At 43.7% G+C, this 144,179-nt stretch overlaps 2 protein-coding genes across 2 annotated transcripts; one reads left to right on the forward strand and one right to left on the reverse strand.

Annotated features, from left to right (window-relative positions):
• Window positions 1-1,658: 1,658 nt before the first annotated feature.
• Window positions 1,659-87,859, reverse strand: STRC (stereocilin). Its single transcript, XM_088473003.1, has 28 exons — window positions 87,799-87,859; window positions 76,881-77,936; window positions 76,766-76,790; window positions 64,735-66,034; window positions 55,682-55,744; window positions 50,415-50,525; window positions 49,393-49,559; window positions 46,513-46,699; window positions 43,804-43,913; window positions 41,662-41,794; window positions 40,475-40,657; window positions 30,695-30,733; window positions 22,484-22,651; window positions 21,509-21,652; window positions 18,873-18,931; window positions 18,581-18,704; window positions 18,406-18,497; window positions 15,556-15,691; window positions 14,515-14,714; window positions 13,932-14,022; window positions 12,261-12,435; window positions 10,069-10,238; window positions 7,949-8,104; window positions 7,459-7,601; window positions 6,061-6,209; window positions 5,207-5,304; window positions 4,230-4,377; window positions 1,659-2,098 (listed from the first exon to the last, which is right to left on the reverse strand). The coding sequence occupies exons 1-28, from the start codon at window positions 87,857-87,859 to the stop codon at window positions 2,019-2,021; spliced, it is 5,568 nt and encodes a 1,855-aa protein (XP_088329129.1). The 3' UTR covers window positions 1,659-2,018.
• A 33,427-nt stretch (window positions 87,860-121,286) lies between these two features.
• LOC148523663 (zinc transporter ZIP1-like) lies at window positions 121,287-127,542 on the forward strand. The gene is made up of 3 exons (XM_088473004.1): window positions 121,287-121,772; window positions 125,283-125,413; window positions 126,372-127,542. The coding sequence occupies exons 1-3, from the start codon at window positions 121,658-121,660 to the stop codon at window positions 127,047-127,049; spliced, it is 924 nt and encodes a 307-aa protein (XP_088329130.1). The 5' UTR covers window positions 121,287-121,657; the 3' UTR covers window positions 127,050-127,542.
• Window positions 127,543-144,179: the final 16,637 nt, after the last annotated feature.

The following is a 144,179-nucleotide window of genomic DNA, read 5'->3' on the forward strand; positions in this document are numbered from 1 at the left end:
TGAAGTTTGATTTTGTGTTCGATTTCCGTTCGATTTTCAAATTGAATGTTGGTAAATGAAGGGATCCTATATTGACTATGGAAAAACATTTATGTTTTGACTATATTCAATTTTGAGTTAAATTCTGTTTTCTATTCGATTTTGGCTTCAGTAAATCTCTAATATCAAAATCGAATGGAAATCTAACCAAAATTAAATGGCAAAATCAAACAGAATCCAAATTCGATCTTTAGTAAATATACCCCCTGGTGACTTACTTCGGGGATTCTCAACAAGGGTTGTACCAATGTCTGAGCTAGGTTTGGAGAAAAGCGTCAGAAACCATGTGTACTGTCACAATATAGTGTCTACACAAAATACATTTACATCACAGGCACTTCATAGACTGATACAAAAACTGCCATGAAGTCTGAAATCTGCATTAATCTCTTAGGACAGGACACTATACACATGGCAAGTGCAGAATGTGTGAATAAGATCCATTCTGACCTAAATAGTAGAACAATCTGTGCCAGAGCAGTATTAATAAGGGCTCACAGATATTTCCTAAAGAGTTAAATCCCTGTAGTGTGTCATTCTGTGTGGGGCCTATTTTATACTATTTTAAGCAGCCTCACTGTTGAACAGATGGTGTCAGAGTTGATAACGGTTAACATGGTCAGAGGAGGCTCCACATGAGCAGTAGGTAAATCTCCTCGTGCAAGGAAAAATAAACCTCTTTTCTCACTAGAGGTAAATATGTGGATGTCAGCTAGCATACAGATATATAATGAACAACGAATAGGGCCCATACATCTGGACTGTATCAGGCCTATTCTCCGTTCTGCTGAAGCCGGGGTCAGGGGATCAGGGAATTCCAACATGTTGGACAATCTCTATTCCCCAATTTTGACCCAAAAATTGTTGGAATCATCAAGTTGGGGATTTTTAACATGTTGAATTTACACCAGATTCTCAGCGGGATCACCGATCATTGATGTCCGTAGATCACCGTTTTTGATTAACGATCGGCATGTCGGGTTTAAAAAAAAACGGCCTGGTTTAAGAACAACAATGACAATTTTTTTAGTAAAATTGTTCCCAGATAGAATATAACAGTCTTCAAATAAAAATCTACATGATCTCTTTGCCATCATTAGTAAGCATATACTGTAGACATTGCAGTCAACATGTATGGACTCAAACAAACAAATCAGTATCTCAAGGCTCATTCAGCCTGGCTGTATATTGATATATTCAGGCAGAAACTGTGTAGGGCAGTTATGGAGGACTAAGTAATATGTGCAGATTGGATAAAGGTGTTAATAATGTGTTCCAGTGTTGGGTATTACTAAGGGTCCATTCACAAACTGATAATTATTAATTGCATGTGTTTTCCATCACTTTCTCTGTGACCTACATTCAAACAGATGGAGGAGTCTGCTTATGGTGATAATAAGGATCAACCACACTACAGAAATGTACGGGTATGAAGCCAGTCACACACAGGACAATCCTACTGCCCAAGCAACGGGATCAATGTAAAGTTTCAGCATTAGCTTATTTGATACATGAACAGCTTGGTTGCTCTATAACCTTGCCACAAGATTATTATCTAGATATGTTGATATTGTAGATTATTGTGTATTTTAGTGTAAAAATATGTAACTGGATTTCATTGTGATCCATGTATATATCAGCCCAACATTGGTATAGATAACATTTAATGATGACAAGAGGATCTGCATCATTGCAGAGCGTGAGTATCTTTAATCTTTGCAAGAAATCCTTGTTTTCTTCCCCATTATGGCCGTCCATCATCTGTATCGGACATGCTGCAGGTAATTTCATTGGAGCCTTCACATAACCCTTTCTTTTGCCAAACAAATATACTTTGGGAATGACAAGCTAACTCCCAAAGGGTATTTAGAATACATCACCAGTAGAATGCAATAAAAAAAATCCATGTAGGATTTATAAACTCTGTTTTACAAAAACATTTCTTAAAATGCCAACCAGCTAGGCTGGGATACTGGGGCTCAGACTAGGAATAAAAGCAGTGGCATTACATAGAGGGCAGGATTCCCGGCAGCAAGTGACCTCGCTTTATTATTTTCTCCTGTGGACAAAGGAAAACAAGTTGTCAGGACATCATTCAAGTCATCTCTAGAACTACACACTGAGAAGGTAACATTTATGCCACTGTTGGTGAATATTCTCTTTATAGAACTACAGAATGTTGCCAGCAGTTAAAGAACAGTTGGACAATGTTATTTGTCAAAATTGCTTATTAATGTTTATTCCCATAATAATTGAGTTTATTGTGAATCTGTTCTTACTGCCAATAGTACAGACTTTGGGAAACAATCCCATACCTCCCAGAATTGAGGCATTGCCATGACTCCTCTAAAACGGGGGAATGGTCTTATCACTTTGGGAGCATAATTACATCACATGAAGGGGCATATTTATCACAATAAAATGTGGTTGTGTAGTGAAAAATTTGACTAAATTCGCAGTGCGACAGTTGAATACATCACAAGAATGTATCAAAATTTGCATTACGTGACAAAGCTTGTGAGGACGCCCTGTTCCTGGGAATCCCCGCACTCCTGCCCCTCTCCCTAGTTATAATAGAAAATAAATCATATTAAGCTTACCTGTACCAGGACCGGTGATTGGTGAGCTTCTTCTCTGCGACCCGGTCAGCTGAGGTGCAGTGAAAGTCCTGGCACAGATCAGCTGACCAGGGTCACAGAGAAGGAGCCTACAGATCACAGATCCCTGGATGCAGAGTGCAGGTAACTTTAATTTTATTATTTTCACTATTTCATTTTCTCTGTGATCAGCCTGTGGTCTATTTAGACACAAAGGTTGCTTGCTCCGGGCTCTGCTCTGCCTGTCAGCATACAGGAAGGGCAAAGCAGGAGTAGGGGAAACAGAGGGAAGCCTGCATAATGCCATCTGAAGATGGCATTATTATCACAAGGCTCCTCCCATTATTGTTTTACAATTTATCTTTAATAAATATGAAACAGATCGCAATTTCCATTACAGGTATGGAAAATCTGATCTGCTTACTAACAGATTGCAAATTTAAGGGCTTGGTGGAAAACTCATAAAAAAAGCCCTTTGATACATTTAGTTCATACTAAAATAATGTGAACAAGGCACGTTTTCACATTATTTTAGTAAAAATTATTGATAATTTTGCCAGTAAGAGCATTATCACAGCAGTGGTGTGGACCGGACCGGGTATCACTAGGAGGGTTTGGACAGGACCAGGTATCACTCTCTGAGGGGGTGACACCAAAATGTCGGCTCCTCCTCAGTGACCAAGAGCCGAGCATGGCACTGTGATGTTATTATGTAGAGCCGCCTCTCAGTCACTGAGGAGGAGCCGACAGTGTGGGGGGAGTCTCTGGGGGTAGCCCAACATCTCCGAGAGTGCAGGGCACGCCTCCAGAGTGATGAAACTGCCCCTTACAGGAAAGGCCAATGCCTTTTTGGGGGGATGTCTTTTGGGGTCTATTTACCGCACTGCGTGTCACCATCCCCAGTGACACCACTGAGTCACATCACATTGTGAATCATGTCATCCAGGGACATGCATAGCACTTCTGAAGCTCTAAGTCATCCCCAACCCACTTCCCTTAAATAAACTCCTCCAGTGCCTGCACAACGTGGCAGAGATCTAGTTCAGAGAACACATTACCAACATTCTGACAGTTTAATAAAAAAACAATCTTCACTATCTCACGTAAATCAGGAGAGTTGGGAGATATGCAGTCCTGATTTTGGGACTTGTAAGGGATAAGTTCTGTTGGAATATTGGCATTGGAATACTATGAATGTGGTAACATTGGGTGTTGTAAAAGATGATTTAGGAAAATTGGGAAGTGGCCCAGGCCTTAGCCCAAGTCTATGGGTCTGATTCAGAGTTGTACACAAACCCGATGGTTTGCTTACAACTTCGATGAGGGGGGGACTGCGCATGCGCATGACCTGTTCTGTGCATGTAAAGAACGGGTCCTGCATAGTCGCACGCAGTGCCCCTAAGCCACAGCCTGTTAATCAGAATAACAGGCTGCTGCATATGGGGGCAAGGAGTGGGTGGCGCTGGGCAGCGTTCCTGAAAATGGCAGAACTGATGGTCACGTGACCAAATGTCGCCCCTGTTTCACCAGTTTAATACGAGCTTGGAATGGCCACACACATAACACTGTCTACAAATAAGACAAAGACTTTACCACGGGGATCCTGATGAACGTCCCCTTCATACTGAGCACTGGAGATGGCCTGACGTTGCTGGTAGCTGAGATGTTCATACTGTTCAGGAGTGACTGCTGTAGCCTGATCGCTGGTGAAGCAGGAAAGCTGAGCCGGACTAAACACAACCTGATATGACAAATACCCTGTCACTGTGTGTGTGTGATAGTATTTATTGGGTATTGCTTACAGGCAAGTCTGAATCAAATGCAGGGCACCAATAATAAAATAATTCAATTATTTGATAATAATATTATTACCTTTTATGTGACAGTCATCTCTAAGCAATCTACTAGTATGCCCACTCATTACTGTAATGTGAATTAGAAAGGACAGATGTCTGGACTCTCATACTCATCTCCTTTCCCAATGTGTTAAAAGTTAAACATCACTTATCAGACAGATGTGACTATTACTCATTTCTTACATGCTGCAGAACAGTGAGCTCTCAGCACTGCAGAGAAACCAATCATTGGGGCGTAGCATCACTGGGTACACATGGTACTGTGTGTACCCAGCTTTACCTTCCCTGTAGTGCCTAACTCCCCCCCCCTCTGAAGCCTAAACCTAACCTCCCCCTTGTGTCTAACCCTAACCCTCCCATCCTACAGCCTAACTCTGATGCTGATATTTTACAATGTCAGCATTTCACATGGCAACATTCTGAGAATGTCGACGCGTTCCTCGTCTAAATTTTAACTATGTCGACATCATAGCTGTCGAAATTGTGTTGTTGACCTTAAGACTATATACCACTCTGTAAGTAGGAAAGACTTGTATTGTGACGTGTAACATAAGCGTGCACTTCCGAACCCTCCCCCATCCTCACCTATGTGAGTGAATCCAATGTTTTCCTCCCGTGGGCAGCTTCTTGATTGGCTCTACCTGATTTGTGTTCATTTCATGATAAGAGAGAGATAACAGGGCCTTATAACAATGCAGACACACATTTACTTACAGCAAATTTTGGTGCGGAAATAAGGGTTATTGCATCAGGTGTTAAAGCTTGTATCTGATCTCTTATCAAAGACGACAGCACAATGTCCGGAAGGCCAGCTAATAAGTTTCCAAAAGAAAAACATGAAAGGTCAGAGCCACTTACAGACAGGTATATTATCTCTCTGTGATATGTGAGCCTGCCAAGGATCATTGGTCTAATCACATCTGGCAAAGGACTCATGAAAAGATTAAATGTCATAATGCTGTGCTTTACTGATAATTGGATTGTTCACATTAGAAATCAATTTTTGCTCTACAGTTATGTATTGTTTTAACTGCAGAATCACTCATAAATCTGTAGAGGAACTGTCTGTGGCTGGCTATCTGATAGACGGCAGACGAGTGTGCAGATTAATGGCATAAAATGAAGCCTATGATAATAATTGGCAACAAAAAAAGCCTTGTGATATCACTTCTCTACTAAATGCTGACTGGCGATGAATTTATTAACACTGGACAGCTTAATGGGCAAAACAAACAGTATATGAAAAAAATGCAGGTATGGGTGTATATAATTAGGAATAGGCATGTGACTATTCCTGTTACGCCCTAATCCCATCATCTAATGCAGATGTTAACTGACACCCTGACATATTGTGTAACTGGTTGTTATCACTGGCTGTATAAGCCATAGAGGCAGGCATGGCTACATTAGCAGGTTGATTGCTAACATCTTGGTGAGCCTGGGACCTTTGGTATAAGAGCTTGTTCAGAACTTCTCTGTGGTCAGTTGGTCCTGAGTGTAGGATTCTGGTTGAAGCCTAGGAATAGTTGAAATTACAAGGAGGATGAGGCTCCATGAATATAGCTCACCTGCAAGTGTACCAACCTCTGTGAAGATCTCTGGACCCCACCTGCTGACCACACCAAATGCTGAGTTGGATGTTAAGAAATTGGTCAAGATTTCCATCTGAGCCTCGGTGCACTTCAGTTTTAGTGTACCTACAAATACAGCTGCCTGGCTGCAGGGGACATATGTGGAATTGTTGTGTCAATTAGCAATATGGAAATTCTTAGTTATGGAGACTGCTTAATACAGAAATTAGATTTTTACAATATCATCTAATTATCTTGAAAAACTATAGACAAATAAAGCGGAAGTCTCGGTGTAGACCTCTTCATTAGGGCTTTAACAATTACATGGGAACTTCTTTTGGGATTGGTGGCAATAGCAAAGCCAGTGTCCTGATGCACATAACAAACTGATACCCTAGTCATCCAAACTTTCACCCCTCATAACAGCCTCAACTACAATAACAAAACACACATTATAATGATCATGTCTTTGGCTGTTTTTCCCATACTACCTATATCTCATGTCTATCTATCCAGCTTAATCATTGTCTGAAAATATTGCCTCTTTTGTGAACTGTTTGTATGCACTCCTTGTCCTGCCTGTTAACTCATGTCTGCATATTTATTACCCTTTGATTGTTTAACTTGGCTTTTATCTACATTACCCGTGTTTGTTCCCCTAGTTTTTCCTTTTGCACCTGGTCTGGCCTACCTCGTCTCTCGTCTCCCTGCTCATTGCTCTGTCTCTTATCTAGTCTCCTTCATTGTCCATCTATTCTAAGGACTGCAGGAATGATATCCTGAATGTTACATCAGGGAGGTCTTTCCAACAGTTATGGGTGGCTTTCAGATGGTGATGTCCCACAGAAGTTTTATGCAACTATGTCATTGTTCAGCAGTCATGTACTTCTATATTCTGATTATTGTCCCTGCTATCCACTGTAATTCTGCTTTGGCTATGCATTCCTCTCAGTATAATCTGAGTATAAGGAAGCTTGTTTGTAATAATGACGATATCTGCACTGTACTGGATGTTCTGAATTTGGTCAGTACTGAAGCCTCAGTCCCTAAGTAATAGAATCCCTGACCAAGCATGTGGGGGTAAATGTTGGGCCCCCTGTGAAAATTATGTGCTGGCCGCTGATGAGGAATGGCCACCTCACCCTGGGGTCGTTTCTGTGCCTCTGACAGCCCCACGTCCCCCCTGTGTTACTGCACCTGGCCTCAGCATATGGAGGCAGCTGGAGTATAATGTCACTTGGCCAAATTTGGTTAGTAAGCCCATTAGATTGCAGAGCTCCACAATTCTATTAATAAGAAGGTGTACTGTAAGGTACAGGAAGGAGACATACCTAATTCATGCATCAATATTCTCAGTATTTTTCAGTTATAACAAGAACATTCTAACAAACCAACCTGAATTCCGGAATGTTTATTTTCTTTAGTTCCTCTACTCTAAGGCCACAGAGCAAATGCCCGAGTGCGGTCAGCTCCATAAGATCCAGACCTGATGCCGCTTTCCTGCTCTGACGAAGAATGTTGGACACTAACGACCTCATCTGCAGAAAAACAATGGTCATTAAGGTTGGTACATTCTAATCATTGATATAGAACCTTGTAAACTAAGGCCCATCACATCTACTGTCAAGAAACATCTGTTAATTGCTAGGTGACAGCATACTATACTGCCTGCTGGAATTATGAGAATAGAAGTGAAATACAAGAATTAAACTGTATCTGCCCCCAATCTCAGAATGTTTAATTAGACCCTTAGTAGATAGTACACAATAAACTGTCAATGTTGGCTGTCATTTAGAGTAAATTAAAATGTAACAGAAATTAGTAACACATAATTAAACATAAATTCTTCAATATCTATTAAGAGTCATCTTTTTATATGGCAGACCTGTTTAGTTGTCCAGCCGTCCATCCTGCCCAGAAAAGACACAACTCCCCAGTCTGACGTATCCATCTCCTGCAGGTCTTTCTCCGTCATGAGTGTTACAAGGTTTCCCAGCTGAAGAATCTGCACCAGATTCATAGTCTTAACTGGACCAAACAACTGTTACATAAACAACAATATGTGATATGAACATTAAATATAAAGGCTTTAGGATAAATACACTTGTGCTAGATAACAGTTTGTCAGCTCTCAACAAAACAAAAACAGTTCAGAATATAATGGTTGATACTGACATACGTTTAGAGCTTGTTTTTAAATAAACACATACCTGTATAAACAAACTATATTTACATATTGTTATTATTTGATTTTAATTTAAATAATCACCCACCAACATGTTAAGCTGCCTTGTACAATGTAACCATATTCAGGTTTCCTGGCTGCACACAATTCTGTGGCACTGTTACCAAAGAACTTAGCTATTTGGAAATTAAAGTGTTAAAGTTTGAGTAGCGAGACCAGGGTGCCAGGCTATTTGAAAATAACGGTTAAGGCTGCTTGGCAACCTCTCTCACCAGTTTGCTCAATATTTAATGAATTACTGTATATGTTTTTTAATGTGCCATGCAGGCTCATTGGATACCACTGCATTTTTATTACCATGCCTTACTAAATGGCCATTGTCATTTGGGTTTATTGAGGTCCCAGACTACTGGCATCACAAAGGCCATTATTGCTGATAACTGGCACTGTTCTCGCAGGACTTCTTGGATGGCCATATTTCCCGGGAAGTGCTGGACAGCTGGAAGCATGATTTTATCCAAAAGGACAACAACGGATTAAGGGGCTGATTCGGCAGAGGAGGCACTTTTACATGTTCACGTAGATTCACGATTATCTGCGCATGTGCAGAACATGTCCTGCGAGATCGCATGCAGTCCCCCCTATGCCTCTGCCTGATTGACAATTAGAGGCGTTTGTGGGCTGGTGCTGGTAAGGCCTGCCCACGTGTTGCCCCTGTTTCTTGGGAGGGACGAGGCCAGGATCAGCATCCATGGTCGCAGCCTTCCTAGCCTCACAAATTGGCCAAGCTACTCAGCTAGCCAGTGCCACACAACCGATAGTTGCAATGGTGATGAAAAGCTCAGATCTCGGTCGCAGCGCTGGGATCGCAGATGCTGACAGGAAACGTCTCTTCACTTCAGACGCCTCCTGCAGCATTAGAATTTTAGCAGGACGGAATTGCAAAGCCCCTTGTGTGCGGCTTTGCAATTCCGTCCACTGTTGAATCAGCCCCTAAATCAGGAAGTGTTTCCTTATTCCCGATATCTGGGTGATCATGCTGCTTTGTACAGAGATACAGTTCTATGCTATTTTTCATGTTTTATAGTATGGGGCTTGCTAATGTAATATTTGGCCTGGGAACAGTATTGTATTAATTAAGTCTGGACTTGATTCACTACTGTTCGCAACTGCGATTACACACGCAATCAGGCGATTGTTGCGATCTGCACATGCATGCGCGAACCAGCCGCTGCAATCTGGATTGTGATCGCAGTGACTATGCAGAACCATCGCACAGTGATTGACAGGATGTGCTGTTTGTGGGCGGTGATGCGGGGGTGGTCTGCGAAACGCATAAATTAGCCACTGTGATGCCGTATGCAGCTTGAGTACTCATAGCATGCTATGAAGTTAGAAATTCCCGAGTAACGTCAGACATTGTGCAAGTGTGCGTGAGGCTGCGATTGTACTCGACTGTACCGATGGTTTTGCAATCTTGCTAAACATTATGGATGTGTGCTAAATAAAATGGGCATCCTTGTGTAGTGCTGTGATGGCATAGCGACCACAATGGATTAGCATACTATCGCAGTTGAACTGCGTGCGTAATCGCAATTGCATTCACAGTTGCGATCCGTAGTGAATCAGGCCCTATGACTCTCGATGCACATGATAGAAAGGAGCATACCTACACGTTATAGAAAAGTGTTTAAACCAAATATGGACGTGAAAAATAGAAAAAATTGGCTATAGATCTGTGCTGGTCCCCAAGATGTTGGACTAGAACATGATATCAGGGCAGAGATTTATAAACATTGTGGAATTGAGGCATATTTTACCTGTTTAGCTTTTGTTAGTGCGGCTTTTGCCTGGTCAGCAGAAAGATCCAGATCTTCAGTGATTATGCCCAGACAGCCTTCAAACTCCCACAACGCCATCCCGCTAATCTGAGCCGAGCTCCATGCTGAAGGGAAGGTTGCTCTCATGTCTGCACAACTAGGGATTGGCTCTGCGAAGACAAGAACGTCACATTAATAAATCCACCTGGTGTCTGCTCTTGTCTTGGGTGTGTAATAAGTATTACCGCCGGCAAATCCTGACAGCAGCAGCCCGACAAGGGTGAAGATCCCGATCGTCCCTAAGGTAAGTATCGCTAACCTAATTCTACCCCCTAACCCTCCCTTGGGGGTGCCTAACCCTAACCTCCCCCTCAAGTGCCTAACCCTAATCCCCCCTCTAAGTGCCTAAACCTAAACCCCCTTTCCCGCTGCCTAAACCTAAGTCCCCCAGCAGGGTGCCTAACCATAACCTCCCCCCGGGTGTGCCTAAACCTAACCCCCCTCCCCCTAGCCTAAACCTAACCGTCCTGGGGGGGTGCCTAACCCTAAGTCCCCCCGCGAGCCCTAAACCTAACCCTCCCCCCCCCCGCGGCTGTCCGCACCCGGCTTACCTTCGTTCGGTTTGTCGGGCGTCTGTCTTCCGGCGTATGGTTAATGACGCCTGTCATTAGCACCACGCCAGGATTAGAGAGTCTGGAAGCTGGCGTCGGCAGTTAGACCGTCGGCTTCCAGACTACATCTCCTTGTCTTTATGTTTATTTCCCAAACTAAGCTGTGCTGAAGAAATTGTTAAATGTGTTTTTATTTAATACCAATTAAATTCCATTTTCTACTTTTGTCTTTTAATATGAGTTTCTATTAGTAGCACCATGTATTCCTTACCTACTTCATTAGTTTCACTGCACTAACCATTCATTTGTGTTCAAGCAATACTACAGACATCATCCTGGCTGACAGTCCCCTGGCGATTATCTCCAGTAGTGTTTGGCAGAGCCCTAACTAGACTTTTTGGTGTCCTGTGCCAGAGAGAGCTTTGGCGCCCCCCCCCCATTTTTTAATTAGGGGCATAAGATAGTGCACATGATAAAGGGCCATGGCTTCATGGGGAAGGGCCAGGGAAGAGATAGGGCAGGTCAGGAGATGATGGGAATAAAAGAAGAGGAAGCTACAAGTGAGAATGATAATGAACAGGAAAATTGACAGGCCCAAACAGCGCCCCCTGCCCTGCGGTGCCCTGTGCCATGGCACAGGTCGCACTACCCTAGTGATGGCCCTGGTGTTTGGGCTGCCATTCACATGATGCTAGTGGTATGATGTAGCTGCAAATTCCCAGCCATGGACCAGAGGGAAAGCCCAGCTGGTGAGCACTTAGAGGGTCATTCAGACCCGGTCGTTAGCGCTGATGCGCTCGGACCGGGTCGATGGCCCCCCACAGAGCATGCGCACGACGGCGCCGTCGCCGTGCGCATGCGTGAGACCCGCTACGACCGACAGCGCCGGTCGTAGCGGGTCTCGATCCAAAGGGGGCGAGCTGTCGATGTTGATTGACAGCTCGCCCCGTTTGGAAGGCGGGCCGGGGGGGTGACAGAGCCAGAAGCTTTCCGGGGCTTACGACAAGGGAGACCCTACCCTAGGGTCTCGTCGTAAGCCCCATTGGTCGCGATGGTCTTGACCATCACCTTAGACAGCCTTACCACCGCAAAGGAGGACGTCTTGAAAATTCAAGAGGTCCTCCCCTCATTCAGACCGACCACACGCTCTGTGCGACCGGCTCTGAATGAGGTCCTTAGTGCTTTGAAACCTAAAGAAGGGACCAAGGTTTTGGACCTAGCAACATATATATCTCTTTCACACTTGTCTAACACATATTGAAAGTAAAATAAAGGTGTCCATCCACTTTATTAACTTCAACACAGACTATAGCTAATGTAAAATAAGTAAGAAAATGAATGGAACACATTGAAATAAGTTTTATGGTGATATAGCTTTGATGATGGGCACCACCAAGTGGGGAGTCATGGTGGGAGGAAGAATCTGGTACAGAGAAGGAGTAGTGTTCCCATCTAATATATAACTACATAGCACACATCATCCTACTTACAGCATGGTGTTCTGACATTATTTTGATACCAACAATACTATAAGCTGTGAATTTGTCTCAAAGAAACACAGCCAACTTCATGCAATCTCACCTCGATGGCCTCTAAAACCACTCATGGTTAAAGCAGATGTCAGGACCATCTTGTTCTTCCATGTCCTGCCCTGAAGATGTGAGCTTTGTCTGGTACAGATCTTCCCGATTTCACTAACTTCCCATTCTCTCTGGCTCTCTAGGAGCCATTCCAAAGTGTCCGGTCCCAGCACAACCTCGCAACAAGCCAACAGATACAGTAATAATTATAGGGGCTTCAATTACTTCCACAAGATGTATGAACAGTACATTACAGAAGTATATAAAGGAGGGAATGTGTTTTACCGCATGTTATTACTTTTGTGTGTATAGACTGAACACATATTGACCTGATGGAAGAGCCATGGGCTCCATAGGCACATCTATGTGTTCCCCCCTCCTCAGGTCCCCCCTGCTCATGGAATGACCCAACCTATTGCTACTTACCATGGAACAACATCTTCTGCTAATCTGACAGAATAGGATTGTGACATTGGATTCTGACATCATAACCCAGTGCCACATTCCCCATATAATACCCTGCCCTTCCACGTCAGTGGCCAGAGCTCAGTGTGTAGGGAGAGTCGTGGGGAAAATAAAAGCACTGAATTAGTGACATTCAGAGTTTTAGATGACCTTAAAGCATTGACACCCTAGGTGACCACCCTGTTTCTGTATCTTTGGCCCTAACTCTTTTGGCCCTACAGATATGCCCAGCTATATGCATGCCGCTGGTGCAGCAAATCACGCTACGCATAGCGCAAGATGCAGGCCCGTGAGCAGATACCCGAACTGCGTTCATGGATGTGCCTCCATAGGTATGCATGTTGCGGTCGCAGTGCGCGCCATAGCATACCGTAGCATATGCAGGTGCGGGGAATCGCATGGCACAATGTGTGCACACGTTTGTGGCTCGTTCAGCCACATTGTAACTGGGCACATCTGTATCAGACATGCTTATGTAGTTAATCCAAATTGAGACTAATGTGTTTGGAGAGCTTAGGTGTACTGTTGCCTTAAAAATTCATATTCTGTCCAAACCTAGGCCACAGTTACGGTATGTATGATAAAAGACTAAGGGCCTGATTCAGTATGGATCACAGAGGTGATTACGCATGCAGGTCTGCTGCGAAAATATGCTAATGACTGCAATCACAAAGCTAGTATAGAGACACCCAAAGCCAGCATAGAGACGCCCACTATCGCTTTCACACATCCGTACTACCTTCTAATCCTGCTTATACATGGCTACTATATAGTAACATCAGTCCCTCACGCACAATTCCAACAGGTCTGACCGTCCTCAGAAATTGCTAACCTCGTCGTATGTAGTGAGTACACAAGCTGCGTACGCTGTGCTGTGGCTAAGTAATGCAGGCCCGAGTAATGGCGTTCAAACGGACAGACACGTCAGCTTTTCTCTGACCACTCCCCCGTCACCACCCCCAAATGCTGACCTGACGTCACTCACTCAGCGATGGCTTTATATCTGCGTAGGTGATCGCAGGGCGATCACAATGCTAACTCACGCGTACTATGGTGCATACTCAGTACGCACCATCGGCCGATCTGCGTACGTGTCGGCAATTGCGATCCATGATGAATCAGGCCCTAAATGTAGAAGTAATAAGGAGAACAAAAAATATGAAAATATATTCAACACCATAATCATAACTTAAACACAGTCTCTTACCTTGGGCACAGAGTGAATGTTTTCTGGAGTCAGATAAAAGATCAGCCTCCCAATTTGCTCTATATGTCTTGGTGTCCATTGAGTAGGATGCCTGTAGAACAGTGATAGGTAATTTATTAGTAGGATGTTTCATCACTATAACCACAGGACAGAACATAGGTAGACACTAATTTAGTAAAGGCACATGTGATATAGTGATAGTGATGTTCTGCACTCAGCATAACTACAGTATCATTAGAAAGTCATTCATGAAGGCAGCCACACATTTGGTTTTAGTTTTGGTTCCACAGTCAGTGCCTAAAACAATGATCCTAAAATCCCTATTCACTTTCTGCTGCACAGTGGTTGAAAAACAACTTTTACAATTACAATCTGTGCTGCAGAACTAAGGCTTCATTATTTTGTAGAGATCAGCAACATTGCTACAAAAACTAGAAAATAAATAAACAATCAGAAGTTGGAGCTGCCTTATGTGAAATAGCAAATACAATGGCATAAATATGATATATAACATATGTTGTGCCTGAACCCCATTTGTTGCGTAGACCGTTGGACAGAAAGAAAGAGTTTATAATACATATACCCGAGCAGGTCGTCTTCTACCAAGATCTGACCGAGGTGTCCACTGAATTCCTCAGACAAACAATATGTCTTCAGCTCATCCAGGTGGAGCAGCAGATGCTTCCTGTTGATGCGGGATATGCTTTCTTCTCCAATAAATCCTACCAAAGGTCCCAAAAGATCCAGGTGTTGTGCGGTTATTTCTCCATATATTGGGATATCCTAACAAAATAGTGATACCCTTCATTTCACACTATTCAATTCCCAGTACCCTAATGGAATGTGTCAGTCATTTCACTTATACGATTAGTTATGAAAAAAAATATCCTATATTCTTTATCATATAATAAATATAAACAAACAAATGGACAATGTATAGAAAGCCATCCCCATTTGTACATCTGCTTTTTATAAATGTCTGGATATATTACACGTCTTACTATGTGACATATGAATCTATATATGATAATAGCACCAGTTATCATTTCTTTCTGTGCATGCTAGTACATGCTACTTATGTGAATTGAAGGGATCATTTTGTTAGGTTAATTCTCATCTAATCCCTAATTAATGCCTATTTATATCTGATAATATATATTTAACAGGTTCCAAACAATGGAGTAACAAATCTCCACACAAAGAACAGGCGGTGTTCCCCTGATTTTTCAATATTCCGTTATATTGTACAAATAGACCAACATTTTAAATACTCTCCATGTCTTTTCCTCAGGGTGCTGGAAAGTACTTGAAATGTTTTTCTATTTGTACAATTTAAAAGAAAAATCATATATATAATATTCTGTCCAGGTACCTCTGCGTGTGTAGACACTTACCAATAAGGGCAATTTATGGCCATTCTCATAGACTCAGCTTTACACCTAAATGATGTGACACAGTGACTACACAAGCCAAGCAAACACTATTTGGAGAAAAATGACAGGAGATCAAATAACTAGGTACATAAGGAGAACAAGCCCTATAACTGAGATTTATATGAGGGCATGTGTATGAAGTATAAAATGTGGGTTCATATAGGAACAACCAGAAATGTAAGTTTTCATACCAAGACATGAAGAGCTCTTTCAGCTAAGATAGATTTTTTATAAGGCTGAAGCTCCATGAAACCTTTTGGATGTTTATGTGCATGTTCCAGGAACAGCTTCACCGAGTCATTGGAAAGTCTGTCAATCAGCTTCACACTGGAGAAACAGGAGAATAGAGTGTTGTCATGCTGTCCTGGCTGTGGAGTGGTTACAGCTTGGTGACACTCCAGCATACAGTTACCTTCTCACTCAGTTGTTGCAATACAAATGGAAAGTTGTCAAAGATAGTAGCAAAGATGTTTAGTGGTGTCTCACAGATTCCATGGTTGTACCATATTTGGATTGTTTTGGAATGTATATAATTTCTAATTTAGACACTATACCATGTATAATGGGGTAATTGTCACATCACAGTCCATCAAAGAACATCCACCTACCCCTTTCCTGCCAACCCATTCAATTAAATAAACTTTCACTTTCTCTTTTATACTACTGCATGGTATAACCTTACTTATGGCTTTAGTAAATCCTGAGGTGAAGAAACATCAGAACTGTTGCTATTAGTTGCGGCTCTTTTCCATCACAAGCATTTTCCCAAGCTGGCTGTTTGTAAATGAAGACCGGATCACAATGGTATGTTGGTGGGTCATTTTTTTTATGGGGGCGATTTTTTACCCAGTACTTTTCCTCATTACCACTATGATAGTTCCAGTAGAAGGAGCAACATTTTGCATCCCTGCAGTCACCATTATATTGCCTTGCTAAGCCCCATGTGATTCATAAATAAGGGGGTATTTGCCACAAAACATGTGGGACTACAGTTATGCAGTTTTGGAAATTACCCTTAATCTTTTCACAAACTGTATTTTGTTGCTTCTGCATTACTCAATATTATATATTATGGTTTCTGGTCCCTGAAATATCAGTCTGCCTAGTACTATATATTTACACATACAAGTCATGCACATTAATAAACAATTATACGAAGAAGCAAAGGACAAAAAAAGTCTTACTGGTGCACTCTTAAAACAGTTTGAATAGGACAAATGAAAAGGATAAGTAATTAACAGCAGAAACATAAGTTTGAAAGATAATACTTAACTTTTACTACTCAATTTTAAAGAAGAGAAGACACAGAGAGTGTATAAATAGATGCACATCTAATGCTGGATTGTCCAGCATGCCCGTCCGATGCGATATTTACCCGGTAACTGTCGGCCGCATCGGGCAGTGTATGCCCAGCGCGGTCGACAGACAGCCATTTCCAGGGAAATGTCTCCTCCGCCGGGGGCGGAGCGCGGATGTCGGGTTATACACTGTGAGATTTCTCTCACAGTGTATGCCGCGGACATCTGTGGCTGGCAGCCGGCCAGATAAAATGTCTGTCGGTCTAACAGACATTTTATCTTGCCGTGTATGCCCAGCATTAGTGTCTGAGATCTCAAAAATAAATAAACATATTAGAATACATAATATATCAATAAATCACACATATTAGGTAATCAATAGATTATGTGTCTTTTATAAGCATTGATTATGGGATATTGATCATCACAAGCACATTGCACTTTAATTATGGATGTGTTCACACAAGAACTCTCACATGGAATAATTAATTAGAAGTAACAACTTGAATCAAGTACATCTGTCACTGAGTCTTACTAATTGTTCATCTACGTGATTACCATATGAACTATTTTCAGACCATTAACATGCAGATATACAAATTCTGTTGTTTTGAGTATTGATTCAGATTTTTCCTATCAAGTACCTCGTCTGAGTGAGCACTAATAGTTGTCTGAGTGTTTTTCAATATTTTGAATTTATATGATTGAATCCATTCTTTTGTGTTCTATTTGCACTAATTATTCAATAATGACCATCGTAAGCACTCGACACTTTAATTAGAGGTATACTTATAAATGAATTTTTGTGAATCAATTCATTATTTGTGGTTTACAAGCATCAATTTTGTGATATCGATTATTATAGGCACTTTGCACTTTTATTACAGATGTGTTCACCAATGATACCTCATATGGAATGATGAAATTGTGATAACAACTCTAAATTATTCTCTTACTAAGTACCTCGTGTAAGTTAGCATTACCATCTGTCAGAGTGTATTTAAGGACTAAGATAGATTCTTTACTATCTTGGATGCTCTCATATATATTTTTTTATGTACATTAAGATTTAGACGCGGCTGTGTTTCTCTTTTTTATGTGTTTAAACCAACAATTGGTAGAGCAATAATTTTGCTCACACAGTCTACTATTGAAGAAGGTGGGTTTTGTATCTCAATTCTCCTAGCAATTTATGATTTATTTATGAGTTAATATTAACCACTAGGAATTGGGTACCAATATTTTCACCAAGATCTTTCTCATATGTATGATTTATTGATATATTATGTATTCTAATATGTTTATTTATTTTTGAGATCTCAGACACTTAGATGTGCATCTATTTATACACTCTCTGTGTCTTCTCTTCTTTAAAATTGAGTAGTAAAAGTTAAGTATTATCTTTCAAACTTATTTTTCTGCTGTTAATTACTTATCCTTTTCATTTGTCCTATTCAAACTGTTTTAAGAGTGCACCAGTAAGACTTTTTTTGTCCTTTTGCTTCTTCACATAATTGTTTATTTATGATTTCTACAAATTTGTCTGGTAGCACCACCAACCATAGTAAAAGTCTTATTACAATTTATTTCAGATTAAGACCTTAATGTTGGTTTTCTGATTATTATTATTATTATTACTACTATTATCTTGGAATTGATATATGATCCAACTGGTTGTCGAGTGCGGACCCCACTCAAACCCCTTTTTTTCAAAGTCATGCACATTGCAATAAGAGCACTTGCGGGAGATCTGTGATAAACTCAGGTCCCATCCAGCCTGTGTCTTCCCAAGACAGCTCAAGACGCTTCTGAATTTCCTCCAAGATGCACTTCCTCTATAAAATATAAACAAGGCGACCTTAACACATGGAACCCGAAACGCTAAACTTACTGGCTTTTATCAAACACTAGTTCTTACAAGACTTTTGCGTAGACCACTAGGGATCCCTTGCAGATACTTAACCACATCTCTAATTTCTGAAAGGGTGTTGAGTTGCTGCAGGTTGTCACATTCGATCCCATTAGCCAGAGTCCCGAGGGAGCTATTCATAGGGAAAGTAAATGAGACAAAGTTATTATCATCCTACATATAGAGTTTGCTTGTAGATTTCACAACAGAAATACAGAGCTTTGCCATCATGCTAGTGCAGAAAATGCAATGTTCAGTGCTCCACCTGGAGGTTGTCCTGTCACATTACAAGTGGACTTACAGGATTGTGTTCTTGGTCAGATTTGCACCAGCCTGAATCTTCCTCCAAAGGAATTGGGTCTGTTGAAAGATATAATAAAGGCACTGACATTGCATATATCCCGTTTGTATTTGTTGCACTGTAACCCTAATTGCTACCAAAATAATATTCACCGGTAGAGCGTATAACTAATCTGACGGCATAACTTCATTACCCATAAGAGGGCATAACTTCATTACCCATAAGAGGGTGCAAAAGATATGGGGGTCCGTTCATCATCACTTAATGTCTACAAAAGTGGATGAAATTTAACAATTTTGTGCAAACTAGGTGTCAGGGTTATTCATTATAAAGGTAACGCAGGAGACATCACAGATATCTCCTGCTTACCTTTCAGCCCCAATGTGGCCGATGTCCCCATACACTAGTATAGGGACCTAAATTCACCAACCTCCAAAAATAATATATTTTCGGAGTTTGACAGTGGGAACTTACGCCTTTAGATGGCGTTTGTTTTCGGACTGCAGCTACTTCCTATGGGAAGGAATCCCAGGTTGCGAAGAGGGAACCATTTACAATCCCTTTGCCCCCGTCCGGCTCCTTTTGCCAAAGGTTGCGCATGTGCAGTAACACTGCCGAGTCAGACTCAGCAGCGCTAATCTTCACTGCTGTGGGAAATAGCAGTAAAGGACATCGCGGGGACAACACATTTTCGGATCAGCTGTGTCTGCATGAGAACAATGTTGAATTGCTCCGGTGACTTTCTATCCACTGATGATCATACACCTCAAATTATTATATACTATAGTAGATTCCCTCTCTCCTCTGTGTTCTCCACATAATTATGTAATCTGAGTACGGTTATTATAATGCATATGTGTAAGATATGTGTAAGTACTATCCCATAATTGTGCAAATTGTCATGTGTTACCCCTATGGAACACTTGTGGTGCCATATAAATAACAGATAATAATACTGGGCCTGATTCAGAGATGAATGCAGCAATGTAAAATATACTAATGCAGCAGGACAAAAGACGCTTCCTGACAGCATTGCAGATCTGAGTGCTGCATCCTAAGACACAGCATCGGATCTTCTACAACATCATCTGTCATCTGGGAAACCCTGAGGTTACTTAGATTGGCCCTCACAGCTATCTAGCCAAGGCCAGGAAGATGCAGACCCTGGCCTCGGCACTCACAGAAGACAGGAGCGACGGCCCCATTTTACATAACGGAGGCCAGCACCACCCGCCCCCCGCCCCGGAAGGCTGCAGTCTGATTGAAAATTGTCAATCAGGTTGTGGATCAGGGCGCACTGCGTGTGACGATACAGAATGGGTGCTGGGCATGAGCAGGCGCCCCACCATGTACGCTAAATATCGGGTTTGCATACATCTCTGAATGAGGCCCACTAATGATAATACAACTATACAGGTACGTTTATTGTACCAGTCTGTGATTTGATGTCACACGGCAAATGCAATTATATATTGACCTTTTCATGATAATACATGTTTGGATGTCCTGTATCTATTTTATTACTCTGTACAAGCATAGAGACAAGTTGACGAGAGACCAAAATGCAACTATTTATTTTAAAAAGTTGCATTTTCCCCAGTGATGGCTGAGATTTTTCGAAGAACCCTGACTGCTGGTAACATTCTGGGCTATGTATCAGTTATCTTTTAACGATAAACTGAATAACATGAGCCATACATGGACATACATGGGAGCAGAATTTGGGGGTTCGCAATTTTGGACATCAGATGAGGAGCTTGCAGCATAATGATTGACATCCTGCAGTGCTAGCAATATGTTTAATGTTACCATCAACGGGAGGCCATCAATGGTGAAATGCTGGCCGCAGTCTGCACATGTGTGGTTTTAAACCGTTGATTGCTCACTCATCAAAAGTTTCTTACTGCTGGTTTCAATCATTGACCATTGATGGCAGCCCTGTCGATGGTCAACCCTATCATGGGGTTGGGTATGAAATACAGACGGCTTAAAAGCCTCCGGTTCAAATCCCAACCCAGCAAGCCCGACAGCAGAAAATCCTGCCGCGGCTGGTAAGTATAGTTAACCCTCCCCTCTACCCCCCTACCCCTAACCCTCCCTTGGGGGTGCCTAACCTTAAGACTCCGGGGGTGGTGCCTAACCCTAAGTCCCCCTAGTGGAGCCTAACCCTAACCCCCCCTCCCCTGCACCCTAAACCTAACCCTCCCGGTGCCTAACCCTAACCCCCCCCTTCCCCTAGCCTATCCCTAACCCTCCCGGGGAGGTGCTTTAGCCTAGGTCCTTCCGGGGGTGCCTAAACCTAACCCTCCCCCGCCGTAACTAACAGTTCCCGACACCCAGCTTACCTACGTTCGGTATGCCGGGCGTTGGGATTTCGGCGTGGGACTAATGATAGGCGTCAGTATTTAGATGCCTACTTTTAAGTCCCATGCCGGGTTTCAGTGTCGGGATTCTGGTGGTCGGCATTCTGGCCGCCGGCATCCTGACTACATCCCCTTCAGAGCATCCTGACTATATCCCCTGCAAGTGATACAATCAAAGTACAGTAAATGATTGTAGTTGTGTAAATAATGATATATAAAGGCACCAGCAGCAGAATACTTGGCTTTGACATTTGTACCGATATAGTAATATACCTGCTGAGGCATCCAGGCAAGCTCTCCATACAGACTCATGTTCTTGAGCAGTACCTGTGTGTCCAAGTGCAACAGCTTCAATGGCGCAAAGGGTAGAAGACATGAGAACTGCTCGGGCCATAGTTCAACATCATGGATATACTTCTACATGAGCAGGAAAGAAACAAACAAACCAGATAACTATATTTGTTATTGGACAGTCTCTAATACAAGCGGCACTTTTGTGTGAGTGACACTTTTATTACTTTCCTTAGAGTGTAAATGGAAATATGGGGCCTGAATTAAGAGTTGTATGGTATTGTACAGCAGCAGGGAAGCGGCTGTGCAATGCCGTACAGCTAATATGCTAATGCACCAGGAGTGGTCCTCTGCCACAATGCAACACAGAAACCCAAACGTGGTCCCAGAGGACAAGGTCTGGAGACCACCAGTTCTGAGCTGGAGAAGAAGTCCTATTGCAGAAAGAAAATGTCCATGTGCCCCACTGCACTGAACTCTTACCAACTTGCTCTCTCCCACCATTTATTTCATTTCAGTAATATTGGACTGTAAAATGTAACTGGACTGCTCTGTAACGCTAGGTATTTCAGTGCACCTACTACATCCTTTACAAGGAATGCCGTCACTCTATCCAGCAAATCCCCTCCACCCTTACAAACTTCAGTTATGAAAACACCTTCTCGCCCCTTAAACCCATGCACCTCTGTGTAAATCTAGGTTTACTTGCATTAACAGAGCCACATGGTGGGTCTAAACATGGTCTGGCACTGAGGAGCAAATATTTAGCACTTTGTAAATAACCTTCAGTGTTGTCACACTTCCCACAATATAGAACAAGAAAGGTGAAGCTATGCAATGATACTGGTTAATAAGCACCATTAGTAATGCTGTCTAAGCTACATTCACTAAGGACTGATGAAGAGCGGCTTTGTGTATGACCCCTGAGTATTCATAAGGATGGGAAAATCATCATACCCGCAATGACTGCATTAGGCCCGCTTTCTGAGCAGATGTCATCAGAGACAGAGAAGGCCTTAGACATTGGCAAACTCTGGTTAGTAGAGAGGTGGGGAGGGAACGTAGGTGCTCCGGGCTGAGTACAGGAATTAGAGAGTGTAGTCCACAAATCACCCGCTCTGTAACCTATAGCATAAATACATAATCAACATTGCAACATTACATAATGATCATCATGCCCTCTCTTCTATTGTCATTAAACTTCCCATGACCGATTAGTTGCATTCCATGAACACAGGGCCTGATTCAGAGCCGGACGCTCTGACCAGAACGCTCGCTCTGAATCAGGGCCCTCCTACATGAAAATGGAGCGGCCTTATGGACGCTCGCATACCTGTGGGTTACCACCCACCGCTTATGCGAGCGTCCATGATGATGGTCGCGATGGTCAAGACCATCGCGACCATCGGGCTTGCGACGGAGACCCTGCTGTAGGGTCTCGCTGCCGCAAGCCCTGGAGTGATTTTGGCTCTATCAGAGCCAAAATCACTCCCACTGACATCACTAGTGATGTCAGTGGGGCCGGCTTCAGACGGTATGGGAACGCCTCCGTCTGGTAGCCACGCCCCCGGCACGCCCACCAAAGGGGGCGTGCTGTCAATCAACATCGACAGCATGCCCCCTTTGGTGCGAGACACGGAGCGACGGAGAGCCCGTCGCTAGCCGGGTCTCGTGCATGCGCACGACGGAGCTCCCGCCGTCGTGCGCATGCGCAGTTGGGCAACATCGACCCGCTTGCGAGCGTCCTGCGCTCGCGAGCGGGTCTGAATGACCCCCACTGTTCCTGTTTTACCCATCAGAATTATAAGAGTGCACACCTAGATTTTGTAATAACAGATCAGCTATAACACACGATAGGGTTGGTGTCACCCAGTGCGGCAACTCACGGTGCCATTAATGTCGAATTAGCATTCTCTGGAGAGTTTGGCCATTTTTTACACTCGCAAATTTACTAATGATAAACTCGGGAGAGAGAAATCTCCTTTGCTACAGGAAAATTCTAGAAAGTTAGCAAACTCTCTTCACTTCACCATCGGCCAAACTCGAGTAACTTTTCACTAGTGAAGATAGGATTCGTGAATTTACCAAGATGAGAGTTTCTAAACTCTCATGAGAATGGACAAAACTCCTGTAAGAATTTGTGAAATCAATTCACCTGCCTGTGAGTTGCGAGTTCGTCAGAAACATACATGTGTATGTGGTCACACACATACACCACTAATGTACGTGTCTGGTCCGGGTGCCGGTTTGTTTGTTTTTTCCAAAACCCGGGGATGCTACGGAGACCGGCGCCAGGATGTAGGGGAGTATTGGTTGTTTTTTTTCAGGTATTCCCAGTGGATTCTATGGGACAAATGAACGGGAACATCTGGCAGCAGGTAAGTATGCGTGAGTGAGATAGGTATATGTATTAAAGTTATACTGTATAGGGTGTGTGCGTACTGTGGTTATATAAGTATTTATTTTACAGTTGGGGTATGGGTGTTGGCCCCCAGCTGGCACTTGTAGTTTCACAAGTGCAAAAGGGCAGGCATGCCGGCTGCAATTCCACTGTAAAATACAATAGTTTTGAACTATTTCCCCCATTAATACCCCTGTACCCACAGCCCAGGGGTGCGAGGAAGAGCCCCGGGCTTCAGAATAAGCCTGGGGTTTCAGGAGATGGGGGACCCCTTCTTGGGGGGTCCCCACCTCCCCAGAGATCCCCGGCTTGGCCTGAACGGCTTGGGGTGTGAATGCTTTGGCTGGGGAGACCCGGTGATAGGGTCTCCTGGCTGTGGCCTTACACACCAGTCGGTTTGGGTCCGGTGCTGGTTTTAAAAATAAGGGGACCCCTATGCATTTGTTTTCCCCCTTAATTTTAGGAACCAGGACAGGCTGAGCAGCCCGCGGCTGGTTATGCTTTTGGGGGGGGACCCTATGTAATTTTTTAAAAAGATTTTATCCTTTTTTTACAGGTAAAGCACACAAGCAGCTTTCACATATCTCACTGATATGTGCAGGCTGCTTGTTCAGGAGTTAGGCAGAGAGAAGACACTGCCATCTCAGTGAGTAATCTCCTTCAAAACTGCTACTCGGGGGAGATATCTCGATCTGCTTCACCATCGGCCAACTCACTCTCAGCTAAACTCACTTCTTAGTAAATTTGTGAGTTTCAAGATCCTCAAATCACCCGAGTTGCTAATCGAGTTTGAAAAAAAAAATTCGATCAGACTCGAATCTTAGTAAATCTACCTCGTAGGGTCAGATTTACTATGCGTCAGTTTGTCAAACTTGCCAATGACCGGCGGCTTTGTTCAGTGGATTTACAGCGATAACAGAAATAAATGCTTTACCAAGCTGAGTTAGCATTTACTTTCGTCGAAGCCCCTAGTTTAACAAAAGAAAAAATGCAAAAAAAACAATGCATCTCTAAGTTCCAGAGTAGAAAAACATCACCCTGATGGAATGGGTCAGGTTGATGTCACTGTATTGTCTGTACAGTGAGAAGTACAGGGATGCAATAATGTCACTAACTGCAAACAAACAAGATAACAGTAGCAAGACAATGGCAGTCCACCTGTCTGGAGCTTTCTAAGAGCTTCGGCATGAACAACTGGGAATAAATGTTATCCCATTTACCAGTCGTGTCACATGGACATTTTTGAACACTGGGGGGCTCAGGCTGAGCTTGATTCTTAGTCGTACATTGCTATTACTGCTTTAGCGGCTTTTGCCTTTGGTCCTGAGTCATAGATTTACTTTAGTGGCACCATCGTTGCGCCTTTGTACAGTGGCGACTCCAGGGGTGGGGCTGCAGTGCAGTCCAAAATTCAAATAGGGGAGCCACACCAACTGCCACCCCAAACATTGCCGGCCGGGACTCACTGGCAGTTAGTGTGGCTCCCCTATTTACAATTTGGACTGGAGCCCCCACTGGCTGTGTCTAAAGGCCCCTACACACTAGACAATATTTTGAACAATATGGCCGATTCCAACGCATCGGAATGACAAATCGTTCAAATCGTCACGTGTGTACGCACTATGGGCTTGATTCAGACCTGCTCACTAGATGCGTTCGCACGCTGCCAAAGTATGCAAATTTCGCAATCGCACGGCAAGGCACTAGCATGCCCACTATGTCTTTGTGTGAGATCGCGGTGTGTATTTAGACGCCCACCTGCCAGTCTTAAGATGCCCACTTTCCCACGTCATCTCCAGGAAGTGTATGCAACAATCTGTAACATAGAGTACCATCAGAAGCGTACGCAGCACTTGTGGTTGACCATACCCTACTGCAAGCACTGCGAGTGCTTCAGTGTGTAATTCAACCATGTGATGTGTACTATGACGCTGCGTCTCAATTATGCACGCCTCTGAAATGGCGGTAAGATGCTCAGACACGCCTGCGTTCACACGACCATCCCCCATCACCACCCATAAATGGCTTGCCCTGTCACTCATTCTAGCGAGCTGTCTATGCGCAGTGAGCGACCACTTCCCGATCGCATGGACTGTTTCGCGCACGTGCACACGCATGCGCAGATTGCAAACATCAGCATGCTGCATGCAAATTAAATAATTAAGCAGCTGTGGGCCAGATTCAGGAACGCAGTTGGCTAATATGCACGCAATCGGCCGATTGTTGCGTTCTGCGCAATCATCGTAGTGCACATGTGTGCAAACTAGCTATTGTGATCGGGATTGCAATAGCTATTGCAGACCCATTGCAGAGTGATTGACAGGCCCATTGCAGAGTGATTGACAGGAAGTGCCATTTGTGGGTGGTGATGGGGGGGGTTTTGTCGGGCATACGTAGGTGTGCCAGTGCATTTCAACAGCATTGCAGGGGCATGCATATGTGGATGTTAGCAATTTCTGAGTCAGATCAGGGCTTGTGCAAGTGTGCGATGCTGTGATGGTACTCAATTGTACCGATGGTTTTGCAGTTTTGCTAAACGTGTGGTAAGTAAAGTGGGCGTCCTTGTGTAGTGTGCGAGGGAATAGCGATCGCAATGAATTAGCATACTATCGCAGTTGAACTGCGTGTGTAATCGCTATTTCACACGCAGTTGCGTAGGGTAGTGAGTCTGGCCCAGTGTCTGCAAAAACTTCAGCAAATGCCTGTGACACTCCCATAGCATGGCCATGAGATGAACCATGGCCCTGATTCAGAGGCGCTCACTGCCACTGCCCACACGCTGGAATTGTGTGCGTTTTTTGTTTTTTTTTATCTCTGGCCGCTCGCAAAGCTGTGGGAGACCACCCACAGCTTGTGCGAGCGGCCAGGAGACCATCGCGATAATCACGACCATCGACCTTGTGACGAGACCCTACGGTAGGGTCTAGGCTTCCGCAAGGCCAAGTAGACTTCCTGCTCTAATAGAGCAGGAAGTCCACTACTGACATCAGTAGTGATGTCAGTAAGACCTCCCTACAAACGCCAGGCGTTCCTAAGGGAATGCCTGCGTTTATCCAGCCACAACCCCTACCCGCCCACAAAACGGGGCGAGCTGTCATTCACCATCGACAACCGCCCCGTCTTGTTGCGAGCCCCGTAGCGACTGAACTTCAGTCACTTGGTGGGGCTCGCGCATGCCGGACGCAGCGCATGCAGTGCCTAAACATCGGGCTACTTGCGAACGGCTGTGAATCAGGGCCCAAGTCTGAATAGCCACCTCCCAGTCAGCGCTTAGGAATGCTCACCACATTTTCAATACATCCCTCCATATGTGTATCTGAAATCCTAACTGTGATTTGCACCTAAATTGCAAGCACAAAGTGCACCTAAAAAAGGCACATTTTTGTTAACTTTGAGAACTGGTTGTATAGACCAGTGGTTCTCAAACTTGGTTCTCAGGACCCTACAAAGGTCACATTTTCCACGTCTCCTGGCAGGTGCACAGGTGTAGTCATTACTGGCTGACACATTTTAAAAGATCCACAGATAGAGCTAATTATTTCACTTGTGATTCTGTGAGGAGACCATTTTTGCACTGAGGACTGAGGGGGCGATTCAGACCCGGACACTATGCCGCGATCGCTCATTTCCAAAAGGGGCCGGGTATGCAAATTCCACAATCGCGCTGTCTGGTGTAAGGACGCCCTCTATGTCTTAGAGAGCGACGGCAGAGTGAGCGCACGCCGGTATAAAGATGCCCACTTTTCTTTCTTAGCACACGTCATCCCCAGGAAGTGTGTGATTAATCAGAACCATCGAGAACCATCGGAGCTGCACACAGCATTTGAGGTAGACCCTACCCCACCGCAAGCACTGCGATCACTGCAGGCTGAAATACAGCCAAGTGACGTGTACAATGAAGCTTCCATGCTAATTATGCACACCACTAAAACTCTGGGCCTGATTCAGAGCCGGACGCTATTTGCGCTCGCTCGTTCAGAAAAAGGGGCTGGATATTTAAATAGAGCGCTCGCTCTTTGCGGTCTGTTGACACCTCTATGTCTGAGCGAGTGAACGAAACATGCGCTCGCTATTTTGTAAAGACACCCCTGGCCGCTCGCATCCTACGTCATCTCCGCTATTTATTAGATTAATCGAGTACATCGAAAGGCGTATGAACTGCTCACAGTGCTTGTGGTAGGATTTTCCTACCGCAGTCATGCGAGCAGTTCTGGCTAAAAGACAACCAAGTGACGTGGTCGATGACGCTGCTTTGTTAATTATGCACACCCTTAAAACGCCCGTTTTGACAGTTTGGCATGCCTGCGTTCGGATCTCCACTCCCCGTTTTCAAGCACCTTCCCCTGTTACCACCCATAAACGCCTCATCCTGTCACTCAAAATAGCAGGCATTCGCTATTTTGCGAGCACACAATTTCCAACCGCAATGACTGGTTCGCGCATGCATATTACAACCCATACGCATGCGCAGTTGTGCGAATATCGCTCGGAGCAAACGAGCTGCCGCTTACGAGCAGCTCTGAATCAGGCCCTCTGTTTTGATGCCCCGCAGCACCACTCCCCCGTTCATAAGCATCTTCCCCTGTTACCACCCACAAACGGCACTATCTGTCACTCAAAGTAGCGCTCAGTCTTTGTGCTACGAGCGCACGATTCCCGATCGCAGTGACTGGTTTGGGCACGCGCACCGCATTGCATGCACATGTGGAGACGTGGGACAATTGCCCATAGCAAGCGATCGCGGCTTAGCGTCCGGGTCTGAATCAGACCCTGAGTTTGAGAACCTGTGGTATAGACAAGATGCATCCAGCTCAGCAAGAATAGTCAATGTTTTACTCCGGTGGAGAGCAGCAGTATATGCACCTGGCTGACACCAGGAGGCGTGGCTGTAGCAACTAAGATTACAGTACACAATTTAATACACAATACAGTAAATGACTGAATGGTTTTATTAAAAGCTAATAAAGTCGCATTAACCATGTAAAAGGTAATTAGAACAAGATGCAATGACAAAAACAAACTATTAAATTCAAACCAACACACACATTTGTCACCTTCTCCTTTAAATGATGAATTGAAAATATACTTTATTGCTGAGGACCAATTGCAAAGATCATTGATTTAATGCAAATAGATCACATCAGCCAAATGATTACAGTATTATTAAAGTATTAGCATAATTGGGAGGGATTCAAATGCAACCAGCCAATCAGAAATGATTGCCATCATTAGATGTCATTTTGCACGAGGGATCCAGCATCCACACGTGATCCTCTGTAAACAGGAACATATGAATCTTTCTTGTTGTCAGCATTGGACACATTTTGTGTAAGCATGTCTTGCTGCACTTTGGCCGCAATTACACAACACACACTATCAGTGTGCGTGCAACGCAAATAATACCTCTATTCCACCAAAAACCCAGGTCCGACCTGGGTTTTTGGACATGGTTCCAACCCTGGTCAGACCCATTTACACTGCACCTTTGATCTGGGTTACTCACAGGTCAGCCCTGTTCACACTGAACTCAGGTCTGCCCTGCTAAACCTGTTAGGTCATAAAAAGTGGGAGGTGACTGCTCCACAACCACCAATCCGCTCATTTTAGGCATGATCCAGGTCAGATAACCCAGGTTGCACCGTTTACACTGCACCATTACCTGGGTCCATCCTGGGTCCAACCCTGGTAGCTACCTGGGTTGGATTGCAGGGTCACTTGACCCAGGTTATTTTTCAGGGACCCTTTTACACTGTGCTGCGACCCGGGTAGAACTAGCAATAACCCAGGTTTTTGCTCTGGTGTAAAAGGGGTATTACAAGGAAAAAGCAGTGCAAATTAGATTTGTGTCCAACTCTACACTAGCCACTGATTTTTCCAGGTGGCAAAATACAAAAGGCTTACAAATAGTGTAATGACACATGTCTGTCCATGGGGAAAACTGTTTTCTGCTCACATAAGAATGATTCAGCTCTAAAATATTACATCAATTTTTTATTTGTGTTGCCGTTTGTATTTATCCTTCAAATATAGTGTACAGGAGATGTGTGTGTGTGTGTGTGTGTGTGTGTGTGTGTGTGTGTGTGTGTGCGAGCGTGCACATGCCAATCATAACTTTAAAGAACAGATCATTTCATGTGAACTACTCCTATTTGTCCAATGAAGTGAGAGCCAATCTGATCATCTAAAATGTTAGAAACTGCACCATGGTAGTGGTATGGCCTCTGAAGGCCTCATTTATCACTGAGTATTATCTCCCCTCCCCCGCATAAACCAGCATGGGATCGTTCCTCAATTCTCCAGATCTCTTGTGCATGCAGAAAGATCTGGGGGAGTGACAGACGACCCCACATAAGCGCACAGCGGACAATATCATGCCCACACATGGAACAATATAGCTGCGATATCGTTCCAATCCGTTGGATCAGCCGCTATATCGCTCCGTGTGTGGGGGTCTTAAGACTGTTATTTGCGGCTCAGCTGAGAAGGCACAGTACTTGGAACAGTACAACTCCCATTGAGGCATGGTTACTAGACACGGTTATCATGTTGGATTATTGTGTTGTGTCTTTGGAGGTTAATTTATTTTCAGTATCATTTTATATTGTCTTAAAACTCCTATATTTCTTATTTTTTATTCCAGTTTTCCCTTCTAGTTGGGAATAATAATTTCATATTACTGTAGGGGAATTCTCAGACACAGATGCTTTTAAATCAGCCCTAAGTGACTGCAGTTATACACATATAAAATGTGAGCATTATATACTTACATTGGATTTTGAGGTGGTGTAAGTGAGTAGTAACAAAGCCTGGAAGGAATAAGAAAGAAAATAGTTACTGTAACTCATCTATGTAACATAAAACAGGCAAATAAGTTGCAGTATGTTGCCTCCAGGTTGTAACCTCTGGAAAGTATGCACCATGTGCCCTGCTGTAAATGCTTTCCTTGTTTACCTTAGGTACTGTAAGGGGTGTAGGAACCGGGGGGAAGGGGGGCAGAGGGGCCAGTTGCCCCCCATGATTTCTGTTAGGTGGGCAAGGACTGTATTTTGTCCCCCCATGAACTTTTACACAAAAGCGAATGGGGATGAATTAAATGAAAAAGGGGATGAAGCGATAATAGCCAACTGTTGTCATTTCTGTTTATCAAAAATGAAGTTATCTTCATGTTTGTTCTGCGGACATTTTCTTCTAGAAACTCTTTTTTATTTTCTTTCTCATTTTGCTATCACAACTTCCAATAAGCATAAGCAGACACACAAGACCGGGAAACTGCACTTCCCTTTGACTGTTCTTGTAAATTGTACGACAGAGAGAGCGGATGATTGCGGCCTGCGGACGGTTTAAAATGGCAGCAGTCTCACTGTCGCCAGATCATAGCACATACCAGATATTATAGCACATACCAGATATTATAGCACATACCATAACCAGTGAGACAGTGATATAGATTTTAAAATACTCTCAATCTAATGAGATTAGGCTGTCAACAAAATTTGAATAGTAAATAGGTTAATGACTATACAAAATGTAAACTTTTAAGATTAATAATTGGATTTATCTATCTTTCTAACAGCTATTGTACTAATTGTTAGTTAATATTAATATTTATTTAATAATGTATAAATAAATTTTTTTAGTAAAATAAACAATGAATCTGGGGAACCCCAGAAACACTGACAAAAATGAACATAGGATTGGAGTCTTTGTATATCTACAGTCACTGTTACAACTGTCATAAAATGAGAAAATGTGGCTCCAGGCCCTGTAATAGTCCTTGGCCTTTTGCCCCCTCATGAAAATGATCGTTCCTACACCCCTAGCTTCTGTAGGTTTTCAAACAAAAATTCCATGTTATGAACAGAGAACAATTAGGGGTCATATTGGGCATGCACAGTCTGCACTAGGAATGGTTTTATATGATCTCATCTGTCAAACAATGATCTGTTTCATCACACACATATTACAGTTTTCAAAAGACAACATAGAACAATCATTACAGCAAATGCTGAAAGTAAAGGCAGCATACACTGTACAATATCGGCCTGACCAACTGACTATTGGCTGAACGGGCTGGTAATTGCACAATATGGGCTGATTCAGAGGTGGACGCAGTGTGGATGGCACATGCAGTTGGTTGATATTTTAAGTCTGTGCATGCGTCTGAGTTGCATTGCAATTGCATCATGGTGGTTGCCACCTGCGGCTGTGACAGCGGTTGCGTCTTTATGCTAATGCCGCGACCAATTCTGAGGCGCCCACAGATGGCAGCGCTAATTCGTCTTGGTGCTTCTTTAGATGCGCCGTCAGTGCACCATTGGTCGCAATATCGAAACTTGCACCAGCCCTGTTGCATGTGTCATTTCCCCATCTGTGTATGACCCCCTATGTGAGCAGGTGAGTGTCTGTGTACGTAACCACTTTCACCGACCTGCCCAACTCCATACTAAGACACCACCCTGTCAATGCTCACTAAATTTTCAATACACTTCTCCCTGCGTGCTCCTAAAACTAGCTGTGACTCTGTACGGACACAACCGGGACACATGCGCAGTAGCAAAAATTCGTCCCGCCACGTCCAACAGCAGCAGTGTGAAGTACACCACTGAATCAGGCCCTACATATACATTTAAGGAGGTATCATTGAATGCTATGAGGCTCACAAGGAAAGTTCACAGGGTCACATGGGGCTTTATATAGCATAGATACAGCTTGATATAGATATAGATTATATATATATATATATATATATTTATGTTTTTTTATTATTTATTTTTTTCGTTCTAAGCTACAGTATAACCCTGCATTTCCCCAAGTAGCTGTTTGGATGGCACATTCAATCTTTATGGGGATTACTAATGGTTATTTTGTAAAGATCTGACAAAGCAGCTCAAGTGGAGTTTTGCTGGGGTGAATTCCAGCGTGCATTCACTCCAAGGGTAATAACTATTTAATGAGGGTGAGGGCAATTGTGAACAGCTTGGCACTGGCGAATCTGCGCTGTTTATGATAAATTTGGTTAAAAAATTTCTGAGCATTTTTGCATATTAATAAAACTTGAGATTTGATCAGAATAAAACCCTAGAAAAGCGCTAAAAAATGCCGCACACATGGGCTGTAAGTAGCTTAGTGCAAGATAAAACTCAGAACATAATAATAGAAAGATGTGTACGTGCTATTTTCTGGGAATTAGGCTACGCTAACAGATATGTGTGGGCTCACTAATCAATGATCCCAATGCATGTAGTGCCATAGGGCATTATTCAGAGTTGGGAATGGAGTAAGATATAGCAAATAACTGGGCATCTTGGTACAACCATGTTGTACTGCAGGTGGGGCAGATTTAAAATGTGCAGAAACCGTATGAAATCATCTCTAATTAAACTCCAGCAAAAGTTCTATAATTCAGGGAATAAGGCAGGCAAGTTCCTAGCTCGTAAACTGCGCAAACGTCAGGCCAGAAATAGGATTGAATATTTAATTACACCCAATAATAAGAAACTACTTAACCCCGCTGAGATTGCAAACGCCTTTGCTGAGTATTACGCGGGACTGTATAATCTACATACTGACAGTACTATAACACAACCGTCTGGCGCTTCTATTTCTTCCTTTTTAAGTGACATTACTTTTCCTCAGTTAGGAGAGGAAGCTTTGGCTGTTTTAAATGCCCCTTGGACCGAACAAGAAACTTTGAGTGTTGTCAAAGCATTGCGCGTGGGGAAATCCCCTGGTCCGGATGGGTTTACTAATTCATTTTATAAACACTTTGCGAATTTGATTTCTCCCATACTTACTTCCTTATTTAATTTTGTTTCCGGTCAGGGTAGCTTTCCAACAGAGATGTTGGAAGCTCAAATTATCACCTTACTTAAACCAGGTAAACCTCCTTCCTCCTGTCCGAATTTTCGCCCAATAGCCCTACTCAATTCAGACATCAAAATTTATGCCAAGATGGTAGCCAGTCGGATGGCCCCTTTTATTCCCCTTTTGATTCATCCGGACCAGGTGGGCTTCGTCAGCGGCAGACAAGCATCAGATAACACTCGCAGGGTCTTTGATTTAGCAGAGATGATGTTGAGGCGAAGTAAGGAGTTTATTCTCCTTTCCCTAGATGCCGAGAAGGTGTTTGATCGCCTTCATTGGCTGTTCCTTTACGAATCACTAAGTCATTTTGGTTTTCAGGGTGCTATTTTGAAGTCTATCAAGGCACTTTACAGTAATCCCACAGCTAGAGTGTTTAGTAATGGCTTGCTTTCATCCCCATTTAACATTAGAAACGGTACAAGACAGGGGTGTCCCCTATCCCCACTTATGTACGTTTTAGCCATTGAACCATTAGCTTCAGCAATTAGAAATTCCCCTTCATTTCCTGGAGTGTCAGTTGGTTCAACTTCACATAAATTATGTTTGTTTGCAGACGATATTCTTTTGTTTGTAACTAACCCTATTGCTTCGCTACCAACCCTCCACGGTATACTAGACAAATTTAGTGCAGCTTCGCTATACAAACTTAACACCACCAAGACTGAGGCCCTACCTTTTAACATACCTGATCTTGTTTTGTCACGTCTACAAGCTCAATACAGGTATAATTGGAAAATGGATTATCTTCTCTATCTTGGTATTAATATTCCGAACAGACTAGATAACTTTGCTAGGATAAATTTTGATCCAACAATAAAACATATAGCCGAACTGTTACATAATTGGTTGGGCTTCGAGGTTTCCTGGCTGGGTCGTCTTGCAGCATTTAAAATGATGATTTTGCCAAAGTTAATGTATCTATTTCGCACCATTCCCTTTTCGGTCCCAAAACACTTTCTCATTAAGGCTCGTAAACTAATTGTGTCTTATATATGGAAAGGTAAAACTTCACGGCTAGCTTATCAGCGTTTGACTAAACCTAAAATCCTGGGGGGGTTTCAAATCCCAGACCTAGAGTTATATCAGTCAGCGTGTTTAGTTTCACAAATTAGTGACTGGTTTCTTCCCCCTAACACTAAACCTTGGGTTGACTTAGAAAGGGCACTAATGAAAGAGTACCCCTTAGTGAATTTAATTTGGACACCCAAACAAATGCGTCCTTTATCGAATAATACCCCTAGGGCCATAATAGACTCTCTTAAAAGCTGGGATGACATGATACTTCAATCTAAATGTATCAAATTGCCGGCTAAATCCTTGTCTTTAGCCGCTATAGCACGTTTAATTCCGGATCTATCGGTGGCGATTTGGCGCTCATGTGGGATTGAAACCATCGCTGACATTTCGAGTTCTTCCTCTCTAATCCCGTTTTCTCAAATTCAATCCCAATTTCAGTTGCCTCCTGGAGAGCTTTTCTCCTATCTTCGAATTCAGCATTGGGTGGTTAATATTATAAAGGTATGTGGTTCCTTGGAGTTACCTTCGCCTGATATCTTGGCTAAATTAACAAGAGGTAATTCTAAAGGTACTATTGGTTTTTGGTACTCCATGTGCCTCGAGGCTTGCCCTCCAGTTAAATCTAAGTCCCAAGAGCAATGGGAGTCTGATCTTCAGGAGGCCTATACTCCCCAGCAATGGGAATCTAATTTCACTACTGCCCACAAATTGTCCAAATGTTATAACCATTTAGAATTACAGTATAAAATACTTCATAGGCTATATTTCACTCCAGCCAAATTACACATAATTTGGCCAACGCAATCAAAATATTGTTGGAGGTGTAATATGAGTGTTGGAGACATATTTCATATTTTTAGGAGTTGCTCTCATATTCAGGCTTTCTGGAAAGATTTATTTGATTTGCTTTCCAAGGTATTGAAAGTGAATATCCAGCCATCCCTTTCTTTGGCGTTACTTCACGTCTATCCTGTAGGTATGCCCAAAATTGACTGTTATTTAGTTTGTCATGTTCTTCTAGCGGCCAAGACAGCAATAGCTGCAATCTTCTTCTCTTCCTTCTATTCATAAAATTATGCATAAGGTACAATTCGCATTTTTGATGGAAACTGTAGACGTTGCATACTCCACGTCTGCTGTTTCGCCATTGAGGTTATGGTTTAAATGGCAGGAATTTGTATCTGTTGGTGAAGGTGCAGACCTTATGCTTAAAGATATGCCTTCTGTATGAAAATATTTTGGGTATTAGTCTTTACTGGGATTTAGGCATTTTGAATATGATACAATTTATATGTACTGTATATTTTTGTGAACTGTGGTACCTTCTCTTTTTCTCTTTTTCATTTCGGTTCTATATTTTCTCCCCTTGTTCTATTTTCTTTTTATGTTACTTATTTTATGTAATTTATTTGCAACTATTATAATTGTAAGTAATGTGTTTTTACTTTGTTTTTATTTTATTTCACTACTACTGTATTTGTGTTTTTCTTGTTGAAAAATCAATAAAAAATGTATTGAAAAGAAAAAAAAAATTAAGCTGTCCAGCATTTGTGGGCTACATGCAGAGGCAGCCAGTACTTACCCTACATGCAAAAATAGTTATGTATTTGCACCTTTTGCATTGCAACATGGTTTGTCCAGGTTCACAGTAATACTCCTTTCACATCAGAATGCCGGGTCGCACCCAGGATTTTGTTCACACATCCATCCCGGGTACAACCTGCCTGAGACCCCTTTCAAATGGCCGGCCTGATCTGATTTATTGCCGGGTCGATGATGTCACCACCATCACGTGCTGAGACGGTGCTTGGAGATGAGATCATCTCCAAGCGTTGGCTCTTCCTATGCTGTGAACAGGACCCGGGTCGCATTGACCTGGGTTACCCGTTCACACTACATCGCGAGCTGGGTTGAACACTTGCTTGTGACCAATGTTGAAATGCTTATTTCAACCTGTCCCTTTCACACTGCACAGTAACCCGGGTTGCTGCGCGTTCACGTGCAATAACCCGGGCTATTGCTTATAGTGTGAAAGGGGTATTACTTGCTCTATCTTACTCGATTCCCAACTCTGAATCAGTCCCTTTGTGCACTATTATCACACCTGTCTTATCAGGATCAGAACTGTCTGTGTGAATTAGTTCTTAAGTTTGCTAACAGGCGCACCATAAACCAGTAGGGCAATTTTCTGAATAGTGTCGGCATGCAGTAAATGAAGTTGCACTCTGACACACAGAATATATTTTGTTTGAAATGTGTTTCTATATATGACAGGAGCTCTATATACACATGTATTATATATATATATATATATATATATATATATATACAAATCAATTTGTTTTATTTGTCTTAAAAGTCAGCTCTACTTGCAATATTCATGTTCATTGTTAGTCCTATCTAATATCTGAAACAAGCTGAGCCTATATCATACAATTAATGGGCAGGAGCCTCTTAAAATCCATGTTTTGGGGTAGAAGATCTTTGCAATAGCTGGTATCAACAACAATGGCCTTGAAAGTAACATTATCCATGTAGAAATTACAGATGTGCGCAGATTCCCGTGTTTTGATTTTTGGTTCTAAATCATCATCATGTTTTGGTTTTGGTAAAACCACACTCAGGTGTTTTGGTTTGGTTTTCTTTAAAATCATGTAACTTTGAGCTGTTTTTGTTCCCATAGTATTATTAACATCAATAAACATTAATTTCCAGTCATGCCCAGTAAATTATGGCCCTCATTCAGAGCCACTCGCTAGCGGCAGTACGCTCGTTCAGAGCGATGTTCGCACATCTGCGCATGCGTACGGTTTTTAGTACGCATGTGCGAACCAGTCAGTGCGGCCGAAATTCGTTGGTACGCAATATAGCGAGGGCCTGCTATTTTGAGTGACAGAATGAGGCGTATGTGGGTGGTAACAGGGGAAGGTGCTTGAAAACGGGGAGTGGAGATCCGAACGCAGGCGTGCTTAAAGGTCAAAACGGGCGTTTTAAGGGAGTGCATAATTAATACAGCAGCGTCATTGACCACGTCACTTGGTTCTTTTTAACTCAGAACTGCTCGCAAAATAGCGGTTGAAAACACCAACCACAAGAATAGCGAGCAGTTCATACGCTGTACGATGTACTCGATTAATCTAATAAATAGCGGACATGACGTATGGTGCGTGCGGCCAGGGGGCGTTTTTATCAAATAAACGAGCGTATGTTTTGCTCGCTCGTTCAGACTTAGAGGTGGGAACAGACTGCAATTTGCGAACGGATCATTTGAATAGCCACCCCTTGTTTTTGAACGAACGACCACAAATAGCGAATGGCTCTGAATCAGGCCCAATGACCACCTCACAGCACCTGAAATAATGAGAGATGGACTTAAATGCAATCCAAACACACCAACTTGTTTAGAAGACCCAAGTTGGGACTCAGGACCTCATTCAGAGGCGGTCGCTCGGGAGCGATCGGTAGCTCCCAAAGTGATCGAGAATATGCAAAGCGAGTGCTCAATCGCAACACACATCGTAAGCGCGGAAACTCCCACAACAATGAAAGAACACCTCCTATCTATACGGGCTAATTCAGAGTCGGTCGCAGGCGGCAACCTACGTCAGCACGATTAACACCTGTTACATTGTTAATTGCCTACAAACATCGGTTGAGGCAGAAACCATCGCCTGCTCTCGCAATGCTTAAGGCAGACCCTGGGCTACCTTTAGCACTGCGAGCAGTAGCATCGTTATTGGAACGAGATGACGTGTGTGATGACTCGCTCAGTAATATATGCACGCCCTTAAAACGCTCTTTTTAAGGTCAACCACGCCTGCGTTCTCGCCCCCGTTCACAAGCACCTTCCCCTGTAACCACCCACAAACGGCACGAAATGTCAATCACAGCTATAACCTCGTAGTGACTAGCGAGCAAGAGGATTGCGGTTGGAAAGACAGGCTTGCGCACGCGCACTGCCATGTGTGCGCATGCGCAGTTGAAAAAAACATCGTTCGCTACGTCCAATCGCTCCGTGCGACCGCCTCTGAATGAGGTCCTCAATTCTATTCCAAACCCCAAAGTGTTTTGAAGCAAAGGACTCAGGCCCTGATTCAGAGCCGGACGCTCTGACAGAGCGCTCGCTCTGAATCAGGGCCGGGCTATTTTATTTTAGAACGGCCTCCTGGCCGTTCGCATAGCTGTGGGTGACCACCCATAGCTATAGCGAGTGGCCAGGAAGATGGTCGCGATAGTCTTGACCATCGCGACCATCGGGCTTGCGACGAGACCCTTGTGGTAGGGTCTCATTGCCACAAGCCCCAGAGAGATTTCGGCTCTAACAGAGCCGAAATCTCTCCCATTGACATCACTCGTGATGTCAGTGGGGCCGCCCCCAAGTGAAGGCGTTCACATGGGAACGCCTCCGTTTGGGCAGCCACTCCCCCGGCCCTCCCACCAAAGGGGGCGTGCTGTCACTCAACATCGACAGCACGCCCACTTTGGTACAAGACCCGGAGCGACGGATTGCCTGTCGCTATCCGGGGCTCGCGCATGCGCATGACGGAGCCGGCTCTGTTGTGCGCATGCACTCTGGGCCACCATCGACCCGGTTGCGAGCGCTCAGCGCTTGAGACCGGGTCTGAATCAGGCCCTCAGTTCAATTCTGAACCCTAAAGGTTGAGTGTGTTCAGGTTTCCGCAAAACCACACTGCTCAACTCTAGTAGAAATGCCTGGGAAATATAGCAGAGGGGTCTTTAGTACACTAATTTGTAATACTTGGTTGCAGATGAGCAACATAAAATAAAGGTAATCCTCAGGAGACTGGAATGATAAAACTCTCTGCTTATTGCATCAGAGACAAAAATTATAATTCAATGTAAACATCACTAATTAATCAACCTGATTGCTCTAGAACTGATTCGAACTATGGGCCTGATTCAGACCCACTCACGAGCACACAGCGCTCGCAAGCGGGTCGATGTTCCCCGACTGCGCATGCGCCGCCTCCGGCGTGCACATGCCCGAGCCCCAGCGAGTGACGGCAGCTCCGTCGCTCACTACAAGACGGGGCGGCTGTCGATGTTGATTGACAGCTCGCCCCGTTTTGTAGACGGGGAGGGGGGGTGGATGCATAAACGTAGGCGTTCCCTTAGGAACGCCTGCCGTTTGTGGGCGGCCCTACTGACATCACTCGTGATGTCAGTAGTGGACTTCCAGCTCTATTTGAGCAAGAAGTCCACTCGTCCTTGCGGGAGCCGAGACCCTCCCGCAGGGTCTCGACGCAAGCACGATGGTCGCGTTAATCGCGACCATCGCCAGGCCGCTTGCACTAGCTGTGGGTGGTCACCCACAGCTTTGCGAGCGGCCTGGAGGCCGAAACAAAAACAGAAAAAAAACACCCTGATTCAGAGCAAGCGCTCTCAACCAGCGAGCGCCTCGGAATCAGGCCCTATGGATTGACAACAAAAACATCTGCCATCTAAGACACAGTAATAAATGAACATTTTAGGATTTGATTTCTTACACATTCACAAATACAAATATTATAATCATTGGCTTGTTACAAAAGGAAATGATTAGTATATTTATAATAATTTACACTACATTTATGATAAACCTTAAGGAAAGTATGTGCAATTTGCTTGTTGGTTGCCTTGCTGTTTGTTCTGTATGACTGACTTACCTGGGCAGGTGAGAGATCAGAGGCTTGTATCTCTGGGAGTAGATTAGTAACATAACTAACTGAAAGTGACTGAAAGAACATAACTCCCATTTCCGGAAAAAGGCTTCTCCAACTGACGAGCTCGGTAAAGGACAGTGTATGTAAATTAGCTCTTTTCAACAGATCCACTAATGAGTAAGCCAGCTGAAATATAAGCACATGAATAAACTAATCACACACAATATGAAACCAATGTGATAACAGTGTGATAGTGCCAAAATGTAAGACCTTTTGTATTAAACATAACTCACTTCACTAATATTTTTTCAAAAGGAATTGTTGTAAGTTTAAATTCAATGACTAAAACAATTATGCAGCAGAACATGAGGCCTGATTCAGACCCGCACGTCATCCCCAATTGGTTGCAAATGACCGAAGATTTGGGGACTGCGCATGCACGGGGGCCTTTGGGACATATTTATCACAATCCTCATTTCAGATGCGGATGGGATGTGATAACATCGCCCAAAGTCGCAATGCGATATTTGAATATATCGCAAGGATTTATCAAATATCGCATGCAGGTTCAGAGCTTGCGAGAAAGCTCCGCCCCAGCAAATAATGCTGTGTCTTTGGACTCAGCACTCAGATCTGCCAGCAGGAGGCGTCTTTTTTCTTCAGATGCCTCCTTCGTCATTACCATATTTCCGCATCGCTGTTGCATCCCTGGATCACCCAGGTGATCCGATGCTGCGTCTTAGGATGCAACACTAAGATCAGAAATGCTGGCAGTGGCCGTCTTTTGCCTTTAGGTGCCTCTTGCAGCATTAGCATTTTTCTGCCTCGCTACTGCATCCAGAGACACAGCAGCGATGCTAATAGCGTCCATCTCTGAATCAGGTCCATAAAATAGATTCCCTGAGTTACAGAGGATACAGTCTTACTCATAAACGTGTGTAACTTCAGTTCCCCCATGGCTCCCACTGTATTCTTAATACCCGGAGGTTATTGTAGTCATGTTATTGTAATACCATTTAATCTGCCAACACAGATAATGTATATAGCATATACTAATCCAGAAGAATAGATAACTAGTCACATTCCACACGAAATATTGTAGTAACCATGGGTATTGTCTGTAAAATGCAATCGACAAGTAACACTGTTCAATAAGTAACAAATATCAGAGTTCTGTAGTTGACACTTACTCGTCCACGATGGGATATGGTCCTCTGTGCAATACATTCAAGCAGCTTCTTCTCCAACTGTCCTAGTGGATAGTGGAGGGGCTGAAGGTGTTGCAGGTCCTCATATGTCAGGTAACAAATGAGACTGCCAAGCCTTCAAGAGTCAAGCATAATAATATAAATAAAGGAAAAAGACCACATTAGATTACAGACATAGGCCTTATGCATATTTGAAACTGTTGATGTCATGCTTTAATGTATCAAGCAGGTGTACAACAAAAGCAGTTGCCTACTTCTGCTCTAGAACTCTGAAATCCTGGATTTGTAGGATGGACAGATCTACAGACATGGGAAGCGCCTAAAAGTTTGGAACCTATACATGAATACAGGTAAGCCTTCCAGGTCCATCAATATCCTAACTAGACTTCAAAACTAATCTTATTTAGCACTCTCCTCAGATCTCACTATTTCTGTCTCCAATGTCGACAGAGACGTTCTAGCAATAACAGCATATATGAAAAATTTAACTGAATGGACCCGGTTTTCTTTTAACGTTGCTAAATGCATAACTGTAATGCCATGTACTATATATCAGTCATACTGTATCTTGGCTACTCAATGAACATGGGTTGTTGGATAAGAACTATTAGACGAGTGAAGGATTCTAGATTCTCTGGAAAAAAATCAGCTTCTCTATAGAATACTTTGGATACTGTGAATATAAATTAAATTTCAAGGAAAAATTTAAAACTTCACATGAGTAATTTCAGTACACTCACCACCAGCACTTAGAATACATATTTCAGGATCATTGGCCCTGCTGGCCAAAAATGTTGTTGATCATGGAAAATAGGATGCTAATATTAGGCAACATAAAGCTTGAATTTCCTATATAATGAATTTATGGCCTTATAAATCCCACACAGGGGTGGTTTAAGAGAGGAGGTGTCCCCTACTCTTGTTGGCGCAGTTGCAGAGTAGATCCTATTGCGCATGCGCAGATCTCCGGGCACATGGCGCCAGGGCCATGTTCCCGGTGATTTCTCTACTGTGCAGGAGCAGATCTACAGAAAAGTGCTGGCTGCGCCATTTTCCCTGTGATTTATGTGGTGCTGATGCCAGAGAGATATGTATGATGAGTGCAGAGTGGTTTCCCCTGGACACAGAGGCAGTGTGCAACACACACCATGCACCTCTTATGGGTACGCCTACGATCCCACAGCAGAAAGAGATGGACAAAACACATATTGCGCAGCACAGACGGTGGAATGGTTAGCATTACTGCCTCACAGCACTGAGGTCGTGGGTTTGATTCCCACTATGGCTCCAACTGTGTGGAGTTTGTATATTCTCCCTATGCTTGTGTGGGTTTGTTCCGGTTTCCTCTCACACTCCAAAAATATACTGATAGGTTAACTGGCATCCAGCAAAAATTAACCCTAGTGTGTATGTGTGTGAGCATGTGATAGGGAATATAGACTGTAAACTACACTGGGACAGGGACTTATGTGAATGGCCAAATATTCTCTGTAAAGTGCTGCGGAATATGTGTGCGCTATATAAATTTATATTTATGGACCCAGATTTCTAAATGACTGACAAATTTATACACATTGAAATGATTGTAAATAATTTGGTCAATTACATTGTGTACCTCAGTACTTTATCTGCATTGTATACCTCAGTACTTTATCTACCTCAGTACTTTATCTGCATTGTATACCTCAGTACTTTATCTACCTCAGTACTTTATCTGCATTGTATACCTCAGTACTTTATCTATTTCAGTACTTTCTCTGCATTGTAAACCTCAGAACTTTATCTACCTCAGTACTTTATCTGCATTGTATACCTCAGTACTTTATCTGCATTGTATACCTCAGTACTTTATCTACCTCAGTACTTTATCTGCATTGTATACCTCAGTACTTTATCTACCTCAGTACTTTATCTGCATTGTATACCTCAGTACTTTATCTGCATTGTATACCTCAGTACTTTATCTACCTCAGTACTTTATCTGCATTGTATACCTCAGTACTTTATCTGCATTGTATACCTCAGTACTTTATCTCCATTGTATACCTCAGTACTTTATCTGCATTGTATACCTCAGTACTTTATCTGTATTGTATACCTAAGTACTTTATCTGCATTGTATACCTCAGTACTTTATCTCCATCTATACTTCTATTCATAAGGCTCTGTGCCACATAGCGGCCCTGTATCATTCCAAGGTTCACATCTTTCCAGCCATCTGCCAGCAACTTAATCTGATAGGGACAAACAAGTGATTAGCATGACTGTCAGTACCTAAGCAGAGTCTTTTATTCTGCACTATGAGTAGTACAGTTCCCAAACACTATAATCTTCAGGGTTACATTACCCAAATGTGCTGTGATGATTTCTATCACATTATAATTGTGGCCAGCTGAAATTGTCAATGACAAATGATGACTTGCCTACTCATTTGTGCTCATTTATATCAGAGCCGTAACTAGACTTTTTGGTGCCCTGTGCCAGAAAGAGCATTGGCGCCCCCCTCATTTTTTAAAGGGACATAATGCACCCACAAAAGGGCCATGGCTTCATGGGGAAGGGCCAGGGAAGAGATAGGACAGGCCAGGAGATGCTGGGGATGAAATAAGAGGAAGCTACAAGCAAGAATGATAATAAACAGAAATTTGACAGGCCCAAACAGCACCCCCTGACCTGTGGTGCCCTGTGCGATGGCACCGGCCGCACTACCCTAGCTACGGCCCTGATTTATATGGTACTAAATGTAAAGTCTCTGTAACTCAGCCAATATATAGGCTGTCTGCAACGGTTGTGTTCAACTTACAATTCTATGTATAAGAAGGGGGGAAAAGAGATTATTCTGCACAGGATGAGATTATGTACAGTTAGTATATATAGCCAACCATAATCAGACTAATTAGTTATAGCATATGTCATACAGATATCTGTTGGCGGTGCTCCCTCGAGTTGAATGCTGCATACTGTATACTATACTGTCTACTATATATATAGTATACAGTATACCTAGGGAAGACGTCTGACAGCAGACACTGGCTGCATCTTATTGGTGATATCTACACTATCCCTTATAAATATTTACATATGTGAACCGGCACCAATTAAGGTTAAACTGTATAAGACTCACTCACCTATATCTGCCTGTTTATACACATGACAATAGGGTTATTTACTCCTGAAGCATTCACCAATTACTGATTATAATTTAGTGACTTTCTCTGGGCCGTTTAGAAGTACATGCCCTGTAATATGACTATCAACGGATTCTATGTATTAAATGTCTTTTATTAGTACAAAAGCTTTATGCGACACATAAAACATATTGTTTGTTTTGTTTAACATATTGCTGACGTTTATTTAATAGCTTGCATTTGTGTGAGGACAGCCGCTGTGCTGTATAAAAACGGCTTGTATTTATACATTGCATATTGTGTCAGCTGCCAAGCTGCCTCAAAATACCTCATTCTCTTACAGTTGTATTTCATTAAAAGAATAATTATTTGGCACCCATGATAATGTTTTTGATATACTGCTTTTGTACAAATCGCTGAGTATATGCAGCTGATACCAGAACAGGTAATTGTCCGATTATAGGTTACGATTATTTTAGATATTTGAGACCATCTTTTGACTTTTTCCGAATATTTTCACTCTATGGCCCGTATTGCTGGCGAAAAGACCCGGACTTTTCGCATGGTGTACTTTCCGCCGTCATCGCTAGGTTTGCCTCCGGAAAAGTATGCTGCTCGTCACCGCGATTCGCCCTATTCAATTCCAAAGGAAAAGAAAACGTGTCCTGGTGAAACTCAAATCGGCAAAAAGTCCTGTCAGATTTGGGGAAATCAGCCTGACACCCCCCAAAAGATGCACTGACATGGGGGATCACTATGGATAGCCTCGAATAGCCCTGCTGAAGGTATTTAGAGTGCTTAAATGCTCTCAGTTGGTGCTATATAGCGTCTTTGCACAAGTGGTGAAGAATAGCATTTAGCAGGGTTTATTTTGGCACAAATACGTAGTCCCAGCAAATTTGGGGTACATGAAAATGGGTGCAAGCATGGTTAAAAATCGTAAAAGTGCGTTTTTAAAAAACTCACCTTCAGCAAGCACCTGCAATAAAAAAAAAACAGCTTGGGCATACTTGGGGGACCCCGTGGAGTTGATTTCGCTAGTTTTTAAGTTTTTCCCCCAACTTTGGTTTTTTTTTCACCCCCAAAACTAAAGTACTTTTTTTGGGTGTTCTAAAGTATTTATTTTTACTTTTTTTGACGTAGTTTACCTTTGGGGGACTGTCCCAAGGCTGCAGGGGTGTTCCCACAACTTTGCACCCCAAACCCCCAATTCTGCACTTTTTTCCGCCTCCTTTCAGAGGTGAATCTTTCCCGCTGGTTACAAGGCGCAGACTTTTCACACTGGCGAAAAGTCTATGGAATTTGTAATGGGGAAAAGTTCTCACCTGGCGAAATGACGTCACCGGCGAGAACTTTTTGCCGAGAAGGTCTTTTCGCCGGCATATTTGCTTTAATTTAAACAATATTTTAAATGTATATGCTTGAACATGGTCACTACTCAATATTAACCACAAATATGTTCAATATTATTTTAATGGCAATTTATTAAAAGTGAAGTATTAATATTGACATCATTTCTTACATATTTCGTAAGTGTACCCTAAAAAGAGTGTATCTATTTGCTTCTATGCAACCCCATATATTTGAATTCTATATGTAGTAAGTGGCAAGTACAATTTGTATGCTACTTACTTCCATAATTAGATTTACAGCATTTTGGTAATGCAATGTTTCCATATATAATTATACACAAAGGTACACACACCTGATCAGAGCTGAGCTGTACAAAGTGACATATTGGCAGGTGAGGAAGCAGCGGTTGAATGGATCTGAGGAAGTGTGGCGGCCATGATGGGATGTCACCAAAAATGTTATCCTGCAGAAGACGTTTTGCAAATGCACGCTTCTGAGTGATCTTCATGTCTGGGCTGTGGATTTGGATTGCATCTAATCTACAACAAATGATTTATATTCAGAATAACATCCATGCATTTAGAGCACATGCACCCTAAGGACCTCATTTACAGGTGGACATATTTTGTGTACACACTTCAGTTATGTGTGGTGAGGTAAATGGCTGGGGAGGTTGGCTAGTATCACAGCCGGATATACAGATACATATATGAACCTGTGGGCATTATACAAAGGTGCAGCAGTATATAGTGCTGGAAATTTGGTGTGTTTTGATCAGGGATGGGTCTCACCTGCCATACAATTTTTATAATTTGTATAGTAAAAACTGTGGAGTATATCGAAGTATGACAGGAAAAGCTCAGCCTCACCTCACCGCACATCACTGACACACATATTTTGTTACAAAATAAATATATATGTGTGTATGCTGAGTTGCACATATCTTGTGAACCATACAACACAAAAACAGCAGTGTTTTTGCCTCAGGCATACCTTATTCCTTAGATATGAAATTTCAAAGTGTTATAAATAATTGAGTACATAGTTATATACACATATATACAGCTTTATAAAACAAATTGCTGCAGCCATTAGTGGAAATAGAAATAACACAAGTTATTCAAAAAGATGGCCACGAGGTGACATGATATGCACAATCGCATAATGCTAATAATAAAGTTCTATCAGCTGAAGGAGGCAAAATGCATGCAGCCAATCAGGGACGACTATAATGTGCTGCTGGTGACAATTTCAATTTACAGTATGCTTGTCCAACTCTTCAGTTGTAAAGGGCTGCGATTATAACATACCCTTAATTTGAGGGTAATTACATCCAAATCAGGTGAACGGTGTAGGAATTACAACAGTTTCTATATGTGCCTCCCACTTTTTAAGGGGCCAAAAGTAATGGGACAATCAACTCAAAAGCTATTTCATGGACAGGTGTGGGCTATTCCCTCATTATTTCATTATCAATTAAGCAGGTAAAAGGTCTGGAGTTGATTCTAGGTGTGACATTTGCATTTGGAATCAGTTGCTGTTGACTCTCAATATGAGATCCAAAGAGCTGTCACTATCAGTGAAGCAAGCCATCATTAGGCTGAATAATCAAAACAAACCCATCAGAGAGATAGCAAAAACATTAGGTGTGGCCAAATCGACTTTTTGGAACATTCTTAAAAAGAAAGAATGCACTGGATAGCTCAGTAACACCAAAAGACTCGGAAGACCACGGAAAACAACTGTGGTGGATGACAGAAGAATAATTTCCCTGGTGAAGAAAAACCCCTTCACAACAGTTGGCAAAATCAAGAACACTCTCCAGGAGGTAGGTGTATATGTGTCAAAGTCAACAATCAAGAGAAGACTTCACAAGAGTGGATACAGAGGGTTCACCACAAGATGTAAATCATTGGTGAGCCACAAAAACAGGAAGACCAGATTAGAGTTTGCCAAACAACATCTAAAAAAGCCATTACAGTTCTGGAACAACATCCTATGGACAGATGAGACAAAGATCAACTTGTGCCAGAGTGATGGGAAGAGAAGAGTATGGAGAAGGAAAGGAACTGCTCATGATCCAAAACATACCACCTCATCAGTGAAGCATGGTTGTGGTAGTGTCTTGGCATGGGCATGTATGGCTGCCAATGGAACTGGTTCCCTTGTATTTATTGATGATGTGACTGCTGACAAAGCAGCAGAATGAATTCTGAAGTGTTTTGTGCAATATTATATGCTCATATTCAGTCAAATGCTTCAGAACTCATTGGACGGCGCTTCACAGTGCAGATGGACAATGATCCGAAGCATACTGCAAAAGCAACCAAAGAGTTTTTTTAAGGCTAAAAAGTGGAATGTTATGCAATGGCCAAGTCAATCCCCTGACCTGAATCCGATTGAGCATGCATTTCACTTGATGAAGACTGAAGGGAAAATGCCCCAAGAACAAGCAGGAACTGAAGACATTTGCAGTAGAGCCTGGCAGAGCATCACCAGGGATGAAACCCAGCGTCTGGTGATTTCTATGCGTTCCAGACTTCAGGCTGTAATTGCTGCAAAGGATTTGCAACAAAGTATTAAAAAGTGAAAGTTAGATTTAGGATTGTTTAGTTTGTCCCATTACTTTTGGCCCCTTAAAAAGTGGGAGGCACATATAGAAACCGTTGTAATTCCTACACCGTTCACCTGATTTGGATGTAATTACCCTCAAATTAAATCTGAAAGTCTGCAGTTAAAGCACATCTTGTTTGTTTCATCTCAAAGCCATTGTGGTGGTGAATAGAGGCCAAATTATGAAAATTCTGTCAATGTCCCAATATTTATGCACCTGACTGTATGCTCAAATCTAGCTAGGAACTCATTTTAGTACACATGCATAGTACAGGAATCCATATATTTATGGCACAAAAAGGTGTGTCCAACTCTAAGTGAAGCCAAAAATAAATACATTTTGCCCACACGTACTTAGATATGAATGCTTATTCAAATGCTTCTTGGTTTTCACTGAATTAATAGCCAATTACTATATAACAACCAGCAAAAGACCCTCTCTGGTGGTGCTTTAAATTATATTTCCCTAAAGTGTATGCTAAGTACAGACCAAAATATTGCAATGCTGCAAACCTAATACAGATGTACAAATTTGATTATAAGTAAAAATAAAAACTTCAATCAAATAGTTAAATGTACATAAATGAATGAGACAGACTTTTTTTTTTGCTGCACTTACACACTCTGATTAGCCAACAGAGAGACTGGGAAGCTGACAATGTCAGATATGGACATAAATTGTATGAACTGGGAAAGATCCACAAATATTTGAGGTGTTAAGAGAGGAAATTTCTGCATGACCATTGAGGTCAGAGTCTCTAATCCTCTTTCATCTGGCCGAGACACCTGCAGAAAGGACATAAGCATTTTGTTAGTAAAATAAGTCATTTCAGCTATTTATTGTATAGATGATGATGTTTTATTAATGCAATTGCAGCAACTCCACATAATACATGCTCTGTTTGCTTCATTACTGAGCAATATCAATATATTGATTTTCTTTTCTCAAAGTATCCAAGTGTACATCCAATACAATATAAATGTTAAAAACACAGTTAGTTATTATAAAGACTGTAATGTCTGCACAGATAATATAAACATTTCAGTCACTAATTTTGCTGAGTAAAAAAAACATACTGTTAGCTGTTGCCTATATACTGGGGATGTAGTTATGAGAACAGCGGCCGCGATGCCGCCGGTCTCAATACCGATATTGAAATCCCGACAAGGGACTTAAGATAGGCATCGAAATAGACGTCTATCTTAATCACGATGCCGAAACGCTGAAGAACGCCAGCCCGAACAAGGTAAGTCCGGGGCGCCCTCAGCGTTAGCCACAAGAGGGAGGGTAAGGTTTAGGGAGCATAGCAGGGTTAGGTTTTGGGGGTGGAGGTTAGGGTTAGGCACCACAGGGGGGCTTAGGGTTAGGCACTAAGGGGGAGGGTTAGGGTTAGGCACTAACGGGGAGGGTTAGGGTGCGGGGTAGGGAGCGTTAGGGTTAGGCTCCAATAAGGGAGGGTTAAGGGGGGAGGGTAAGTATACTTACCCGACCCCTGTCGGGATACCAACCATCGGGATTCCGCAGTTGGTATTCAGACATGAGGCATCCCGACCGCCAGCATTACATACTTATATACCCATTCCTATATTCTGTATGCTACATTACCATGTATTAAATGTGTAGCTGTATTTCCTACTTACCTGAATTTTTGGCCATGATCGATGCATCAGTGAGAGAAATCGTTCCACTGCATCATTTTCCGCAGACATCAGGACTTTCTGGAAACCTTCTCTAGGCATCTGCAGATATTCCTGTCATAAGATATGTGTCATCCATTCAGTTCCACCATGATGAAACCAGAAAAACTCCCCAGACAGACCTTGAAGTTAAGTCTGAAGTTGAACATCGTATCTCAAAATATAACGTGAAGAAAGTAGAAGTTGACAGGTGCTAGAGTACCGAATGTCTTGATTAGATGGTTTGTTTTTTTCTTTTTTTTATACATCTATAGTGTCAGAGCCCCAAACCCATTTGTTAACACAATGGGGAATATTTACTAAAGTGCGGGTTTTTAGAAGTGGAGATGTTGCCCGTAGCAACCAATCAGGTTCTAACTATTATGTTCTATAAGGTGCTAGATAAACATTAAGTAGAATCTGACTGGTTGCTATGGGCAATATCTCCACTTCTAAAAACCTGCACTTTAGTAAATATACCCCAATGGGTCTGATTCAGAGATGGAAGCAAATAAAAAAGCAAAAAAGGGAGCAATTTGCACTTTGGCACAACCATGTTGCACTGCAGGTGGGGCAGAATGAAATTGTGCAGAGATAGTAAATTGGGAATGGGCGCATCCCAGCATCATTTTAAATTTCAATGTAACGACAAATCTGCACGGTATTTATTCACTACATGCAAAAGCAGCCAGTATTTATCCTTTATGCAAAAAGTTTAATGCATTTGTACCCCTTGCATTACAGTACGGTTTATTCCAGGAGCAAATTGGTCCTTTTTTGTTACTTGTACAGTATATATTTGCTCCTAGCTCTGAATCAGGCCCAATATGTCATGCTACTTGTGTTCTTGGCCTATAACAGCCCCTTTTCCCTTAGGTGGGCTCAACGGTTCGCTGTTACCAACAAGACTTCTGTTATTTGTGCTTAATATTCATTTAGAAAACATTCAGACAAGGAGAAGTCAAACAAACCAGGGTGCCCCACTAGGTGTAAAAATGATGGCAGAATGGGTGCACTTGCAATTAGAATGTTATTGAACAGGTAAGACCCTCACAGTATCAAATAATTTGTTCAACTATATAGAATTCTATTGATTAACTGCATGGTACACTGGGCCTGATTCAGTTCCTAAAATGCAGATATTTGCATAGTTTGAGCAATTGTTAGCCATTGGGCGTGCATTAAAGCCGCACGGCGCATCTGCTGTGATGGTTTTGAGATCACGTATGCACAGAGTATTCACTCGCAAAGTGAGTGACAGGTAGTCAGTGTTTGGGGGAGGTAACAGGAGGGCGGTTAGAAAAACGCAGGCGTGTTGGACCGTTTAAACACTGTTTTCTGGGCGTCCATGTAAACGCAGAGGGAAAGCCCTCTGCGTTTCTGGAGACCCGCTATGTCTGCGACACCTTAAGACTTATTTAGAAGGCTGATGGTCACCGGATCGGAGTTCGATGTTTCTGGTTTTGTGTGTGAGTAGTGGATATGAGATGCTTTCAGTGGGCGTCTCTAAGCCCTAGATGGCAAGTGGGTCATTAGCATATTTTCGGAATTGCGTTCCGTGAAAAATCGCAGCTGCGATGGCATTAGCGTAACAGCGAGTGGATCTAAATCAGGCTGCCTGTGGCTCAGACTATAGCATGTGAGGTTGTATTCTGTATCTTTTGGTTGTTGGCACTGAGTTACCAAACCTATTATCTCAACTTCTGTTTTTGTTTTGTGCTTCAGTTAGGTGCCTTACCACACATACTAAAATGTTCACAATACAAAAAGCTAATAGAACTTAATCCAGTAGAGACAGCAACAAAATCTGTCTGTGAACACGTCTAATGCTGGGCATACATTGCCAGATAAAATGGCTATCAGACCGACATACATTTTATCTGGTAGCCTGTCAGCCCGCATACACTGTGAGATGTCTCATAGTGTATTGGCCCTTATATCTGCGCTCCGCCCCCGAGGGAGGAGACATTTCCCTCTTCCTTCCATGGGAAGGCACAGGGGAAATGTCTGTCTGTCGGCCGCAGCTGGACATACACTGCCCGGTCCGGCCGATATTTTAACTTGCAGATATCGCAACAGACGACCAATTGATTTTTAACCCTCAGTCGGCCACACACACTACAATTATCGGGGCGATCAGCGGATATCGGGCGAATCGTCCGGCTTCCAGACTCTCTAATCCTGGCGTGGTACTAATGACATTAACTATACACATTAACTATACACTAGAAGACAGACGCCCGGCATCCCAAACGAAGGAAAGCCGGGCGCCGGGTGCAGACAGCCGCGGGAGTTAGGTTAGGGGCTCCTGGGGGGAACTTAGGGCTAGGCACCCTCCCGGGAGGGTTAGGCTTGTGGAAGGGGGGGTTAGGGTTAGGCAACCCCGGGGGGAGGTTAGGGTTAGGCATGGGAGACTTAGGTTTAGGCTGCGGGGAAGGGGGGGGATAGGTTTAGGCATTTACAGGGGGGTTTAGGGTTAGGCACTTGGGGGGGAGGCTAGGGTTAAGGACCCCTAAGGGAGGGTCAGGGTTAAGGGGGGTTAGGTTAGTTAATAGGAAAATACTGTCGGGATTAGAACCGTCAGTCTTCCAGCGTCGGCATTAGAACCGCCGGGCATGCATCCGGCGGTAAATCATACCGAGCCCTCATGTGTAGGGCATGGTCACTGGAAGCTGAAGAGAAGTGCTAAGTCCTCTATAATGGCTCCATGAAGTTTTCAACTATAGCAGCCACATTTCCCTTAAAGGTGAACACGCTAACTGTTACTTAGATGCCCTCATGTCTTCCACTCCAAGTAGTAGAGGCTTATCACCCATATTGACACATGCAGAGAGTGTAGTAATTAACACTGAAAATAGCAAGTATTATAATGACTGTCCATGCACCAATAACAATAGTATATAGTGCAAAGCTCATGCTAGCTGCAGTTAGACAATGCTAGTAATTTACTCCAAGATCAATTGGTGGGTACTGGCAGCTACACCAGTTGACCACCAGGGTCTGGGCTGGCTACCAACAGGACCGGTGACAGGGGAGTATAAAGGGTACACCTGTCCCAGGCCCTGAAGTTGAGGAGCCCTCAGGTTAATAGGGGGAACAAAACCAAAATCCATATGTGCCGTTGATGTGCAGACTGCGCCAGCCGGCCCAACTAGGTAACAGACAACCCCCGTCTCCCCTCTGTCCCCCCTCGAGGACTCGTCATCTGGTGCTGCGCATGCACCATAGTAGTGAATGGCACCACGGCGGTGTCTATATGCAACGCTGCACCAGTGGCCGGCCCTTCTGCACCCGGCTGCCGACCCTTCTGCACCCGGCTACCGCTGCTACCTAGGAGGAGCATGAAAAGACAAGCCGCACATCAGCACCACTGACTGGGACTGAGCACCCGCTCCCCACCCTTGAGACAGCCACAGGTATTGGCACATACTGGGGAGGGATATATAGGTACAAGGGTGGTGAGGGGAGGGGCGTGCGGGTATGGGGGGGGGGCAGAGAAATTATTGTACTGGGCCCCAACATTTCTGTTGCCAGTCCTGGCTGCAGACAAATTATACCAATAATTAACTCTAATGTAAGGATCTGGTTACAGGCGGTATAATGTTAAACACTGCAGGGTCAGTTCTGGCAGCAAACAAATCGAAGGAGAAAAGCCAAGGGCAGGATTATACAAGGCAGCATTAACAAAATACAGAACCAGGTCAGAAACAACAAGTAGATCACAGGAATTCAGGTCACTACACCGAAGCAGAAACTGATCTCTGTAATTCAGCCCAGCAGCACTATATCAGATATGAGAAGGATGCATGTAGGTTTTCTCAACCAGTGGTTAAGTTGGAAAATAATTCGTCAGCATGTAATGTGCTGACATCCATTGCCAAGTGCCTATTTCCAGTGCAGTGAAGCCCGCTGTTATTTCTAACACTAATGCAGATTGTACAATCTTATATATAAAATTCATTGGTCTGTTTATTTGTTTGTCTGTCTGTCCGGTTATGCATTAGGATACCTGTGCACCGATTGGGATAAAACCAACGCGAGGTGGTCCAGTTGGATCCTGGCCAGGTTTTAGGGGGCTTAGGGTCCCGGTCAGACCTCCCATTGGTGTACGCTGGTAAGAACTTTGACTTGGGGAGGCTATTCTGAGCCTCCACTGAATGGATTTGGACGAAAACTTCACAGAGTGGTAATATTGGATCCCAGAGGACATACTAGGGGGTTGAGGTCCTGGTTGGACCTCCCGTTGGTGTACACTGGGCAGAACTTTGACCCCAGGATGCTGTTCTGAGCCTTTCACTGGATGTATTTGGATGAAAATTTCACAGTGGTAACATTGGATCCCAGAAGACATACTAGGGGGTTGACGTCCCGGTCGGCAGATCTTTGACCAGGGAATTCTCTTCTGGGCCTTCCACTGGATGGATTTGGATGAAAACTTCACAGAGGGGTGGCAATTGGTCTGGGATGCCTAATGGAGTGTTTGGCATCCCAGTCGGACCTCACGGCGGAGTGCGTCGGTAGGAACTTTGACCCAGGGAGCCTGTTCTGGGCCTTTCACTGGAGGGATTAGTATGACAGCACATAATTTGGATGAAAACTTCACAGAGTGGTATGATTGGAACCCAGAAGACATACTAGGGGGTTGAGGTCCCGGTCAGACCTCCCATTGGTGTATGCTGGGAAGAACTTTCACCCGGGGAGCTTGTTCTGGGCCTTCCACTGGATGGATTTGGATAAAAACTTCACAGAGGGTGGCAATTGGTCTGGGATGCCTAATGGAATAGTTGGGGTCCCGGTCGGACCACACGGCGGAGTGCGATGGGGAGAACTTTGACCCAGGGAGCATGTTCTGGGCCTTCCAAGATGGATTTGGATGATATCACATAATAAAACTTAATAACTTGAAGATTTAAACCCGGGCAATGTCAGGTACTATAGCTAGTATCTTATATGCACAATTCTATTGATTCCTCAGATATGGGATTCTTCATTTTCTTTTGTATTCCTCAAAAAACATGTTTCTTTATTAATAATAATAATAATAATAATAATAATAATAATAATAATGGCTAAAATATGTGTAAAATTGAGAATTGTAAACTTCATGGATAAGTTTTTCATTTGAATGTACTCGGTGAAGACTGACAGCAGCAAGGGGGAATGTGTTTGAGAAACCACGGCTAAATCCAAATAGGTGCATTCCATGAGATACACACTACATGACACAATACCTGGAGAAGAATTTCAAAAGCAGTTGCATTTTCTTCCTTCTGGATGAGCTCCCACAGTACAGGCTGTCAGACACAAACAGGTACATGAACATATGCTGTCACATATACAAAGATATTCAGCTTTCTTAAACATTTATACAGCTAAATCACAGGATGCTGAAGTAGCTCTAGTACTTAAGGGAGAAATATAATATCAATAATGGATTGCAATAGATATCGAAGCAAGCAATGATTTACAAGCTCTACAATCAGATATTACCAAGCTAGTTGATTACCTATCAGTATTTTTTTTGTTGCCAATGATTCATATAACTATTTTCTACTGAATTATTTAGAATGTACTGACATTTCTGGTCTACCTTAACATATGGAGAGGAAAATCTTAAACATATACTTCCTTTTAGTAAATTCCACAGAACACAACAGTCATCCTCTCCACAGCCTGAAATTGGGGAAGGATGGCTCGCATTCCATTGCACAGAACAGGCTACTGCAATGTGAAAAATCTGAAGTTCAGTGGTGCAAGTAAGGCGGTAAGGGCCGGAACAAGTAAGGTGGTACGTGCCTGTACACGCATACCATTAAGAAATTAGTAGACCGCCCAACCACCTTACCGCCGCTATTAGCTGCACATCTGTGCTGATGAACAAGTCACAGCGCTCGGTGGTGAGACGGACCACGGCGCACAGGCCAGCTCGTGAGTGACCGGGCGAGATGGACCCCAGTACCAGTAAGAAATTAATGTAACTTGCACCACTGCTCAAGATAAATATATATACACTGTATGTATATATATATATATATATATATATATATATATATAATGGTCACTTTCTCCAGTATTGAAAAAAGTAAAAAAAAATACCAGCACTCACATTTAGTAAGTGAACTGTTTATTCATAAGAACATCTGTTGGATTTTACCCGGTCTCTGTGATTCTTGTCACAGTTGGCGCCCGAACAGGGACCTTTCTGGATACTACTATGCAGCAAGAGCCTAGATACAGTGACTGGATCCACCCACAGCGGCAGTGAGATGCACTGCAGGACGCTACCCGCTGCGCAGCGGCTTGGTGAGTCTGAGTCGCATTACTAGCAGCTGGGTAGGTGAGTGTGGCAGGCCAACCATAAAATAGCAGTTGTTCACAGTGATAATCTGTGAATGTGTGTATGCAAATTGTGCACAATATAAAACTGCTTAATTCCTTTGCATGGGGCTGGGAATGATGTGCACCCCGTCCCCTCGTGAGCGCATTTCGGGGGTGGGGCTCCACATCATGGGCCTGATTCATCAGTGTTCGGGAATCTATGCAGGCGCATGACCTGTTCTGCGCATGTGCAGAACATGTCTGCGAGCTTGCTCGTAAACTGGCAGCAGACTATCAGCGATTGACAGTCTGCTGCTGTTTGGGGGCGAAGAGGGGGTAGCGACAGCCTCCGTTACCCAAAACGTTGTTGGGGGGGTAGAGAAGAAGCCAGGATCTCCGTCGGCAGATGGAGATTTCCTGGTCTCTTCCTCTAAACTGCGGCGGCCAGCTGCGTGATCCCATGGGTCACCTTAGCCTGCCGATGTTACGCAGTTTATCCGATGCTGCATTGGACAACGCAGCTTGCATTACCATGTCTACAAGGATCACAACTGCAAAGCTGCCTCCGTGCAGCTTTGCAATTGCGATCCTTGCTGAATCAGGCCCCATGTCTCTGTTCTCATCATGCTGGGGGCTTGGCCAGAGCTCCAGGAGCTGTGGGGCAGCCCCCGTCACAATGCGGATGACGGGCACATGCGTGACTGTGGCCTGCAGGTGGTACAGTGGTACAATGTCCAAAAAGTCGGACTGTCTCGCTGAAATGGGGACAGTTAGAAGGTATGTAGTATATATATATATATATATATACATAGATATATAGATATATATATAGATATATATATACTACATATACACAAACACATATATATATATATATATATATATATGAGAACAATGTGTTCAAGTCAGAGCACCTTAGAGTGCTATATGGTGCATAATAAATAAATAAATAAATAAATAAATAAAGTGCAATAGAAATAGGCAGTGGTCACTTAAAAAAAAAAATAAAAAAAAATATATATATATATATATACAGATTCAGTGATGAAGACCACTATCTAGAGTCTAATAAATAGATCTAGACCATTAATAAAATAAAAAGCATATTTAATAGTGACAACAGACATAAAAACATGAATAAGAAAACATAAGCATAATGGATGACAATGTTAAAAATAGATAAAGTGCATATGAATAAATAAGAGTCTTATCTTATTTCATGTATTGAGGAGGGTATAGTCAGGTAGGGTACAGGCTACCAACGCGTTTCGTCAACACCCTCCTCAATACATGAAATGAGATAAGACTCTTATTTATTCATATGCACTTTATCTATTTTTAACATTGTCATCCATTATGCTTATGTTTTTTTATTCATGTTTTTATGTCTGTTGTCACTATTAAATATGCTTTTTCTTTTATTAATGGATCTATTTATTAGACTCTAGATAGTGGTCTTCATCACTGAATCTGTATATATATATATATATATATGTATATATATATATATATATATATATATATATTATTATTATTTTTATTAAGTGATCACTGCCTATTTCTATTGCACTTTATTTATTTATTATGCACCATATAGCACTCTAAGGCGCTCTGACTTGAACACATTGTTCTCATATTGTTTTTAAGTCGCTAACCACTACTTGCACTGATCAGGTTGAGCAGACACCTCGTTGTTGTGAGGGGGAGGCTATAAGACATTTGAATACCTTCTCTAATTAAATGTCTCTGGTACACCACATATCACTGGTGCTCTAGAAACCTCACAGACACACACACATATATATATATATATATATATATATATATTATAAGGACACCTGCATTTAAGCACAACCAGGACTGGCTGCCTGTGTTTAAAAAGAAGAAACTGTAAAAAAATGGCGTGGCCCCACCCCCCAAAAAACAACCAGCACCGGGCTTTGGAGAACCAGTACTGGTTGTGCTACATACAGGGGACAAACAACGTAGGGGTCCCCCGTATTAAGCACAACCAGCACCAGGCTTTTCAGAACCAGTCCTGGTTGCCAAAATACGGGGGACAAATGACATAGGGGTCCCCCGTATTCAGCGCAACCAGCACTGGGCTCTGAGCCAGCCCTGGTCCTGGAAATACAGGGGAAAAAATGTGTAGTGTCCCCCTGTATTTACCAGAACCAGCACCTTACCCTTTCTAGTTGGGGGTGATGCCAGAGCCAGGGAAGCCCTTTCACCGGGCCCCCCAGCCGAAGCATCACCCCTGACTTCTAGTCAGCCCAGGTCGGGGATCCCTGGGGAGCTGCAGTGATGTCAGTGGGGCCGGCTTCAGACGGTAGGCGTTCCCATGGGAACGCCTCCGTCTGGCAGGCACGCCCCCGGCACGCCCACCAAAGGGGGCGTGCTGTCAATCAACATCGACAGCACGCCCCCTTTGGTGCGAGACCCGGAGCGATGGAGGGTCCTTCACTCGCCGGGTCTCGCGCATGCGCACGACAGAGCTCCCTCCGTCGTGCGCATGCGCAGTGAGGACCATCAACCCACTTGCGAGCGTACTGCCGCTCGCGAGTGGGTCTGAATGACCCCCATTGTCTTTTGCTGTGGAACTACAGTTCCCAGCAAGCCTCCCCTGCATGCTGGTACTTGGAGAACCGCAAGTATCAGCATGCGTGGCATTACAGGCCTTCTGGTACCTGTACTTCCACAGCAAAAGCAATATTAAAAAAACACACATACCTTAGAAATGTAAAATTTTATTAGAACATACATGCACACACACATGTACTCACACATGCATACACACTATCTCACATACTCACCTATGTATCCCTGAAGCCATTCTGTCCTCTTCTCCAGTAGACAATCCAATGGATTACCTGTAATAAAAATTCCATAATCACCTCCTCCTATGCGTGGATCTGTCCTCTTCAAAGCAATCCAGGTTCTTGGCAAAAAAAAAAATGAAAAAACGTGGACCCGCACATTAGTAGTGTTCTTAGAGAACGCTACTACCCGAATGACAGCTCTGCCCGGAATTTCAGTCCAGAAATCCCGGTGCGGAGCGCTCATTGGCTGAGAGAGGCGAGCCTTCCGCCTCTCAGCCAATGAGCTGTTCTCACCATTGACTTCAACCGAGCATGCCCTTTCAAAAATGGTGCCTCAGCGACATTTTTGAAATTCAAAGATGGCCACCGCGAGCCAATCACGGCTCGCGATGTCATCGCCCCGCCCACCTCGGCTGGCTTATATACAGCCAGCGTGAGGTCTGGCCACTAACAGTCCGTCGGCCGGGAGGCAGCAAAGAAAAGACAGAAGACGCCGTGTAAGCCCTGGATGGGTGGCGGCCGTGCAAAATAGCTGAAAGGCTGCCGCCATCCAGGTGAAGACGCCGTAGAAGTCCTGGGGGAAGTGGCAGCCATGAAAAAGAGCTTAAAGGCTGCTGCTCCCCCAGGTGAAGGTGCAGCTAAATAAAATAATTAAAAAAATGGTCTGTCTGTTGTATTTTAATATTTCTTTTGCAGGGGTACTATAGGTACCAGCAGGCCCTTAGTGCCCAGCCTGCTGGTACTTGTGGTTCTCCAAGTGCCAGTATGCAGGGGATGCCTGCTGGGACCTGTAGTACTACTGCAAATGACAATATTTATATATTCATGTGCACCACACAACACAAATCCACCCAGCACCCACCGCCCAGGGGTGCTGGGAATAGCCCCAGGCTATCAGCCTAGGCCTGGGGTGCCCTGGAGAGGGGGGACCCCTTTAATGGGGGGGCTCAGCTCCCCTGGGATCCCCGGCCTGGGCTGACTAGCAGTCAGGGGTGATGCTTCGGCTTAGAGGCCCGGTGAAAGGGCTCCCCTGGCTGGCATCATCCCCCTGCTAGAAAGGGTCCGGTGCTGGTTCTGGTAAATACAAGGGGGTCCTATGCATTTTTACCCCCTGTATTTCCAGAAACAGGACCGACTCAGAGCCCAGTGCTGGTTGCACCAAATACGGAGGACCCCTACATCATTTGTCCCCCATATTTTGGCAACCAGGACTGGTTCTCAAAAGCCTGGCACTGGTTGTGCTTTATACGGGGACCTTTATGTTATTTGTCCCCTGTATTTAGCACAACCAGTACTGGGGCTCCAAAGCCCGGTGCTGGTTGTCTTCTAGTGGGCGGGGCTATGCTTTTTTTTTTTTTTTACACATTCAATTTTTATCAGATGCATAGAAGGATCTCACTGCTGCATTCGTGCATCTGTGACTTATTGATTTGATTTTCTCAGGTGCATACGCACTACCAGTGAGTCCTCTGTTGCCCACTGATGCCCCCTTTACACTGCACCGCTGTAACTGCTCTGCACCACCAGTACTGCTGCTACCCCACATGCCTACAGCCGTCTTGCACTCTGCACCTCCCAAACCAACCTCCTGTGTGCTGTCCCCTCTTCCACCAGCATTAGTATACCATTTTGTTGCCCTTCTCCCCTGCAGGTGGCCCGGTTTGCTCATCCACCCTGATAGTTAATACATTTAAAAAAAAGCTATGAAATTCCATAGACAATTAAGGCTGCTTAGACATGATCTGAAAATTCACAAAACCTATTGATTTTCTGCCGCTCAAACTTCAAAAAGCAATGAAACTACGATCATTAAGGCTGATGCCTTAATGGACGTGATCCTTGCGCAATACAGGTATGGTATGCCATCACATCCTGTGGTTAACTGCAGATTCAGCACTCTCACAGAACAAGATTGCTGTCACTCACAAAATGGTGGAGCTGCTAATTCACAGAATTGTGTGCTCATTGGAATACACACATGCAGTCTATGCAACTGAGGTTTCAGCAGTTATGTGGCACACACATTCCACTCAGTGTCCACAATGTTCCCATTTGATCATCAAAACAATCTCACTGGCTTCCAACATCCTTCTCACTGCATACATTTATCTAATTTAAAATACACGTTCAGCTGCCTTATTTTTAAAAATATCATACTTTGTCTATGCATGTACCCTTTCTTCCCCTATAGGCTTCCATGCGGCTATATATTCCCCAATGCCTACTTGTGTGGTTTCCCAACTGTGATAGTCTGTGTGCCCTCATCCGCACCAATGTTTTTCCCCAGCCGCACCACCCTGCTTCCGTGCCTTCTCCACAGCCACGTTGCTGTTTTTCTCTCATCTGTGGCACTCTTTCTTCCTCCATCTGCACTACTGTGGTCCCCCAACTGTGCAACTCTGTCTCCCCCCACCACCCGCACCACTCTGTCTTCCTCCCCATCCACACCAATCTGTCTTCTCCAATCCCTACTGCTGTGCGGTCTCCGAACTATGGTAGTCTGTGTTTTCTCATCCGCACCAATCTGTCTTTCTCCATCTGCACTATCTGCATCTGTGCCACTCTGTTTCCTTCTGCACCACTGCCTTCCCCTAAGCCACGCCGCTGTCTTCCTTTCCTCTGTGGCACTCTTTCTTCCTCCATCTGCACCATTCTGTCCCCCCCAACTGTACAACTCTGTCTCCTCCCCCCACCCGCACTACTCTGTCTTCCTACCCAGCCACACTAATCTGTCTTCCCCAATCCCTACTATTGTGTGTTCTCCTATTTGTGCTAGTCTGTATTCCCTTATCTGCACCAATCTGTCTTTACCCATCTGCACTGCTCTGTCTTCCCATGTCCATGCCATTCTTTTCCCCCATCTACATCTCTGTCCCTTCAAACCGTGCCACTCTGTTTTTCTCCATCCGCACCACTGTTTTCCACCCATCTGCATTACTTTGGCTACCCACCCTCTGTACTGCTTATCCTTCCCTCCTCTACACACCTTTGTGTCTCACCTAGCCACGCTGCTGTGTCTCCTCCCCCCATCCACACCACTTTTATCCCATCTGCACAGCTCTATTTTCTGCTTTGACCTCAGTTGCATAGACTGCATGTGTGTATTCCAATGAGCACACAATTCTGTGAATTAGCAGCTCCACCATTTTGTGAGTAACAGCAATCTCGTTCTGTGAGAGTGCTGAATCTGCAGTTAACCACAGGGTGTGATGGCATACCATACCTGTATTGCGCAAGGATCACGTCCATTAAGGCATCAGCCTTAATGATCGTAATTTCATTGCTTTTTGAAGTTTGAGTGGCAGAAAATCAATAGGTTTTGTGAATTCTCAGATCATGTCTAAGCAGCCTTAATGGGGCATGTGGAACCGTAAAGTTTTTTGTCTATGGAATATATATATATATATATATATATGTATATAAACACACACACACATAAATAAATACATATAATTTACTACTTGCATTAGCAGGCAGAGCTGGGTTGGGCTGTGATGTGATCTGCAGGGCTGGGATGGTCTGGCAGGCAGGGGCCAGGGAGGCTCTTCACTGGCTACCATGGCGGTCTTTGTGCTGGGGACTTCAAAGTCCCGACCATGCCTTGGCAAAGCAGGAACTCCCAAAAGGGGATGTGGCTTAGCTGAAGGGGGCGTGGCCATGACCCATGAAGCCACGCCCCTTATGTGTGCCGCTCTTGTGACGCCAGTGCTATTATGAATCAGTCTGACTCATTATAGTACCTGGATTGCCACTGACTGCGGGCCCCTTCACCCCCTCAAATCTATCACCCGATGCACATGCACCCCTAGTTGCTGCCCTGGTGTTAGGGATCCCGGACCTGTGAGTCTACTAAAAGAACTAAAATGTATTGCTGTTTGGAAGAATTTGTGTACCAGCCTGTAACATCTTGCCTGTGAAAACTGCACTGTCCTCTATACCTGCTTGTGGTGAGGAAATAAAGCTTCTGTTGGATTTTACCCGGTCTATGTGATTCTTGTTACAATATATACAGGGCCACAACTAGGGGGGGGCTGGAGGTGCACGTGCACCCGGTGCGCCATTGTACCCGGTGCCAGTGACCTCCAGCCTGGCGCTGCAGAGAGGCTCCAAGCCGGATGTCCGTTGGTAATATTTATTACCAGCGGGCGCCCGGCTCCTTCTCTGCAGCGACGCGATGTAGCCGGAGGCTGGAGTTCTCTCCTGAACTCCAGCTTTCGGTTCTCCCCACGAGCACTATGGGGGAGACGTCATGACATCTCCCCCATAGTTCCGAGGAGCAGCCGGCGGAGCGGACGCGACGCTGGATGCAGGAGCAGGGTTCAAGGTAAGTATTTTTTTTTAATAAGCTGCACTACAGGGGCATGAGCATGACCACAGGGGCATTACTATGGGGGCATGGGCATGACCACAGGGGCATTACTATGGGGGCATGGGCAGTACTACAGGAGCATTACTATGGGGGCATGGGCACTACAGGGGCATGAGCACTACAGGAGCATTACTATTGAGGCATGAGCACTACAGGGGCATGAGCACTACAGGGGCATTACTATTGGAGCATGGGCACTACAGAGGCATTACCACAGGGGCATTATTATGGGGGCATGGGTATTACCACAGCGGCATTATAATGGGGGCATGGGCATTAATATGGGAGCATGGGCTCTACAGGGGCATTACTATGGGGTATTAACATATGGGCATTACTATGGGGGCATTACAATATGGGCACTACTACAGGGGCAGTGCTATGGGGCATTATCATATGGGCACTACTACAGGGGCATTACTATATGGGCACTACTACAGGGGCACTACTGCAGGGGGAATTACCAGGGGGGGCGCCAAATTACTGTCTTACAAAAATCCTAGTTTCGGCCCTGATAGATAGATATATATATATATATATATATATATATATATATATAACTTCTATATTTTAGGCAACTCAAATTTTATATTTAGTGATGGTTTATATAATTTGTCAAATTTCTAAAAGAATGTGTATAAGCTATATTTTTAAATAAAAACTGCTTATTTTAAGATTTGCATGAATATATAGATGCATAGATAAACAGTTTGCATTAAAATATAATATTTGCATCAGTAGATAGCGTGAAGGATCTGAATGGAAAGCGGTAACTCACACTAAAACAGCTGAGGAGATCCTCCTTGTCAGATTCACTACTCTCTTCCTCCAGGTAAGTTTCCACAGTCTCCAGGATGCTCAGTGAGGAATTCATCTTGAAAGAAGCCCAGAAAGAGCTATTATCCAGCAGGCTAGAGAGGAGAATGGCTTCTCCCAGTCTATCCCTTGTTTCCTTACCTATCTGATCCGAATCTGAGAGAGAGAAGAGAAAACCCAGCATCTTAAGGAGATATTGTACATTCAGAGCCCAGCCATATGACTCGCTGTCACACTGGGAAAGCTGGGAGACCAGGCCTATGATGTACGAAATAGGATTTCTGCACAGTTGTGATGAATCAAAGCTTGAAGAAAGTGGTAGAACATCTGCCAGTCTCTGGAGAAAACATTTCCCATCTAAAGAAACGTTTTTCCAGCAGTGGTCCACAACCCAGGGATGGACAGGTTTCAGAGAGAAATACAGAGAAGCGTTTCTACACACAAGGTCCTTAAATTCCTGAACATTTTCCCCTTTACAATCTTCCACCAATGTCACATTATTGAAGGCGTTTCTGTCCCATGCCTTATAGTTGCAAGAGGAACCAGTTGTATTGAGCATGTTAGTTTTTAACATCTGCTTGTGGCATAATGTGGACACCAAAGCTCGACTGTCTTCTGGCATGTCAGATAAGGAGACATTACTGCACAGTTTGTCCATCAAAAATGTTTTATTTTCAAAGAAACATGTTTTCAAAGTTTTGGGGTTCACAGACAACCCCTGCCAAATGTCAGAGCACCGTATGTTGTTTCTCAGCTCCCTGACCATCTCAGAGTTGTTGTAAACATTAGTGCATAGGTCACTCATTAATGCTGGGTCTTGGCTGTTCCTTGGAAATGATGTATTTTTGCAGACAGTGATATTAAATTCGACTGGGAAATATTCCCTACATACCCATACCCAAAAGGAGTCTTCTTCCATGGAAGAGAGGTACCAAGCTGCATCAGAACAGGCAGCCCGGAGATCATAAGTGGACTGTATGGAGTACCCGGTGGCATTGTACACATTACAATACAGGAACACTGTGAAATTAGAGACACCTGGCAATCCAGGGATGGTGTCATTGCATACAGCTTCTAGGACTTCCGTATAAGGCTGTGGATCATCCCAAATATCAGACTGGGATCTCTTGCTGATATTATGTGCTGTGACATCCATTCTCCCAGCAGGATTACCACATGTCAGGATTGGAGGAGCCGATGGGAAGTTTGTTGATGTAAAACCGAGAGTTTGGATGTTCCAAGTTAAATTATGCCTTATTCCCCTGTGTGAAAAGCAGTAAAATTATTTCTTCGTACATTTTCAACCTACTTATTGATGTCAGTGTACATATTACATGCTTAGCATTCCGGTACTTGGAAAATCTGACAGCATCGCATCCCCCATAGAAACATTTGGCAGAATTGGAGGGATCGCAGCAGATACCCATAATACATTCAGGGGATACTATATTTTTGCGGGTATCCACTGAAAATGGATGTTTTGGGGGAATAAGCAGCAATATTTAATGATAAATGGGCCCATGGGTCTTCTGTTACAGCAGAAGTTAGCCCAGGATGTCTAGCAATGGGACTGGTTGAGTATATGGTTTATTTATTAACAGTTATTTATATAGCCATATTCCACAGCAATTTACAGAGAATACGTAATTCACATCAGTCCCTGCCCCAGTCGAGTTTACAATCTATATTCCCACGCAAACACAAGGAGAACATACAAACTACACACCGTTCTAGCTTTGGTCTTAATAGGTTCAATGCAGTATTTCCATTGCAAGTGCCCATTTTTCCTCTGCAAATTATCAATTAATATGAGCACTTCCTTCCCTTTATAGTCAGCAATGTGAATATGGTCATTACATAAAGAATAAAACAGACATCTCTTGGCTTGTGAGAGTTATAGGCCTGATTAAGAGACGGAAGCATTAGCAATTTACGTATGCAGATTGAGTGATTGTTTGCTTACGCGCATGCATATAAGCCGTACTGCGTGTGCGCAGCGATTGCATTGCTATTACGGATGCACAGAGCGAGTTACAGGTTGTCAGGGCTTGGAGGTGGTAACAAGGGTATGGTCAGAAAAACGCAGGCATGTTTAAACGTTTAAACGCTGTAGCATGGGTGTGCATAATTATCCCTACGCAGCATGAGAGTCCTCTGCATGTTAGGATAGCTGCTGAGTCTGCGGAGGTCGGACCTACGGCAAGGGCAAGATGGCTGCTCGATATACATCGATGTTACTGATATTTATGCAGATAAGCGACTTTGGCCCTGATTCAGAGCCGTTCGTTAACAGCAGTACGCTCGTTGCGTTCCGATGTTGACTAACCGCGCATGCGTCGGTGTTACACTGCGCATGTGCGTACGGCAGATTGCGAGGTTTTTTTGTGTCGTTCGTCAAATAGCGTACAGGAAGTAACATGTCAAATGTGATTGACAGAAGAGGGCGTTTTTGGGTGTTGACGGGGGAGGAGATGGAAAAACGCAGGCGTGGCGAGGCATTTTTGGGGCGTACATACATTGACAAATGCGAACGTCAAATGTGTTCGTACCAACTCATACGTCACTGGATGATCCTCTTTCCCTTCAAAATGCTCGCACAGCTTAGGGTCTGGATAACTCGACCACATTGGCGATGGCCTTCTCCTCCGTCCCGGCACTCCACGATGTAGCATCGATTAATCACGGCTTGTCAGAAAATCAATTAGTGTTGGATTGAAAACCGGCTTGGTATGTGTTTGGAAAGCAGTTTTTTTGGATAGCACAAAACCGAACGCAGGTGGAAATCAGAGCTGCTAATGTCTGGATTACACAATCAATTAGCGTACATTTGTGGGGGTTTATTTGGGCCTCAATTTGTGGTTTTTGGACTATTGTAACAATAATGTCATCATGTTTAGGTTTTTTGTCTCATTTTGTTTTTGCAAGGTGATTTTGCATCCTTAGGTAATGTTTTAAACCTTCCTTAAAGAGCCCTTTTTTAAAATGTAAAATGTTTTTTTTAAACGTTGTTGCCTTGTGGGCCCGGATTAAATGTAACCCATTTTGATAATAATGTCACAATACAAAGTCGTACATTTGATGTAAATTTATTGCTATCCCAATAAAAAATAATGCACATATTTTACACAAACATTTTTGGCAGTGTTCATTCCACAATATTTATTAATTGTGCAAACAATAAATTTTTGGTAAACGTAAATCAAAAAATTAAAAACAATTCACAAGAAAGGAGAGGGAAGTTTTGGCCAGAAAGGAATATGAGGCAAGCACAGAAGGAGTGTGGGAAAAGTAGCCAATGCTGTCACCGTTTTTTCACCCGTTTGGCTGGGGGAGGGAGGGCGCCAGACCGGGTCCGGGATGTCATCGGGCTGGCCTGTCCAGAGGCAGATGTTGTGGCCTCTGGACTAGGCACAGGGCTAGGCACATTTGGAGGATTGGCTGATGTTGTGCCAGAGGTGGAGGATCCTGATGTTCCGGCAGGAAGGGAGGTCGGCTCCACCATGTGCTGGTGAACGAGCTGCTCCAGGGCATTGGCGATGCGGATGTTGGCCCTGGTATTTTCCGCCAGGGCCTGACCAATGGTCACGTTGGCAGCAGCATTTTGCTCCAGGGCCTCAGCCACCCGTACCAGACTGGCGTCCATCCTCTGCAGAATCTCCGTATGGAAATCCGATTTAAAATTGAGTTCTGTGAGGAGGGACACTGCCTGCGAGGGGGATTGCCCTGGACTGGCTTCTGCAGGGTCCTCAGCCGGATGTACTGGTTCCTCCCCTGCAGAGCCAGCAGAAATTCTGCGGCCAAGGCTCCCCTCTGGAGCAGACTCATCCGCCTGTGTCTCTGTTGGAAAAATGAGAAAAGAGTCACATTAGAATCTACATATTGGCACAATAACATTTCAGAGTTGGTGACATCACAATATTTACCTGGGACAACATGAGGAGCCGCAAAGTCTGGCATGTCCGTATCCATGTTGGACACGCCAAACACCTCCATAGGCTGCACACACCCCTGTGCCAGCTCTTCTAAATCATTCAACTCCAATGACACAGGGGTGGGACCCCCACCTGTCCCCCTTGCATGCCTAGCCCTGTCCGCCAGTTTTTGCTTCAGGCGATATTTGAAGTCGGTCCATCTGTGGGTTAAATTGGAACCATTATCCTATTGTTTAAAATGGGTTTTGGTTTTAGGGGGGGGTAAGTGTTTACTTACCGCCGTTTGACATCCCGGGCTAGACGGACATAATCACCCACCCTATTGACAGCAACGGCTACCTCTTCCCACATTCTCCACTTCTGGCTTGCACTCATATTCCTGTCAGCCTGTGGCAGGATGTCCACACACTTCTGAATCAAAACCTCCATTTCCTTTCTTGTGAATTGTGGCTGCCATTTATTTTTGGCAGCTTTGCCCGGAATACTGGGCCCGGCAGCCTCTTCCATGTCATCCTCCTCACCTATTTGTGTAAATTTGGAGAATTGTCAACTTCACAACTTGCACAATATTATGTTTCTAATTAATCATTGAGTCAAAATGCCTGAAATACTTACCGCAAGACTGTTGTCCATTGTTTCCCTGGTCTGTAGCCATGTCTGAGCTCCAAACAAGAAATACACCAGAATGTTTGGTTTGGCTCGTGACGTATTTATACATGCGTCCTTATTTTTCGGCCGCATCATTGATTATGCGTTCCTATGATCCCTCCTTAATTTGTGCGGGAAACTAAACACTATTTATGGCTTGGGGCGTCTCGAGTCGAGGTGGCGTTTTTTGATTGTTGGAGGTTACGTTGGTTGGAGTTGATTGTTGGCGGGTTTTGGAGTTGGCGTGGGTGGAAGTAGTTTATTTTTGATATATTTGCTTTTTTTTATTTCCGTTCGCATTTTTTCTGTTGGATTTCTTTTTGGCGTTTCTTGTTTTGGTAAGTTTTTGGAAGTCTAACTTTGCTTAAATTTGTGTCTCCTTCTGTTTCTGATTTTTTCTAACGTTTTTTTGTGGTCATTTCATCTCTTTTAGGTTTTTTTTTGGCTGTGCCCCAAAGACCTTTTGATCCGGAATCTTATATATTATCTCTTGGTAAGTTCATTTGTTTAATTGTTTTGTAAATGTTCATGTTTGTCTTTACGCAACTTTGGGTGGCCTTACACTTGTAACCTTTGTTTTTCTAACTCCGAAATGTTTTAAAAATGCTTTTTTTTTGAAGCAGCGTATTTTTTAACTTGTATTTGCGAACTAATTAGCGCATTTTTATTAGTTTCTATTGTGACTTGTATTTGCGAACTAATTAGCGCATTTTTATTAGTTTCTATTGTGACTTGTATTTGCGAACTAATTAGCGCATTTTTATTAGTTTCTATTGTGACTTGTATTTGCGAACTAATTAGCGCATTTTTATTAGTTCTATTGTGACTTGTATTTGCGAACTAATTAGCGCATTTTTATTAGTTTCTATTGTGACTTGTATTTGCGAACTAATTAGCGCATTTTTAAATGCTTATTCATCCAGTAAAATTGTTTGTGTTTTCTCTTTTGCATTTGTTGCTTACATTTGGCCACAATTTGACGTAGTGTGCGCAATGTCGTTTTGGTCTTTGGCCAAATGTGTGTTTATCCCCTTTTATGTTTTGTCTTGCAAATTGACAGTCCTACAGCAATACCACCACTTACACAATTTATGGCGGTGTTACATTTCTGTGCCTCAGGATCGTTTCAAACAATGGTGGGAATAGTGGCGGGCATCTCACAATCCTCCTTTTCCCGGATCCTGAGGGCAGTGATGGAGGCCCTTTTCAAGCACCTCCATCATTTTATTCAAATGCCTTTGGATATGGGTGCCCTTAGTGTGGCCAAGGCCAATTTTTACCAAATAGCTGGCTTCCCACACATCATAGGGGTTGTGGATGGTACTCACATACCACTTCAGCCTCCAGCACGGCTGGAGGCAATATTTAGAAACCGGAAACACTATCACTCCCTCAATGTAATGGTGGTATGTGATGCCTCCCTCCAGATCCTGTCCCTGAATGCAAAATTACCAGGAAGTGCACATGACTCCTTCGTCATCCGGCAATCAGGGATATGGCACAAATTAACCAACCTACAAGCTGGTGATGCGTGGCTTCTGGGTAAGTGGAGACCTTTAGTACATAACAATGTTAAGCTTCATACAGAGTGATCCTGATGTTGTCTATTCTTTTTCACAGGAGACAGTGGCTACAATTGCACGCCCTGGCTGCTCACTCCTTATTTGGCTCCCACACCAGGGCCACAAAGCGAGTTTAATGCCGCACTTACAGCCACCAGGCAAGTGGTGGAGCACTGTATCGGCCTTTTAAAAGGCCGATTCAGATGCCTCCACCGCTCTGGTGGCGAGCTCATGTATTTGCCGGATATGGTTTCGAAAATTGTGGTCCTGTGTGGGATATTTCACAACATCGCCATAAGGAGTGGTGTCCCAATGCAGCCAGAGGATGCCTTACCAGAGGATGGCCCCCCCGAGGTTGGTCGGAGGTCAGTATGTGGGGTGGCCATACGCGATGATGTGGTGGCCAGATATTTTAGGTAATTATTGTCAAAACAACAGTGTTTATACCCAATGTGATACGGTTTGTTTGAGAACATCTAATTAATTGTTTTTATTTTCTCCATCTTCTGTTTTTTTCCATAATCTTTGGCACTCCAACGATGACTACTTCCTGCTACCCTTAAAAAACCTGTATGTGGAAATTTTGGGGATATATTATGGAACCCATCTTGCAACGCCATATTTGTGGAATCATGTTGGCATGGTCCTTCGTCAACCAGTTCTTGATTTGTGGTGTTTTTTTTATTGTTTTTTGGGTATGTGTTGTATTTGTGATTATCACTGTGTGTTTTGTTTGTGAGTGACCACTTTGATTTTGGAGTTATGTTGTGAATAAATGTCTTGAAAGTGAAATTTTGTCCCTTTTTTTGAACGTTACAAGCAAGTGTAACTAGGTTCACACACGTTACATTTGCCTAAGGGGTAATCCAGTAATGACGCAAGTTGAGCTAAAATGTAATATGTTTTCAGGGTCCAAACCAACACCCAAAGGAATCCTGTACAATCAGTTAGCTTCGTAATATCGGCCTAAGCAGCTTGCACCCCAAATAGGAACATGTAAAATGTAGCAATATCTAATTGTGACTACACCAAAAAAGGGAAATGAGATTGTTACTGTTAGGTGTTTCTTGTGCCTGTTTTACATAAAAATACAACACACAATCTTAGTACAAAAATTGCAAATCCTTGCAGGAAGAGTCTACTTATGTCAGGGTAAACAATCTCTGATTTTGAAATAACGAATGAGACAGACCGTTAATTTGAAAATATTAATTTATTTACATATAGCAAAAAAAACCAAAAAAACTAGTCCCTAAGGAGGACCGACATATGGTCAAGGACACCAGCAGACCGATTATATTGTCCCGCATACGGGCCACACAGGCGGCTAATTCAGCCCTACGCCTCTGTTCCTCTGTGGGTGAGAAAAGTGTGGGGATTAATACAACAATAATGAAACCACATTAAAAAACAAGCCAAAACAAAAAAACCAACAATAAAAATATTTGGAAACAAAGCATAATTACACCATTAAAACCCATCCCCCCAAAATGGTGTAGCCCAAAAATACAAGGGAAAATAAAAAAAGCAGACAGGTGTGATATGTGTATGGTGAAATCAGCAGTAACAGGTAAAGGCAATCTGCAAAATCACCAAAAGTCTACCCAAAAACTCAAACAAAGGGAACGACACATGATTACATAGAAACAGTTTGTGGCGAAAAAGAAACCAAAACAAAAACATACCGGTCGCAAAAACGGCAGCTCCAGAAGGCCCTCCCTCGTCCTCCTCGGAGGTGCCTCCATTCCCCAACGATCTGGGCGGGGTAATTTCTGAATCCGGGGAGGGGGTAATTCGAAGAGGGGTGGTTGGAGGAGAGTGGGAATTGGGACGGAGGGGAAAGAGCCCCGAAAATTCCGCAAGAGGGTCTTGGAAGGCTGGGGAGGAGTGGAAAATAGGGGAATTTGGGGTTGTGGAGGGTTGGCTAGGGGGTTGGGGAGAGTGGGCGTTAGCACCGTCTGGGATGACGATGATGCCGTAGTCTTCGCTGTGCCCCTAAAAGATGTGAAACAAATTGGGGTTAGTTTCAACCCAATTCCGAGAAAAACACTATTTTATGACCGAAAAAAAAAAAACATGGCCATGCAGATATGAGTACAATGAATAAATAGGACATACATGAAAACATGGCCATGCAGATATGAGTACAATGAATAAATAGGACATACATGAAAACATGGCCATGCAGATATGAGTACAATGAATAAATAGGACATCCATGAAAACATGGCCATGCAGATATGAGTACAATGAATAAATAGGACATCCATGAAAACATGGCCATGCAGATATGAGTACAATGAATAAATAGGACATACATGAAAACATGGCCATGCAGATATGAGTACAATGAATAAATAGGACATACATGAAAACATGGCCATGCAGATATGAGTACAATGAATAAATAGGACATCCATGAAAACATGGCCATGTAGATATGAGTACAATGAATAAATAGGACATCCATGAAAACATGGCCATGCAGATATGAGTACAATGAATAAATAGGACATACATGAAAACATGGCCATGCAGATATGAGTACAATGAATAAATAGGACATACATGAAAACATGGCCATGAAGATATGAGTACAATGAATAAATATGACATCCATGAAAACATGCACACGCAGTTAGGGCCACAAAGACAAACATGAAAACCACAGTCCCTTAAACTTACTTTCTGCGATCTGCATGCGAAAGCATGCCAGCAAGCGGGGCGTCCGCCGTTGCAGGTCCGACCACCTGCGCTCCAGCTGCTCGATCTGGCGGCGTGAGCCGAAGGAGCGCAGGCGGCCCCGTACCTCCGCATATGCGGAACGCTTTTCGCGGTTGGTGATGGGTGGAGGCTGGCTGGTGATCCGCCTATCCATCACCTCCGTTAGCACCAGCAGCTCGCGCCTGGTGAATGCGGAGGCTCTCATGATGGCAATGGTGTATTTGTTAAAAATAATTTTTAATAAAGTGCCCAAAAAAAATTTGATTGGCTAATGTATTTGGGTAATTAACAGGACCAATTCTATTGGTTAGTGTATGAGTCATGTGTTCGACAGGGCCAGAAATCTCTTGAGAGTTATGATAGGCTGGATGCAGTGACATGCGTAAGCAAATTTAAATAAAGAATTGAACCCCGGGAAATATGCGGGTAGAAAAACAAATAGAACAATTGTTTAATTGGGGCTAACATGTATTTTGACAAATAAAAGCGAATGTTTAAGCCGTACGTATTCTGCGGGTAAACACAAACACGGACAAGATTAAAGTTTATTGCATTGTGTTAAAAAAAAAAAAACCACAACAATTAAGCTAATTGATATATTGATTGGCATGATACGATTGAGGGAGGTAGGCAGAATAAACGAGCAGTTAATCGAAATCTGACAGTCCCACTTCCGGGTTGTACTTGTGCGTGCGTTCCCTTCAAACCATTTCGGGGATGTACGCTCGCTATTTTGCACGCTCGTTAGTTAGAGGAGGGGTCGCTTGAGTTTGGGGAGGATGTTTGGCTGCGTTCGAAAATACGAGCGAGTGCTTGAATTTAAATATTTTTGTACGTACGCCGAACGTACGAACGGCCACTTGCGTCCGGGTCTGAATGAGAGCCTTTGTACGCTTTTAAGAAGACAGCGGTGGGCGTCCTTATGCTCGGGTAAGCTTTGGAACTATTTGCATATTTTCGCAGCTGCAGTCTGTGCAAAATCGCAGCTGCTATCGTATTAGCGTCCATCTCTCAATTAGGCCCTATGTCTGTCACAAGACTGTACTCATGCTTCCAGTTCAACTTGCTATGTGTTTCCTGAAATCAGTTGATCCCAAAGGTATAAATCATACTTGCCAACTCTCCCTCCTTGTCAGGGAGACTCCCTGAAATAGTAACAATCTAGAGTCTAGCAAGCTCCCTGATTGCATCTTACCCCTATTATGAAGCTGTTATATATACATTGTGGCAGGGAGGCCATGGTGCCAATAGACAGAGGCAATACTCACCACTTGATTACCTGGGTGTAGGCTAGTTGTCAGGTCCAGTCCAGGTTTGCAGTGTGCTGGGATTCCCAACCAAGCAATCAGCACCACCTGTGAGCTGGGATTAAGGCTTTGCTGGAAGCAAAGCACAGTGCTCCTGATGCCGGACAAGCTGGCCAGGCAATAGCCCGCGGGTGGTGGTTAGTATTAGGGTGTCAGGACCTGGATGGTCCACAGATATTGTGTATGCTGTCTGTAAGTCAAAGTGGCAAACCTGACTTGATGTTGGCTATGAAGTGTCTGCTAAGCTGCAGTGAATAAACGGTCCACTGTTTTACTGGATGTGCTTCCTCTCGCCTTCTGACATATATATTTATATATATATATATATATATATAAAAATAAAAAAGAGATATATACTTTCAAGTAGAAACATTAGTTTCATTTCCCTGCATTGGTTATAAGGCACAATGTTCCCTATGGCTACATGTATTTTCTGAAAAGTATCACTGTGTTTTCATCAACAAATAGATCTTAGTAACATAGCAGTACACGTCCACTCAGGGGTGTATCTAGAGGTCCGAGCGCCCCTGGCAAACTAAGGGATTGGCGCCCCCCTCCAATTACTGCTTCTACTAAAAAAAAATGTAATATATATGTCTTTTATAGAATTTACTCCATTGCAAACCACTATATATACATTTATTTTTGCAAAAAAACACAGGAAAAGCTTAAAAACATTGAATCAAAAACAAACAAAATGCATTATGGGTAACATAATTTACATATATTCAAATTGGGCTATCTATACTGCATTACGCTTTTTAACAACTGATACCTACACTCCACCTTTAATTTACTGGGATGATTGATTTTTCATATTTTGCCACATAAGAATGAAGACAGCCCATATCAATCATGTCTTATTCCCAACACGGGGTTAGTCGCCACCTAAAAAGATCATAGCCAGTCCCCCAAAGTGAGGAAAACATAAATTTATTACACTTACACTGGGGGTAGTTCAATTTACATGCCTGTAGAAATAGGGAGACAATATATATATATATATATATATATATATATATATATGTATATATATATATGTATATATATATATATTTTTTTTTTCAGTTATAACACTTACTACATGAAAAGCACTGTTTATTAGTTTCTATATGTCAACAACACAGGAAAAGAGGGCATCAATAACAAAAAAGATGCATTGTGGGCAAGATAATTTGCATATATGCAAATTACCTTTCGAATAGAGCCTTGTGATTGATGTGGTGCTTGCACTCTTTTCCTGCACAGTTGACATATTGGAATTAGTGAGTGGTGATTGGTATGTGTTGGGTATTGTGGGGGATGAAATATATTAGGGACAAAAATAAAAAAAATTACTCTCCCTAATTTTAAATGTTTCTGATATAAAGGGACATATAAGAAGGCTAATACATAGTAATAATGAATGGAGAACACTGGTAAGAGCAGAGGAGACAGAAGGAGACCAGGGATCTTTGCTGCAGCTGACTGCAGGACACTACTAAAAGCAGAGAAGACAGAAGATCATGTGCTAGTGATGTTGGGCTGAAAAAGCGGCACCCCTGGCAAGGGCCATCCAGGCCAATAGGAAGATGTGCCCCTGTGTCCACTTTACCACCGCGCTCATAGGTGTTGCTTTAACAATCACCCTAAAAAGCTATTTCAAAAGCAGGCAAGCATGGCATAAATGTAGCCATAACAGTGAATGTTAAGGCCCACAACAAGACAAGACACAGTTAGATGTCACACGTTTTTTATACTGGCAAAAATCAAATCTCGGGCATAAACACTATTATTATAATCCCCACAGACATGCTCCAATGTTGTCTTTTAGAACTTACCACAGAAGCAGCTGTTGCAGGTTACCTGTGAAAGAAAGAAAACTTGTGCTGTAAGCTTATGTCTAATAGCAGAAAACATGAATTCCCTCCTGTTCTTCTGATGCAAATGACTTACCTACTGAGCACTTCCCATTCTGATCAGAGTAAGGTATCCCAAGTACTGAAGTCACCCTATTCATCAGCGTCCCTGCCATGCGGGAGACTTTCCTGTTTAAGTTATCATATACAGACCTCTCCATTTTTTTAATGAGACTTTGGCGCAGGTCTTCTAGTACTTCCCATACAACATCATCTACAGCCCCATCTGAATCAACAGCTTTTGTCTCCTTCTCTCTGGAACGGTAAAAAATTTCAAGGACATTTTGTACTTCCCCCTGTGTTGGCCCAGAACTAAGTCTGCTGGCATTAGCATGTTTGTCTTTTAAGGATTCTGAAAGTATGTTAAATGGCCTGTATTTGCCATGTGATGCAACAGAACTTCCTGTCTGCATATTGATGACTGGCCTCCAATTAATTGCCTCAAAGGGTAACATGAGCTTTAGAAAATGGTCAGGACGGAAGTCACAATTATGATGGCCCATCAGGGAGCAAAATACTCCTTGGAGTGTTGCACCAGTCTGTGTTAAGGTTCCACTAAGGAAAGCTTGAAATAGAGTATCCAATATTCTACTGATCATCTGCCAGTTCTGTCCTAAAAGCTGGACAGCATTCTGGCTTTTGCTGATTGAGTTGAAAATGACCTGTATAAAGCTTAGGAGAGCGCTCCAGTTCTGACTTCCTCTAAGAGCGATAAGAAATTCCTGCATCTTCAGAAGTGGGATTGTTGGAGACCTCTCTTTTGGGACCTGGAGAAACTGCTGCAGTAGGTTGTTCCAGGTCTCAGGTTGTGGCTGATGGGATTCTTGGTTCTGCAAATACGTGGAAATATTGTACAGGAATTCAGACAAACGATTTTGATTCGCTTTGTTTCTTTGAACCTCAAGGAGTGATGAAGTCCTTTTTGGTGAAATCCAAAGTGATTCAAAATTGATTATTTGATCCAGCAGTGTTTGTATATCAGCAGTATTTAGTTTTGCCTTAAAGTTAGGTATAGTGGGAAGAGGATGCTTAAGTTTTGATTTCCAGAATGAAAGGATCTTTTCAAAATTGCTTTGCTTTCCTTCTTCATTGCCTATATTAGTCAAGATAATAACAAGTGTAATCATCAGTTCAGGCTAAAATGATATATGAGTGTTACCTGTTTAAAACTTTTAAATATGATACAATACTGTCATGCATTTCTAGCTCCTTATTTACACATTATAATTATAGATACAGTATATCGTATATCCTCCAGGATGTAATAGCAACCAAGAATGACTGGGCATACCCAAAGGAATAAAATATTCCTTATTATCAAGTTAGGAAAACTAATAGTAAGGCAAATTCCCTTTTTTGTACCTCCCAACATTTTTGAGGGGGGGGGGGGGCACATGAAAAGGGTACTTGGCATGGTACATGGCCCTCATTGCTTGTCATGCTGGGGGCATGACCAGTGCTTTCCAAGCTGCTGGGCTGCCTCCAGTGACACTCTACAGTGTTTGGATGTCTGTCATTATGAGCAGGGGAGTAGCGTGCAGCCAGGGCGCCCCGGAGCACGTGTGTGCTATGGCGCCCCCCTCTCTCCTCAAGTATTCCAGGGAGGAGACGGGTCCATATGGGATTAAAGAGAAGTAAAAATAAAGAATTGGGGCAGCCCCCTGTAGTGGAACCCATATGCAGTGCCCCCTGCAGTGGTGCTCATATGCAATGCCCCCTGTAGTGGTGCCCATATGCAATGCCCCTTGTTGTGGTGCCCATATGCAGTGCCCCCTGTAGTGGTGCCCATATGCATTGCCCCCTGTAGTTGTGCCCCTTAAAGTAGTGCCCCTGTAGTTCTGCCCCTTAAAGTAGTGCCCCCCATGCTGTGTTCCCAGTAGTAGTGCCCATAAGCAATGCCCCCTGTTGTGGTGCCCATATGCAGTGCCCTCTGTAGTGGTGCCCATGTGCATTGCCCCCTGTAGTGGTGCCCATATGCAGTACCCCCTGTACAGGTGCCCATATGCAGTGCCCCCAGTAGTTGTGCCCCTTAAAGTAGTGCCCCTGTAGTTCTGTCCCCCCCTGTAGTTCTGTCCACCGCCTGTAGTTCTGCCCCTGTCAATCTGTTCCCCCCCTGTAGTTCTGTTCCCCCCCTGTAGTTCTGCTTCCCCCCAATGTAGTTCTGCCCCTGTAGTTCTGTTCCCCCCCTGTATTTCTGCCCCTGTAATTCTGTTCCCCTCCCTCCCTCCCCTCCCAGCACTTACCTCATCCATTGGGGGCGTCGTCCGGGGTGTCATTGCCGCTGCCGCCCTGACTGGATCTAACTAGATCCAGCAGGTTTGGACGGCGCAGGCTCCTCAGCACTGTATCACTGGGAATGCTGGTCTCTGAAGTGATCGGAGGCTTCCTTAGCCTCCGATCCCTTCAGAGACCAGCGCTCACAGGGCAATTCTGGCACCCAACAGGCTGTCAGCTTAGACAGCTGACAGGTACACAGCACACGGCGCCTGCAGACAAATTTGGCGCCTGGAGCTTGTGCTCCACTGGAACCACCCTCCCTACGTCCCTGATTATGAGCGAGCATGCTGTAAAGTACCTGCATGCGGTAAAAGTGTTGTGTGTCTCCAGTCAGGAGTCTGTGAGCAGCTGCATCTCCTGTAGCCGGATTGCATGAGCATTCCAGGAGAACACGGAACTGTGGCGTGATGATGCACGTTTTGCCTTGGAATGATCACATTCCCAGCCAGACATACACACCTTCCCTACAGGGGTGTTGCACCTCAGCTTGATCACATCCCAGCCAGGCATGCACACCTCCCTTATAAGGAGGTGTATATGTCTGGCTGGGATGTGATCAAGCCAAAACAAAACGCGGATCATTACGCTGCTCTTCCGGGTTCTCTAGATGGCATGGTGATAGGAAGGTCAGTGAACAACCCAGAAAGAACAGGATGTGAAAAGTTGCATAAAGGGTAATAAAACATTACCAATTTCTGTAATCAGCATCCAGAGCAAAGACAGCATTGGAACTAGTGCACAAGGGCGTGTGTGGACCGATGGAAATGTAGTTAATGAGTGTGAGCTACTACTTCATGATGCTCATAGATAATGCTACAAGGATGAGGCACGTATACTTCCTGAAAGCCAAAAGTAAAGTAACCAGTAAAATTGTAGAATACAAGAGTCTAGTGAAAACTCAACAGACCTAAAAATAAAAGCACTGAGGTTTGACAACAATGGAGAATATGAGAACAGAGATCTAGCTGTCTTTCTAAAGAGGAATGGTATGCAGCACCAATTAACGATTGCCTACATACCTGAACTAAATGGAATTAGTGAAAGTTGAAAGAGAACAGACTATGCAAAGTGATGCGGGTCTGTATAAAATAATATAAGCAGAGGCAGTCTTAACTGCAGTATACATCAAAAATCAAGCACCTACAGTGGCAATTAAAGCTAAAACACCATTGAAGGCATTTTCCGGCAAAAGCCAAGGGGTATAATTACTAAACAGTGGATTTTCAAAATCCTCAATTTTTGCAGACTTTGCCTAACAAATTTAAAAAAGCAATAATTTATCATGCAAAATAAGCCTGATTTTGCATTTACTATTATTGCTCTTTTAAATACAGTAATGCAGGTAAAATTGGCAAAAATTGTGGAGTTTGAAAATCCATTTCTTTGTAAATATACCCTCAAGTGTCAATCATATCCATGTCTTTGGGTGTAAAGCATATGCCCATATCCCTAAATAAAATAGAGGCAAGTTGGATTCTAAGGGCCTGATTCAGAGCTGAACGCTCTGACCTGAGCGCTCGCTCTGAATCAGTGCCCTCCTACCTGAAAATGGAGCGGCCTCCTGGCCGCTCGCATAGCTGTGGGTGACCACCCACAACATATGCGAGCGGCCAAAAAGATGGTCGCGATAACCATCGGGCTTGCGACGAGACCCTGCGGTAGGGTCTCGCTGCCGCAAGCCCAGGAGTGATTTTGGCTCTATCAGAGCCAAAATCACTCCCACTGACATCACTAGTGATGTCAGTGGGGCTGGCTTCAGATGGTAGGCGTTCCCATGGGAACGTCTCCGTCTGGCAGCCACACCCCCAGCACGCCCACCAAAGGGAGCGTGCTGTCAATCAACATCGACAGCACGCCCCCTTTGGTGCGAGACCCGGAGCGACGGAGAGCCCGTCGCTGTTCAGGTCTCGCGCATGTGCACGACGGAGCTCCCTCCATCGTGCGCATGCGCAGTGGGGCAACATCGACCCGCTTGCGAGCGTCCTTTGCTCACGAGCGGGTCTGAATGACCCCCTAAGTCCATCTCATTTATTATGCTTGGATAATGTCAAGAAAGCAAAGGATAGAGATTGTGGGACATTGACAATCAAAAGCTTATAAAGTCAAATAACGCAGTGTTTCATGAAACAGCTTCAATCTATGACAACCTAGGAACTACAACACCACAAAATCATGTGAAGCAGGATATGACGATAGCTAGAAGTGAGCCAGAAATCGAAACTATAGCTACAAATGATCAATCACAGAGCAGGAGCTCTATGAGGAGCAACAAAGGTAAACCACCCACAAGATAAAGTGAGAAGTTTGCTAACTTCATCTACTGTGAACCTCAAACTACAAGAAGCAAAGTCAAGCAGTTCCTGGGACAAATGGAAATCAGCCATAGATACAGCGCTTACAACATTAAACAACAATGACACATAGACCAATGTGGACAGACTGGTCAACTGTAAAAAAAGTAAAAAACAAGTGGGTTTTCTGCAAGAAGTTAAACTCATAAGTCTTGCTCCTATAGATTTTTCGACAGGGGATAGTAATGAACATATTTCAACAAATACGTTGATTACACTGCATTTATTCTAGACTCTTGACATTATGTTTGCCTACTGTTCCCAATTTAAATAGAAATGATCACTAAAATATGCATAAATCTGGAAATACTAGACTCATAACGTCTGAGGGGTCTCGTTTACAGTGTATTATTTCAACACTTGGGACCCAGAGTATCTTACCAGGACAAAACATTATTGATTTATGCTATTATTTGTTTATGTGTTGTATTTGTATCATATTTTTAGTTAGTTATTTTCTTTATTTTTTTCAACATACTTGAATAAAAGTTAAGTTTTAGTCATAATTCACATCAATATATTATATATGATGGATTAGTGCCCTACAAAGGAGAGTACTGTTTCTTTTTCTTGTTACTTGTGCATACTCTAACCCATAGGTTCTCAAACTCGGTCCTCAGGACCCAAAACAGTGCATGTTTTTCAGGTCTCCTCACAGAATCACAAGTAAAATAATTAGTTTCACTTGTGGATCTTTCAAAATGTGTCAGTGAGTAATGAGTACACCTGTGCACCTGCTGGGTGATCTGCAAAACATGAAGTGTGTGGGGCCCTGAGGACCGAGTTTGAGAACCACTGCTCTAGTGTACTCTCAAGGGAGCACTTCCGTGAACTATCTATGATCATTACTTCATAAAAATTTCATAGCACGGTAGTACATTTATCATTCCCATTTACTTTCATATATTTCCATCTTTAGAGGTGTTTGTACCAGTGCTTAGGTCTAGTCTCATTTTCCCCTTCCCACCACAGTTTCTCTATATAAAGCCTGACTTGTTGCCAAGGTTTACATTGATCATTGCTATACCTACTGTGTATGATTTACTGCTGTACCAACTGGACTTGCTTCAGCCTTATTAAATGGTGAGCTAGTTGAAGAGATTTACATTACTGGAACACTACAATTTTAATGCATTTCCTGAGGAAAATATGTTTGTTAAACAAAGCATTGTATGGGCTAAAACAAATTGGACCCAGAAGTCCCTCCATCGCAAAGGTCCGCTGCCGCCCTTACTGAGAGAGCGGTCCTTTGCGGTGTTCTCCATGCATATCGGCCTTGCCAACGCCGGCATGCATGCGAAGGGTGGTGTGACGCATCGCATCCCGAATGCGATGCGTCATGCATCCCACCCTGTGTGTGAATTGGGCCTTCTTAGTTCAAATGACACCGTTAGCAACAAAGGTGCAACTGACTTGTCTTCCAGTACAAAACATACAGTCAGGTGCATAAATATTGGGACATTGACAGACTTTTCATATTTTGGCCTCTATTCACCACCACAATGGCTTTGAAATGAAACAAACAATATGTGCTTTAACTGCAGACTTTCAGATTTAATTTGAGGGTAATTACATCCAAATCAGGTGAACGGTGTAGGAATTACAACGGTTTCTATATGTGCCTCCCACTATTTAAGGGGCCAAAAGTAATGGGACAAACTAAACAATCCTAAATCTAACTTTCACTTTTTAATACTTTGTTGCAAATCCTTTGCAGGCAATTACAGCCTGAAGTCTGGAACGCATAGACATCACCAGACGCTGGGTTTCATCCCTGGTGATGCTCTGCCAGGCCTCTACTGCAAATGTCTTCAGTTCCTGTTTGTTCTTGGGGCATTTTCCCTTCAGTTTTGCCTTCATCAATTGGATTGTCTTATGCTGTCATGTAACCAGGGTATGCAATCGGGAAGCCGGCTGACATAAGCCCGACAGCCGGCTTCCCGACTGCTTTATCCCGGCGAGGGTTGAATTACAGGCATCTAATTCTAGACGCCTGTCATTTTACCGATGTCGGGAGACCGGCGCCCGGCATCCCGATCGAAGTGATGCCGGGCGCCGCTGCGGACAGCCATGGGGGGGGGGGGGAGGGTGATGGTTTAGGGCTCCCGGGGGGGACTTAGGGTTAGGCACCCCCCTCGGAGGAAGGTTAGGGTTAGGCTAGGGGGAGGGAGGGTTAGGCACCCCCGGAGGGGACTTAGGGTTATGGAACCCCCTCAGGGGACTTAGGTTTAGGCGGTGTGGAAGGGGGGGTTAGGTTTAGGCACTTAGAGGGAGGATTAGGGTTAGGCACTGGGGGGAAGGTTAGGGTTAGGCACCCCTAAGGAGGGTTAGGGTTAGGGGGGTTAGGTTAGTTCATACTTACCTGTGGACGATCGGGATTTTCAGCCGTGTCGGCCTGCCATTGTCGGCATTTGAACCGCCAGACTTGTGTCCGGCGGTACTTCGTATGTATTCCATAACCAGAGACAGCCTTGAGTGAGAGGTGTGTGTGTGTTGAAGAGAGCACTCTGTGCTGTCTCCTCATTGCTGCTGCTGCTGCTGCAGGGTCTCCATAGCAACAGGTGCACTGATGTCACATGCGCGACCTCCAACCTAATGCGCTACTGCGTAAAGCTCCCAGTCTTCCTGTCAGTCCTCCATAGGACTAGGACATGTCCCTGAATATCTCTTGAGGAAGACTGTGCCTAGAGACATTACAGTGCCTGTTTAAAACACTGTGTCACCACCACTGGGTGTTCCATACATTTCACTGCCACCACTGAGTGTATGTGCAGGTGTGTGCTCCAGATACTGGCTGCAGGGCTGCAACTAGGTTGGTGCAGTGATGCGCCCGCACAGAGCGCAAATAGTCTGTTGGCGGAACAACCAGCCACCTCCACCCGCAATCATCCCCACTAGCTTGCCTCTCATCTACCACCAGCTGCAATGTATAATAGTAGCGGTGTGCCCAGCTCTTTTTTTGCTGGGCGCACTGCTGCTAATGCACATTAAAGCAGGCAGCGCTGCAGCTGCCTGCCCCCTGTGCTTCGCCCCCTCTCATCTTCAGGAGCTGGGAGAGACGTCTCCCCCAGTTCAGTCCCACAGTGTTCTTTGCCGAGGAGCCTTTCCTTCGGCGTTGCGCTGCAGAAGAGACGGCACTGGTGGGGTCAGAGACTGCAGCTTTCCTCAGCTCTCACAGTGGTGTGCTGACAGGTAAGTGCTGCATTTAGAAGAAACACCCGGGGGGTGGGGGGGCATAATGTGTAAGGGGGTGTGGGCTTTGTACTTTTGTACTGTGTGGCATAATGTGTAAGGGGGGGCTTTGTACTGTGTGGCATAATGTGTAAGGAGGGTTTGTACTGTGTGGCATAATGTGTAGGGGGTGGGCTTTGTACTGTGTGGCATAATGTGTAAGGGGGGCTTTGTACTGTGTGTTATAATGTGTAAGGGGGGGCTTTGTGCTGTGTGGCATAATGTGTAAGGGGGGTTTGTACTGTGTCATAATGTGTAAGGGGGGGCTTTGTACAGTGTGGCATAATGAGTAGGGGGGCTTTGTACTGTGTGGCATAATGTGTAGGGGGGGCTTTGTACTGTGGGCATAATGTGTAATGGGGGGCTTTGTACTGTGTGGCATAATGTGTAAGGGGGGTTTGTACTGTGTGTCATAATGTGTAAGGGGGGCTTTGTACAGTGTGGCATAATGTGTAGGGGGGCTTTGTACTGTGTGGCATAATGTGTAGGGGGGGCTTTGTACTGTGGGCATAATGTGTAAGGGGGGGCTTTGTACTGTGTGTCATAATGTGTAAGGGGGGTTTGTACTGTGTGTCATAATGTGTAAGGGTGGTTTGTACTGTGTGGCATAATGTGTAAGGGGAGGCTTTGTACTGTGTGGCATAATGTGTAAGGGGGGCTTTGTACTGTGTGGCATAATGTGTAAGGGGGGGCTTTGTACTGTGTGGCATAATGTGTAGGGGATGGGCTTTATACTGCGTGGCATAATGTGTAAGTGGGTGGGCTTTGTACTGTGTGGCATAATGTTTAAGGGGAATTTGTACTGTGGGCATAATGTGTAAGGGGCATTACTGCTGTGTGGTCATAATGTGTAAGGGGGGCTTTGTACTGTGAGGCATAATGTGTAAGGAGGGTTTGTACTGTGTGTCATAATGTGTAAGGGGGGGCTTTGTACTGTGTGGCATAATGTGTAAGGGGGGTTTGTACTGTGTGTCATAATGTGTAAGGGGGATTGTACTGTGTGTCATAATGTGTAAGGGGGGCTTTGTACTGTGTGGCATAATGTGTAAGGGGGGGCTTTGTACTGTGTGGCATAATGTGTAGGGGTGGGCTTTGTACTGTGTGGCATAATGTGTAAGGGGGTGGGCTTTGTACTGTGTGGCATAATGTGTAAGTGGGATTTGTACTGTGTGTCATAATGTGTAAGGGGGGGATTTGTACGGCGTGGCATAATGTGTAGGGGGGCTTTGTACTGTGGGCATAATGTGTAAGGGGGGCTTTGTACTGTGTGGCATAATGTGTAAGGGGGGTTTGTACTGTGTGTCATAATGTGTAAGGGGGTTTGTACTGTGTTTCATAATGTGTAAGGGGAGGCTTTGTACTGTGTGGCATAATGTGTAAGGGGGGGCTTTGTACTATGTGGCATAATGTGTAAGGGGGGCTTTGTACTGTGTGGCATAATGTGTAGGGGGTGGGCTTTGTACTGTGTGGCATAATGTGTAAGTGGGTGGGCTTTGTACTGTGTGGCATAATGTTTAAGAAAGGGAATTTGTACTGTGGGCATAATGTGTAAGGGGCATTACTGCTGTGTGGTCATAATGTGTAAGGGGCATTACTGCTGTGTGGTCATAATGTGTAAGGGGCACTACTACTGTGTGGCCTAATGTGTAAGGGGCACTACTACTGTGTAGCATAACATGTAAGGGGCACTACTACGGTGTAGCATAACGTGTATAAGGGACACTACTATGTAGTGTAATGTGTGTAATGTGAATAATGCGCACTACTGTGTGGCGTAATGTAAATTGGGGGTACTGTAGTGTGGCCAATCTCTTTCCTTATGAAACCATGCCCCTTTTTGGCACGCACGCCTGCAGCGCACACTGTGACTGTTTACAATATGGGGGGCACCAATACTTTTTCTGGCACAGGTCACCAAAATACCACACACTCCTGCCTGTACCTGTTATATTATATGTTCCTGTATTGTATACTTGCCACATTAATCCTGTGTTGTTCAGCACCCTGGGCAGGATGCATCACACAACGCATTTTGAATGTGATGTATCCTGACAATGATCACAAGCATAGCAGCGTTTAAAGATTTGCAAGTAAAACTGCAAAGGACAGCTCGTCCGATAAGGGGAGCACCCAAATCTTTTAGTGCTTAGGGTCCCTAAAGGTCTTAATGTGGCCCTGGTCCAACTTATACTGTATGCAGTGCATACATCATGAAATTATCGTCCTGATCTGCTGATTATCGATGGATCGGGACAATTATTGCATAGTGTATTGCCACGACCGATCAGCAATAATCAGCCAGTTAGGCATGTGAAATCTTCCAACAATGCTGACTGATACGATCATAGTTTGGCCGCAATGTTTGGCCGCCTGCCCATCATTTCCCCTGTTCCTTCACTGGGGAGTAACGACAAAATGTTTCCTCTGTAACGGAGGACAGCTAATATCGTGCGTCATACACTGTGAAATATCACAGTATATGGCCACAGTATCTGCTGCTCGGTAACTGGCACATAAAATGTCCGTCGGTCTGAGAGACATTTTATCTGACAGTGTATGCCCAGCTTTAGTTGGTGTGACCCTACCACCCTTCAAGGAAGACAAACTACAGGTCAGCCGGTGTTACACTAGGGCTGGAATAAGTTTTTTTGTCCTTTCAAAGGCCAAGGTTTAAAGAGTGTCATTGGAAATAAAATATATATATATTTGTCTATTTCAGCTAAGCAGAAATCCATGTCTAATTAAATTATTTTTGCATCTCTTCCCACCTTAAAAATCTAGGATAAGAATCATAATAAAAGTATAACTGACCAATCATATATAGTTTGATTTTCTGAATTAGTAGTATAAATGTACAGTAACAGTATCTACCTTCATGACAAGCTAAATGATTGATATGATGGTTTAAAACAACAGGGAAGAGGGCTGTAGGGCTGTCCTACATTAATTCACGTGTCAAATAGTCCTATTTGCTCATAGAATCGTTTAGAAGTTGCTCACTGTTAGCTGCCATATATTTGATAAATCCCAAACCACTTCTTTAGTCACTGACCATGTATTACATTCAAATGTACAGTATAGTATATATTTTGTTACCTTGGCTTGCACATGTTAAGAACATCAGCAGCATCCACAGGAACAGTTTTTGTTTAGCCATATCCTGGTTATGAAACCAGACCACCAATTAGGGAGGAAAGATTACGATTCCTATGTAACCTGGAGGATCATATCTCTGGGTATCTTTGTCTTAGCACAAGCCAAGCAGCATCTTCATTGCTATCCGTACGTTTGGAAACACGATCTGTAACATGACATGAAGGATCTGTCACCCGAGCATCAGAACAGTTTTCCTCACCTGAGCAGTTTCTGGAGTTACAACCATTATTTACACTCAGTCCTCACGTTACACTTTCCACTAACTAGATATGTGAAACAGAAGCCAGAGAAAGCATGAACTTCTTACAATTAATATAGCAGAGCAATGTCATTTCTTTTAATTAAAATTCAATTTCCAGAAGCTACAAAATTGAGTACTCTCCATAAACCCCAAGAAGAAATACACATATACCTGTGTTATAAGACAAAAATAGGAAACTAAGGCCCATATGCTTAGAAGTGCTATTAGGAACATAACAAAACAATTGTAACTTTCACTAGAGTTTAAATTTTATGTCATTAATACAGTATACCGTGAACACAAGTTAAATATAACGTTCAATAAAATAAAACAAAAAACATTTTTTTTTGCATAAAACAATGAAATATAAAGTTTTTGTATTGTCTTATTTAACAACTGATAAATAAAAAAAACTGTACAAAAGTATGTACAGTAGATTGATTAAAAAAAAAAAAAAAAGCACCATTAGTGATATGGGGAATAACAACACCTAATCATCATTTATTGTAAAACTGGCATCACAGCATTTTGAATTACATTTTTGCTAACCAATAAATGTATGAAGTACTAATTCCGAGAGACTGTTTGCTGTTGAGGCTTGGAGAAGTTTTGAAGTTATTGTTTGTTTACTTTTTTAACTCCTTTTGTTGATTTAATGGTCTGTGTTTTGGGGGATTCATATATAGGAGCTAAAAGAGGTGTTTTCACTAACATTGGACCAGCTCTCAGCACTAGAATCTGGGCTTATAGTAATTAGTTCCGTAAAACTTATAAAGTTTGACTATTTTAAACATAGGGCTTTGCCAAAAGACCAACAGTCCTCAATTACAGATGACGCATGCAATAACTTCAAGACGACATCCTTGATAAATATATCTTTAGAGACTTAACTGTCAAATTACAGTTATTTAATTTTTCATCTTAACTTAGAGGTTTTATTTACAAGATCTATCTCTCTCTCTCTCTCTCTCTCTCTCTCTCTCTCTCTCTCTCTCTCTCTCTCTCTCTCTCTCTCTCTTTATATAGTGTAGGTGTATGTAACTATATATACACACATACCCTTCCATATGCAATGATATGTACATATTTATGTGATTTTCATTTAAATACGTATGTATGTACTAACATACTGTATATGCTGTATAAGATACTGATAGTGATATGTTATATAGCAAAAAGCATATTTACATTACCAGTACTATACAACATATATTATTTTTAATGTTCAAGCAATTTAATGTAATAATCTACTCAACTACTCTTCAACTCACCTTTTCTAGATGTATTGCTGCACAATCCAAGGCTTCTGTATTTCAACTAGTAACACACTGAGTGTAAGTTTTTAAATATGATTTAATTTAGTAGGAGCCCAGTGTGAAATGACTGTATTCTCTCACCACCTCTCGTCCAGAAAGCACCATCTCGGTCTGATCAGGTTACTAATGTTCAGTAATATGTCAGGATATTAGCTCTACTCATACTGACCATCTCCCAGAGGACAGCCAAGCAATATGCTCTGGAGGAGGAGCTGACTACACACTTTACCTGTCATTCATACACTTTACTCACCTGTCCTGTGGGTCACATGTCCTCCCACTCCCTGCTCTCTCACTGTGACAGTACTGTATAACATATCCATTAGCTTCCCCACCTTTCCCTTTCCCCATCTGCATTCTATGCAAATGAAATTGCTTGGATAAAAGTAGCAGTACATGGTACAGTGACTGGCAATAATAATCAATATAAAACATATTTGTTGCAAATTCATCATTTCTCTGAAGGAAGGTGCCAGTATTCAGAAAAAGGTGCTGATACTCACCTAGAGCTATCTTTTGCTACAAGCCTTATACATATTACACACTGGATACGTGTAGATGTACGTAGATTTTTTTTTATTAATTACTGAAATTATTTCACTGATCTGGAACTAGTTATATGAATTAAAAATATGACAAAGAAAATTTTAAGCATGTTGTAATAGTCTCCCACATACAGCAAGAGAGGGCAAGTCGCGCAACCGCCACCCGTGGAAAATCTCACCCTTTCAACCCCCCCTCTTAAAAGTAAAAGTGGTCGGTTCAGGGGGGAATGATGCGATTTGCACCGGATTGGCGCATTGTATAGCTGGGGCGAGGCCGCGATGACACATTCGCACAGGATGTTTTCCCCCATAAGATCAGCTTCCACGACCGCACCAGTTTATTTTACCAAAGAGCCTGTCTGCCAGAGTTAAATACTTAAGGCTCATACACACTAGACCAGGTCTGGCCAACCTGTGGCTCTCCAGCTGTTGTGAAACTACAAGTCCCAGCATGCCCTGCCACAGTTTTAACATTTCCTAATAGCAAAACTGTGGCAGGGCATGCTGGGACTTGTAGTTTCACAACAGTTGGAGAGCCTCAGGTTGGCCAGGCCTACACTAGACAATATGCTCCATGAGCATATTGCTAACAATGACGTCATCCTGCCTCATCACCGAACATACAGTTCCTGACGATATAGTCAGATAGACCTACATGTTTGGACGACAGCAGACATCGTTATCGTCCCGTGAGAGTGCGCATTGCAAATCGTTTGGACCATACGCACTAGATGATATGAACGATATATCGTTGAATGATATCGTTATCGTTCACTTTTATCGGCTAGTGCAGAGGTTCCCAAACTAATTTGAACCACGGCGCCCTAGAGTATCAGAATTGTTTTCGCGGCACCCCTCTAAGCCAAAAGTTTATTATTGAGAAATTCAGAAATAAATGTAGTAAAGTAGTAAAGTGAAGTAAATTGTGCTTACCTGTCATCCTTAGGCTCAGTTATGTGGTGATGAACAGGTATGCGCTTCTGTATGTTCACTTTACATTACATTGACCATAAATAATTTGATTTGGTGCTGGATCACCAGCCTGAGGCACCCCTACAAGTGTCCTGAGGCACCCCAGGGTGCCACGGCGCGCTGTTTGGGAACCACTGGTCTAGTGTGTACACGGCATTAGGTGTAAATTTACTAAAGTGCGAATTTACAAAACATGAGGTGTTGCCCTAAGAGCAATGAATCAGATTCTGGCTACATACTATACTACAAAATGATAGCTACAATTAGCCTCTTTTGCATTAAACCATGTGTTTATACTGTTTTGCTTTCAGCATTTAATTTGTGACCTGTAATGAATGCAATCTGGTATTTTATTCTCTAGAACAATCCACAAAACAAAGTATTCTACCATAAGATATACACTGTAACAATTAATACAAACTGTATTGTCAATTTGGCAGCAGAATTACGCTACAGCTTTGTAAGCAGGGTTTTATATTGTCTCCCAAGTCCTGATAGCTGTCATTTTTGCAGTGTCTATCTGTAACAAATGATCCGTGAGCAGTGTCATTCCTCATGTTTGGAAGAAACTGTAGCCCTATGAAATCTCTTATCTTGCGGACTCTCACTGCCTGGAGAAGCTGTAGCCAACATTCATATTACACGCTTGAAAGAGACAGCTTTGATGAGTGGCTGATGGATGGCTTTGTGCTCTACATGGTAATTGGCTTCCTACTTCTGATATCACTGAACATAAGCAGACAGATAGGTGCAGATAAAACCACACAATTGTGTATTCTAATTGGCAGATATTCAAGGCTCTTAACTACCTGCTGTAATTATGAGGCAATAGACAATGCTTCAACGCTTTGTGTTATCTGTAACAAGGAACACTATTGTACGTGTAATACACCTGTTCTGTGGTGGAGCATGGCGTCAGGGTATAACTAGTTCTGCAAATAACAAGAGGCCCCATTTTCATGATTCGCTAAATGCAATAAAATAGTAGATACACAATCTATTCCATTTAACACATCCATGTGCAGTCTCAACGGTGGGAAAAGAGTAAGAAACACCATAAATATACAGGAAACAACAGATAGGTCAAGATAGACAGCTGTACAAATATGAATTTAGTGGATGGGACACTGATGTAAGAACCACATACTGTATGTCTTAAATATTTATAGATATGTAAACGTTACTTGCCTAGCTAGCACAAAGTGAACATAACTTATATCTTTTTAAGATATATGTGTTCCCTTTCCCAATTGTCTGGCTGAACTAAGGAGTAATATATGAGTACTGGCAGTGATTTGTGTGCCGTATAACTACATTAGGATAATGATAAATGTGTATCTTTATATCCCATTTTTTTCTTACCAGTGGAACAAAGCATTATACCATTTTACATACTGTCTGTAAATTTATTGATAGGGGACAAATATTGGTAAAGATATTGCAGAAATACATGTGCCCTCTCCCAGTACTCCACTTAGAAATGTATTTATTTAATTTATTGTCAATTTCTTACACAGCGCATACATATTTTGTGCTTTACTCACAATATTTGGCCATTCACATCAGTCCCTGCCCCAGTGGAGTTTACATTCTATGTTCCCTATCACATGCTCACACACATACACAGTAGGGTTAATTTTTGCCGGGAGCCAATTAACTTACCAGTATATTTTTGGATTGTGGGAGGAAACTGGAGCACCCGGAGGAAACACAAACAAGCACAGGGAGATTATAACAACTTCACACAGTTATGGCTGCCGTGCACAGACCAGGAAGTTAGAGTCATGGTGGGAATCAAACCCAAGACCTCAGTGCTGTGATGCAGTAATAACCATTACACCATCCGTACTGCCCAAAGCCATATGTTGATAATGATATGGCTTTGCCATGAGTATATAATCTCCTGCAGTTATTCAATCCATTACTAGGCGGGTATTTATTAATCAATTCTGCCCTTAAAAATGTCTAAGAGCAGAATTAAGTTTCCCTTATATGTGCTAATATAGAAAGCAGGAGATATCTTTCTGGCCCCCAGCCCTCGCATTATCTTTAGGATTTTGTTTCTACGGGGGGAACACATCGAAAGAGGTATAGCTGCGATCAGGGCTATTTTTCAGCAGGAACAAGCAGGAACTCAGTTCCGGAAGTTCTCATTAACTATGACGTAATGTCCTGGGCCAAAAATGTATTTTCCATAAGTTGATACGTTTTAATTTAAAGTCCTTTTGAGTGCCTTTGTTTCTAAATAAGTTCATATATGTACTGTATATATAATATATATACTGGTACTCAAAACTGCAAGGAGGCACTCCAGGATTGATAGAAATAAGAGACAAAGCAACTGTGCTTATCAGCAATGTTTCTTCACCCACAGTTCATGAACCTATATTTCTAGAACTGGCTGCGATACTCCGAGAGATGGTAACCACGGAATACCATGAGGTGTTTAACATACAGTAGGTTCACAGATGTGTTGTTACTGGTTGGCAAGTGTGTAGCATGCAACAAGGTACACAGATGTGTTGTTACTGGTTGGCAAGTGTGTAGCATGCATCAAGGTACACAGATGTGTTGTTACTGGTTGAGCAGTATGTAGCATGCAACAATGTACACAGATGTGTTGGCACTGTTTATACAGTGGGTAGCATGCAATAAGGTACACAGATGTGTTGGCACTGTTTGTACAGTGAGTACCATACAATAAGGTACACCAATGTGTTGGAACTGTTTGTACAGTGGGTAGCTTGCAATAAGGTACACATATGTGTTGGCACTGTTTGTACAGTGCATAGCATGCAATAAGGTACATGGAGGTGTTGGCACTGTTTGGACAGCGTGTAGAATGTAATGAGATACACGTATGTACTGGCATCGGGGGAACAGTGGGTAGTGTGCAATGAGAGACACAAATGTATTGGCACTATGGGAACAGCATGTAGTGTGCAATGATAGGCACGGATGTGTTGGCACTGTGGGAAAGGCGCGTAGCATGCAATAACCCTGGAGCTCAAAACAGACAGCAAGTGTATCAGAGTGCACATGCACACATATAATAAAGACAAACAGGTGGAATTAGCACAATCAAATACACTGACTTGGAGTCTAAGACTTCCAGCAGGTGGCCCCACCATAAATATGGACTTTACTCAATGAGGGCCTAGGTCGCAGCCCAGTGTAGTTGATTCCCTCTGTGAAAGCAACTTAGCTGGTATGAAAACTCTGCCTGGAAATACTGCTGATGGACATGCGGGTATGGATGTGCTGCTGTCAACGAGACTGAACAACGGAGTTGAAACAACACTGGAAGAAAAACTATACTGGGGAGTATAGTTATGGAGCAGGCGCATCTATGTAGAACAAAATACTCAGACACTGAGGAGTGCATGGTGATTCCTCGCATGAGTCTTCAGTGATGGAGGTTAGTGGTAACACCTGAGAGAGGAGTTATGTCATCTCAAGCCTGAGGCAGAACCCAGCTGGGTTCTTTAAGGATTCTTTAAGGATTCTATCTGGGAAGGATAGCAGTCAGTGACCTGCTGAGTGTTGGAGGCAGGCCAGTGGTATTTATAACTGCTGGTACTGAAACAGACTATAGAAAACTATTATTTAACAAGATGCACAAGGTTTGCATGCATGAGCTATTTCCATTTTTAGATGCGTTAGCCCATTAACTACCTTGGAGTAGCCCTGCCAGAGAAGGATCTCACTGCCTTTTCTGCATTACATATGGGCAGCTGGAAAGCCACCCAGTGTCCAAAAGGCAGAAGTAAAGTATCATATATGTGATCTTATCGAGCCCGTGTCCCAGCGATTTAAATTAATTTATTAGAGTGAAAAAGAATCCTTATTGTCGTAATTACAATAAAGCATTATTCCCCTAAGTCAGGCATGGCCAACCTGTAGTTCTCCAACTGTTACGAATCTTCAAGTCCCAGCATGCTTTATCAACTGATCAGTGGGAGGGTATGCTGGGACTTGTAGTTTCACAACAGCTGGAGAGCCACATGTTGGCCAGACCTGCCCTGTTTCATTCCCCATATTCATCATTCAATGCAACCCAACTCTGGAAGCAGCATACCTGGCAGCTCTATAACTTTATAATGTCTGGACTCTTATGTTTGACAATAATACTAATGTAAAAAAATATATATAAGCCATGGCTCTTCACTATGCTATGGTATATATACGTTCAGTTCATGGTGGATCAATGAAAACAACTGTCTTCCATGGCCAAAATATCTCTTACAATGATGCTTGGTGCTGCGGCACATAGTTTGGGAAACGCTGCAGTATAGTAACAGTATTGCATTGGGTTGTATGTCATAACATTTTATAATACATGTAAAAATAAAATATGAAAAAACCCCATTGTTGTTGGTATTTCTATCCTTCAAATGATCACTTGTTTATATGACTTTTGTTACTAGGGTTACCCACACGTAGACCTTTAACGGGGATCTGTAATGTGTACTTACACAATTCCCTTCTCTCTTTTTTTGTATATTGTTATCCATCCTATCTACAGTCATTCTATATAAGAAAAAAACATTCTGCAAACAATTCAAAAACCTAAAACACCAATAAATTCAGAATCAAAGAATTTCAGTCATAGTGCTAAATAGAACTCTCAAAAATGTCACTGTGCATTAGGGGAGGCTGAGCATGGTAAGTGACCAGTGATCCCTGACATTACAGGTTCCAGATCACCACAAATAATGTCTCTATTTAATATTAAATTGTATAATTTCAGTCTGTCACCTGACACAGCAGCCCTGTCACAGCCTGTAACCAGAGACTTTGCACTCTCGGCCTTCTGCCATGACCAGCCGCGTCCGGGCTCATTCCTACAATACAAAAGGGACCGTCTGCATTATTGATGGACCAGGATGCAGGCTTTGCTCAGCGGCCAGGCTCCATTTGTTTTTCTGAATAGCAGAGCCCCATGTGAAACCTATTGGCCTTTTTTTTAATTTGTTTATTTTCAAGTTGTGCTGGCTAGGCTTAGAGATGTGTCACCATGGAGATTGAGTGATGATTATACCCACAGAACTATTATTCTGTAGCTCTGCTAAAAATACATGTTTTATTTTTATTTTATGAAATACATTGCTGGAATTGCTTCAGTTGTTTCCAAAAAAAAAATAAAAAAGCAATCTAAAAAATATGTCCGCTCCCTGTTGTTTTGATATAGCAGAAACCATAAGATGGAATAAGTGGTATCTGCAAACCTTTTATAACAATGCTCTCTAGTGGTAGAAAGTGAGAACTGCAGCTACTCTCCAACATTTAGCAATGGGAGGGTGGCAATAGTCAAAAACAGCTGTATCTGCTGATGTGAAATCTCACAGTGTAAGGAAAGCATATTTTAACCTAATTTAATGAAAATAATGTTAGATGGAAAGAGATAGATTTATAGATAGCAGATATACTTTAAACCTAAGCTTATTTTAACGTGATTGTTATATAGATAGATGCATATAAATATATACACAGACTACCGACTTTACTGCTATTTGGTCCCTTTGGCTGGTGTTCAAAGGTACTACACAATATTCTGTGTTTAATGGTTCACATACTACATCCGTATTTGTTTCTTTTTGATTCCAATATATTCTATCTGGGGCCATTAACCAGCATACATTTGAGTCTTTTATGAGGCAGTGATAAATTGTCCCCCTCGATCACTCTCTATTCTCCTGATCAATTTCCTTTTCCCCTCTGACTTTCCTTTCCCCAATTTCCCCCTTTTTTTCTTGTTTACTGTTTATTTTTTATATATATATTTTAGTCTTGGGTTCCTTTTTTTTTTTCCTTATTTCTTTATTGTCTATCAATTTATTGTATATTTTCAATGTGATCTATCTATATTATATTATGAATCTGATTGTACTATTCAAAATGGAATTACTAATTGTCAGTATTTGTATCCATTTGCTTTTTTCATTGTATTCCATCTAAAAATGTCTGATTCTTTTTCAATAAAAAACAGTTTACATAAAAAAAATTATATATATATATATATATATATATATATATATATATATACAGTCAGGTCCATAAATATTGGGACATTGACAGAATTTTCAGATTTTGGCCTCTATTCACCACCATAATGGCTTTGAAATGAAACAAACAAGATGTGCTTTAACTGCAGACTTTCAGATTTAATTTGAGGGTAATTACATCCAACTCAGGTGAACGGTGTAGTAATTACAACAGTTTCAATATGTGCCTCCCACTTTTTAAGGGGCCAAAAGTAATGGGACTATCAACTCAAAAGCGATTTCATGGACAGGTGTGGGCTATTCCCTCGTTATTTCATTATCATTTAAGCAGGTAAAAGGTCTGGAGTTGATTCTAGGTGTGACATTTGCATTTGGAATCAGTTGCTGTCAACTCTCAATTTGAGATCCAAAGAGCTGTCACTATCAGTGAAGCAAGCCATCATTAGGCTGAAAAATCAAAACAAACCTATCAGAGAGATAGCAAAAACATTAGGTGTGGCCAAATCAACTGTTTGGAACATTCTTAAAAAGAAAGAACGCATCGGAGAGCTCAGCAACACCAAAAGACCCGGAAGACCACGGAAAACAACTGTGGTGGATGACAAAAGAAAAACCCCTTCACAACAGTTGGACAAATCAAGAAAACTCTCCAGGAGGTAGATGTATATGTGTCAAAGTCAACAATCAAGAGAAGACTTCACAAGAGTGAATATAGAGGGTTCACCACAAGATGCAAACCATTGGTGAGCCACAAAAACAGGAAGACCAGATTAGAGTTTGCCAAACAACATCTAAAAAAGCCATTACAGTTCTCGAACAACATCCTATGGACAGATGAGACAAATATCAACTTGTACCAGAGTGATGGGAAGAGAAGAGTATGGAGAAGGAAAGGAACTGCTCATGATCCAAAACATACCACCTCATCAGTGAAGCATGGTGGTGGTAGTGTCATGGCGTGGGCATGTATGGCTGCCAATGGAACTGGTTCCCTTGTATTTATTGATGATGTGACTGCTGACAAAAGCAGCAAAATGAATTCTGAAGTTTTTCGGGCAATATTATATGCTCATATTCAGTCAAATGCTTCAGAACTCATTGGACGGCGCTTCACAGTGCAGATGGACAATGACCCGAAGCATACTGCAAAAGCAACCAAAGAGTTTTTTTAAGTCTAAAAAGTGGAATGTTATGCAATGGCCAAGTCAATCCCCTGACCTGAATCCGATTGAGCATGCATTTCACTTGATGAAGACAAAACTGAAGGGAAAATGGCCCAAGAACAAGCAGGAACTGAAGACATTTGCAGTAGAGGCCTGGCAGAGCATCACCAAGGATGAAACTCAGCGTCTGGTGATGCCTATGGACCTGAATGTCTGTGTATATATATATATATATGGACCTGACTGTATATATATATATATACACAGACATCGTAGATAGAGTGATAAATAATTAGTGAAATGCAGACAGGTTGGTATTTATCACCTCCGTAAACTTATCATTTGACTGGCTTTCCTCATAATCTGCCCTTGTAAAGTTACTCAGCTTTGGTATAAATGTCAGTGCTTGATATAGAACTGTAAGTTAGCTGTATCTGCTTATATGAAATCTTACAGAGTAAATTTAGCTTATTTGAATCTAACAAGCCTTTGTGATGTCACTCAGCTTTGGTATAAAAGTCACTGCTTGGTACAAAACTGTTAGTTATGTCCTGGATGAAAATAAAATCTTTTATGCGATAAGGGGACTAATATGGTGAGTGATATTCATTTAGCTTGTGCCACAAAGAGAGACTCATTTTGGGTTAATCCTCCATTAATATTATCTAAATGTAAGTTTGTCATACACACGTCACTGCAAATTCGCTGGAGAGCCACACTGGTTCTCCTTAGGGCACACTACAAGCTTGGCATCTTCCTAGTCCCAGCGGTGGCCCAGTCCACTCTTCATGATGTCATGATGACACATGTGTGGGGAAGCCCAAGAGCATATTATTACCCTACTTCATCTCTGATCAATTTTTAACCTTAATCTGATTTTTGTTATAGCTGGTTGCAGGAATTTTTTTTGTTGGATCATTTTCTTTTTTTCTATTGCATTTAACCCAAGATATTACCAAGCATCTCTCTCCCTCCTCTCATCTTTCAAACAAGAAGTATCTCAGTTTTCTAATCAAATTTGCCATTAAGGGGTAGCTCTACCATCTAAATCAGTGACATAACACTTTACCTTCCAGTACTTAGGCTTTGAAAGTCCATATGGTGATCTAATTTGGAAAGTGAGCATTTACAGAAGCTTAAAGTAAGATTGAATAGTACAGGTTTGTATAAAGAGTATGGCTTGTGAATATAGGGCCTGATTCAGAGCCACTCGTAAGCGGCAGCTCGTTCGCTCCGAGCGATGTTTGGCCAATTGCGCATGCGTACGGATCGTTATACGCATGCGCGAACCAGTCAGTGCGGCTGAAATTCAGGTGCTCACAAAATAGCGAATTCCTGCTATTTTGAGTGACAGGAGGAGGCGTATGTGGGTGGTAACAGGGGAAGGTGCTTGAAAACGGGGAGTGGAGATCCGATCGCAGGCATGCTTAAAGGTCAAAACGGGCGTTTTATGGGTGTGCATATTTAAAACAGCAGCGTCATTGACCACGTCACTGGGTTTTTTTTTTAAGCCAGAACTGCTTGCAAAATTGTGGTAGCAAAAACCAACCACAAGAATAGCAAGCAGCTCATACCCTGTTCGATGTACTCGATTAATCTAATAAATAGCGGACATGACGTAGGATGCGAGCGGCCAGGGGGCGTAGTTTCCCAAAAAACGACCGCAAGTTTTGTACGTTCGTTCAGACCTAGAGGCGTGAACAGACCGCAAACAGCGAACGGTTCATTTGAATAGCCACCCCTATTTTCTGGACGAGCGAGTGCAAATGGCGTCCGGCTCTGAATCAGGCCCATAGTTTACATAATTGTGATAAATACACGTTAACATTAATTGGAGTTTTTAGACTGTTGAATATACATATAGGATTCATTTGGAACATGTTTGGAATGCTAGAAAGTGTATATACAGTACATATAGAAATTTACATGCAGTTCTTGAAGTGTATGAAATTGTCCACTGTTGGCATAGAAAGTGATTTAAGGTTCAAGTGATATAAACCACTAAATTGCTGACAGCGCAGGTGATATTCAGAACACACAAGGGGAAACTTACAAATGCACAGAAATTAATGCCATCAATCAGAAATTAGCCTTGTTGGGCTGCTACAAAGTGTACAGTGAAAGCAAACTTATCATTGGTTGTCCTAAGTTCTTGCATATTTACATTTTGTTAGTAAATGACTCAATAATATGAGTTTTAGTAGGCTTGCTATAAATAGGAATTTGCTACTATGGACCATGCATATACTCCTGACTTGCAAATATTCTAGGCCTTCAATTAATCCAGTAAATAAAAAAAAACATAAAGGCAGTTACGTGTACATTCTATAATATAACAATCATTATCAAAGTGTAATGAGGAAAGTATCACATACATTTTCTCCTTTAGAATGATTAGTTGCTTAAGCACGTGTGGCATGAATAAATCTGGTAAACCTGTACTACCATACTTACAATTAAGGGTGTGCACCGGCCACTTTTCGTGTTCTGTGTTTTGGTTTTTGATCTGGATCTTTCTTCGTGTTTTGGATCTGGATTGGTTTTGCCAAAACCACCCTTCCGTGTTTTGGGTTCTGGGTTTTGTGTTTTGGATCTGTATTTTTTTGAAAAAAAGCATAAAAACAGCTAAAATCACAGAATGTGTTGATTTTTCTGCTCCTATGCTATTATTAACCTCAATAACCTTAATTTCCACTAATTTCCAGTCTATTCTGAACACCTCACACCTCACAATAGTGTTTTTATGTCCAAAAGGTTGCACCGAGGTAGCTTGATGACTATGCTAAGCGACACGAGTGGGCAGCACAAACACGTGGCCCATCTAGGAGTGACACTGCAGTGGCAGACAGGATGGCAGTTTGAAAAACTAGGCCCCAAACAGTACATAATGCAAAGAAAAAAAAGAGGTGCAAGATGGAATTGTCCTTGGGCCCTCCCACCCACCCTTATGTTGTATAAACAGGACATGCACACTTTAGCAAACCAATCATTTCAGCGCCAGGGTCTGCCACACGACTGTGGCTGAAATGATTGGTTTGTTTGGGCTCCCACAAAACAAGCTGGCAATTAATCTGTCCCTGCACAAACTGGCTCTACGGAGGCAAGATGTCGTCCTCATCCTCCTCATCCACCGATTCCTCACCCTCTTCAGTGTTGTGTACATCCTCACAGAGTATTAAATCGTCCCCACTGGAATCCACCACCACAGGTCCCTCTGTACGTTCTGGAGGCTGGTCTCCCTGGAAGAGCTGATAATTCATTTTTATGAACATCATCTTCTCCACATTTTGTGGAAGCAACCTCCTACGCCTTTCGCTGACAAGGTTCCCGGCTGCACTAAACACTCTTTCGGAGTACACACTGGAGGGGGGGCAACTCAGGTAAAATAGAGCCAGTTTGTACAGGGGCCTCCATGCCTACTTGGATGCTGTCACCGATGTAATCCTCCACCATTCTGTCAATGGTGACAGTATCATATGCAGTGACAGTAGACATGTCAGAAATTGTTGCCAGGTCCTTCAGTCCGGACCAGATGTCCAAACTTGGTCCTGCCTGCCCTGCATCACTGCCAGCGGGTTGCTTAGGATACCTAAGTTTTTTCCTGACAGCCCCAGTTGCGGGAGAAAATGAAGAAGGAGCTGTTGACGTGTCATGTTCCGCTTCAGCTGACAGTGTTTTCACCAGCAGGTCTTTGCACCTCTGCAGGCTTGTGTCGGCCGGAAAGAGAGACACCACATAGGCTTTAAACCTAGGATCGAGTACGGTGGCCAAAATGTAGTGGTCTGATTTGAACAGATTGACCACCCTGGAATCCTGGCAAAGCAAATGAAGGGCTTCATCCACAAGTCCCACATGCCGAGAGTAATCGCTCCATCTTAGCTCCTCCTTCACTTTCTCCAGCTGCTTCTGCAAAAGCCTGATGAGGGGAATGATCTGACTCAAGCTGGCAGTGTCTGAACTGACTTCAAGTGTGGCAAGTTCGAAGGGCTGGAAAACCTTGCACAACACGGAAATCATTCTCCACTGCACTTGAGTCAGGTGCATACCCCCTCCTTTGCCTATGTCATAGGTAGATGTATAGGCTTGAATGGCCTTTTGCTGCTCCTCCATCCTCTGAAGCATATAGAGGGTTGAGTTCCACCGCGTCACAACCTCTTGCTTCAGGTGATGGCGGGGCAGGTTCAAGAGTGTTTGCTGGCGCTCCAGTCTTCAGCACGCAGTCGCTGAATGGCAAAAGTGGCCAGAAATTTTTCGGGCCACCCAAAGCGTCTCCTGCATGCCACTGTCGCTTTTCAGAAAGTTCTGCACCACCAAGTTTATTGTGTGAGCAAAACATGGGACGTGCTGGAATTTGCCCAGATGTAATGCCCGCACAATATTGGTTGCGTTGTCAGATATCACAAATCCCCAGGAGAGTCTAAGTGGGGTAAGCCACTGGGCGATGATTTCCCTCAGTTTCTCTAAGAGGTTGTCGGTGGTGTGCCTCTTACTGAAACTGGTCATACACAGCGTAGCCTGCCTTGGAACGAGCTGGCATTTCTGAGATGCTGCTACTGGTGACGCTGCTGTTGTTGCTGCATAAGGTGATACATCTACCTGTCACAGTCATATAGTCCTTAGTCTGCCCTGTTCCACTTGTCCACATGTCCGTGGTTAAGTGGACATTGGGTACAACCGCATTTTTCAGGACACTGAGGACACTTTTTCTGACATTTCTTTACAGTCTCGGTATCACCTGCCTAGTGAAGTGGAATCTAGACGGGATTTGGAACTGGGACACACTACCTCCATCAATTGTCTAAATCCCACTGCACTAATGGCGGATACTGGACGCACGTCTAACACCAACATAGCAGTCAAGGCCTCAGTTATACGTTTTGCTTCAGGATGACTGCTGTCGTACTTCATCCTCCTCGCTAAGGACTGTTGGAGGGTCAATTGTTTAGTAAAAGTAGTGGTGTTCCTACTTCCTCTCTGGGATGATGAACGACTCCCAGCAGCAGCAGCGGCAGCAGTAGGCATAGCAATGCAGGATCCTCCGGAGGAATCCCGGATAGGAGAGTCAGTCATACCAGTGACATGGCCTGCAGGACTACTTCCGATCCTGACTAAGGAGAAAATTGACGAGGAGGGAGTTGACGGTGTGGTTTGCAGGCGCTTGGATACAACAGGACAACGGGATTTAGGTGTCCCTGGACTGCTTACGGTCTTAGCCAAAGTTTCTGAACTTGACAGTAACTTTTTATGAACGCGCTGCAGGTGCCGTATAAGGAAGGATGTTCCTAGGTAGTTAACGTCCCTACCCCTACTTATTTCACCTTTACATATGGTACATATGGCAAGACAGTTGTTGTCCGGATTTGGATAGAAATATTGCCAGACCAAAGAGGTAGAATGTTTGGTCTTCTGCCCAGGCATGACCGTGATTGGCTTTTTCATCCCACGGACAACAACTGTCTCCCCCGGAGCCTGATTTAAACAAACCACATCACCATCAGAATCCTCCTCGCCAACTTCCTCCTCAGCGCCAGCTACACCAGTATCCTCATCCTGTTGTACTTCAACAGTGACATCTTCAATTTGCATATCAGCAAGTGGACTGTGGGTGCTCCTTTCAGCACTTGCAGGGGGCGTGCAAATGGTGGAAAGAGCCACCTCTTCCCGTCCAGTGCTGGGAAGGTCAAGCATCACAACCGCCACCACACTTGGGGCTGTATTCAGAGGCGGCCGTATGGTCTACGACCGCCTCGATGTTTGTCAAGTGCGCATGCGCACGAGGGAGCCGGCTCCTTCGTGCGCATGCGTGAGACCCGCTACGACCGACAGCGCTGGTCGTAGCAGGTCTCTTTCCAAAGGGGGCGAGCTGTCGATGTTGATTGACAGCTCGCCCCATTTGGAAGGCGGGCCGGGGGGGTGGCAGCCCAAACGGAGGCGTTCCCATGGGAATGCCTGCCGTTTGGGGGAGGCCCCACTGACATCACTAGTGATGTCAGTGGAGAGCTTCCAGCTCTGACAGAGCCAGAAGCTCTCCGGGGCTTATGACAAGTGAGACCCTACCCTAGGGTCTCATCGTAAGCCCCGATGATCGCGATGGTCAATGACCATCGCGACCATCACCCTAGCAGTCATTAGAGCTGTGGGTGTTAACCCACAGCCTAACGACTGAAACAGAGGCGGCCGGTCAGGATGCAAGCGGCCGCCCAGTTTCTGAGCGACGGCTTGCATCCTCCGACCGCCTCTGAATGAGGCCCTTGGACTCTCCTTGGGGATTTGTGATATCTTCTTAGAACGCACAGTTCTTCGCTGTGCTTTTGCCAGCTTAACTCGTTTGATTTGTTTAGCGGGAGGAGGGCTTCCATCGTCATGTGAAGCAGAACCACTAGTTATGAACATAGAGAAAGACCTTAGCTGTTCCTTGCCACTCCGTGTCGTAAATGGCATATTGGCAAGTTTACGTTTCTCCTCAGATGATTTAAATGTTTTTTTTAAGGTCATTTTCCTGAACTTTGTCATTTGGGATTGTATGTGCCCTCTACTATGACATTGGGCATCGGCCTGGGAAGACGAAGTTGATGGCATGTTATCGTCTATGTCATGACTAGTGGCAGCAGCTTCAGCACTAGGAGGAAGTGGTTCTTGATCTTTCCCTATTTTATTTTTATCGGAGAAAGTTTGGTCCTCCATTTATGTTATATTGATATATACGTGCGGCTAAGGCGCACACAAACACAGAAAATTATTTTTTATTTTTGTTGGAGACTAGTGCACTTTGTGGGTTACACCACCCTTTAAGAAATGAGCCAGCCGGCTCTTTACTTATGGGACACAGGCGCACGCTTGGCGCTGCTCCTTTGTAGATGCACGTGCAGCTACAGTGCACACAATTCACAAAGACAGAAAAAAAAGAAGACATTTTTATTCTTTGTGGAGCGCACTTTGAGGGTTACACCACCCTTTAACAGACAGACGCACGCTTGGCGCTGCTGCTTTGAGGATGCACATACAGTGCAGACAATTCACACAGAAGAAAATGTTTTATTTTTGTTGGAGTGCACTTTGGGGGTTACACCACCCTTTTACAGACAGACGCACGCTTGGCGCTGCTGCTTTGAGGATGCACGTACAGTGCAGACAATTCACAAACACAGAAGAAAATATTTTATTTTTGTTGGAGTGCACTTTGGGGGTTACAGCACCCTTTAACAGACAGACGCACGCTTGTCGCTGCTGCTTTGAGGATGCAGGTGCAGCTACAGCCCACACAATTCACAAAGACAGAAAAAAAAAGAATTTTTTATTCTTTGTGGAGCGCACTTTGGGGGTTACACCACCCTTTAACAGACAGACGCACGCTTGTCGCTGATGCTTTGAGGATGCAGGTGCAGCTACAGCCCACACAATTCACAAAGACAGAAAAAAAAGGAGAATTTTTTATTTTTTGTGGAGCGCACTTTGAGGATTACACCACCCTTTGACGGACAAGCCAGCCGGCCCTTTACTTATGGGACACAGGCGCACGCTTGGCGCTGCTCCTTTGTTGATGCACGTGCAGCCACAGTGCACATAATTCACAAACACAGAAAATATTTTTTATTTGATTTGGAGTGCACTTTGGGGGTTACAGCACCCTTTAATGGACAAGCCAGCTGGCCCTTTACTTATGGGACACAGGCGCACGCTTGGCGCTGCTCCTTTGTTGATGCACGTGCGGCTACTGCGCACACAATTCACAAACACAAAAATATATATTTTTTTATTTTTTTGGAGTACAATTTGTGGGTTACAGCACCCTTTAATGGACAAGCCAGCCGGCCCTTTACTTATGGGACACAGGCGCACGCTTGGCGCTGCTCCTTTGTTGATGCACGTGCAGCCACAGTGCACACAATTCACAAACACATAAAATATTTTTTTATTTGCTTTGGAGTGCGCTTTGGGGGTTACAGCACCCTTTAACGGTCAAGCCAGCTGGCCCTTTACTTATGACACAGGCGCACGCTTGGCGCACACAATTCACAAACACAGAAAAAATATTTATTTTTTTGCACTTGGGGGGAGCACCCCTGATGGACAGAGCACCCCCTGGACAACACTACAGCACCCCTTTAGGACTGGGACACTGCACAGGACTTTGGAGTGGACACAGCCCCTATGGACAACTGACTGCACAACACAGTCCAGCCAACCCCTATGGACTTTGGAGGAGTGGACACAGCCCCTATGGACAATAGCAGCACAGCACAACACAGCCAGCCCCTATGGACTTTGGAGGAGTGGACACAGCCCCTATGGACAATAGCAGCACAGCACAACACAGCTAGCCCCTATGGACTTTGGAGGAGTGGACACAGCCCCTATGGACAACAGAAGCACAGCGCAGCACAGCACAGCACAGCACAGCACAACACTACACTGCACTACACTACACTACACAGCCCAGCCAGCCCTAACTCCCACCCTCCCTCTTCACTGTCCACAGCCGAGTGAGAAAATGGCGCCGACGCGGGTACCTTATATAGAATCCAAAACCCGCGAGACCCGAAAGGCGAGATGATGACGTTTTGCCTCGATTTCAGATCCGAGTCAAGCGGGAAAATTCGAGCCTGACTCGGATCGGCCTCGGAACGGGGGGGCTCGGATTTCAGAAATCCGAACCCGCTCACCCCTACTTACAATGCAGTTTTACTGGTGAACCACTGCCTCAGATGTAAAGTTCAGTTGCATGTGAGATGTCTATTTATGAATTCATGTTTTTTCAAGTACAATGAGTCTTTAAAACAAAAACAAAAAAAGCTTTAGCTTCTCACGATGACCATGTGATAATAAGTACTTCACGGACATATATGATTATAATATAAAGAATTTGGCTCCCCCACCCTCTGCCCTTAGCCAGGGAGACTGCTTGTAACTCGTTGGTGTTTCTGGAACAACTAACAGTACAACCCACACATGAAATTTCATTTAAACGATATACATTTATGCATGCATCCAATGCATTTAATATGTTGCTCATATGCTTTATATATGCACTTTATGTGTTTTGTATTACACGTGTTCACCGTTTTATCAAAGATATAAGTGTGATTGGGCTTTTTCCATTTATTCCAAGGGGTTTTCAGAGTGTGCTACATTTTGAAACTCTTATTGACATAAATGGGAATACTCTGGTAATAATTTCAAAATCAGATAGTGTACCCTCCTATCTCCATTTCCTCAGCCACCCCTGGCAACTTGCAATAGTTCCTACTATAGCAGGGAGAGAACAAGCTTGGTGCCCCCCTAATTGTAAACCTGGCAACTTGCAATAGTTCCTACTATAGCAGGGAGAGAACAAGCTTGGTGCCCCCCTAATTGTAAACCTGGCAACTTGCAATAGTTCCTACTATAGCAGGGAGAGAACAAGCTTGGTGCCCCCCTAATTGTAAACCAGCCTCGCTCAGAGCTGACGGCTGTATGGTGGAATGGAGCCAGAAAGAAAACAGCATGGCCTCCTTCTCCCAGAGACTACTAGTACCAAGCTAAATTCCCGCTCACAACTCTCGCATTCTCTACCCTGAGTCACACTCACTCCTCTTGCCACAGCTGTGTCTCCTTCCTGTTACGGAGGGCCCTTACATTTTTTACATGTCTGCATTTATTTTGTCTACCGTGTGTGTTCCTGTTTTATGTCTTTTTACTTTCCTACTGCCTGAATCTGCTGAGCACTGTAGAGCCTCACAACTATGTGAGTATAATAATGTCTTCATTTGTATTTATAATAATTGGAAGTATTCATCTTTATATGAAAAAATAAAAACATGCTGCAAACTGTTAGCTAGTAGTTCTAACACTGAATGACTATGAACTGAAACAATCGGGAGTGTCATAAGCTGCCATTGAATGGATTCCCTGATTCGATCACACATCAACAGAGACTATTCTATTGACATAGGGCCTGATTCAGAGCCGGTCGCTATTTGCGGTCGTTCGTTCAAAAAAAAGGGGTGGCTATTCAAATCAACCGTTCACTCTTTGCGGTCTGTTCACGCCTCTAGGTCTGAACGAGCGAACAAAACTTGCGGTCGTTTTTTGGGAAACTACTCCCCCTGGCCGCTCGCATCCTACGTCATGTCCGCTATTTATTAGATTAATCGAGTACTTCGACCAGGGTATGAGCTGCTCGCTATTCTTGTGGTTGGTGTTTGCTACCACAATTTTGCGAGCAGTTCTGGCTATAAAATAACCCAGTGACGTGCTCAATGATGCTGCTGTTTTAATTATGCACACCCATAAAACGCCCGTTTTGACCTTTAAGCACGCCTGCGATCGGATCTCCACTCCCCGTTTTCAAGCACCTTCCCCTGTTACCACCCACATACGCCTCTTTCTGTCACTCAAATTATCAGGCATTCACTATTTTGCGAGCACATGAATTTCGGCCGCACTGACTGGTTCGCGCATGCGTATAATGATCCGTACGCATGCGCAGTTGGGCAAACATCGCTTGGAGCGAACGAGCGGCCGCTTACGAGCGGCTCTGAATCAGGCCCATAGTAGGGGATGAGGGGCTGCATTCATGCCATTGGACAATTCATTTTAATGTGATTTCTAATTGTGCAGTGCATAACCCTATTAATATGAATGGAACATTGATATGAATGGAGAAGCAAACAGGAAACGCTTATGTAATGGCACAATGTGCTCACAGAGATGAATGTCATTCTTAAGGATGGTAACGTTTTGATTTTGAACACTTAGGCGCGTATTCAATTTGAAGCGAAGTCCGGATCCGCGTTAAGTTACCGCCGATGATGTCATTATCACCTGTTTTGGTTTTACCCTGTATTCAATTTGAAAGACTTTCTGCCTAGGCGGAATGTCAATGCAATGTAATAGGCGGTAAAGTTTCGCCTATGAATGGCAGGCGGAAAAAATTGCAGAATTGGGGTTTTGGGGTGCAGCCTTCAGACAGTCCCCCAAAGGTAATCTGTGTCAAAAAAAATGTCAAAAAACTTAAGTACACCCCAAAAATCGACTTTGAAAAAGGGTGCGAAAAAAAAAAGTATGCCTCAAGTGTTTTTTTGATTGCAGGTGTTTGCGGCAGGTGGATTTTTCATAATTTTTTCAACTTCACTTTAGCAACTTTTAAATATGCTGACCCCCATTTTCAAGTACCCCAAATTTGCTGGGATAAGTTATTTTCTGGAAAAAATACTCCTAAATACTATTCTGCATCAGGTATACATACACATATACAGCTGTATGTAACATGTCTGACCTATTAGAGGATAAAGTTTAGCAAAACTGAGTTTGCAATGCATATTTGTTTATTTTTTAACATATTTGTCCACTCACAATACATACTATCGGCACCTCCTATAGTATTAGGACTAAACAAAACTAACTTAAATGTGCAGCTACTTATATCCTACTGAAATCTGTGTGTTTTTTTTATAAGAACATTTTTGTTGTTGTTAGGTTTTGGTCATATAAGGTGAAGTCTGAGCAAGTCTCCTCTTCTGGGTGTAAGCAGCCCAGCATAGTGTGTGTAGTGGTGTCTGATACTAATTCCCATGTGTGGCATGGATGCAATGTGTACTGCCAGTGTTGCCCACCCTCCCGCATCCTGCAGTAGACTCCCGATTCCCTGTGGAGTCTCCCGCTGCCCGCGGATAGTTTAAGAAATCCCCTGGATTTCTTATTTTTTTTTGTTCTCCGGCCGCTCGCAAAGCTGTGGGAGACCATCCACAGCTGGTACAAGTGGCCAGGAGACCATCGCGATAATCGCGAGTATCGATCTTGTGACGAGACCCTATGGTAGGATTTAGGCTGCCGCAAGGCCGAGTGGACTCCCTGTTCTAATAGAGCAGGAAGTCCACTACTGACATCAGTAGTGATGTCAGTAAGACCTCCCTACAAACGCCAGGCGTTCCTAAGGGTATGCCTGCGTTTGTCCAACCACCCCCCCCCTACCCGCCCACAAAACGGGGCGAGCTGTCACTCACCATTGACAGCCGCCCCGTCTTGTTGCGAGCTCTGAACTTCAGTCGCTCGGCGGGGCTCGCACACGCTGGACGTGGCGCAGTGCATAAACATCGGCCCACTTGCGAGCGGCTCTGATCAGGGCCCTAATGTGATATACTTAATGCATTATAAGTTGTTGCATGAATTGCTGGATTGGAGGGATTGAGAGTCCCTATTCTGTATTTGGTGAAGTCTGATATAGTCACTATATGCGCGTGGTACTGTCTGTACAAAGGGCAGCCAGATGGAGCAAAGTTTTGCTCCATCTGCCTGCAGAGTATTTGCAGTGGTGTGTGTGTATAGTACAGGGAATAGCAGGGTGCATACACTGGGCTCAAACCTATTAGGTGTGATTAGGGCCCTGCGAGCATTGTAGCTATAAGCTCCTAAGCCTGCACCAAACTACAACTCCCAGCAGCACACGGGTAACCGTCATCCTTCGCTACCTGAGATGGTTGGATAAATTGTCTATAAGGGGATGCGCTTTTGGCTGCATGTGTTCCCAGAGTTGCGCTGTAGCGCTGTGTTAGTGTTGTGTCTGTAAGTGAGAAGACTGAGAGAAAGCAGTGATATCTGCATATAGAGCCAAATCAGCAAAAGCAAAAACCCCTTATGCTTACTCATGGCTGACTTAACAGCAGTGCAGGCCCCTGGGCAAAGCAATGCACTGGGGCCCCTATTAAACAATCCTCTGCCAGGAATGGGATGTATGGTACAACAAATTTCCTATGCAGTGCTCTCAATACAGTGCCCCCAGAAGTGGTCCCCCCTATGCAGTGCCCCCAGTAGTAGTCCCCCCCTAAGCCTTGCCCCCAGTAGTAGTCCCCCCTATGCATTGCCCCAGTAGTAATCCCCCTATGCAGTGTCCCCAGTAGTAGTCACCCCTATGCAGTGCCTCCAGTAGTAGTCCCCCTATGCATTGCCCCCGGTAATAGTCCTCCAATGCATTGCCCCCGGTAATAGTCCTCCAATGCAGTGCCCCCAGTAGTAGTCCCCCTATGCAGCGGTCCCAGTGTGGTCTGCCCTACACTTGGGGCCCGGGGGACACTAGCGGGGGTGCAGTGGTGGCTATGGGCCCCTGCACCACAGCGGGCCCCGGTACAATGCACCGGCTGCCACGCTGCTAGTTCCCCCGAGCCGTGAATCGCATCTGCCTCCTCCCCTGAGCCGGTACCCACCTCTGCCTCCTTTCCATGCAGGACTATCAGCGGTGGCAGCTATGCGATGGGGGGTAGGGGTGATATCGGCCACGGGCCCTTGGAATTCTAGGGCCCTTGGACAACTGCAGATTTAGCCTATAGGTAGAGACGGCCCTGGGCTTACTGATCTCTGTCATCAGGTAGATGGTGTGGTGGATTACTCCAGCTGCCCATGAAGGGGTGATGTTCAGCGATTTAGGGGTGCCAAAATGAAATTATATCTTGCCCCCCCTCCAAACTTAAAACGTTGTGCTGCTGCCGCACCCTTTGTTGCATGCTTTGAAGATGTGTTGTTCAAAGCATGCAACTGCTTTGATGGAAGTCATGCCCATTGTTTTAATGGCAGTGCATAAGGGCCTAAAGGATCTTAGGTGCAGATACTTTCGATTTGAGGTCAGAGGGCCTGATTCAGACCTGATCGCATGGCTGCGTTCGCACGCAGCCTGTCGATGCTAAAATATGCTAATGACCACATACGCAATGTAACCGCAGCACAATAAGTAGACACCCAACACTACATAATACCGCCTACTTCTCTCTACGTACATTCTCGCAAGACAGCAAAAACATTGGTAACATCGAGAACCATCGGACCTACACGCACAAGTTGAGGTTGACCTGACTCTACCGCAGACATTGCTAATGTTTGTGTGTGTAACTGGATGTTAGGATGCGTAGGCCGTCGCTGGGGCCTAATTATGCACGCCCCTGAAATGGCATTTAAATGTCCAGGTACGCCTGTGTTTCTCTCACCAACCCCCCCCCCATCACCACCCTCAAACGGTCAGGTCCTGGCAATCACTGCATGGTGGCTCTGTGTGCTTGCTGCAGTTGATTCCCGATCGAAACGGCCGGTTCGCGAACTTCAGTGCATACGCATGCGCAGAATGCAAACATCGACAGACTGCGTGCGAACGCAGCCGTGCGATCAGGTCTGAATCAGGTCGAGAAGCCTCTTGTGCTATATAAAGCTAGCCACACATGCATCAATATTGCTGAAGACAGTGAAATATTGTGCCAATATACTCACATATGGCTCTAACACAAGAGTTATGTCTAAAAGCAATATCCTGTATACTGTAAGTTATTATTTTGGAAACAAATGAATGCAGAATTTTTTGAATGCAAATGAATGCAAATTTTTTTTTCAAAAAGCTATAATGAAATAAAGGCACCACTACCTAGACAATACCATTCTGCTACAAAGACCAGAACCCTCCTCTATCAGACACCGCAGCAGGGAGGGACCTGGGTGAGGTGAACACATTCCAAGGGGAGAATGGTGGGAAACAAAGGGAAAACTAGGGGGGGTGAACTGGCATGGTTTGTGCCCCGGTTGATTGATGCGTGTGTGGGGCTCCAAAGTACATAGGGCCACCCCCATGGATACGAGTCCCTAAGTAGGCACACAGTTACACTGTGCAGTGTCTCAATCCACTTTTAAATTTCCTGGTCTCTACTGGCTTTTTTCCTGGCTTTCCTAGTCAAATTCCCTATAAAATCCCTTTCAAAACTTGTATTTATAATGCTGTGGTAAATACATAACATGATAGCTAACAAAACTAAGTACAGAAAACAAAAATTATAAACTGAATAGGTAATTTTATCCGATTTAAAGGCATTTCAAGAATGAAATTTCCCTGTGACCAGGGGAAAAGCCGAAAGTGGGAGCACTATACCTTACTACTGTCAGATTTCCATGTAAACACGGAAAAAACCTGTAAGTACTGTAGAAACACTGGCAATGTGCGCAGCAGTCTCCTCAGCCCGTAAGGGCTGGCCCTGAGCGCACACGCTGTGAGCCAACACCAGAGACCACTCCCAGACCCTGTTGCCAGCCTATTGGTGTTCAACTTCCATTGACTACAGTGCTGGATTCAGCTGAGATCCGCCCAGGTATTAGTGGAGGCAGCAATTGGCTATCAGAGAGCGAGTGGGGAACTGGGTTGCACAGAATGCAGAAGACAACAGTTTGCGGAGGTCAAGTATCTTCCACTTTGGGCCGGATTCTCCTGTCACATAGAGACTGACATGCCGCAAGGTACTGCTACACTGCAATTTATCATTGTGCTGCCATATCACTGGACCACTCTACATCATTAGTGGAGGCATTTGGTTATTGCAATCCTGCAAAAGGGCCCTCCAAATATATCAGCGCTAGCATTTGTTTACAACTGAAGTTTTTACAACTCTTTAAACTCTCTTGCTCTCCAACTTTTCCACAGACACACCCCTTCACTTTGCATATATACCAAAAATGCAGATTAACTTAAACTTCTGGACTTTAACCCTTTGTGTTATGTACAGTATGAGTCGCTATTCACTTAAGTCACTTATAACATTGCATATGTCAATGTATTGCATGCTTCCCAACTGTTCTCATTTTGGTACGATAGTCAAACTTTTTGGGCACTGTCCTGCTGTCCCAGTCCACCCGTGGGTCTGAAAGGTTGAGAGGGAACTTTCTCTCACTGCTGCTCTAAATAGTAAAGAGAGCTGCTGGGGTAAACCTAGCAGCTTGGAAAGCTCTGGGAACACCCCCAGTGTGATGTGTAGGGGGGGTAATGACATGCGGCCATACCCCATGATGCTCGCAAAGTTCCGATCCCCCTTCTCCCAAATGTTGGGAGGTATGGTATCGCCTTATGTTGGGTGCACAGTGAGTATCTGCTTTGTTAGTATGCTAAATTAAACAACAACTATATCCAAGGTGCTTAAGAACCTAAAAAGACAAATACATGTAAAAAACCCTCATTTCAATTGCTGCAGCTCATTAAACCTACCATGGAGGTTTCAAATAGTAGATCAAAGGAAAAGGAAAGACCTGCGCAAATGAATCTACAAAAACCGATGGTTCACCATAAATGTGGTTTAATAAAGAACAAAATACGTTAAAGCATGATAATGTAACACAACTTAAAATAAAGAGAAAGTCACATTATTATAAAAATGTATCCAAATGATCCTCTGCAGAAGTAGGTACTACTAATAAAATAATTGCACATTGGTACTCTCTTAATTGTAAGTCCACAAATGCTGTGACCGAATTGTTAATTACTCAGAGTATCGAATAGTGGCCCTGATTCAGGGCGCTCGCTCTGAATCAGAGCGGGCGCTGTTTTTTTTAGTTGAGGCCTCTTGGCCGCTCGCATAGCTGTGGGTTACCACCCATAGCTTATTCGAGCGGCCAAGTGATGGTCGCAATGGTCAACACCATCGCTACCATCGGGCTTGCGACGAGATCCTTACGGTAGGGTCTCGTGGAGGGTCTAATAGAGCAGGAAGTCCACCTACTGACATCACGAGTGATGTCAGTAGGGCCACCCACAAACGGCAGGCATTCCTGCAGGAACGCCTCCATTTGCCCAGCCCCCCCCCCCCCCGCCCTGCCTTCCAAACGGGGCGAGCTGTCGATCAACATCGGCAGCCGCCCCTTTTTGGATGCGAGCACCGGAGCGAGTGCTTTGTGCGCTAACTGTGAATACTTTCCGGATGCACTATATATATATATATATATATATATATATATACTACGCATGCGCACCACCCCCTGCACTGGCCGGCAGCTCTCCGTAGACATCGCAGGGACGGGCTCCTTTTCCGAGCCCATGTCCCTGTATGCTACATCCGGCCGATAGGATCGCTTTTTGAAATGTGATCAGGGGCATTACTGACATGCCCTGATCGCATTGCAAAAGTGATAATTGATAAATGGGGCCCACAGAGAGACAGTGAGTATTCGGCACTTGCCGTGTTCATTTGCCATTCAGGCTCCAACCCTATTCCCTACAGTTGTATAAGACTGGGCTGCAAGTAACATTGTTTGGCCGCATTCTGATGCCTTATTTCGGTTTTCTGGGTTATTTTAGTACGGGATTGAAGGAGATCCATGTTTTAGACATTGAGAACCTCTCTTGCAAACGGAATATTGGGACAGATTATAAAGATTGTCTCAATTAGCAATCAATGGACACTGGACCTGATTGAGACCCGTTCGCTAGGCTGCGTTCGCTGTCAGCCGGGCGATTGTTGCAAACTGCGTATGCGTATAAGCCGCAGTGCGCATGTGCGGACCAGTCACTGCGATCTCTGCATATTGCCACAGCACTAGTTTGCGTGACAGAACGGGGCGTCTGTGGGTGGTGAGCGCAGCCTAGCGAATGGGTCTGAATGAGCTCCACTATTCGATAGTCTGAGTAATTAACAATTGGATCACAGCATTTGTGGACTTACAATTAAAAGAGTACCAATGTGCAATAATTTTATTAGTACCTACGTCTGCAGAGGATCATTTGGATACATTTTTATAATAATGTGACTTTCTCTTTATTTTGAGTTGTGTTACATTATCATGCTTTAACGTATTTTGTTCTTTATTAAACCACATTTATGGTGAACCATCGGTTTTTGTAGATTCAATTGCGCAGGTCTTTCCTTTTCCTTTGATTTAGTATACTAAATGTCGGGAATTATGTTTTTTTTTTATAACATGTTTATTGGTTGCCTAGATACCCTAATGTGTGGTATGTCTTTTGATGGCACTCCAGTGCGTCTAGCAGAAAAATAAGCCATTTTCCACACACTAAAGTCATGATCTCCAGCTTTTGTGGAGAGGACAGAGTATAGTCTTTGCCCGAGTGAAAGAAAGCCTAGTTGTCCCTGGAGGGAGAGCATATCTGACAATTGAAGGGAAGGGAGGGCTTAAATCACATGTTCCCCTACCACATTCTTAAAATGCCAGACTGTAGACAATTAAACAAAACATGGGACTTCTAGAACTTTGTATTAAAAGCAGCTGATAGTGTTTTCTTTCTGTGCCTGCAGTGATCTCTTATTTAACTGATATCACTTAACGTACATAAATAAAGCACTATCAGCTACTTTTGTTGCAGTATAACATAGGGTCCAGATAGGGCACTAGTATTTACCAGCTTTGAGATTAAGTTTGTTGCCCAGGTACTAGACAAATAAAGCTAGTTGCTGATACATCATGTTTTACTATAGCTTACAAAAGTAGACCAAGCCACCAATAATGCAAACATATTTGGGAAGTCTATAAACTCTATTGTCCAGTTAGAGGAATATTCCCATGATTACACTAATAACAACATAAAAATAACAGAGGGGAAAAATGTTGCTTTTTTTATCTTGTCTCCTTTTCCCTTTTTTTATTTAGTTATTTTTTTTAGCAATAATTACTTGCTCTGACTTCCTTTCCATCTCCGTTCCCTGAACTGCTACCCTCTGGTTCTCCATCTTCTGGCCTCTGTGTTATCGTGGACAGCTCCTTTCATTTCCCCGTGTCCCTCCAGTAACTGAGCCCATGATTGCACAGCACAGCTTACTACTGTGTTCTGTCTACAGCTCTGATTCATTTCACAGTGTATCAACTCTGATGTTCATCTGTGTCACCATGTACCAATACCTGCACTACACTGACTGCTTTCTATGAATCTCCACAATGTCAACATGTAAAATGTCCACATTTACAATGTAGACACTATAATGTTGACATTGCCAGAATGTCAACATTGTGAATGTCGACAGTCTGTATGTTGACAACACTTTTTCTATTATACGCAGCCTAACCCTCAACCTCACATTAATCAAACCCTAAAATTGTCTGTCGACACGAAGTCAGTGCCGACATTGTGCATGTCGATATGTTGAATGTCGACATTCGGTCCATATCGACATACTGGTCAACTCTATGACTACATACCGTGTCATCCCAATCCATTACATATTTCATAATAGAGGGGTTATCTGAAGAGGATACAATTTAAAGGAAAGGAGCCGCAAGGAAGCGGCTATGCATTATCGTCTAGCAAATATTTAAAGGCTGCAGGAGGCATCTATAAGAAGCAGACATGTCCTGACAGCAATTGCGATCTGAGTGCCTAGATGTCTAGTGTGTACCAAACTCATTAGCGGCGGGGTGCCGTCATCGGCAAGTGCGTACACACTTACCGATGCCAGCAGCGATGAAGAAACGGCGGAGGCCATGCTGAATACGGTAACTCACTATGTCGATTGTCGGACCTGCATGCTGGAGAGTGCATAGCCAGTACACACGATGTACCCGATGTCGCTCCGATCTACCGGTAATGACTACCAAGTTCAGGAATCTGATGATCCATCGACTCCCAGATTGTTCCCTTTAGGCTTAGCGGCACACAAAAGCATGGACGTCCCGCCCTCAGATGCACCCGTCGTGGTGGACAAAATAAAAGGCACCACCAGAGCACAGAAGAAAAAAGTGTAATTTACAACTTATCTTCTAGAGTGCTTTCAGAAGCAGAAATCAATGTATTAAGTCGCGGTTTATCGTTTATACCAACCAATAAACATCGGGATTTTGAATGGAAAATTGAAAATCATCGTTTTGCACGTACGTTGAGACGTAAAGAATTTTTTCAGCATAAGAATTCATCTACTACGTCCATTGAAGATACCATTCCTAAATTTTGCAAAAATATTTCCAACTTTGATCCCCCCTCACATAATTCTTCCATAAAAACCTTCACACGTTTAATGGATGATTCGGTTCAAAGGTACAATTCTGCCCAACCTAAAATCTATCACAATTTGTCCACCATTGAACAAAAAGCCCTGCATTCTTTATCCAAGTATACTGATATCATCATCCGTCCGGCGGATAAGGGCGGTGCAATCGTTATTTAAAATATTCTCCAGTACAAACAGGAATTAGATAATCAACTTTTGGACACTGCAGTATATGAAAAATTAACATATGACCCTACTTTAATATATAAGTCGGAACTGGATTCCACTTTACACACGGCGGTACTTAATCAGCATCTAAGTTCTAATCTGCTCAAACAACTGGTGCAACCGTTTCCAAGGGTCCCGGTGATTTATACAGTCCCGAAAATCCACAAAAATGCAGAACTACCCCCTGGTAGGCCAATAATATCGGCCAATGATTCTTTATATCAACCCATTGCACAATTCCTGGATACACTTATCCAACCTTATATTGTGACGCAGCCCACATATCTGAAGGACACCACTACTTTGTTGAATCTTATCAAAGCTTTGGACAATATTCCGGATAACGCTATTTTGTGCACATTGGATGTACATAGCTTGTACACTGTGATACCTCACCAGGAGGGATTGAACGCTGTGGATTCTTTTCTGCATAATTGCAGGTTCGATAAATTGGATATCAACTTGTTTTTGAATTTACTGGAATTAACACTCAAGAGGAATTATTTTTTGCATAATGGAACATTTTATTTACAAATTAGTGGATGTTCTATGGGATCTAATGTATCGCCCTCATTTGCTAATATTTTTATGTTTGCGCAGGAACATATTGTTTTCTTCACTGATCCTGATATTTTCCAACACATTTTATTTTATAAACGGTACATTGACGACCTACTATTGATCTGGACAGGCGACAGGGACAAATTGATATATACCATTGACAACATCAATGCATCATCCAACGCTATTAAATTCACTTATCAGTGCAGTGACACCAATGTTCACTTTTTGGATGTTAATCTAACTTTGAATAATAATCGCATTGAAACCTCAGTATATACCAAAGATACTGACAGAAATACTCTGTTGGTTTCTAGTAGTTTCAACCCCCCGGCCCTCAAAAGGGGCCTGGCCAAGTCTCAAATGGTGCGAGTAGCCCGAATAACAAGTGATAGAAGTAAGGTTAATTCTGAGCTAGACAAAATCATCCATAGGTTCATACAAAGAGGCTATGATGCGGCCTTTTTAGCACAACAAAAGGCAGAAGTATTGAATATACCTGGAAAACAGTTATTGAACTCTAACCAGAAGCGTACTTCAAAAACACATATTCCATTTGTCTCTGAATATACCTTGGCTAGTCCAGTCATTTCAAAAGCCACCAAAGCACTCTGGCCCATCATATCCACAGACCCTGAGTTGCCTAAATTAGCTAATTGTAAACCCCTTATTAGTTATAAACGAAGTCGTAATCTCAAAGACATCTTAGTAAAAACAGACATCACTCCTTTTTTCTCACATAATAGTGAGGTGATGTATAAAAAACCCGGGTGTTATCGCTGTGCCTCGTGCGTCACCTGTGGTTATTTAGAAGTGGGGCATACATTTAACCATCCGCACACGGGCAAGAAGTATCATATCAAGCATGTACTTACATGCTCTACGCGATTTGTTATATACCTCATCACCTGCCCCTGTGGACTTGCCTATGTCGGCCAGACGACACGCATGTTTAAATAGCGCATGGCCATGCATCGCTCCTCCATTAGAGCAGCCTTGGCAGGAAAAGACTCCGATCAACCGGTAGCCCGTCACTTTAAGGATGCTCGGCACACACTGGCATCGTTGCGTTATAAGGTCATTGACCACGTTCCAGCACAAATCAGGGGAGGTGATCGCACTAAGCGATTGTTGCAAGTAGAGGCTAAGTGGATTCATTTACTTGACACAATTTATCCACGAGGGTTAAATGATAAAATTTCCTGGAATGCATTTACATAGTACATACATCGTTATTCACTTGTTCCATGTTTTATTCCTCTTTAGCGATGCATATATTTAGCGGGTTGCCATGTATTTGCTATTATACCTTCATAGTCTCTATGGTAACAATGGGTAACATATTCAATAATATATTGTGTATCCACATGCTGCTTTTGCCAACTAGCAGCTAATTATGAGGCTAACCCATATATCTTGGTATACTTAGTGTATTTCGTATATTTAAGCTAGTATATATTGGTCCTCATATGCTTTTATATTCTCTCCCTGTATCACCCCATAGCACTATTGTGCTTTAATGTGATTTTTCTTTGATGCATGTATCGATGTTTCATTTATGTTCTGGATTCATTTATGTTTTGGATTCTTATATTTATATTCATATTTAATGCATAATTTGTGCGCATACACCTATGCACTTTTTGTTTATGTGTCACTTTTTTTACTCCTTCCCGCTTAATGCAGGCAGCCGCGCAGTGTATCTTTATGTCTCATTTCTTTTTCCGTACCCTTCTTAGCGTCCAGCGTAATGTTACCTTGGTGTGTTACTCCTGGACTGCAATTACACGCGTCACGAACCGTGACGTCATACACTGTGCGCCTTCCTCCCTGACGGCGCGTGAGGATGTTCATGGACACCATTGTTTGTACACAGCTATTTAAGGTAAGCTTCCTTATTTGTCACACTTTTACACCCTGATGACAAGACCGCACAGGTCTTGAAACGTTGGCGAATAAAGTCACTTTTCTTCATTTATAAAGACCGTGGAGTGCCGCCTGTTGCTGTCTTCTGACAGACATCGCATTTTTATATCATTTTAAGGAAGGCACCCCGGCATTAGCATATTGGAATATTGAGTGCCCCTCTACATGTTCTATATAAATATATATATGTGAAGCCCCCCCCCCACTTACAAATATTGCATTTGCCCCGGTTCACGCTGCCAACACCTCAATTTTCCATGCTACTGTAGTGCTCCCTTAAGAGATGTCTGTGGTCAACCACGGTGGGCTGTTTACATATATAACGCATTCTGTATGATTCCATTACACAAAGGCGCACGAGGCTGAAGTTAGAGCAGGGGCTCCCAACCACGGTCCTCAAGGCACACTAACAGTCCAGGTTTTCAGGATAGCCATAGTTGAGCACAGGTGACTTAATTAGTACCTTAGTTATTTTGATTTAACCATCTGTTCTTAAGCATGGATATCACTAAAACCAGGACTGTTAGTGTGCCTTGAGGACCGAGGTTGGGAATCACTGAGTTAGAGGCTCGCCATAAGTGACATTGTGTATGTATCGTGAATCAGGCTCCACTTCCACCAGCATCGGTACTTTTCCAGCTTTCAGTTCCTAGTCACATGACCTGGATCAGGTCATCTGATCCTTTAGGAAATGTTCCGGGAAACCAGGGTCACTAAAACGCGCCGAGAGTGGATGTTTCCAACGACGAAGCTCCGCCCCTCCGGCTAATCTCCCACTGCTAGCTCCTCCCCTCACCCAGGGCAGCGTTCTGTACTCGCCCCATAGCCGCCTGTGTGCGCACAACCCTCCCAACCTGAGGGGCGTGGCCAGGCTGATTGCCGGTCAGTGGGAACAGTCACATGGGAGCTCCCTGTAAAATAATCCACTAACCAACTAACCACTTACATACATATTGTGGGATAGGATAGGGTGGTATCAGAGACATACAGCAGCAGCATGTACCCGAATCAGGCAGGGAGCCGCTGCATTTATCACTAACCTCTGAGACTGTCTCAGGCTGCCGCTGTGGTGGTGGGTAACATAGGCAGACCTCCCTGCAGCTAGCCCACAGTGTACCCTGCCGTTGCACAGCATGGAGTACTTGCTGCAGGTAAAGTTGAGTTGTCTGTTCGGGCTGCTGCTTCTCACCCTTTTTTTTGGCTTGGTGCCGACCAGAGTAAAATGTTTCCAAGCCACAGCTGGAAGAGGTGAGTTACTCTCTGATTTACCCCTGCCCCCACCTATGTTTTTGTATTCTACATTTGTGTTTTTTTTTTTTTTTTTTTTAAGTTCATTATAGGTAATATTGCTGGTAGCTATATACAGTATTGCTGTTTTCTGGCTCATCTGCGATCGGTGTAATATTTCTTCATATTTAGTATTTTGCACACAATCATATGCTACATAGGCTGAGCTTTTATATTGGTAGCTATTGCTCCTACATGGGTCATAAATGCACAGAAATATATATACTGAGATCTCCTTACGCACTGTTGCTGAAGTTGCTCCGAACAGTACTTGTCGCATCAGGTCCTATGTGACTGGTTTGTGCCAAGTGTCTTTATCCCCTAAAATGCGTCTTAAACGCAATGCGATAAAACCACTTCACAAGGCTGCACTGATTAATTTGTTATGCAATACTTTTGTATATCTGAGCGACCGAATCTGTATACAAAGACTCTACACCGCTCGGCACGGCTCACTCACACACCGCATGGCGTGTTGGGACTGGCTGTATGAGGACGTGTGTGTGTAAAACAATAAATATATCATTTAGCACTGCAAACACTGCACCTATTGTAGTGTCAACAACATATAACAGCCAGCCAGAACTATATTTTTACAAAATAATAAGTAAAATTTTAGTTTTTCCAGTTATGTATGCATTCCTGTAGCTGCAGAAAATAAATCTAGACGTTCTGACAGATGACGACCAACATCAGCTGTTTTCAGGCTGTTGTATTGGACTGAAAAATCTAACGTCCATAGATTTTTTAGTAGTAAAGTAAATCTTGTCTCAGTTGTAGAGGCTGATTAATATTCACAAATATATATTTGTGGCCATAGCATTTTCTAGCTTTTTTTATTGTTAAATCATATTTGATTTTGTTTTGTGTCCTATGTAACTCTGTTGGTTATGTAGGAGCTGAATATTGAAGTCGTCTTTCTTTATCAGTCCAGAAGTGGCCATGTCTGTCTTGCTGAGTGCATTGTGCAGAACAGTGGCGTAGTGGTCAGCATTACTGCCTCACAGCACTGTGGTCATTAGTTCGATTCCCAACCAAGGCTGTGTGGAGTTTGTATGTTCATGCTGGTAGTTTAAGTGGTTTCTGAAAAATTAACCCTAGTGTGCATGTGTTTGGGCATATAAGACGTAAGATCCACTGGGGCAACAACTGGTAAGAATGACTATTCTCTGTAAAGCGCTGCAGAATATGGGGGGGATGTACTAAGTTGTGGTGAGAAGGTACCAACCAATCGGCTCCTAACTCACTTTACAGGCTGTGTTTGAAAATTGACAGGAGGTGATTGGCTGGAACTTTATATATCTCTCTCTCTCCAAGGCTTAGTACATAGACCCTTATGGGGACCATTTATTAATGATCACATTTGCAATATGATCTGGGCGTGGTATTACCGCCCATGATCGCATTGCAAGATGCGATCATAGCGCTGGGATGTATCATCCGGCACATGCAGGGACAGGGGCTCCGAAAGGAGCCCTGTCCCTTTGATGTGCCCAGAGTGCTGTCAGGGCTACGAAACCCTCTCCTGTTAAGTTTTGCGATGTGTAGCTCATTGGCTACAATGGGCTAAAGCTATCTTCATATGGCGTTCGCTGCAGGGGCCAATATCCGTAATGCATCGCATTTTGGATGTTGGTAAATCTGGCAGCATCGCATCCCCATAGAAACCTGTGGGGGCTGCGGCTGCCTGCAGGAATGGAGGTATCGGAGATACTTTTGTCCATATAGTGTATTTGGCCACACATGTTAATTATTGAATTGAGGTGTTTCAATCAGAACTGTTGCCACAGGTGTATAAAATCAAGCGCCTAGCCATATAGTCTCCATTTGCAAACATTTGTGATATAAAATTGGTCGTTCTGAAGAGCTCAGTGACTTCAAGCGTGGTACTGTGATAGAATGCCACCTTTGCAATAGGACGGTTCATGAAATTTCATCCCTGCTGGATATTCCACGATCAACTGTAAAGGTGCCTACACACTTGGCAATGTGCTCACGATCCGACATTGTCCGATTTCCCTTGAACTCTCCCCAGCAGCTCCCCGGAACTCGTGGGCACGATTTGGTGTTAAAAACTGTCCAATGTGACAAACGATCTATCGTGCCTCCTGACTATTCCAGAGCATCATGACTGAGATTGTCAGATCTGCCCTACAGCACGGCAGATCTGAAGATGCGATGTACGGGGACTCTCATCGGCATCATGATCGGGACTGGACACTCACGATTTGGGCACATTTTACACGATTTGTCGTCACAATGCGTCGGAATCTGCCAAATCGTGTAAAATATCGCTAAGTATGTAGGCACCTTAAGTGATATTATTAGAAAGTGGAAGCGTTTAGGAACAACAGAAACTCAGCCTCGAAGCGGAAGACCACGTAAAATCACCAGAGAGGGGTCAATGGATGCTAAGGTGCATGGTGTGTAAAAGTCGCAACGCTCTGCTGATTCAATAGCTGAACAGTTCCAAACTGCCACTGGCATTAATGTAAGCACAAAAACTGTATGGCTGGAGCTTAATGGATTGGGTTTCCATGGCCGAGCAGCTGCGTGCAAGCCTCACATTACCAAGTCCAATGCCAAGCGTCTGATAGAGTGGTGTAAAGCACACCGACACTGTACTGTGGAGCAGTGGAAATGTGCTCTATGGAGTGATGAATCACGCTTCTCTGTTTGGCAGTCAGATGGGCGAGTCTGGGTTTGGCGGATGCCTGGAGAACTTTACCTGTCTGACTGCATTGTGCCAACTGTGAAGTTTTGTGGAGGAGGGATAATGGTATGGGCCTGTTTTTCAGGGTTTGTGCTAGGCCCCTTATCTCCAGTGAAAGGCAATCTCAAGCTTGCGCATACCTAGACATTTTGGACAATGCTATGCTTCCAACTTTGTGGCAACAGTTTGGGGAAGGCCCATTTCTATGCCAACATGACTGTGCCCCAGTGCACAAAGCAAGGACTATAAAGACATAGTTTGATAAGTTCGGTGTGGAAGAACTTAACTGGCCCACACAGAGCCCTGACCTCAACCCCATCGTGTACCTTTGGGATAAACTGGAACGGAGATTGCGAGCCAGGCCTTCTTGTCCAACATCAGTGCCTGAACTCATAAATGCTCTACAGATTGAATGGGCGCAAATTCCCACAGAAACACTCCAAAATCTTGTGGAAAGCCTTCTTAGAAGAGTGGAAGCTGCAAAAGGGTGACCAACTCTATATTAAAGTATATGTATTTGAATACAATGTCATTACAGTCCCTGTTGGTGTTATGGTTAGGAGTGCAAATACTTTTGTCCCTATAGTGTATCTGCTGCAATCCCTCCTTCATACATGGAGGTGATACTAAATCTATTTGTGGGTACCCTCGGGGGGGGGGGGGGGGGGGTTTGGGGAATAATCCTCAAATATTTAATGATAATTGGGCCCCTATGCGTGTAACTTAAGTTTCAGTAACCTTTTATTGTTCCTTTTCAGAGACCCATCAAATGTGGTTGAGCTTTACCAGCTGCGTAGCAGGGGGAGTGTTCCTGTCTGCCTGTCTGTTGGATGTTCTTCCTGACTTCTTAAGTGACATGAATGAAACAATGCAAAAACAACAAATAACAGTATGTGAACTTGAGTAAATAGTGTGTATTGATGATGAAAAATACTATGCCGTGGGATGTTTTATTATTTTTTTTATTCTGATATTGGTTTTATATACATTATGCAATGAAATCTTGTAATAAAAAATGCCTCATTGTTGTTAATTTCCCCATTTACATTTCTAACCTCTTTGTTTCATTTCTACACAAATTTGTAAACGGCACAATCTGCAGGCATGGTACAATTTGGGACTTATTTCTGCTTGAGTGTGTGCGGGGTTGAAGCTTTATGTATCTGGCATGGGAATGGAAGGGATGCAGTCAGGATGTCGATGGTCGAAATGCCCATTGCTGGCTTCCCGACTGTCTAATCCCGGCATAGGTCTAATGGCATCGAAATCCCGACGCTCGGCATACCGTACGAAGCTAAGCCAGGCGCGGAAAGCTGCGGGGCTGGGTTAGGTTTCATGGCTCCTGGGGGGACTAGGCAAGGGTGGGGGTTAGGTACCCCCGGGTGGAGGTCAGGGTTAGGCACTGCCCCCGGGAGACTTGGGTTTAGGCTAGGGGATGGGGGAGGGTTAGAGTTAGGCACTTACGGGGGGGTTAGGCACTGGGGGGGGGTAAGGGTTAGGCACCCCTTTGGGAGGGTTAGGTGGGGGGGAGGAGATTAGGGTTAGGCAGTGCACTTACCGATCGGGATTTAGATGCCTGCCGGTCTTCTGCTGTCAGGATTTGAACCGCCGGGCATAGGTCCGGCGGTCATTCATACCAGTCCCGAATGGAAAGAGGTGGACTTTTATTGAAGAAGAAATAAGAATTTACCATTTTTGTAAATGCGGCCTTACATGCATCATTTTACAGGGTTATCTCTGCTCCATGCTTTATAAATGTCACTGTCTGTTTAATGAAGATGTTAAGTGCTTCAAATGTTGTTCTTAAAAATTCATATCATTGTACTTATCTCACTTTTTTTTTTTAGACGAATTTCCCTCTACCAGAATTCATCCTGGGGATTGGGGTCCTCCTGGTCCTCATTGTAGAACGCATTGTCCTGGAATGCAGTCAAGGGATGACGGAAGAAACCACCCCACTATTATCTGGCACTGCCAACTCTCCTGCTGTTCAGGGGCATTTACACGGGCACTCGCACAGTAGCCTAGATCGTGATGTAGAACACTCAAGGCGCCATTTCCATGTGGACTTCAATGCTCACTCCTCCTTCCGCTGCTTTATCCTCATGATGTCGCTCTCCCTACATTCAGTCTTTGAAGGGATTGCCATTGGACTACAGAGCGAACAGTCCGAGGTCCTACAGATAGCCATTGCTATTCTCATCCACAAGAGTATTATTGCTGTGAGCCTGTCCTTGCTCTTAATGCAGAGCAATGTGCAGACACGATGGTTTGTGCTTTCAATAGTCATGTTTGCACTCATGTCACCCCTTGGAATTGGCATAGGTATTGGGGTGATGCAGACTGAGGCCAGTGGGAGCAGCCTGATACAGTGTGTACTAGAAGGTCTGGCTGCTGGGACCTTTATCTACATAACATTTCTAGAGATCTTGCCACACGAGCTGAACTCTAACAAATGGCGCCTGCCTAAAGTAATCTTCATTTTGCTCGGCTTCTCTGGAATGGCAGGACTGAGATTTTTATAGGTTAATCTTGAAGCCTTTCCATTGGTGGTTTGACACTTTTGTTTATACCTCTGTTACATTGAAGGACTCTGAGGAAGTAAATGTGTTTTTATTTTATTTTAAATAGTATAATTGTTCTAGCTCCTGAGGAAACACGACAAACCACCCTCCACATGGGATCTACTGTGTCAGTACTTTCATACTTTGCTATCGGTAACACTAGTTCTGCGTTATTTTAAGCAGATTTTTAGACCTGCTCATTTACGTTTTTAAGTCTGTCAAAGGAAAAATGAAGTCTCAATTGTATGTTTCATGCTTTACAGATCCAATCTTGCACTTCCAGAGACAATCACTAATAACTAATAAAATGGAATTTAATTCTCTTTATTCTATTGTTGCTAGTAAGCTGCCCTTTTGAAAATAATTTTTTTCTTTTTTAAATTAACATGGGAATGGTAATATGTTGTGTATGTTCATGTATTGACTCGATCAAGTGAAGAAATGCACCATATGATGGCCTACATTAAAGTTTAGGGTAACACTTCCAATGCTGAAACAGGCACCAAAACTGCTTTCTGTCAAATGCCAATCCTAACCTCTATTTAGGTGTTACATGCAGTAGTGTTAACATATTCCTAATAATGCTAATCTGGATGAAAGACGTATTCTGAGTGAAAGATTACTGCTAAATGCTGGACAATTGAAATAGGGGAGCCCTACACAATCACTTAGTCAGATCTCTGCCAGTGCATCTTTCTGTTTTTGTATCTTTTACATGAACTATTTTTTTTTTTTTATTATTATTTTTCTATTCATTCACTGTCATGGAAGTCCATCCAAAATGGTACTTTCAAAGTACTGTATGGAGAGTGGTCAAATTCCCCAAACACAATTGCTTAAAAGCATACCTCCCAACTGTCCCGCTTTTCTGGGACGTTGCCGCAGTCCCACCTGCGGGCCGCAGTGTCTTGCGGTATGGGAGGGCGTTTGGGTGAGTGCACACCGCTGGTCTGCACACGGCATCTGTACTGTGCAGGGAGAGTCTCTGCGGGCAGCCCAGCACCCCCGGGACTGCTGGGCATGCCCCCAGAGTGATGGTACAGGGGTGTGTGTCGAGGCCATGCCAGTTTTTGGGAAAAGAGGGCGCATGTCTTTTCGTTAAGGACATGTACTCATCCCCCTGCATGCTAACATTGTATGTCAGCAGGTTAACACTGTGATTAACCAATAAAATCCTTCTCTTTATCCATTAGTTAGCCCTTCTTACCTACTTATACATCCACACCTGGTTTAACACCGCACACGTACGAAGACAATCATAAACTACATATATAGGGGCTGTGCCTCCTAATAGATTGTACTTTTCTGGAGGTTTATGGGCTACACCACATCAGCAGCACACCCCAAAACAAATAGGACCCATTCCTGTTACGCAAGGTTTACCTTTATTTGGCAAACTTAAGATTGCACTAACCTCTTAGAACCGGCTTATATTGTTGTAACCTATTGCTTGAAATTAATATTATCCCTATATTGCTGTAGATCTTGTAAACACTTCAGTCCAAAATACCCTCACATAATTCATATGGAATAGGAGGCCTTGAAGGATATCCTTAATCATAATAGGTACACACTGATAATTGGGACGATTTATCAGCAAAATCTCAGTCCTGATATCTGTGCTACACACTGTTCAATTTAATTGAAATTCCTGGCGAATTTAACAGTGAATTTGCATATGTACGCCCACAAGAATGATGAGGTCATCAGAAAAACAGCATAGGAAAAATGGGCCGATTATCAAGAATGCGCACACACTGCTCAATATCGGGAAATTGAGACAGATTTTCATTCTTAACCTACAGATCGGATAATCGAAGGAATGCGTTTGTAGATGTATCTGAAACGCTGAAAAAATTGTTCATACACACTATACAATAAATCATGGTGATCACCTGATTATTGGCAACTCGTCCCAATAATTGTATAGTGTGTACCTTTCTTAACTTTTAAACAAATCTAGTATGCCACCTATCTGGGCCTACACAAAAAAGCACAGACCCCTTCATCCACACTACCCAATCGCCGACACTTTGATTAGTATGCAATGGCTAATTTATGCACGCCCACGAAACTGTGTTTAAACGGTCAAACAAGCCTGCGTTTTTCTAGCCAACAACAATCTATTTAAGGATTTCCACTGTAAATAATTTTTCCAAAATTTAAAGACCCTATATAGAACCGCTAAACAGAAGAGCAAAGTTCTCACACTTCTGCGTATAGAAATAGAAGGGGATGTGGTTTAGAGGTGACACAGTAAAGGACATTTGGGATAAGTGTTAGTAATAAGTAATTAAAGGGGGGATCCGATCAATAGCCGGGCACATGAGATGTCGGCGCTTAGAAAACTGGCACTGGCATCTCGATGGTAAGTAGCGGGGAGGGGAGGGCTAGATCTAGGCACCAGGGATGGAGGGCTAAGGGTAGGACAAGGGTCAGGATACCTACCGACAGCTGTCGGTATCCTAACTCTTTCAGGATGTCGGCGTCGGGATTTAAACAGTCAGGATTCTGAGCACCCAGCATCCCGTACCCAAACCTTAAGGGTTTCCAGTCAATAGATCAACTTTAAAAAAGTTGACATTGTCTAGAAGGGCAACAAATGTTAGACAGGCAAAAGGTCGACACAAAATGGTCGGCTTTTTTTTTTGTTAGGGTTAGGCACTTACTGGAGGGTTAGAAAACAACAAAAAAAATGTGTTGAACTTTTGTCCCTGTCGACCTATTGCCTATCTAACATCTGATGTCTATCTAGACCAGTGTTGGCTAACCTTGACACTCCAGCTGTTGTGGAACTATATATCCCAGCATGCCCTGCCACAGTTTTAGCATGCCCTAATAGCAAAACTGTAGCAGTGCATGCTGGGTTATGTAGTTCCATAACAGCTGGAGTGTCAAGGTTAGCCAACACTGATCTAGACATTGTCTATCTTTTCCTTGTAGAATAGATCTTTTATACTAAACCCGTAATTAAGATAAATGGCAGTTTGAATATAATTTTAAAAAAAGCAATGGGATGCTCCCTGATACAGGAATAATTACGGATCGCAACAGCGTACGCAGATCGGCCGATGGTGTGTACTGCGTATGCACCGCAGTGCGCATGCGTGAGTTAGCATTGTGATCACTTACGCATATACAAAGCCATAGCAGCCTGAGGGACAGGACGTCTGCAATGTGGGGGTGGTGACGGGGGAGTCAGTGGCAAACACAGGATTTCTAAAAGGGGGTATCCAAATGCTTGATTTTACAAGTGTGGCCAGTCCATGAAGAGGGCATAATTACCACTTATCCAGCTTTAATATTAATCATACAAAGTGTTTTGAGTGTCATAATTCCAGCATATACAGGACCAGTGATCACAGTAATCCATTAGATGCCGCATTAACGCCACCCTACCTGAGCTGAATGTTTTTATTTCAGATATGGGCACCATTCCAGAGTATGGGTGCAAGTTTGAGAGTCTGGGAGAGAAGCAGAAGAACCTAGCACTGCCCTGGACATATATGTACATATTAGTCTCCTAATGCACTGGATAGTGTATTATTATATGGTATTTATTTCTGGCTGACACATGTTAAAAAATCCACAGGTGGTGCCAATTATTTCATTTGTGATACTGAGAAGAACATGAGGCATTAGTTATGTTCTGTTGTATTGCTATTTCTATTGTGGTCATGGTGTGGGCTGGGAAGGGGGGTTTCCAGGCAACTAGAACCCCCCAAACCCCCGCGTTTGCCTATGGCAGTGGTTAGAGAAATGCAGGCACTCCTGTCTGTTTGAACGCCGTTGTATGGGTGTGCATAAATTAGCCACTGCGACGGCACACGCAGCTAGAGTGCTCACAGCGTGCGATTATGTTAGCAATTTCTGACTAAGGTCAAACCTGTTGTAAAAATCCGATGTTACTCAACATTCCCTATGTACACGCAAGACTGCAAGGTATTACGGATGTGAGATAGCGGCAGTGGGCCTCTCTATGCTGGCTGTGCGATGGCTTTGCGATTGCATTCATTAGCATATCTTCGCAGCAGACCTGCGTGCATAATCGCAGCCGCAATAGCGATTTGTAGTGAATCAGGCCCACCGTTCCACAATGGAAAGACTGCAGTAAAATGGATAGACATAGGGATAAATCCTATTTCAACCTGTATTGTGCCATCTGATGTGCCTTTGTCAGGGCCATATGGTGGGCAGAAAGCAACTTTTTGACAATAATGCTCCCTGCAGTGGATTACTATGTCTTCACATGGCAAATAGGAATGAGGAAAGTAGATGGGTTTATTCTTTATTATTTGCATTTATTTTTGTATATAGCCACCCCATATGTTAAATTATAATATTTGGATAGATAACCTTTGAAATACTTTGTTGATGGTGTATCCTTTTTTAAAAATGTATACGTTTTTTGGCTCAATTTACAAAATAGACACTATTCCTACATATTGTTTGCTTGATACATACTCTGCCTCTTATGCAACCTCTCCATCTTCAGGATGCTTGGCATATGCAGTCCTTTGTCTTTATTTGTACTCCACCTGGTCATCAGTTGTTCTAGAGTAGGCCTGGCCAACCTGAGGCTCTCCAGCTGTTGTGAAACTACAAGTTCCAGCATACCTTCCCACCGATATGCTGGTAAAGCATGCTGAGACTTGTAGTTTCACAACAGCTAGAGAGCCATAGGTTGGCCAGGTCTGTTCTAGGGAATAGTGCTTTTCTGATTGAACTTTATGAAATAAGCTTTTGTATGTGCTGATTGTGGCAGGGTATAAACAGGACTATGGGCCTGATTCAGACTTGGGAAAAGAGTGAGAGATCTCTCTCAACTGATCATCTTGGTGAAACCATGCTGCACTGCAGGTGGGGCAGATTTAAAATGTGCAGAGATTTAGATTTGGGAGGAGTGTTTCCAAACTGACATCTAAAATGTAGAGTAATAATAAAGCTGTATATTTGTGGGCTACATGCAAAATCAGCCAGTATTTACCCCACATGTAAAAACATGTATGTATTTACACCCATTGCATTGCTATATGGTTTGTTCAGGTTCACAGGTGAGCGAGATATATCACTCTATTCCCAACTCTGAATCAGGCCCTATATGTCTGGCCCTATGAAAGTGTAGTTTTTAGCAAAGGAAAGTGCTAGCCACATATTGTATCTATGAAATGTTTAGATGTAGTATAGGAGTTATTTAACCCATGCTTAAACACACAAAAGTGTACTTTCTTTAAGGGATGTGTGCTTTTCTGCAATTCTTTTGGGGCCTTACTAGGTTAACATAAATATTGTTTTACTAGCAACAAAGTATCTAGTAAAATATGTTATACTGAAAACTTATTTCAGGTTTTTAAAAAAAAAAAAAAAATAATTATTCTTGAGGGTATATTTACTAAAGTGTGTGTTTATAGAAGTGGAGTTGTTGCCCATAGCAACCAGTCAGATTCTACTTATTTATCCAGCACCTTCCAGAAGATAGTAGCTAGAGTCTGATTTGGTTGTTATGGGCAACAACTGCACTTCTATAAACCCGCACTTTAGTAAATAGTATTTCTCTCAAATTATATTCTGCCACATTTAGGGGTAAACCAACAAGAAAAAGAAGTTAATAAACTATGGCAAACCCACACAAACAGAATCACTGTACAGATCACTAAAATCTGTACAGGCATTGCTAGGTTATAAAGTTAACAGTGGTAAAATAAAAAAAAGAATTGTGTGGGAACCCCCAAAATCAGTAACCACCCCTGGACGGTATTGACAAATGGGGGAAAAAGTGGTGTGGTGTTCCCCCTATTCTCCAATAACCAGCAACTGACTGAACCAGCCAGGGGGATAATTCCATAGCAGGGAGAAACAGCGGGGTGTCATCCTGCGTTCACATTAACGGCCTCAAACTGGTCAGCCCAGGGCTGGAAAGTAAGGACCTCAAAACTAAAATAAGGTCCTTCTTTTCAAGGAAATACCAGGGCCGAGGGCTATTCCACAAATCCCCGGTGGCTGTGGTTGTGGGGTTAATAGTAATTAAATAATAATATTGTTATAGGTAGACTACAAATCCCAGGCAGCCTGCCCATGGCATGCCATCACTTGTGGCACATAAAGTTCCAGCATGCATGGACATTAAGAGCCCGCTGGCACCTGTAGTTTGCCTGTAAAGAAAATATTAACATAAACACAGTACACACACCACGTTTTAATCTTTTATTGAAAAATAAATGGAAACTATTTCATATTTACCAAATCCATGTATGGACTCCCCTTCGATCTATGTAGGCATCCATAGGTCTTCAGAAAACAAAAAAATTAAAATCAAACCCCACGGACACCCACTGTATTGTACAGTGTACAGTCTGCTGCCATCACTGGGCGGTGATGGGGCAGTGACGGCGTCTGGTTCCCAAAATGGAGTCGTGTTGCTACCGTTGGGGGGGGGGAGGAGTGGAGAGGCAAGTATCTCCGCCGGCCCACTGAGATTTCCTGGCCTCTTTTACTTATCTGTGGCGGCTGGCTTGTGTAACCACATGGTCTCTCAGCTGGTCGAAGGGATCGCAGATGGCCCGATGCTGTGTTGTTAGTGGTCTTAAAACTCTGTCTCGTACCTGGTTTGCCCTGGTTTGTCTTCTGGACTGCCTTTGTCTCGTTTATTGCCCGTGCTGGATATTTACTTGTAGATTCAGACTGTACCTAACCTGTTAATTGCTTATGTCTTTAATTCTGCTGGAGATCTGTTGCCTGACTCGTACTGTTCCTGACCTGCCACTGTATGTGCCTTTACTCTGTTCGTTATCTTTGGTGACTTTGGCTGTATCTAACCTGCAACTGCATGTGTCCTTACTCTGCTGTATACCAACCGCTTTATCTACAAAAGCACTGGGGTGATTACCCTGAAGCCGACTAACAGGTGAGCAGCTTATATATCATCTAGTTGCTCACTGTTATTGTTATATTGCTTTGACACTTTAGACTTTTACATTGAATTCCAATAGTAAAGTGTAACTCCGTTTCCATGTGACTATATGTATGGAAACACAACAATAGAGCAATAATTCCTGGCAAATATTAATTTATCGTATTTCAGCCACCTACATAAACGTAATATTCCCAACACAATTTTGGCAACCCTTTGCTAATGTCTGCCTAAATAATATGGCATTGTGGCAAGATCAGGGTAAGAGTGCCATCTCATGGGGAAAACTTTTACATTTGTCATGCAATAGTCTAGTAGTACACCAGTCCAGGGCCTTGGTACAAGTGCCCACAAACATAACATAAATCCTGGCCTGTCCAGCTCTACCTAAACTAAATGATTCCTTCTCACAGCGTGGAGACACCTAAAGTCCCTTTCACAAAACAGGAGTTTTTAGCACAGCACTTACGTCTCTGACCTGTTTCCCAGGTAGTGAGAGGCTGACTACAGAGACTGACCCACCCTTTATTAGCGCCCCATAGTTGGTCTGGCAATCAAGGCTGCTAATTACCTTCTGTCTATCAGACAGATGCTAAACACCTGGTGCATATATATCTCCTCTTGACAACCTTTCCAGTATGTCTGTCACGCATATAAAAAACGAGTGTAGTCTTAACAGCCATTTCTCTAAAGATGAAGTTATCCACCGAGTTCAAGATCCGGAATGTATCGCATTCCGGAGCTTAGCACATATGAGAAATGCTGAGAAATATCGACTGCCACCGTGTTGACTGTCAACAGCATAATGTCGACAATGAAAAAATGGTGACATTGTAATTCTAAACTAAACCCTAATGCTAAACGGAACGCGTACACTAACATGTCTATATTCCTCCTTTTCTCCATGTGAACTTTTTTTTAGATGTCGACATCATAACATTCGACAATCTGGTGTCGACACTATGAATGTTGAAATTGTGAATGTCTACATAGTGACTGCATACCGAAACTAGACTCCTATGTGATGACCCTCTTTTTTAGTTATAATCTAAGTAAAGAGTTTTGTTAATCTCTGATGATGTATACCACAATGTGCACATTCCTTATTTCTTTTTTTTTAATAAGTCTTTATTTGAATGGTCACTCAAAATGGGAATAAATACAGAAAAAAAGGGCAACAAGAGCCTAATACAGACCACATTTTAAGTGCTGTAATAAGCAAAAGAAAACAACCACACTTAGGTGACTGATGAAAGGGGTAGGGGTAAACAGGGGGTTAGGGTAAGAGGGGGGAGATACGACACAATATCATAAGGGTAGATACATAATAAGCATCAAAAATAGGAGAAATCAACAGTATAAGGGGTGAAAAAGAATTGGAGAGGAAACGTCAGTCGTTGCCCATGGGTCCACGTATGAGGTTAGCACTCAAGAGGAAGGGGGTAGGGGACTTTGCTCAGCAAACAACCAGGGATCCCAAACTTGGGTAAAAACTTGTCGTCGATCATGAAAGTAATAAGTTATTTCCTCCATGGCTGCAACATCCCAGATCTGGTTCCTAAGATACTCCTCACTACAGGGGCCGAGGTCTGAATATCAGCGGTGAATGATTTCACCGGAGCCTAAAACACCATACTGTAGCTGGCTCCATCGGTTTCCCTTTATGGAGTGGTCTGTTATCCAATACAGGTCAGCATTCTAACAACATAGGAATGTCTGCAGGTATATAAGCCAGCCTTAGTGGGACTATAGAGGTATTTTAAGAACTGCTGGCCGTACAATGGACCTGATCCAGACCCGCTCGCTGTGAGCGATTTTCACCCATCAGCGCATGCGTATAATTCGCAGTGCGCGTGCGCAAGCCATTCGTTGTGATCTGATTTTGGTAGCTCGTAAGCCACTATCAGGTCGCTGCTTTGAGTGACAGTGCAGTTTGTGGGTGGTAACAGGGGAAGGTGCTTGTGAACGGGGGAGTGGTGTTGAGAACACAGGCGTGTCAGTCCCCCAAAACGCTGTTTAAAGGGCGTGTATAATTAACAAAGTAGCGTCATTGTACACATCACCTGCATGTATTTCAGACCGCACCGATCGCAGTGCTTGCGGCGGGGAAAGGCAACCCCAAGGATTGCGAGCTGCTCCGATGGCTCACGATGGTCCCGATTAATCATACATTTCCCGGAGATGACGGCAAGGGGGTGTTTTCAGACACTTGCGAGCGCACTTCGCCGTAGCTCACTAACACACAGTGGGCGCTCTTATGCGATGCAGTGCGAGAGCTTAATTTAAATATCCGGCCTCTTTTGGCCAGCAAGCGATCGCATCTTGCGAGCGGGTCTGAATGAGCTCCAATGTCCCTAGAATGCACAATCTAGCTGGTATATACTTATATATTTTCGGACACTATAAGGCAGGGGTGGCCAACCAGTCGGAGGCAAAGAGGCAAAAAAAATGTAGTCAATTGAAAGAGCCGATAGCATGCGCGCGCCATAGGTGCGCAGTTAAAAAGGGGGCGTGGCCTAGCTGTCACAAGGAAATGCCCCATTTTTGTGTGCACGCCTTTGGTAAGACATTTGCAGGAGCATGACCTTGTGGAACACCCCTGTTTTTAGTCATGCTGGGGGCGAGCCCAGGACATTGAAAATAAATATTTTATATAATCTTCCCAATATACATTTTTCACTGTTGAAGTGAAAGAAAAAGCCAGAGCAACATAGAAAACATTGAAATAGCCATGTTCACATAAAATAAATTTAGAATGCCAGGGCCCATTATGCTGTGCCCCCTGTAGTTGTGCTCCATATGCAGTGCCCTCCTGTAGTTGTGCCCATTAAGAAATGTCCCCAGTAGTTGTGGCCCTTATGCAATGCCCCCTGTAGCTGTGCCCATTATGCAATGCCCTCTGTAATTGTGCCCCTTCTGCAATGCCCCCTGTAGTTGTGCCCATTAAGCAATGCCCACAGTAGTTGTGGCCCTTATGCAATGCCCCTGTAGCTGTGCCAATTATGCAATGCCCCCATTAGCTGTGGCCCTTATGCAATGCCCCCTGTAGCTGTGTCCATTATGCAATGCCCCCAGTAGTTGTGCCCCTTCTGCAATGCCCCCTGTAGCTGTGCCCATCAAGCAATGCCTCCAGTAGTTGTGCCCATTCTGCACTGCCCCCTGTAGCTGTGCCCATTAAGCAATGCCCTTGCAGCTGTTCCCCTCCTGCAGTGCTCCCTGTAGTCATGTCACCAGCACTAGCTCCAGGGCCGGCTCTGGACATTGTGGAGCTCAGGGCGAAAGTTTCCATTTGCGCTCCCCCCCCCAAAAATAAAATAAAAGTTATTTGTTTCCGGAAAGGGCGCTTGTCCTCGCGGAACACCAATTCATCACACTTTGAGATGTGCCCATCACTTACGGAGGTGTAAGGTGCTACAGGTGTATATGGATGTTTCTGAGCCTGCCTCTATTGCTTACTCCCCCGTGACCAACACCCTAATACCAGCAGCAGTTACACCCCCCCCTTACACCAGCAGCAGTTACACACTCCCAGCCTTACCAACACACCATCACACTCCACTCCTTTACCAACAGCACAATCCCCCCCCTTACCAACACCCCAGCAGCACCCCCTTACCAACACCCCAGCAGCACACCCCCTCCCCTTACCAACACCCCAGCAGCACACCCCCTCCCCTTACCAACACCCCAGCAGCACACTCCCCCCCCCCCCCCTTACCAACACCCCAGCAGCACACCCCACCCCTTACCAGCACCCTAGTAGCACACACCCCCTTACCAACACCCCAGCAGCACACTCCCCCTCTTACCAGCACCCCAGCAGCACCCCCCTTAACACCCCAGCAGCACACTCCCCCACCTTTCTAACACCCCAGCAGCATACTCCCCCCTTAACACCCCAGCAGCACACTCCCCCACCTTACCAACACCCCAGCACCACCAGCACACTCCTCCCCCACCTTACCAACACCCCAGCACCACACTTCTCCCCCCCTTACCAGCACCAGCAGCACACTCCCCCCTTACCAACACCCCAGCAGCACACTACCCCCTTACCAACACCCCAGCAGCACACTACCCCCTTACCAACACTCCAGCAGCACACTACCCCCCTTCTACCCCCCTTACCAACACCCCAGCACACCCCCCCCTTACCAACACCCCAGCACCACACTCCTCTCCCCCTTACCAACACCCCAGCACCAGCAGCACCCCACCCTTACCAACACCCCAGCAGCATACTCCCCCCCCCTTACCAACACCCCAGCAGCACCCCCCCTCCCAACACCCCAGCAGCACACACCCCCTCCCCTTACCAACACCCCAGCAGCACCCACCCTCCTTACCAACACCCCAGCAGCACACTCCACCCCTCCTTACCAACACCTCAGCAGCACACTCCTCCTCTTACCAGCACCCCAGCAGCACTCCCCCTTAACACCCCAGCAGCACACTCCCCCACCTTACTAACACCCCAGCAGCACACTCCACCCCTTACCCACACCCCAATACCATACTCCTCCCCCCCTTACCAACACCCCAGCACCAGCAGCACCCCCCCCTTACCAACACCACAGCACCAGCGTCACTTACAGCAGTACACTAGTTAAAAAAAATCCTTACCTGATGCTGGTCTTCTCCTTCCGGTCGGCTGTGTAGTTTCTGTACTGCTGTCATCCTCCCACACACTTCCTTGTTGCAAGCAGCCATCATCCATGCCCGGGCGGGACGCTCCCAGAGCACTGAGAGCAGAGCTTAAGGAGGCGGAGCTTCTCAAGTTCAGCCTCCGAGACTCAGAGTATGCTGCTGCTGCTAAACAAATCAGGTAGCCAGCAGCAGCAGAAATTACAGTATAATGAAAAAAAAAAAAAGCCTGAAAATGACAGGGAGGTTAGCCCGCCCCTAGAACCGTCCCTGACTAGCTCCCCCCCGGCCACACCCCTATGAAGAAACTTACCTTCGTGCTGGCACCGGTCCACACCATCAGGGCTCCCGAGTCCCGACGCGCTGTCGCTGCTGCTGCTTCCGCCACCTGCTGGATCTATCTGGATCCAGCAGATGCACTGGCTCCTCACATTGCGGGTGACGTCGTGCATTACTGGGAACGCTGGCCTCTGAAGCGATCAGAAGCTTCTTTATCCTCTGATGGATTTAGAGACCAGCGTTCTCAGTACTAATGGGGGTCTGCCAAGCCGGGAGCCGCATTAGAAGCTCAAAAGAGCCTCATGCGGCTCGAGAGCCGCGGGTTGGCCACCCCTGCTATCAGGGGTAAATTTACTAAAGTGAGAGTTTTTAGAAGTGTAGATATTGCCCTTAGCAACCAATCAGATTCTAGCTATTATCTTCTAGAATGTGCTAGTTAAAGGTTAAGTAGAATCTGATTGGTTGCTATGGGCAACATCTCCATTTCTAAAAACTCTCACTTTAGTAAATATACCCCTTAGGGTTGTCTAGCATTAACTGAGTTTTAGCAACTGTTATTGAATCCATGAGCATATATTCCTTGAGGTGTGAAATTAAGTGATATTAAATTGTGGTGCATTAATGTTTGTATACATTTGTGCAAAAGTACATATATTTGACTAATTTTCATGGTTTTTAATACATGCACTGTGCGAATAAATTGGTATATTTAATAACAAATTGCTTATTAGCATTTATTCACCACTATAGCTAGAATCTGATTGGTTGCTACAGAGCCGTAACTATGGCTTGCGCCACCCTATGCAGGCCACGCCCCCTCCATGTGATGTCACGTGGAGGGGACGGGGCTACAAACACCGAGCTTTACAGTAATGCGGCGTACACACTGGACGATTTCAGCGATATCGTTATCGTTCATCACGTCCATTATCTTCCAGTGTGTACGTGGTGAACGACCAACGATGCGTGCTCCCACGGGTTGTTGAAGATGATGTTCATCGCTTGAACATGCAGGCCAACCTGACTATATCGTCAGGTTATGCATGTTCATGAATGAGAGAGGATGGCGACACTGAACGATATAGTTAACTATATACTGTGTGCTCAATGTTGTTAACGACATTGAGCCTGGCACTGCAGGGGAAACACTAGACGATATTGCTCATGGAGCATATCGTCTAGTGTGTATGAGCCTGTAGGGACGCTCCAGGTGGCACTGCTGCATATATTATGGCTGTAGGGTGCCATTCCAGGCACCCTTGCTAGCCAGTTACAGGAGCCGTGGGTGAGCGGCGGTGCCGCCCACAGGGTTCTGCGCGGCTGCACCACTCGCACATCCCTAGTTAAGTCCCTGGGTTGCTATGGGCAATGTTTCCACTTCTAATAACCCACACTTTAGTAAATATACCCCTCAGAGAGGGGAGGGTGGTGTCTAAAAGGAGAAAGCTGGGAAATTAAACCCTTCGATAAGGGATGATGTTTACACAGACTCAAAAGGGGTAAGGGTTCGGAGAACAGAGTGGAGGTAGGGAGTGTCCTTCCTTATTTCTTAATAAATTCCACTGCTTTTCCTTGGAGGTTTGGAAGTAACCTATCCCTACAACAGAGTTATATCATCTCACTCAAGTATTACTTGGAGAGACCTTACATGCAGAATATGGGTATTCCTTGCTTTTGTCTATTTAATATGTAAGACTATTGAATGAAATAGTAACAGAGATAATTATCTCATCTAATAAAAGCAGAGGCAGATTTGTTTTATGTTTATTATGTATTTATATACAATGTAGAAAGTTGTAATACTTTTTAATTAACTACTGTACAGTCTGTTGCTTATTGATTTAGCCTCTAGATGTCACTGTTCCTTTAGAGTCTGCTTACAGCTCCTGCTCATGAGTTTTACTCATGAATGCAGAAAAAGGTACCATGTGTAGGATAACTTATGCTTCTGTATTTGTTTTAGCATCTGGGATCAGAAGTGGTAGAGGCTGTTCCCTCTTGTGCAGGAAGAGGAAATTGTAAACAAAACAAAAAATATTTTCAGTACATATAGCCAAAGAAAAGATTTTGAAAAATGGATGCTGCAAAGCACACTTTATTTTAAGGCACCATTCAGCTAGACTCTTTGGGCCTGATTCAGCAAGGAACGCAACTGCGATTACGCATAGGCAGTACAACTGCGATAGTAAGCTAATCCATTGTAATCGTTATGCCGCCGCAGCACTACATAAGGACGCCCACTTTACCTCACACACATCCGTAATGTTTAGCAGGACTGCGAAAACATCGGCACAATCGAGTACCATCGCAACCTCACGCACCATTGCACAAGTCCTGTCCTTACTCGGAAATTGCTAAATTCCATGCACGCTATCGGGCCTCAGGCTGCATATGGCATCGCAGTGGATAATTTATGCACGCCCCTGCAATGGTGTTCAAACGCACTGGCATGCCTGCGTTCAGCCGACCACCCCCGTTATCACCCACAAACGGCACTTCCTGTCAGTGGGTCTGCGTAGCCGCTGCGATCGCAGTCCTGATCGCAATGTATAGTACGCGCACTGCGATGCATGCACAGTACACAGCAATCGGCCGATTGCGTGCGCATTAGTAACTGCGTTCCTTGCTGAATCAGGCCCTTTGTTCAGATGTGACAAGTCTCCTGGTTTATGATTTATGGTGTATTTCTGCCATCATCTGGGGATAGTCAGGATGAAAGGTTGGACTAAAAAATAATAATATATCTTTTTTTTGAATTGGCATCCCCTTTTCACTCACATTGTAATGCATGCCATGGATTGCGTTTTGAACATGTGTAATTTGAAGATGGTGGTTTACATATTCTTAAATGTCGGCACGTAGGTTCTTCATGTGCTGCTCTTTTCTCCAACATGTCCCCTAAAAGTGCTATTTACACCTGGTTTATCAGGGCACCCAGTCACCTGGAGACAGACCCTGCTTCTCTTGTGGGACCTCCTCCGCTAACTGTTTGCCATGTTGGGCTGCAAGGTCTGAATAGGACCACTTTGGGCTAAAAGACACTCAGATGTTCAGGAAGGGTTGGGACAGAGACTTAATTGAGTATAGTTGATTATAAATAACTCTTCTGTAATTGCTTGGATATGTCCCATTCATGGATAGCTGTCATGGGGCTGTAAAGGAAATTATTACCATTCATTTATTGTCCTTGAAATACTCCATGACAATCATATATTTCCCACCCATGTTGTCATCTATGTTTTGTAGGACAGCTTGGGCAGCTTCTCAAAGACAGCAAAAGGAAGGTGGTTCCACACTACAGGCTTCCTGGGGTTTCTTTTTCCTGCCATTGAGTATTTCAAGGAAAATAAATGAATGAGTGCTCATTATTGAATAATAGAAGTGTAAACAATGGTTTCTACAAATAAGGTCAAAATTCAAAATACTGTCAAAATTCAATAAAAAGTAAAAATATGAATAAAATAAAAATGAGGTGAGAGAAAATAAAAACATAAATGATATATACAGTATATACGAGTAAAAACAAATGCTAGGTGATGAAAATAATAATACATGGGCAGATATATCTGCTGGCATCCCCAGCCAGCAATAGATATCGTCAGTTAACAGCAGCAATAACCACTACATGTGTGCGAGCTGCCAGGCAGGAGGCCCAGGCATCATACAGTCAGTATCACTCAGCAGTCTGTAAAAGTATTATTGGTATATTGTGGTGATAGAACATTTTCTCTCACTGAGATAAACCATAATTGACTATAGCCGTTTATTGTTAACTAGATCCTGGTGTGTTTTGGGCTTTTTTATGGATAGTTTAATGATTTATTTTTTAGTTTCTGCAGTGGGATGGCTTTTTTTTTTTTTTGTTAAAGCTTTGCCTTAAGCTCCAGTCTATTTACAAAAGGTATTTCTTGCAAGAACGGATCGGGGACGGATGAGGGCCCCGAACTATCTTGCTTAGTGTCCTGTGAGATCTAAATCTCTTTCTGGCCTGATTCTGAGTTGCACGTAATGCGGTCACAATTCGCTTTCTGCGATCGGCAGTCCCAGTATTCTGAGTTGGATGCAACTATGTGATCTTACTGCCCCCATGGCCATCCGCTCAGGAGTGCAGCCAGCAGAATAGGATGTAACTCTGTGTACATGCTCACAGAAAATGTATTCTACATGCAAACACCCCAATACTGCCCCATTGCCACCCAGTAGTGCCCATCCAGACGCAAGGCAGAAGCGACTGAGATGCATACCACTCTGAATCACTGATAACTACATAAGGATGTGTATGCAGCCTGCGACACATGCTCAGTTCTCTAAAATCTGCTTGATCCGTCTACACATTTGGAATTGTGCACAACTCAGATTCAGACCCATAGTTGTCTTCAAATTGATAACAATGCAATTTTCATGTATGCCATCGCATAGAACAGTTCTGACTTGTGGGAGTGTCATGGGCGTGTAGCTAGAGGTCTGGGCATACAGAGATGGGCAGCCTGTGTCAGATGGATCTATTTCATGGGGCTAATACAAGTGCTCATACTAATGATGACGATTGTCGCTGTAGATGGAAAAACATTGGGTAGAGCAGATTCCTGCTTGAAGCCGCACAGATGCTCGCATTAGCCCTATGGCATTAATATAAGATATTAGACAGGGTTCCACGACATCATGCAGACACAGACACTTTGTGTGCCACTCTGAATCATCCTCACTGTCTACAAATATTATTATCCTTTATTTATATGGTGCCTCAAGTAGAGCCTTACACAGTACATAAATAAACAGGGATGCTGACTTTTGATGTCTCCTCCCCGGGAGAAGCCTGGGGAGGAGAAGCAGGTGGGGGGAGTTGGGGGCGGGGCAGCCAGGTTGCATCACTAGGCCCCGCCCCCTTGTGAGAATTACCCACGGCCGCCGGATATTCACAAGAGGGGGCAGGGCCTAATAATGCGATTCTCATAGAATCGCGTCATTAGGCCCCGCTCCCAATGCGCGGACCCACCGATACATGGTAATATTCTCCCCACTTCACTAGGAAGTGGGCAGAATGCGGGAGAAATGCCTATCCTTCCAGGGTAGCGAGGGGTTACCCAAAAAAAATCACGAGCATTCTGCGACTTCCGGGGGGAGTAGGCAAGAATGAAACAAATAAGTCAATGGCTACTTAAAACCACATCTGCTGCCAGCATTAAGTAGAATAAGGATCTTTCTCTCAGACACTTCCTAATGTTTGTAGCTTCAGAGCAGAGTCGTAACTAGAATTT

This window comes from Taudactylus pleione, unplaced genomic scaffold (assembly GCF_031769625.1).
Source record: "Taudactylus pleione unplaced genomic scaffold, aTauple2 ptg000129l, whole genome shotgun sequence".
Lineage (NCBI taxonomy): Eukaryota > Metazoa > Chordata > Amphibia > Anura > Myobatrachidae > Taudactylus > Taudactylus pleione.

Bases quoted from the DNA above. Each gene is read 5' to 3' on its own strand.
- STRC (XM_088473003.1), bottom strand. From the start codon at position 87,859: ATGGCTAAACAAAAACTGTTCCTGTGGATGCTGCTGATGTTCTTAACA. The intron at 12,436-13,931 runs GTAAGAGACTGT...GCTTGTTGCGAG, and splicing joins ACATTCACTCTGTGCCCAAG to GTTGTGCTGGGACCGGACAC. The intron at 4,378-5,206 runs GTAAGTAAATGT...TTGTCATATCAG, and splicing joins TTTCCGCACCAAAATTTGCT to GTTGTGTTTAGTCCGGCTCA.
- LOC148523663 (XM_088473004.1), top strand. From the start codon at position 121,658: ATGGAGTACTTGCTGCAGGTAAAGTTGAGTTGTCTGTTCGGGCTGCTG. The intron at 121,773-125,282 runs GTGAGTTACTCT...GTTCCTTTTCAG, and splicing joins CCAAGCCACAGCTGGAAGAG to AGACCCATCAAATGTGGTTG. The intron at 125,414-126,371 runs GTATGTGAACTT...TTTTTTTTTTAG, and splicing joins TGCAAAAACAACAAATAACA to ACGAATTTCCCTCTACCAGA.